The 142,382-nt window shown below is 41.9% G+C and overlaps 4 protein-coding genes and 2 long non-coding RNA genes across 21 annotated transcripts in view; 4 read left to right on the plus strand and 2 right to left on the minus strand.

Moving 5' to 3' along the window:
- The first annotated feature begins 525 nt into the window (after positions 1–525).
- Positions 526–12,467, plus strand: LOC135097918 (uncharacterized). Of its 10 annotated transcripts, XM_064000043.1 has the most exons (7): positions 526–1,400; positions 3,419–3,958; positions 5,153–5,232; positions 7,714–7,805; positions 9,810–10,049; positions 10,184–10,267; positions 10,507–12,467. In XM_064000043.1, exons 3-5 carry the CDS (start codon positions 5,158–5,160, stop codon positions 9,991–9,993), a joined length of 351 nt encoding a protein of 116 aa, XP_063856113.1. In that variant the 5' UTR covers positions 526–1,400; positions 3,419–3,958; positions 5,153–5,157; the 3' UTR covers positions 9,994–10,049; positions 10,184–10,267; positions 10,507–12,467. The 10 variants fall into 10 exon arrangements, 1 of the variants encoding a protein (XP_063856113.1); XR_010266354.1 differs by lacking the exon at positions 3,419–3,958 and having other exon boundaries at positions 555–1,400; positions 9,814–10,049; XR_010266351.1 differs by lacking the exon at positions 3,419–3,958 and having other exon boundaries at positions 568–1,400; positions 7,691–7,805; positions 9,814–10,049.
- A 10,904-nt stretch (positions 12,468–23,371) lies between these two features.
- LOC135097900 (uncharacterized) lies at positions 23,372–33,921 on the plus strand. The gene is made up of 4 exons (XR_010266336.1): positions 23,372–23,869; positions 28,438–28,977; positions 30,218–30,342; positions 33,563–33,921. It is a non-coding gene; the product is annotated as an uncharacterized LOC135097900 (long non-coding RNA).
- Positions 29,673–38,766, minus strand: LOC135097901 (uncharacterized). The gene is made up of 2 exons (XR_010266337.1): positions 38,067–38,766; positions 29,673–30,318 (listed from the first exon to the last, which is right to left on the minus strand). It is a non-coding gene; the product is annotated as an uncharacterized LOC135097901 (long non-coding RNA).
- Positions 38,767–41,130: 2,364 nt separating this feature from the next.
- Positions 41,131–62,069, minus strand: LOC135097899 (uncharacterized). Of its 5 annotated transcripts, none has more exons than XM_064000011.1 (7): positions 61,352–62,069; positions 57,678–59,129; positions 55,730–55,882; positions 51,047–51,264; positions 44,367–44,486; positions 43,551–43,673; positions 41,131–42,108 (listed from the first exon to the last, which is right to left on the minus strand). In XM_064000011.1, exons 2-4 carry the CDS (start codon positions 57,922–57,924, stop codon positions 51,122–51,124), a joined length of 543 nt encoding a protein of 180 aa, XP_063856081.1. In that variant the 5' UTR covers positions 57,925–59,129; positions 61,352–62,069; the 3' UTR covers positions 41,131–42,108; positions 43,551–43,673; positions 44,367–44,486; positions 51,047–51,121. The 5 variants fall into 5 exon arrangements, with proteins under 5 accessions (XP_063856081.1, XP_063856080.1, XP_063856084.1 ...); XM_064000010.1 differs by having other exon boundaries at positions 44,307–44,486; XM_064000014.1 differs by having other exon boundaries at positions 44,307–44,486; positions 51,047–51,150; positions 61,352–62,065.
- Positions 62,070–87,821: 25,752 nt separating this feature from the next.
- LOC135097898 (uncharacterized) lies at positions 87,822–101,568 on the plus strand. Of its 3 annotated transcripts, XM_064000008.1 has the most exons (5): positions 87,822–89,708; positions 89,809–89,904; positions 89,983–90,066; positions 90,158–90,321; positions 100,917–101,568. In XM_064000008.1, the coding sequence occupies exons 1-5, from the start codon at positions 89,525–89,527 to the stop codon at positions 101,031–101,033; spliced, it is 645 nt and encodes a 214-aa protein (XP_063856078.1). In that variant the 5' UTR covers positions 87,822–89,524; the 3' UTR covers positions 101,034–101,568. The 3 variants fall into 3 exon arrangements, with proteins under 3 accessions (XP_063856078.1, XP_063856077.1, XP_063856079.1); XM_064000007.1 differs by lacking the exon at positions 100,917–101,568 and having other exon boundaries at positions 90,158–94,420; XM_064000009.1 differs by lacking the exons at positions 87,822–89,708; positions 89,809–89,904; positions 89,983–90,066; positions 90,158–90,321 and adding an exon at positions 100,614–100,761 and having other exon boundaries at positions 100,917–101,566.
- A 2,706-nt stretch (positions 101,569–104,274) lies between these two features.
- LOC135097904 (uncharacterized) overlaps positions 104,275–142,382 on the plus strand; it is a 76,233-nt gene continuing 38,125 nt past the window's right edge. Inside the window, exon 1 of the transcript XR_010266344.1 lies at positions 104,275–104,758. The gene's annotated coding sequence lies outside the window, so the exon portion shown is untranslated. The remainder of the gene's footprint in view (positions 104,759–142,382) is intronic.

Below are 142,382 nucleotides of genomic sequence, written 5' to 3' on the forward strand. Positions count from 1 at the left end.
ACACACACACACATTGATGGTCGGATCTTGTCGTAGTAATGGAATTTCGTAACTAACGCGACAAAAATACAGCCAAGGGAACGAATCACCCTAGGGGACAAATAACCCTAGGGTTCCAATCCTCCAGGGATGAATACCCCGGGGATGAATCAACCGGGACATTTCACCCGGGGACGAATCACCCTAGAACCAGTAGTAGTAGTAGTAGTAGTAGTAGTAGTAGTGATGGTGGTGGTGATGGTAATATTGATAATAGTAGTAGCAGTAATAGTAGTAGTAGTAGTGATGGTGGTGGTGGTGGTGGTAGTAATATTGATAATAATAGTAGTGTAGTAGTAGTAATAGTAGTAGTAGTAGTAGTAGTAGTAGTAATGGTGGTGATGATGGTGTTAGTAATATCGGTAGTAGTAGTAGTAGTAGTAGTAGTAGTAGCAGTAATAGTAGTAGTAGTGGCAGCAGCAGCAGCATATGTTTGTTAATGGAATCGGCAGCGATAAGCTCATCTCCCCCATCCTAACAAAATAATACAACGGTAATCGGTAATAAATCATCAATGAAGTTTCACATTACAATAGCCTGTAACATGGAATCATAAATATTCCTCATATCACATCATTAAGTCGTTAATAATAACAAAAACTTACTATTGTAATATATAATTATATATAACAAAAATAAAACGAACATCCCCCGTAACATTTCATAAACCACAATACAAAAATAACAAGCCTGAGTGCCCAGTTCTCTTGCAGTGCTTTTATTTATTTATTTTTTTTTTCTGTAGTGTTATTAATCCCCAACCTATGTTCGTGCGCCCCTATGCACTGTTTTGTAACCAACCAACCTTTAATAAACTGTTAAACTGCGACTGATGTACAGGCACAGTACAAGGTTTTCGGTACAGGTCAGAGTACGTTTCAGAAAAGATGGGATTGCTATTTTTGCTATTCGAACTTTCTTAGGTTTCGAGACGTGAGCTCGAGGCGATGAAGGGTCGAGCCTGAGGGACTTCCCATTTTTCAGTGTGTGTGTCGTGGTGGCGAGGAGCGGTGGTGTAGCTTCCTTTGGCTGCTGCTCCTCCTGCTCCTCCTTTCTTTTCCCCCTTTAGTCTTTTTTAACGCTTGTCCTCGTGTCCCTCTTCCTCCTCGTTGCCTTTCCATCGTTATCGTTATCATCATCCTCGCCCTCTCCGCTGGCTTTGTGTTCCTCACCTTACATCTGCAGATGGGGCTCACCCTCCTCTTCCTTTTTCTGCTGATTCAACGCTTCTCGATTTTAGTTTTCTTTCTCCTCGTTCTCATCTTTTATCTTGTCCTCCACCACTCCTCTCCACACGAACAAGGACACACACACGCCACACTGTCACTGTCGATCCGGTGTCATTGCAACGTCTTGTTCAGGTGAGTTTCAAGCCTTGTATTAAACAGTGGAAGTTTGCTTATCTCGTTGCAAGCGTGTGTGTGTGTGTGTGTGTGTGTGTGTGTGTGTGTTAGTTTTCATGATGTTTATAGATAAGTTTGATAAGTTTTTGTTTCATATTTCCAAGTTGGATGTAGTTCTTAAACAGTTTTTATGTAGTTTTCATGATTTTTATGGGTAAGTTTTATTTTCATATTTCAAAGATACACGTATATCTATTTTATTTTTTTAAATGTTGGTAATGGTACTCAGACTCTTTACGTCCCTCCATCATCACCAGTTTACTTGTTTTCTCCCTCGCTTCTCCACTCGTTGGCATTTTCTCCTCCTCCCTCACTGTTTACTTGTTCTCTTCCTCCATCCTTCGCTCGTTCCTCGTTTTGCACCCTCCCACTCCTTTATGTACTTCTCTATCTTCCCTCTTGCCTCTTCTCAAGTTAATTTGTTCCTGCATCAGTAGTGAGATTTTAAAATATTTGGTAGTATTCCCAGTATCACGTGAACATTGATAATTTTTCCAATAGGTTTACAATTATTACCCTTCATCTTCTTTCCATCCTGCCCCCTGCCACCTTCCCTGCCTCCACCCGTGCCTCCTTCCTCAGACTCTACCCCCTGCTGGCCTCTGTTACTTCTTGCTGCTTTCCTCTCTCCTTCCTCCTCCTCCACTGTTCTTTCTTTGGCTGTCAGTTGGTTTCTTGCAGCATTCCACCGTTTTCCTTCTCCCTCCCTCCGCTCTAAACGTCAAGATGATAAATTTCATTCTCTTGTTCGTTTGCTGTCTCCTGTCTCTCTCTCTCTCCTTTCCTCCCTCCCTCTTCAGAGATTTATTTCCTTCACTGGTGGATGGAGAGTTGTGCATCGTGGAAGGAGGAGAGGCTGGGGAGGGGAGTAAGGGAATGTTAGATGGCTAAGTTAGATGTACTGGGCTTCATTATCGTTTCTTTTCATGGTAATTTGGTGGTATTAGCTGGTATTACTACTACTACTACTACTACTACTAATTATTATTATTATTATTATTATTATTATTATTATTATTATTATTATTATTACAGGATACAAGCTCTTCAAGGGTCATTCGGTCCCTCGTTTCCCCCTGATTCATGTGTTTCCTCCTTTACTCGTTAACTAGTTACTTCCTTTTCTCCACGCCTCCATCCCCATCCTCCTCTTCTACTTCCTTACTTTCTCTCCTCGTCCCTCCACCTCCTCGTCCCCCTCCTCGTTTCCCTCCCTCCCTCCCTTCCTCCTAGAATTGCCTCCCAACTATTTCGGAATTAATCGTAAATCGTCCTTCTGGTGATTCATGGTTTAAAATATTATAATTAACGTGATGCTTGTTAATGTTAAAAGTTCCTTGAATACTGGCAATGTACGCGACGTGCGTCTCGCTGATATGTTTTTCATCATCCTCTTCGCGCTTCCAACTTCTGCCCTGAATGTTTATCTTTCCCTTTCCCTCTTTTCTTTCTTTAACTAACCCTCTGTTATGATCCCCACCTTTGCGCCTTCCTTTTTTTTTTTTTCATCCGCCGCCACCTTCTCTGTCTGTCCGTCTGTCTGTCTGTGCCTCGCCCCTTTCTGTTTATCTTTATCTCTTGTCTGTCTTTCTTTCTCTGTCAGCGTCTGCCTCTCGTCGATTCCCTTTCAATTTTCTGTTATCGCTTACTCGTGCGTGTGATAAATTATACAGATCTTTGTAATTTCTTTTCGCTTCCAAAAGCTGCTAGTATATTTACTCCATTGCTGCCTCAGTGCAAGTTTTCAAGTCCTTGAAATAATTAGACAGTCAGTTATTTGTTATTGACGAGGATTACGGAACAACAACAATAACGAATGAACGCTTTTAGATGGTTGTGATACGTATACCACCTGTTTACCAAATATAATAATAGGAGCTTCAACTCTTGCGATCCTTATTCAAACATTTGGTATAGTTCTTGTTAACACAGAAAATTAAGCAATAGATTACACAAATTTCTTTGGTTTGTAACAGGAAACCGGAACAAGGAGACATGAAAGTTGGCAGTGCGTGTGGCTGTGGTGAGCGGCGGCGGCGGCGGCGACGACGACGACGACGACGACGTGTGGCGTGGCGAGCGGGTTTCTGCAGTATCCCTCTCCTTCCCGTTTTCTGTTCTTCCCCTTCCTCTTCCTCCGCCTAGTGTACTGCTACTCGCTCTTGTACGGTGACTTTTTTTTTTCTTCGTTGCAATATTTTGTCGTCTGTTTTCTCTTTTCTTTTCTTCTCGTGCTTTTTATTCACATTATTATTTCTTATTCTATTTTGTTTATTTTGTGTGTTTGTACGTGTGTATTTTCCTCTTCCACATTTTATTTGGATTTTCTTAATTTTTCTCGTATTTTTCTATTCTCCCTTGTATCACACACACACACACACACACACACACGCCGCGTAGTGTAGTGGTAGTTAGCACGCTCGGCTCACAACCAAGAAGGCCTGGGTTCGAATCCCGGGAGCGACGAGGCAAATGGCGAGCCTCTTAATGTGTAGTCCCTGTTCACCTAGCAGCAAGTAGGTACGGGATGTAACCCGAGGGGTTGTGACCTCGCTGTTTTATTATTAAATAGTTTGCATATTTATTTATCTACATATATTATTTGCATATTTATTTATCTACATATATTATTTTTATTTTATTATTATTATTATTATTTATTTTATTTTATTTATTTATTTATTTTGTGTGTGTGTGTGTCGGGGATGAGTTTTACAGCTCTCATCGCAAGTTGTATTAAAATTCAATAGCCACATTTGCTCGCTCGTGTATATATTGTTTAGTGTTATCAGCGGTTCTTAAGAAACAGGATTTTAAGAGATTATAAACTTTACGTGATATTAAGTTTTGTTTGGTTAACACTTGATGCGCTTCATCCTTCTCTCGCTCCTTGTTCGTGTTTCATTCTCTTTCCTCATGTAAACTGCTGTCCTCATTCGTTTGTTCCCTTCTTTTATGCACTTCAACCATCCAGCCACAATTTCTCGGTTGCCTCTGCACTTGTGTTGTTGTCTTGTTCATCTTGTATTCTAAGGCAATGGAACAGTCCGTTGATTTCTGTTGATATTTTTAAATTCTTGCACTATATACATTTTTCATAGATTTTCCTGGAAACCATGATTTTAAGACCAATTGGAAAGTGGGTGAGTGTTCGAAAGCACACACAAAAGTTCCTAATTTCACCGTAAGTCACTGGAGGCAAACTTTAGAGATTCAGTAAATCTTTGTTAATGTTGCTTTCTCCCCCTTTACAGATTGCCTGTTCATCTTTCCCTTCCTCAACGCTTTGTTATTCTCGTCTTCCGCTTTTATTCCTGCTTCACTTCTAGTTTCAAGAGACTCGGTTTGTGAGTCGTATGCTTGCGTGCGTTGCAGTGGTGAGAGGAAATGTGTGTGTGTGTGTGTGTGTGTGTGTGTGTGTGTTCTGGCTAGTGGACAGAAGACTTGTGTGTGGTGGGGTGGGGACAGTATTTAGTGAAGGAATGTGGTTGTATGTGTGTGTGTGTGTGTGTGTGTGTGTGTGTTAGGAGGGTGGGAAGGGTGGTGGGTGACGGGGAGCGCGTCGTTGCAGTCTTAACATTTTCTCTTGTTATCCACGTCCTCTTTGTCAGCCTCCACCTTTTCTTGTCCCTGAGTTTTCTGCTTCCTTTTCTGCATGAACTTACACATATCGTCGTCTCCTTTTACTTCTTCATCCTTTTGCTTTTCAGTCGTGATGGTCCTCGTCCAGCTCCTCGCCACCTCACCACACGCCACCACCTTCCCTGTTGATGCTGCGTCAACTTTATTGGTGAGCCTTGCGTCCCAAAGGGTTTTTTTTCCCCCTCTTTTTCTCCTGTATTCCTCACCGCTCGTTTAGGCTGTCGTCTTTCGCTTCCCCTTTCTCTTTCTTTTCACCACACTTTCACCACTCTCTCTCTCTCTCTCTCTCTCTCTCTCTCTCTCTCTCTCTCTCTCTCTCTCTCTCTCTCGTTTTGGAATAAATTATCTAAAAATATCGTGTTTATTTACGTGATTTTATTTTTTTCTCATGCTTTTCTTGTCCCCATTTCCTTTCTCTCAGCTTCCATTTATTTTTCTTGAATAAATTCTAAAGCGTTAAAGCAAGAGAGCAAGATACCGAGAGAACAATATCTGCGTGTAATGTTCACCACCACGGTCTTGGAGATCACGTGTTAGACCAAAGCGAGCTATATATGTATGCACCTCAGGAAAAGCGTAGAGTTCATGGCATCCTGATCAGTGAGTAAGCTTGGGATTTTTCTTAAACCACTCATCTCATCCTGTTTTCCATGTAGGAGGAGGTCAGGGAGAATATATCTGCTCCCTCTTCATGATCGCCTCTCTATATGTATGACTGAGATTTTTCACACACCTCACCTCGTTCTCTTGTTCAGGGAGATCAGTAACTGCTCGCTTATTAATTAATTTTCACTGCAACATACAACAATTCACAGCACTAGAAACAATGTATGAAATATCTGTGAGCGTGTACAAGAAACGAGGGGATTAAAGAGTATGTTCTGTAATTTCTACCCAGTATAATGTTTGGAGGCGGCTGTCAAACAAGAAGAGATGTCTCAGTGTGCCAAATAGCAGTGAAAAAGTTAAGAATCCTTGGCATCGGAGTGCAAAGCGAAAATTGGCTTGTCAGGCGATAGCTAGGGACGATACCTCACATACTACTTACTCATTCTTTTTCTTTTACTACTTCATCATTCCTTTCTCTTTTGTCTTGGTGGTCCTTGTCCTGCTCCTCGTCACTCGCCGCCACCTCTCCCCGTCAGCTTTATTTATTGGTGAGTTTCAAGACATGCATCCCAAATTTTCTCTCTCTCTCTCTCTCTCTCTCTCTCTCTCTCTCTCTCTCTCTCTCTCTCTCTCTCTCTCTCTCTCTCTCTCTCTCTCTCTCTCTCTCTCTCTCTCATTCATCGTTGCATGGACGTCTTCAGTTCCTTTTCCGCTCCAGCCATGTTCGTCCCGTTGTCTGTACTAACAAGTCAATGGTAAATAATGGCAAATCTAGTCGAGCTCCGTTCGCGTAGCCATGCGCGTGGAGGCATCCCCAACACTTCACTCTGCTTCTTTCCACTTTGACCAAGAACGGTCTGAAGTAATCCACTCCAGTTGACGAGAATGGTGCCAGCAGGGGGGTTACTCGGTCCTTAGGCAGGTGTGTTTGTCGGTGTAGTTGAGGAGTCCTGTTGTTGTGACAGTTTGGAGGAATCCAATAATTGTGACGTAACATGCTCCCATCCTGTTGTGTCAACTGTCAAGTTCTCATGCACTCTTGTAGAATGTTTTGTAATATGATCTCTCCGTATGTTTTTTGTTTTGTTTTTTTCGGAATCAGATTCTGATGAAACTTTTCTCTCACATTCTTTCTCTCCATTTTTTTTTCTCCATTTTCTTTCTCGATTTTCGTTTTTGCTGATTAACCTTTTAAAGGTTTGAAGCGAGAGAGCAGGAAACCGAGAGAACAATATTTAATTAAGAAAGGATAGTTAGTGTACATGCGTGCCTATGGGTGGTATAGTCCTGTAGCAGTCTGAAGGTCATCCTGTCATCCACATCCTCCTTTTTACTGTCCTCCTTTAGGGATTCTTGCTTCTTGCACGTAAACGTATTGTCTTCACTTACTTCCTCATTCTTTCTTCGTCTTGACGGTACCTGTCTTGCTCTCCGTCACACGCCGCCGCCTCGCCACCACGGCTGCTGTTGGTGCTGCCGGCAACTTCATTGGTGAGTTTCAAGGCAAAGCTTTCTCTTTTTCCCGTATTCTTCACCGCTCGTTTAGGCTGCCATCTTCCCCCCCCCCCCCCCCTCTCTCTCTCTCTCTCTCTCTCTCTCTCTCTCTCTCTCTCTCTCTCTCTCTCTCTCTCTCTCTCTCTCTCTCTCTCTCTCTCTCTCTCACTTTTCTTTTGAGTTACTGTAACTTTACAAAGATTTAAAAGCCTTCATATTTATGCATTTTATGATTGTGTAAATTTCTTGTACATTTTGTGTTCGGTTTCAGATTCCAACCAGACTCATGTTTTTTTCAACCTTTTTCTCCATTTTGCCTTCTCTTTTCACTCCAGGTTGTTTTAATTTTTAAGGCTTTGAAGAGAGAACAAGATGCTGATAGAATAATGTGTGTGTGTGTGTGTGTGTGTGTGTGTGTGTGTGTGTTTGACGAGTATTGTGTATTTGCTTATTGTTTTCTACTATTTTTGGTTTTCTCTTTTGACGTTCCATTTTTTTTTCAGTTACCTGTCGAACTTCATTGCAGTCCTCGCCGTTGCATTCCCACATGCGTCGCTGTCATGGCACCCTGGCACCCTACAGCCACAACTGCTGCTGCTGTCTTTTATCCTGTAACAGGTGATGTGTAGCAGTTCATTCGTTATTCCGCAAGCGATGTTTTTTTTTTGAAAAAATAATCGCAATTTTCCGAAAGAATGATAATTTTCAGCAAAACCGTGGACATTATATATAATCTTTCCCTATTCCTGTGCCGAGATTTATTATTCTCTCCCCTTGCAAGTCTACCACCCCCCATCTCCATCCTTGCCGTGGTATCTTTCAGTTAACTTTCACCTGTGTACTGTGTTTTACTTTTTTTTTTTTTTACCTTTTTCATTGACTTTTATTGCTGTCTTCTTTTTCTCTCCGTTTTTATTTTTTATTTTTTCGCTCCGATAATCATGTTAATTTCCTCACACACTACGGCTCTTTTCTAGCAGCTGTCATTTAGGATTAGGAATATCTACTGGATGGTGTTCTGTCCCTTGGTAGTAAGGAGTGGTGAGTATTATTAACCTACAGTTTTAGCCACAAATATTGCTGATCATTAGTTATATTATGGTGTGGTGTGGTAGTGATGTCAGGCTGCAGTGGTGAAATGTTTTCTTGATGTGGTGGTGGTTACACAAAGGTAGTGAGAGATAATGAATGGTACAGTGATACACACAAGGTACAGTCGGCTTCAAAATGAAACGCACTTTCTTTACCTCTATTTCCACCAATATTTGTAGCCTCTTACCATGTCAACTCCAAGTTTATTAGGAGGCGTAAATATGACTGGTTGGAAGTCTGAAGCTTCCTGTACATGCGGTAAAGGTAATAATGTGAATGACTTGTGATGATGAGGGGAGAAAGGTGGCGATAGATGAGGATGGTGGTGATATTATTCAGTGAGTGAAAAAAGGTTGACGCATGGTGCTGGAGGTGTGAGAGTGAGAGTGATGGAGGATCAGAGGTGATGTGATTGTCAATGATGGGTGCTGGAGTGATGGAGGTCACGGGAGGTTGGATAACGGCGTGATGATTAGTGATGGGAGTAATGGATATGACGTGTTGTGAGGGAATGATGATTAATGATGGGAAGTGATGTGTGCTGACAGCCTATTTTTCTTTAGGGCAATATGGGCTTCGGTTCCCTCCCATTGCTTCCTTGCAACCCTGTCTCCTTTCTCATTTACTGAGTTTCACATATTACCGTTACTGGTAATTTAAATTTTCTTTACTCTGAGTTGTGACCTTCGTTCTTTCACTCAATTCAGAGTATCGAATGATAATTTTTACGTAATGAAAAAAACAAATTTTCAAGATTCTTATCACTGCAATCTCTCTCTCTCTCTCTCTCTCTCTCTCTCTCTCTCTCTCTCTCTCTCTCTCTCTCTCTCTCTCTCTCGGTATTGTCGATTAAATAAGTCATTGGTAAGCGGCTGTGGTTCGTAAACACTGTTTGAGAGGACAGACTAGGTCCCAGGGGAGGAGAAGAGGGAGAGAGAAAAGAATGACGGTGTAAGTGCTCTGTACAGAGGATGGAAGGTGAAGCAGAGAATCGACAATACTGAGAGAGAGAGAGAGAGAGAGAGAGAGAGAGAGAGAGAGAGAGAGAGAGAGAGAGAGAGAGAGAGAGAACACGTTTCCTGCTTTTCGTTCTTCCTTTGTGTTCCCCGCCAGTCATTACTAGCATCACAGCAACACAACCGGCGGCGTGGTCGTGCTGCTTTTAAATTCCACCGAAAATGCACCGAGGAGACGCGGGAATGTAGGGAAATTGTTTATTTTTGTTAATATTCTCTCTCTCTCTCTCTCTCTCTCTCTCTCTCTCTCTCTCTCTCTCTCTCTCTCTCTCTCTCTCTCTCTCTCAGTATTGTCGATTCTCTGCTTCACCTTCCATCCTCTGTACAGAGCACTTACACCGTCATTCTTTTCTCTCTCCCTCTTCTCCTCCCCTGGGACCTAGTCTGTCCTCTCAAACGGTGTTTACGAACCACAGCCACTTGCTTACCAAAGACTTATTTAAAATCGATTTCTTTCCCCACCTCTTTCCCTATCATTGCTAGTTTTCTTAGCCTAACATGACTTGTTACCCAGCCAGGCGTGTGAGCGGTGTTGTGATCGTCGCCTAGAGGTGTCCATGTTCCGGGAGTCGCTGCCCTTCCAGTCCCCCTCCGCTGTCTGTCTGAGCAACCTGGGTGAAGAGCGGCGGACGCCGCGTTCCATGTTAATGTTTGCTGACCAGCCGTCCTCTCTTATTTTCTCGGTCCTAGCGAGGTGAAGGAGGGACGCTTGCTTCTGCGGCAAACAGAAGCAATCCACGAGGACGACAGGAAGGTGCGAACGTTTGAGGTGGATGAAAATAATTAATTAATTGCTCAATATGTTGCTGACCAGCAGTCTTCAACTTTCGCACCGTGTCGTCCTCGTGGGTTGCCATCTTAAACGTTTAACCTTCACCACTTTATCAGAAGCCGCCTCCTTTACTAACTAGTAGGGACTGGAGAGGCAAAGAGGACGGGGCTGATCAGCAAACGGATGGAGAAACCAAGAGTGTATATATGGATAAGTAGTATGGGTTTGTTAGTTCAGCTTGAAAACTTTGTAGTATGCAACGTAATATAGCAGGGTAATAGGCAGGGGGAACAGGTTAAGTTCAAGTTGCCTTTAATGTGAAAACCATAATATGAAGTGAGGTGGAGTTTTATTTGGTGCGTAATTTACAGTAGTAATTAATTATTCACAAAATTCTCCTCGCGAATTCTCAGTTATTCGCTGCTCTCTCGCTTCCCAGATGCCATCTCGTGTCTCCAACCCAACGGGGTGGTTGTAAGCACCGAGCAGAATCAGGGAGCCAAGACGCAAGTATGGGGATAGCCCGCGAATGCCCGGCGATGTCTTTAGTACGAAAACTCTGGGAGGGTGAAGAGGCACGTGGCATTCAGCGGGTGAGAACTCGCATGTTGCTGGAAGACAAGTAAGTGTTGCAACTATGGACATCTACCACCAGAGCGGTAGCCGGCCATTACGAATTACCCACACCATTTTGAGATGAAGAACCGGATCTGCCAAACAACAACAACGAGATGGCGCAGAAACGCTTGAAGGGACAGACGACGCCTCGCTAGGGATTCGGATTTCAGACGACGATATGCAGGAGAGAGAGAACACTTGCTGTTAAAGAGCGATGCCAGCGTCTGAACGTGAAGGACCACGAGGAGTAACCTGGTGCCTGCCTCACCATCCACTCATGAACCCAAACAAACCTGAGAAAGTGAAGGCTTTGTTTGCGCAGCGAAGTACAACAACGTTTCCCTCAAAGACTGAGTGATGCAGGTTCCTGACCTAAATAGCAAACTGGTGGGTGCCCTTCTGCGTTTCCGAAGTGAACGGATTGCCGCGATGGCTGATGTGAAGGCAATGTTTCTCATCAAGCTGGCGTGACCCCTCTTCACCGAGACTCCTTAAGAGATTCCTTTGGTGGAAAGATGGGAACCTAAGGAGGGTACGGCGCGCCTACCGAATGACGGGTATGTCTTTTCGGGTGTGTATGGAGTCCCTCCTGTGCTGCTTACGCATTGCAACGAACTTTGACCGACTGTGAGGAAGAATATGGCATAGCTAGTAGTTACTGAACATGGAGGGGCTTGTACGTAGACAACTTACTTCTTTCAGTACCCTCCACCGAAAAGGCATCCAGATTTACTCGCGATCTTTGGCTCACAAAGAGAGGATTTCTGCTAAGTGGGTTAGTAGTAACCATAAGGAGACATAGTACAGTACTGTGTCCTACAGAGAGAGACAGGAATAAGAATAGATCTGAGTAAGGACGCACTGGCTACAAAACGGGATCTGGAAAGGGATCAGTCAATCAACTAGCTGTGAGGGGAGTACTGAGGGTGAGCAGCTCCGTTCATGACCCTCTTGGACTGGTCAGTCCTGTAATGATTAAGGCGAAGGCGATGATCAATTAAGGCGAAGGCGAAGATCTTTCAGGACGAGTGCAGCCGATAAGGAAGGATGGATGACCCCCTCCTAAATCACCACAGGTCCTAGTTGGTTGGCTTGGCTGGAGGAGTTACCAGGACTGACGGTCTTTCAAGTTCCCCGATGCTACAGGCGGGAGGACATGGGAGATGTTTTATCACTTACCAACCGCATCATTTCAGATCAAACAGGCTGAGATGGTGATATTAAGAGTTGTTCAAACCACAACGTGCAAAGAGGAGATGAACATCCTAAAGTCAAAAGTCAAAGAAAAAAAACTACAGAGGAAACATTCGATCTGTCGAGTGGAACCCCTTCATGGGTGAGGGTGGATCCAGCCGTCCTCCATGTGGACGGCTGGACCACGCACCGTTGCCTGCTACAAGTCGGTATCCCATTTCCATGCTCATACGGAGAGAGATCATCATATCACAAAATTGATTCTACAAGAGTGCATGAGGACTTTACTTGACAGTTCACGCAGGATGGGAGCATGTTACGTCACACTTACTGGATTCCACACACACCACCTGCCTGAGGACCGAGAGTAACCCCCATGCTGGCACCATTCTCGTCAGCTGGAGTGGATTGCTTCAGACCGTTCTTGGTCAAAGTGGAAAGAAGCAGAGTGAGTGAGTGGGGATGCCTCCACGTGCATGACTACACACATAAGAACATAAGAAATAAGGGAAGCTGCAAGAAGTGACCAGGCTTACACGTGGCAGTCCCTGTATGAAATATACCTACCTATTTTCTATTTATTATCCCTATCCATCCATAAACCTGTCTAATCTTCTCTTAAAGCTCTCTAGTGTCCTAGCACTAACGTTGTTAAACTTGATTTACCGAGTCCGTTCCACTCATCTACCACTCTGAGAACCAAACCTAAACCTAAATTTTTCAAGCTTGAACCCATTATTTCTTGTTCTCTACCCTGGTTGCTGATCCTAACAATTTTGCTTATACCACTTAAAAAGACTTACTTTTTAATAAAAGTATCAGGTCCCCTCTTAAAATAACATCTTTCTAAAGAATGTAAATTTAACAGCTTCAATCTCGCCTCGTAAGGAATACTCCTCATCCCCTGTATCCTTTTAGTCATTCTCCTCTGTACTGATCTATATAAAATACATCTTTCTAGAGAATAAATTTAACACAGCTTCAATCTCGCCTCGTAAGGAATACTACTCATCCCCTGTATCCTTTTAGTCATTCTCCTCTGTACTGATCTATATATATCTAATAGAGACCTATATCACAGCGTAGTCTACATGAGGTCTGACCAGTGAGCGCCAAGTATAAAACTTTAATATCACTTCCGGCCTTCTACTTTTAACACTCCTAAAAATGAATCCTAGTACCCTATTTCACCTGTTTCTCAAGACGGAGTTCAGAGCTATATAACTCCTAAATCTTATCTAAATCTGCCTGCAAGGCGATGGCATCCGATTCTGACCTAATCTTACCTATCTGTGTCATCCGCAAATTTACTAACATCACTACTAATTCCACTATCCAAGTCATTGATGTATACTATATTAAAAACAACAATGGCCCTAATACTGATGATCCCTGTGGCACCCCACTCGGATTTAGAGCCGTTTATTACAAACAACTCTTTGTCGCCTGTCGCTTAGCCATGACCTTATCCAGCCTATCACCCTCCCATCTATCCCGTGTGCCCTAACCTCTCTCAGGAGCCTCTGATGGGGTACCTTGTCAAATGCTTTACTAAAGTCCAGATATAAGATGTCATAACCATCACCATTATCTGCTGCCTCCTACACTTTACTGTAAAAACTTGACAAGTTTGTCAGGTAACACTTCCCCCTTCGTGAAGCCATGCTGTGACTGATTTATCAAGTCATGTTTGTCTAAATGTTCCCTAATGTTCCTGGCTATTATTGACTCTAACATTTTACCTACAACTGAAGTTAAGGTTTTATCTCCTTCCTTAGAGATGGGTACTACATTAGCCTGCCTTCACATTACTGGTACCTCACCCGACTCAAGTGATTTCCTAAAGACAAACTAACGGCTCACTAATAAAGTAATCTCTTTTGCATTCCTTAAGTACTCTGGGATATATTTCATCAGGTCCTGGTGACTTGAACTTTTTTAGCCTATCTCCTGTTCCACTATCTCCTCAGTTATGGAAATATGTCAGCTTCTCATTCTCATCTGCTCTAAACACCTGTTCACTATCTGGCATATCCTGCATGTTTTCCTGCGTGAAGACAGTTAAAAAATAATCATTCAGAATCTTACTAATCTCCTCCCCAGAACTAACCAGCTCCCCATCTGCTGCCTTTAATGGACCTATAGTATCCTTATTCTTCGTCCTGGTCCGTCTTCGCCTGGCTACCTTTAATTCATAATTGCCCTTTGCTTTCCTCGTTAACTTCCTGACTGTTCTAACTAATCCATTATATTGTGACCTTAAAACTTCATCACCTGACCTTAATTTCTTATATATATATATACTTCTCTTCCGCCCTATATAATGTTTTACCCAGCAGTCATCCATTTAGGGTAATTTTTCTGTGATCTTACTGCTCAATACGAGATATTTGCTAACTGACCTGTATGAACTTTACGAAATGTTTATACAATTCATCTACATTTAATTCACCTAATCCCCTCATCTCGGCCCCTACCATCCTCTACACTCCCTCCTCTACTCGCCTTGACCTCGCCTCTCTCATTTCAGCATGACCTGACATTCCAACACACTCACACTCCCCCTTCCTCTTTCCTCCGCCTCTTCCGGACACATCTTCCCTCCTCTTGTCCTACACCCTCACGCCTCACCTCACCTCTCTCATCTTGCCTTATCTCTCTGAACTCCGTCCGTGACCTGACCTCACCCTGCATCCTTTGCCAGTCCACTCCTTGGAGGTACCTTTTTAATTCTTCAAAATCTGCTCTCCTAAAGTCAGGTATTTTACTAGTGTTTTTGCTTCTAAAAGTTTCTTCCCATTCTAAATTGTACCTAATTTCCCTGTGGTCACTGTTACCTAGCTGTCCTCCAACCTCTACCTGCGTGACTGCTTCCTCCCTGTTAGTAAGAATTAAATCTTGAATATTATTCCCCCTTGTGTGTTCTACGACTACCTTTTTTAAAAAATTATACTGAATTACCTTAACTTAGTAGTATTATTAATTATTATTAATATTATTATTATTATTATCATTATTATTGTTATTATTATTATTACTATTATCGTTATTATTGTTGTCATTTCGTTAGTAATTGATATGTAATTATATCATTGTGTTTTGGTCTTTAGGTTTTCCTCTATTCTCTCTCTCTCTTTTCTCTCTCTCTCTCTCTCTCTCTCTCTCTCTCTCTCTCTCTCTCTCTCTCTCTCTCTCTCTCTCTCTCTCTCTCTGTTTTTTCGTAATTAATGATATTTTTTCAGCTAACATATTTTAACGAACACCCAGAATATAAGAAGATTACCGAACTCAGTAATAATAATGAAAACTTCAGAAAACTTCCACGAAATTTTACAAACGGGGCCAAAAAAATCATTATATCGAAATGTAAAACACAGCCAGACTAGATTATATTACATATTCTGAATACAAAAAAATTTTACTTTACAGATAAGTAAAGAAAACGCACATTCCTCACCCTATAAAAGAAATAATGTTTTAAATCCGCCAGCTGATCCACATCAAATTTGAAAATACGAGCTGTTAGACAAGGTTTTATTGGATATCATTACTGGTGATATATTTCTTATATTTTTCAAGTCTTAAATTAAATACTAAATCAATCCTAGGCGTGCTAATAAGAAAAATGAAAAATAATACAATACCGAAAGTGTTATGTTTATCAACAACGGCTACTGCAGATTTTGTTGCAAATTGTAACTTGTTATAGTTTTATAATACTAAATCAAATATCAAAACAATGCCAACTCTATTAATAAAAAAAAAGAAAACGATGTCTATTTTGGGCCGAAATGTTTTTTTTTTTTTTTTTAGCCTCTCCTCCGTACCTCTCCACCTCTTTCCTCCCTCTCGCACTCTTCCTCTTCCCCCTCCATCTCCTCCTCCTCTCTTACTCCTGTACACCCGAGTCTAAATATCACCTGGAAACATCTGTAAAACCCTGCAGATTATGCTTAATGTTGATGGGGAGAGACGGGAAATTCTTACCTTGTCAGCGGCGAGGTGGGGCAGGGCTTCGCGTGGCACGGCAGGGCGAAACACTGAGCCAAGGATATCATGGTGTGGTATTATGATAGTGTAGTGTGGTGGTGATAACAATGCACTCCCACTCACTTCACTGCCCTGTGTGTGTGTGTGTGTGTGTCTGTGGCGCCGATGAGAGACGAGTAATGTAAATTGTATAACTGGTGTTTAGGCCTTTGACTGCCACTTGGTACAATTTTCCCGAATTATCAATCAAACTGAGACATCTTTACTTGATCTCCAGCAACATCTAAACTTTAAACTGGGTAGAAATGGGATGATGAGTGGATGAGTGTGGGTAAGTGTCAAGTGGGTTAGTGGTACCAGACGGATGGGTAGATGGGTGGGTGAGCCTGTAGGTAGTGCGTGGTGGGTAATAAAAAGATTATAATGATAAACGGCTTATTGGTATGGCAGTTGTTACACTGAAAACATGCAGTGGGTTTGGGGAGGCTTAAACCTAAACGTAAGAGAGAGGAACTAACTGTTAGTGACTCACAGCGTGGTGGGCATCGCGCTGAGGCGGTATCGCTCTTTGTGCGGCGCCTTCAGGTGCGTCTTCTGGTTGTGGTTTCGTGTGGAACGGACCGAGCGAGGCGCGTCGGGCGGCAGCATCTGGCGTAGGCGTAGGTGGAGCAGCAGGCCCTTCCCAAACTTCTCCGGGTCTGTCGGTGTCTGGCCGACAAGCTGGGCAGACTCAGGGTGGTCAGGGCGTCCTGGATATGGTTGAGTGGGTGGCTGGATGGTGAGGTAATGGAAGTGGATGTGTGTGTGTGTGAGCGTCAGTCGGTGGATAGATGGAGTTACGCCTGTGGGTATGTGGATGTGAGTTGGTGGATATGGGTGAATGACTGAGTGGATGGGTGGATGTGATTGAGTAAGTAGTGGATGGGTTAGTGGGTAGGAGACGGGTGGGCCTGTAGGTGGTGTGCAGTGGGTGATAAACAAAATAGTAAAGCACAGTTTAATGATATGGTAGTTGTTACTCTGAAAATATACAGTGGGATTGGGGGAGGCTTAAACCTAAGCGTAAGGTTAATCTTAAGAGAGGAGCTAACTGTTAGTCCCTCGCACCACACTGGGAATCCTGCTGAGGTTGTATCGCTCTGTGTGTGCCGCGCTTTCAGGTGCGTCATCTGCTTGTGGTGTCCTTGTTATAGTTTTATAATACTAAATCAAATATCAAAACAATGCCAACTCTATTAATAAAAAAGAAAAGGATGTCGATTTTGGGCCGAAATGTTTTTTTCTTTCGTCTCTCCTCCGTACCTCTCCACCTCTTCCCTCCCTCTCACACTGTTCCTCTCTGCCCTCCACCTCCTCCTCCTCCTCCATTACTCCTGTACACCCTAGTCCAAATATCACCTGGAAACATCTGTAAAACCATGGAAATTATGGTTAATGTTGACGGTGATAGACGGGAAATTCTTACCTTAGCAGTGGCGGGGCGGGGCAGGGCTTGGCGGGGCTCGGCAGGGCGACACGGGGAGCCAAGGATATAATGGTGTGGTATTATGGTGGGGTGGTGTGGTGGTGATAACAATGCACTCCCACTCACTTCACTGCCCTGTGTGTGTGTGTGTGTGTGTGTGGCGCCGATCAGAGACGAGTCACAAAGCTGTATAATTGGTGTTTAGGCCTTTGATTGCCACTTGGTACACCTTTCCCTAATTACTGACCACTTTGACATCTTTACTTGATCTTCAGCCACATCCAGTCTTTTAACTGGGTAGAAGTGGGATGAGGGGTGGGTGAGTGTGGGTGGGTGCCGGGTCAGTTAGTGGGTAGGGGACTGGTGGATGGCTGGGCGGGTGTGCCTGTAGGTGGTGTGCGGTGGGTAATAAAAATGTTACAGTAACAAACGGTTCATTGATATTGCAGTTGTTACACTGAAAATATACAGTGGGATTTGGGAGGCTTAAACCTAAACGTAAGGTTAATGTAGAGAGAGGAACTCACTGTTAGTGGCTCGCACCACTGTGGAAATCGCGCTGAGGCGGTATCGCTCCGTGCGCAGCGCCTTCAGGGGTGTCATCTGCTTGTGATGTCCTATGGCACGGATCTGGCGAAGCGCGTCCTGCGGCAGCGTGTGGCGTAGGCGTGGGTGACGCAGCAGGCCCTTCCCAACCTTCTACAGGCTCTTTTGGTATCTGGCCGACAGACTGGGCAGACTCGGGGTGGTCAGGGCGTCCTGGATGAGTGGACATGGTTAAGTGGGTGGCTGGATAGGTGAGGTAATAGAAGTGGATGGGTGGGTGAGTGTCAGTCGGTGGATAGGTGGTTGGAGTTAGGGCTGTGGGTAGGTGGATGTGAGTTGGTGAATATTGCTGAATGACTGAGTGGATGGGTGGATGTGTTTGAGTAAGTAGTGGATGGATGGATTAGTGGGTAGGAGACGGGTGGATGGATGGGCGGGCGGGCCTGTAGGTGGTGTGCGGTGGGTAACAAACAAGTGGAGAGCCAAGGGTATCGTGGTGTGGTATTATGGTGGTGGTGTGTGGTGGTGACAACAGTGCACTGCCACTCACTTCATTGCCCTGTGTGTGTGTGTGTGTGTGTGTGTGTGTGTGTGTGTGCCGATCAGAGACTAGTCACAAAATTCTATAACGTGTGTGTGTGTGTGTGTGTGTGTGTGCGTGCCGATCAGAGACAAGTCACAAAATTCTATAACTGGTGTGTGTGTGTGTGTGTGTGTGCCGATCAGAGACAAGTCACAAAATTCTATAACTGGTGTGTGTGTGTGTGTGTGTGTGTGTGTGTGTGTGTGTGTGCCGATCAGAGACAAGTCACAAAATTCTATAACTGGTGTGTGTGTGTGTGTGTGTGTGTGTGTGTGTGTGTGTGTGTGTGTGTGTACATTACTTACTCGTGACTCATTAAGCTTCAGTATAGATGCTGTAATCTAAAACGCTTTGCTCTCATCACGATTATTTTCTAAGGCCATAAAGATGATTAGCTGGGTTCTCAAGAGTGTTTCTCCGGTAAAAATGTAGAAATCTTGCTAATCTATCATTAGAATCGTAAAAAAGAACCCTTAAAGACCAGTAGTTTCAACTGAAGCCTTTGAAAGCAGTCGGAGTGCAGCGCAAAGGCATTTCAGGATTAGAGAAACATTAGTGTCCTTATAATTCACGTTGGACTGTAGTACGTTCACTAATATATACACAAGGAAAGTAATGTTTGCGCAGCTGTTTCCCCGTAGACAGACAGTTGATAGGAGGTCAGGTGAGGTGAGGTTGAGGTCGCTTGACAGTAGTAGTAGTAGTAGTAGTAGTGATGGTAACGTATAATTCAGTAGTAATATTAATACACAGTAGTGATAATACGCATGTACAAGCAGTGAGTTTGGAAGTGCCGCCGCCATTACCATTGCCATGTAAGGAGATACAAGCTCAAGGATCAATTTATAAGACTGAAAATACTCGTTGTTTACCTCCACTCAGGTTTCTCAGCGGGAGAGGCAGCGGTTTCTTTCATAATCATATCAAGCACCTCATAACTTCCGTTTTTGTGACGCCTTAACCCAATAAATTCTGTAACAGCTCAAAATTTGATACTAGCTCATCTCAGCGGGAGAAGTAGCACTCATCCCCGTAACCTTAGCCTGTGACATGTGACCTCAATGTTGCGACGCCTTGACTCACTAAAAATAAAAGTAAAAATTAATTGAACCAAACTCTCTCTCTCTCTCTCTCTCTCTCTCTCTCTCTCGTGACTAAGATTAATGTAGCAGCAATCCACCAGCCTCCAGTCAGCTTCCAGAAAGGCTTGGGTGTAGAGACAGGCAGGCAGGCGGGTAGGCAGGGTGAGTGGAGTGGACAATGATGTGGAATGATAAGACTGTGGAGAGAAATGAGACGAGGCGGGGCGGGGCGGGGCGGCAGTTGGACCGCCAGATTCTCTCCAGGTATCGGGCGTTCTGTTAGTGTGTGTGTGTGTGTGTGTGTGTGTGGGGCGTTGTGTTGACTGATGGCTTCTGTTAGCCACCAATCATTACTGCTGCTACTACTATTACAACAATAATAAAGCTGATACTGTTATTATTGCTATTGTTATTACTTTTTTATTACTTATTATGATTACTTCTATTCCCCCTACTGTTACAATCATAACCACGACCACAACAACATAACTGCTACAAGTATTATTACTACTACTATTACAACAAAGATACTACTACTACTATTACTACTACTACTACTACTACTACCACAACAACTGCCACCACCACCACAACCACAATTACTACCCACCACCACCGCCGCCGCCGCCACCACCACTAACTGAATGGCCGTCACGATGTAAGAAAGACGTAGCATAACAAGACGACTCCTCTGCTTGTTCTCTCCACTGATACTAAGACGAACACACACATGAATTGAAAACCACACAGGCGTTCCCACTACCTTCAATATATACGTGGCAGGTGTTTTATTTTTTCTTAGATAGATAGATAGATAGTAATGAAGGGAAAAAGAAGGTGTTGACTTAAAACATGTTGTAGAAGGAGACATTTGTTCTTCTCGATAAGCTTCAGTTGAGATCTAGGAGAAAAGAGGAGAAAGAAAAATAGAGAAAGAAAAAAAATATTGCAATGATTCGAAGCTTGAAGCGAAGCATTTGAAGATGTATTCAATCTAACTCTCTCTCTCTCTCTCTCTCTCTCTCTCTCTCTCTCTGAACAATTTAATCTAAGCGGGTTTCGAACTGATAACTTTAAAGCAATGAGATAAGCACTTTACCACGGAGCATTTAATTGTTCTGACTTTCGCAGACGTGTGAATATTTTGTTTATTTATTTATTCATTTATTTTTGTCATCGTTGTTGAAGTGTTCCCAGTCGCCTTTGAAAAGTTCCCTGCACCCTCCAGCAGCCGCCACTCCTGCACGTTGCGTAGTCACACCATTGCCGCACAGAGACGCCCACCACCTCCTTCTGATTTATTTCCACCTAAATATTTTCACGCGCCTCTGCACCTCAGACTGGTGTGTGTGTGTGTGTGTGTGTGTGTGTGTGTGTGACTAGTACTATAAAAGGACTAGTGACAGCGGTGTTTGGAAGCAGCAACGTGGAGGCGGTGGCGGAGATAATTATAATTGTTGGCGCGGGACAGGAGGCCAGTGTGGAGGGCGTGTACAGAGGCAGACGGCACTAGTGGTTAAGCTGTGCGCGTTCAGATTGTTGGCGAGTCGATGAGGATAGTATGGAGGCCTTCAGTGTCGTTAGAGAGAAGGTGCTTCGCCTCGTGTCTCGTGTTCATGGAGTGGGTCGGTGGTGGCGAGGGTGGCGGGTGGTGGGCATGCGCGATCACGGCTGTGAGCTGAGAGCCTCTCAGAGTATAGGCGACTGGAGTCCCTAAGCCAGTGAGGGAGAGAAGGTTCATGTTATAGGATTTATTAATATTGATGTTGTTTTGTTTGGTTCTGTCAGGATTTGCCTGCTACTTATTTTCCTTGTGGTGCAGTGAAGTGAATGGCGTGTGGCGGTGTGGTGAAGCGTGGCGTGTCCCTCGTTCTGGTGCTGAGCGCGGTACTTGGTTTTGACTTACTGCCTAAACACGGGCTTACTGATGGCTGTGACACGCACCAAGGGCGATAATGGCGATGCGAGGAAGGAAAACCTGTGCTAAGTTCTGAGGTGCGGTGTTGTGAGTGAATAAAATTCGTTCCGTAAGCTGCGGCCGCCTGTCACTGATGTTCTGCTGTTACGTTGTTGTTGCCGTGATCCAGTTACACAGTGAAAGAGATCGTCGTGATCCCAGTGCAGTACTGTAATGCCGTGCTGCCGGGAGTGTTGCCGTGCTGCCTTGCTGCCAGGAAGTGCTGTCGTGTGCTGGGAAGTGTTGCCGCGCTGCCGGTAAGTGTTGCCGTGTGCCGGGAAGGCTCATTAGGCCGCTAATGACACGCCGGTATTGAGAGGGAGGGGTGGGAGATGGTGCAGGAGATCGGGAGGGAGGGGGAAGGAGGGAGGCAGGAAGGGAGAGTGATGAGAGGAGTGAGGGCGGGGGAGTGACGCGGGAGGGTCACTCATTACGCTCTCCACACGGCCATTAAGAGTTTTATTTGCAACAGTTAGGATAAAGAAAATAACCTTGTACTGGTTATAACAAATCATGAAGGCCGAGGTGGGGCTGTGCGGCTGCAGGTGGGCGGCGGAGTGAGTCGGGGCGGGATTGTGGGTGGAGGTGTGTGGCGGGGTGAAGCGGGGGTGTGTGGGTGCAGGCGGGCAGCGAGAGAGAGAGAGAGAGAGAGAGAGAGAGAGAAAGGCTATAACTGAGGTGCAGAAATGCTTTTAAATGAAAAACAAGTTCTGGCCCCTTTACTAATAAGAATGTGCCCGTCTCTCTCTCTCTCTCTCTCTCTCTCTCTCTCTCTCTCTCTCTCTCTCTCTCTCTCTCTCTCTCTCTCTCTCTCTCTCTCCCCGTGACGGTAAGAGAGGATTGGCTGTTAGTACAATAGGATCTGGTTGAAATGTTCCAGTTATGCTCTCTAACTACACTTAACTAATTTTTCCAATATGGCAACACGTGATTGTCCAGAACACTCCCTCCACCTCCCCCTCTTGCCTCCTCGAGTGACGGCACGCGGGGGCGCGGGCGGTGGGATGTGATGAGAGGGGATGAGAGGGGCAGTGGCAGTGATGGGCAGCCTGGTGATGTACGGAAAAGTGTTTAGAAAGAATGGGATGAGTGAGTGAGTGAGGGTGGTGAATACGCTTCTAACTCAAGGACAAAACAAACACACCACCAGACAAACAAGAAATACAACCAAGCCTCGGGTCTCCTTTATCAGCGAACAATTGCTGTATTCCACGAGGCAACACAATAAGGAAGCATTTCACAAGCACTCAGGAGTAACGAGTCACATGCAGCCTCTTGCTTGATAACCTGCCTATTTACTTTTTCGTACTATTCTTCCTTCACTTTTATATTCCCTCTCACGCCGCCTCCTGCTGCCTGATCAGCCTCGTGTGAATGTCGCTCACACGCTTTCCTGTCCTCGCCGCCTATACTCTGCTCTCCTCCACTATAATATTGTTTTCCTCTTCCTCTTTCACAGCTTCCTCTCTGGCCATGTTCTTTTACCTTCCTTTTTTTACTTCATCCCAGTCATCTCAAATTCTTTCTTTTCCTGTCTTCTTTCTTCCTTCGCAGCTCAGTTTTACGCTACACACATTTCTTTCCTCCCTGCTCGCTACAAACCTACTGACACTTTTACTCTTGTCACAGCACGGCGGTCTTTCCTTCTTGCTTTCCTGCGTGACTCCTTTTACGTTCTCTTTTATTCCTACTTTTCCCACTCCCGTCTCTCCTTCCCTCCTTTCCTTCCCTCGCCGCGGCCGCCACCAACGTCCTCAGTCAACCCGCTTCTCTCACTTGTGCGTGTCACCTTCGCTCATCACCGCCATTCCCTCACTCACTGTCGGGCTCATAAGACGCATCCAGTTTTGCCAGACATTGAAATAAAAAAAAGTAAATAAATAAATAATTAAATATTAATAAATAAATAAATAAAAATAAATAAATAAATGAGCGGACTTAAGCTCTGAATATGAAGTGCAGTATTTCACCTGACATTTGAAGACTCTCACATGCATTTAGATCATTATTAGATCCCAATATTTTGCATCTAAAAACTTTAATATTTGCTAGTAGCCTACTTAATAATCCTCTTGTGAGGTGTAAACATGTACCTGGCATATGGCGTCGGCAGCGACTGTGAGAGACTACGGGGTTAATAAAGTTTGTTCATAAGAATGTCAAAAGATAGGTGTAATTTTAATTGTATGAAAGTGCGTCTTACCTCAAGGAGTAACGGCATCACAGTATTAAGAACGCAGTGAAGCTTGCCCGTGTCACCGGGTTAGGCGCGTAACCGACCACGTGTTTGTTTTGGTACATGCAATGCGTGTGCATGGTCACTTGGGCAAATCCTTCCTGACTGGCGTCATTCTGTGTAAATTACCGGTAAGTATGACCTAATATATATTGTTACCTTGAAAGAAAGACTTGTTTTGTGGTGTAGTATAAATCATCACTTTGTTTACAGTGCGAAGATTTCTGGGGTTTGATTTCAGAGCCTCTGTTGCCATAGTCTTACCACCAACCACTGCCTCAGTGCTGAACCTTGGCCTCATAGGACGCAGGCTCATTTCATGACACTTTTTTTTTTAGGGGAGGGGAGAAAAGGTGCGTCTTATGAGCCATCAAATACGGTATAAAATGTTGCAAATAACACCTTATATTTTGTCATGTAGTATTTTAAAATAAGTAGGCGCTACATCTGGCAAGACACTTATGACAGACTTCTGATAAATGTATTATGAAAAGTGTTCAAAGTTGTGATACACATCCGTCTTAACTGTGACACATTGCATATCTCAATGAAGAATATGGGCCCACTCCCTTCTACCTCCGCCAGCAGTACGACAAGATCTGGTGTGGCGTTACATTGTGGAATATGCAATTTTTTTTAATGTTACCAAAAAATTATGATGAGTTTTGAGCAAAACGAGTTGCAAAGAACCTTCCAGAACGCACATCCCTTGCAACTCCAACATTTGCTGTACTCATCTCCATGTCCAGTTCTTATACTTGAACATACAAATCTTCATGTGGATAAACTACTTGTTAATCACAACACTAGTAATGCCTCAGGAACCAAGGCAATGGAAAAGAGCTAATGTAGTGCCAATACACAAAGGGAGAAATAAAATGGAAACATTAAATTATGGATCAGTGTCACTAACAAGTATTGTAAGCAAGCTTTGTGAAATAGTAATTAAAGACAGATGGGTGCAGTATTGAGAAGATGAAAAGATTATTACAGAAAAGCAATTTGGATTCAGGAAAGGAAGATCCAGTGTCACAAATCTACTGAGCTTCTACATGAGAGTAATAGATGGAGTGCAAGAGAGGGACGGATGGGTTGATGTGGTATACCTGAATCTCAAAAAAGCATCCGATAAAGCTCCCCACAAAAGTCGTATGTGGAAGCCAGAGAATGGAGGGGGGCTAAAGGGAGCAACATTGAAATGGATGGAGGACTATTTACAAGGGAGGGAAGTGAGAGATCGGTTGATCCGGTACACCAGGATCTCTAAAAAGCATCTGATAAAGTTCCCCTTAAAAGTCTCATGTGGAAGCTAGAGAATGGAGAAGGACTAAAGGGAGCAACATTGAGATGGATGGAGGATTATTTACAAGGGAGGGAAGTGAGAACAGTAATTAGAGATGCTAATTCAAGTTAGCAGAAAGTGACAAGTGGGGTACCGCAAGGGTCTTTGTTGGCACCTATTATGTTTCAGATATATGTAGATGATATGACAGGGCATCTATATAGTTATATAAATCTTTTTGCTGATGATGCAAAAATAATGAAAATAAAGAATGAAACTGACAGCAAGGAATTACAAAAGGATATTGGCAAGATACATGCATGGAGCCAAAGATGGAAACTAGAATTTAATGCCAGAAAATGCCACATGATGGAAATAGAAAAAGTAAAAAGAGACCATGGAATTACAAAATGGGAGGAGAAATAATAACAAAAAGTAATGAGGAAAAAGATTTTTGAGTAATGATTCAGGACACACTATCACCTGAAAGGCACATAATCAGAATATTTAGCTCTATATACAGCTTGTTGATAGACATTAGGGTGGGTGGTGTTTAACTATTTAGATAAAGAAATTATGAAGCAAGTTATAATAAGCATGATACATCCTAAATTGAACATGCAGCAGTAGTTTGAGCTCCACATAGAAAAAAAGACATACGGAGACTGGAAAGAATACAGAGGATAGCGACAAAGATGGTACCAGAATTAAAAGACTTAAGCTATGAAGAAAGACTTGAAGAGATGGGATTACCAACACTACAAGGGAGAAGAGAAAGAGGAGACCTGATAACAATGTACAAATTAGTAATAGTAAACAATACAGAAAGAACAGACAGAAATGACTTGGCACCACAGATGGAGCAGGGAGAGAGACAGACAAGGAGGCATGGGAAGAAAATAAAGGAGTGTATGTTCAAGCAACGTCAAGAAATACAGCTTCCCATATAGAACTATTGAAATCTGGAATGATTTGAAGGAAAAAGTAGTTGTGGTTAACAGTGTTTAAAGACAAACCAGATAAATATGGTTATGGAGACAGGACAAAATGAGCTTTGGCTCGTGCCCTGTACAATACGGCTAGGTTAATACACACACACTGATGTACACTGTGGACTACATGCAAGAATTAAATGTAAGATACAAAGTACACTTCCTGTTGTAAACAGGGTACAATAGTGCCACTCTATAAAAACAAGGGAGACATCCAGGATGTTAGTAATTACAGGGGCATCACCTTACTTAGCTGCATGGGGAAGCTCTTCACCTCCATACTTAATGAAAGACTTATGATTATTCAAACACCTTATCTATCATTAATGAAACACGAGCGGGCTTTAGACATCGATATTCCACTCTGGATCATATATTTTTGTTGAAATGTGTAATTGATTATTTAACTGGAAAAAGAGAAAGCTATTTTGTTTATTTGTTGATCACAAGAAATCCTTTGATATGGTATGGCGTGAAGGTTTATGGTGTAAGCTTGTGAAGGAAAAGGTGCAAGGGAAAATTCTAAATGTAATAAAAAATATGTATGATAATATCAAATTATGTGTCATGCTTAACCAGGAGATTTCAGACACCTTTGTTTGCAATGTAGGGTTAAGACAGGGGGAAAATTTATCACCAGTGCTTTTAGCTTTTTATTTGAATGATATTGAAAGTAAATTAATTGAATATAATTGCAGTTATGTAAATTTTGGTGATGATTTCTTAAACATGTACCTTAAACTATTTGTTATTATGTATGCAGATGATACAGTTATTTTGTGTGACAGTGAGGATGGAATGAAGCAGGCACTGGTTGCTCTGAATTTATATTGTAATGAATGGAAATTGAAGCTAAATTGTAACAAAACAAAAGTAGGGAAGAGAAAATTTATCTATGAATTGGAATTTGGTGGTAAAAACAATGAAGTAGTGACAGAGTATAAGTATATTGGAGTGTTATTAAATTATAATTGGAGGTTTCACAAAGGTGAGCTGGAGCTAAAAGAGACAGCCACAGGAGCAATGTACTCATTAATAAATAAGTAAGTGTAGGAAGTTTGACTTGCCAGTGGATATACAACTCGAATTATTTACCGCCACGGTGTTACCTATATTGACTTATGCATCTGAAATTTGGGGTTACCATATTGCTAGGGAGTTAGAGTATATGTACATGAAATTTCTAAAACAGGTTTTGGGTGTTCATAAGAATACTTGTAATGACATGGTGTATGGTGAACTGGGTGTATTTCCACTTGATATTTATATAAAGAAAAAATGATAGGTTATTGGTCTAGGCTAATTTCAGGTAAAAATACTAAATTGTGTTATGTAATGTACCAATGTCTATTGCAGCTGGATAGGTTAGGGCTTTATACTTCTCCATGGTTAGCTTGTATAAAGAATATTTGTAATGACTGTGGAATGTTTGGTATGTGGTTGTTGCAAGATGTTCCTAATTCAAGATGGTTGAAGAAAGCTGTGGAACAGAGATTGAAAGATCAGTGGCTTGTAACTTGGCATCATAATTTTGAAACAAAATCATTAAGTAGTAATTATAGGGTGTTTAAGACAGATTTTGGCAGAGAACAATATTTAGAAAAGTTAACAAAGGGTGACAGATTATTAGTGACTAAATTTAAAACTTGTAATAATGGACTTCCTGTAAATGTTGGTAGGTATCAAGGTATCAGTAGAGAAGATAGGGTATATAACAAGTGTAATGCTGAGGTAGTAGGAGAATTTCATGTTCTTTTAGAATGTATGGATGTGGAAATTGTTAGGTTACATAATATGTATAAAGCAAATTATTACATAAATAGATCAACACAATTCAAATATGTTTTGTTCATGCAAAGTACAAGTTCAGGTGTGATGAAGAAATTATCTTTGTTTTTGAGGATGGTGCTACACATGTTTAGGTAAATAGTGTGCAAAACAGCCCAATAGTTTTTCTAATTTCTTAAGGAGCAATCTGCACTTGTAACATGGTGTACAGTATGTTATTAGCATCATTGCAATCGTAGTATAAGTATTGATGTATCCTTTAAGTGCTGTAATGTTAGGTATTGGGATTTAGGTATTGGGGTTTTCAATAACTTTTTTAATGAGAATAGTTATTATTATTATTATTATTATTATTATTACTTCATAAGTTAACATAACATACTCAGATAAATTCATTTGGAAGATCTTGTTCTTTCATATGAAGTTTTTTTTTACTTCCTAAAGATTTTACATACCCATTTTTCTATATTCCCATCACATGTCTTTCAGTAATTTAAGGTTTTGACAAAGGAACATTTGTTAAGGAGAGTTATAAGGTCAAATATAAAGATGATCATGTCTTCACTTGAGTTTTATTGCATTTCATTCCCTCAAAGGGTTTTAAATTTTGTCAATCATCAATGTCAATCCTTTACAGGGATGTCTGGTGTTGCATTGTTAGAATCTGGAAGTGTGGATCCTCACTCCTTGATCAAGCAGCAGCAGTGGCAGCAGTCATTGCTGCCCAGAGGAGGAAGCATCAGGATGCATCTAAGAGTGCTCATTGGCTGCCGGAGGCGATATGTCACTGATTCAACGTAACACGCAAGGCAGCCAATCACAGGAAGGCTTTGTGTTATCACCAAGAATGCCATGAGACATTGTTTACAAACTGTTATGTGCCCACAGCCACCAATCATAGTATTCCAGTCATGGCCAGCAAACCTCCTAAGAAAATAAGACCTTGGTTCACTGACACCGAGACCTTAGCCTTGGTGGAGGAGGTGTAAAATCAGGCTGCAGTGATTCTGGAAAGGCTGGACAATAGAATCACCACAGAAAAGAACAAGACTTGGGAGGAGGTGGCTGCACGTGTGAACGCAGTCAGCCGAGTGGGTAGCTCTGAGGAAGTTTAAGGACCTACGGAGCCACGTGAAGAGCAAGGCTGTTGCAGAACATCATCATGCTACAGGCACTAGTGAGTTCATCAGCTTTGCCTATCACACTCTTGTTAGCATAGTTGCGAACCTAGCATGGTGTGGTTGACACATCAGGGGCCTAGAGAGCTATAGGGATGGAATTGCTGTGATATAACCAAACAGGTGTGAGTGCTCCTGCCAGTGAGTGAAGTTACGGCTTATGGTTCCAGGCCACACAGTAGGGAATTCTTTCACTCTTTCACCAGTCTCAACATGGCTTTTCTTACTTTTCTCATCAGATAGAGATTGTCATTGAGTAATTTAAACCCATATTTACCCACTGCAAATTATTTATAATGCTGATGGCAATTTTTAAACATCTATTTTTGGGAGGCAAGTTAGTTTAGGTTTGTTTGGTTAGGTTATGTTATTTCGTTCTGTTAGATTACATAGGTTAGTTTGGTTAACTTGGTTGGATTAGGTGGTGGTGTGTGACAGCTGGCTGGTGGCCACAGTGAGTGGCTGCTTATTTGTGAGGGCCAATCTACCTTTTTCTTGTACATATCGGTCTGTTTTGTATTAACTGCTTTTGTTTACTGCAAATAATTAGTTTCTGAGGGGATGGTGGGTCAGGGAGTAAAAAGTAATGGCTCATGATTTCCATAAAAACAAGAACCATATTGATTCAAAACAGGCAAAAAAATACGAGAAATAAATAGTTTCATCCACATTAGAAAACTGGTGAGAGTAAAAATTTGCCCACTAGCAGCATATTTGCTTATTATTTTATCTTGACCAAACTGTAAACTGCATATGGAATTTAGTTAACTAATGTTTTGGACACTGCTTTAAGTAATATGACCAAATTCCCTAAATGACTTTGTTGCATAATGGGAGATAAAAATTGTTTCTTTCTGCTCACCCTTTGGGACCCAAACTTCTAGAAAAAAAAATTATTTTAAACATGTTCTACACTGTTGAGGTTAAATATATGTTCTACATTGTTGAGGAAGAGTTAGGTTAGGGTAGGTTGTTAGGTTGGTTAGCTAGGTTGGACTGATGGTAGCAATGCTTAAAACAACTCCAAAGTTTGCTATTGTGTACATGTTGTAATTTAATGTTGGTGCTGTGTAAAATTTATCCAGATAGTTGATAACCATAACCAAGAACCTGCTAAGCACTGGATTATAGATAGCAGTGTGTACAGTAAGTACCTGTGGCAGTCAGGTCTGAGATGGTGACCACTGCAGTGATTAAAATCTTCAAGATGAGCACTTACGCATTCAAGTATTACAACAGGTGGACTTAGCTCCATGCAGGTGAAGGACCTCCAGAGGACACCACCTACACTGTTGTCCTACGGATGCTGTCACTAACAGCATTTGCAGAACTGCCAGTCCCTGACAGGGAGGGAGACACATTATGTAAGTAAAGAACAAAAAAAAAAAAAATTACATTTTGGAAATTATTACCATTTTTAACTTAAAGTACAGTAGTGTAAAAATCACAACAACCAAATATGGTAAAGCATCAGCTTTCATGGGGCCAGCAGGGTAACAGAACAACCACTCAGATTCCTGAGTTTAGATATGTAACAGACATAAACATGAAGAAATTGACTGCTTATATATATATATATATATATATATATATATATATATATATATATATATATATATATATATATATATATATATATATATATATATATATAATATTATTTTTATTTATTTATTTATTTTTTCTTCATTAACTTCTGTAACATTTGTGGTCCTAGATCTAATTTTCAATCAGTAGAATACCACCTCTCCTCTACTAAACCTCATCATCTTTTCCTCACTGAGGCAACTGACAGTAACCCAATTTCTGTTCCCTCCTACTTTCCGTCTCCATATTCAGTCCAAAGCTGAATGTTGTGTCTATGTGCGCAACGACTTATCCTGCTCTCATGCCCATGCTCTTGAATCTTCTGAGTTTTCCACCATCTGGCTACAGAGTCACTCTCTAAATTCATCTGTACTGTATACCTCTCACCTAATTCCTCTGACTATAAGAAATTTTTTGACTACTTAGCTTCCAAAGTGGAGCACATTCTGTCTCTCTTCCCTTTTGCAGAGATCTCCATTCTTGGAGACTTCAATGTTCACCACCAGCTTTGACTTTCCTCTCCCTTCACTGACCATCCTGGTGAACTAGCCTTCAACTTTGCTATCCTCCACAACCTAGAGCAATTGGTACAACACCCTACTTGTGTTCCTTACCATCTTGGAGATATGCCTAACATTCTTGACCTTTTCCTAACCTCTAATCCTTCTGCTTATGCTGTCACCCTCTCTTCTCCGTTGGAGTCCTCCAATCACAATCTCATATCTGTATCTTGTTCTATTGCTCCAGTCTCTCCTCAGGATACCCATAAGTGTAGGTGCCTCTGGCATTTTGTCTCGGCTAGTTGGGGGGACCTAAGGAGGTATTTTGTTGATTTTCCTTGGAATGACCACTGCTTCCTTGTCAGAGACCTGTGTCTGTGTGTTGATTGCATGACAGAGGTGATAGTGTCTGGTATGGAGGCGTACGTTCCTCACTGTTTTTCTTGACCTAAACCTTCCAAACCTTGGTTTAACACAGCTTGTTCTTGTGCAATACATGATAGAGAGGTGGCCCACAAAAATTACTCGAGCCTTCCATCACCAAAATTTTGTGTGCTTTATATTTCTGCTAAAAACCATGCCAAGTGTATTCTCTGACTAGCCAAAAACTTCTTCATTTATAGAAAGTGTCAGTCTTTCAAGATCTAACTCCCCTCGTGACTTCTCACATCTAGTCAAAGATATCTCCAATAACTTTTCTTCTTTTTTACCTCCTTTATTTCAGTCAGATGGCACTACTATCACATCCATCTCTAAAGCTGAACTCTTCACCTTTGTTAAAAGCACTACTGTAGGCCTTGTTCCTTCCTCTCTTCCACCCTCTGACTACTTCATGCCTTCACTGGCATAACCCTCAGAAGGCTTATGGACCTTATACGAGTCCCTCCTATTGTTCTCTGAAACTGCACCTCTGTGCTTGCTCTTGTTTAGTCAAACTCTTTCAACTCTGTCAACATCTACCTTCCTTCTTGTTGGAAGTTTGCCTACATTCCTAAAAAGTTCCTAAAAAGGGTGACCATTTTAATCCCTCAAACTACCGTCCTATTGCTTTAATTTCCTGCCTATCTAAAGTTTTTGAATCTATCCTCAACAGGAAGATTCTTAAACATTTATCACTTCACAACCTTCTATCTGATCACCAGTATGGGTTCTGTCAAGGCTGCTATACTGGTGATACTTTGGCTTTCCTTACTGAGTCTTGGTCATCTCTTTTAGAGATTTTGGTGAAACTTTTGTTGTTGCCTTGGACATATCGAAAGCTTTTGATAGAGTCTGGCACAAAGCTTTGATTTCCAAACTACCCTCCTATGGCTTCTATTCTTCTCTCTGTAACTTCATCTCAAGTTTCCTTTCTGACCGTTCTATTGCTGCTGTGGTAGACGGTCACTGTTCTTCTAAATCTATTAGTAATGGTGTTCCTCATGGTTCTGTCCTGTCACCCACTCTCTTCCTATTATTCATCTATAATCTTCTAAACCAAACTTCTTGTCCTATCCACTCCTAAGCTGATGATACCACCCTGCACTTTTCCATGTCTCTAGACATCCAACCCTTCAGTTCACACAGGGAAGCCACAGAGCGCCTGACTTCTAATATCTCCAAAATTTCTGATTGGGGCAGAACAAACTTGGTATTGTTCAGTACCTCAAAAACTTAATTCCTCCATCTATCAATTTAAAACAACCTTCCAGACAACTATCCCCTCTTCTTCAGTGACACTCAACTGTCCCTCTCTTCTACACTGAACATCCTGTCTTTTAGTTACAATCTAAACTGAAAACTTCACATCTCATCTCTAGCTAAAACAGCTATGAAGTTGGGTGTTCTGAGACATCACTAGTTTTCTCACCCTTCCAGCTGCTAACTCTGTACTGGGGCCTTATCCATCCATGTATGGAGTATGCTTCACATGACTAGGGTGGTTCCACTCATACTGCTCTTCTAGACAGGGTGGAATCAAAAGCTTTTCATCTCATCAACTCCTCTCCTCTAACTGACTGTCTTCAGCCTCTTTTCTCGTTGCCACAGTGTTACATCTCTAGCTGTCTTCTACCACTGTTTTCATGCTAACTGCTTTTCTGATCTTGCCAACTGCATGCCTTCCCCTCCTCCCACGGCCTCACTGCACAAAACTTTCTTCTTTCTCTCTCTCCTATTCTGTCCATCTCTCTAATGCAGGAGTTAATCAGTATTCTCAATCATTCATCACTTTCTTTGGTAAAATCTGGAACTCCCTGCCTGCTTCTGTATTTCCACCTTCCTGTGACTTGAATTCCTTCAAGAGGGAGGTTTTAACATGCTTGTGCTTCAATTTTTTGACTACTACTTCGGACCTTGTTCAGGGATTGGCATCTCAGTTTGTTTGTTTTTGTTTTTTTTTTGGCATCTCAGTTTGTTTGTTTTTGTTTTTTTTATCATTATTTTTTTTCCGTGGTGTCCCTCCTACATAAAAAAAAAAAAAGCCCTCCCTGTATTTCTTTTTTTTCCCTCTTTCCAGGAGAGTCTGGCCCTCTGTGAGGACCATAGCCATCCACCCACCAGCAGTGGTGTTACAGTCATCCAGCCCTCATCTGCTGGTGTTGCTGGGGCCTCTGGATTCATTGGTGCTGTGGGTGCATTATGTGAAGTTTTAGCAGTGGGCATTAGTTTCTGAACTCATGCATCTTACAGATGACATCACCCATTGGTGAATAACTGTTGCCACTCATTCATGTTAACATGTATTCAGTTTTGTTCTCCTGTACATACCTATGAACATTGTATGTACATTTAGCATATGAGCCATACTTTTCAATGGTTTGTATTACAGTTGATTAATATGATAATTAAATGCCTTATTTGTGCAGTACATTATTAGTGGACAATTTGTTTAACCCTCATTTGTATGCTGTTACTTCAGCTGCCCAGCAAAACTGCAGCAGAAGGCTACTTTGGCTTATTTTTTGAGGAATACATCTCTCAGGTATTTAAAATACTGATTCCAAAAGTGTATCTTGACACCACCTTGGGTATAGTGGAAAGGTCCAAGGAGCAAATGAGGAAAAAGGACACAGCAGGATAGCAAGACATGTAACTTGACACACTGTCAATCATCACCGTCTGCTATGTGTAGTGCTACTTCATTTCAAATACTAAAAGATGAAGCAAAACCTGCCATTTAGTACTGCTAATTAACAGCTTCTATAAATATTTCCTGTGTTTTTCTGTATTGGAGGAAGAGACACTGAATAGTGGGTAAAATAGTAATTCAGTCTTTGAGACGTGTGAAATGTGGTAAACATGATCCCGTAGGAGTGCCTCAATGTAATTCAGTCTTTGAGATGTGTGAAATGTGGCAAACATGATCCCGTAGGAGTGCCTCAATGTAATTCAGTCTTTGAGATGTGTGAAATGTGGCAAACATGATCCCGTAGGAGTGCCTCAATGTAAACACAGTTTTCAAGTGGTTTGGTGGCAAGGCTGGCTCTGTCAACAATCCCCAAGGCCATCACTGCTGCACACCTGTATCTTCCTAGCAGAAAGATATCTAAGTGTTATGTTCACCTTCATTTCAGAGGTAAGTGGGTTGCTCCTTTCTGTGTCACTCTATAAGGCTTCTCTTACTAGATCGGTGACATTTCTGTGTCACTCTATAAGGCTTCTCTTACTAGATCGGTGACAGAGAGAATACCTGCATGATCTACATGGTATCTTTTGATGAGTTCTGTGTCATAAATTCATACAATATATCCTATCTGGGTAAATAATTCCTAAGCTGGGGTGGTTGTGGGTGGCCATCTTGGTAGCAGGAGCATCTGTCATAAGCTGCTAAGACAGGGTGGACTCAGTCTTACCATCCCATGTGGATTTAAGACAAGAATGCTCCATTCTGTCCTAGCTATGACATATTTCATAACTAAGACTTGCTAGGACTGCTTCATAACTCCTAGAATAGAATACAAGAAGAGGTGTAAGGCAAGGACTGTACACATGACTTTTTTTTTTTTAAGGCTCACTGGCCAAGGGAAACAAGAGGAAAAAAGATCCCACTGAGGGGTCAGTCCTGAAAGAGATGTCAAGAGAATCATTGAAATTTGAAGGATAGGTGTCTTAAAACCTCCTGCTTGAAAGAGTTGAAGTCACAGAAAGGAGGAAATACAGAAGCAAGCAGGAAGTTCTAGAGTTTACCAGAAAAGCGAATGAATGATTGAGAATACTGGTTAACTCTTGCATTAGAGAGATGGACAGAATAGGGATGAAAGAAAGAAGAAAGTCTTGTGCTGCAAGGTTGCAGGAGGAGGGGCAAGAGGAGGGGAGGCATGCAGTTCGCAAGATTAGAAGAGCAGTTAGCATGAAAACAGCAGTAAAAGATAGCAAGAGATGCAACATTGTGGTGATGAAAAAGAGGCTGAAGACAGTCAGTAAGAGAAAAATTGATAACACAAAAAACTTTTGATTCCACCGTCTAAAATAGTGGTATGAGTGGAACCCCCCCCCCCCAGTAATGTGAAGCATACTACATACATTGACGGATAAAGGCCCAGTACAGAGTTAGCAGCTGGGGGGTGAGAGAAACTGGCAGAGATGTCTCAGAATGGCTAGATTCATAGAAGCTGTCCTAGCTAGAGATGAGATGTGAAGTTTCCAGTTTAGATTATAAGTAAAGGACAGACTGAGGATGTTCAGTGTAGAAGGGGGGGACAGTTGAGTGTCACTGAAGAAGAGGAGATAGTTGTCTGGAAGGCTGTGTTGAGTTGACAGTTGGAGGAATTAAGTTTTTGAGGCATTGAACAATACCAAGTTTGCTCTGCCCCAATCAGAAAAATTTTTGAAAAATCAGAAGTCAGATAGTCTCTAGCTTCCCAGTGTGAAGTGTTTACTTCCTGAAGGGTTGGATGTCTATGAAAAGATGTCCAAAAGTGCAGGGTGGTATCATCAGCTCAGGAGTGGAGAGGACAAGAAGTTTGATTTAGATCATTGATGGATAATAGGAAAAGAGTGGGTGACAGGACAGAACCCTGAGGAACACCTCTGTTAATAGATTTAGAACAACAGTGACCCTCTACCAAAGGAGCAATAGAAAAGTCAGAAAAGAAACTTGGGATGAAGTTACAGAGGATAGAAGCTGTAGGAAGGTAGTTTGGAAATCAAAGCTTTGTGCCAGACTTGATCAAAAGCTTTTGATATGTCTAAGGCAACAGCAAAAGTTTCACCAAAATTCTTTAAAGAGGATGACCAAGATTCAGTAAGGAAAGGGAGAAGATCACCAGCAGAGCAGCCTTGATGGAACCCATACTGGTGATCAGATAGAAGGTTGTGAAGTGATAGACGTTTAAGAATCTTCCTGTTGAGGATAGATTAAAAAACTTTAGATAGGCAGGAAATTAAAGCAATAGAATGGTAGTTTGCAGGATTAGAATGGTCACTCTTTTTAGGGAACAGGCTGAATGTAGGTAAACTTCCAGCAAGAAGAAAAGGTAGATGTTGACAGACAGAGCTGAAAGACTTTGACTAGGTAAGGTGCAAACATGGAGGTACAGTTTTGAAGAACAAAAGTAAGGACCCCATCAGGTCCATAAGCCTACCGAGGGTTTAGGCCAGTGAGGGCATGGAAAATATCACTGCGAAGGATTTTAATAAGTAGCATGAAGTAATCAGAAGGTTGAAGAGAGGGAGGAACAAGGCCTGAATCATCCAAGGTAGAGTTTTTAGCAAAGATTTGAGCAAATGGTCAGCTTTAGAAATAGATGAGATGGTAGTGATGCCATCAGGTTGAAATGAAGGAGGGAAAGATGAAGAAGCAAAGTTATTAGAGAAGTTTTTTGGCTAGATGCAAGAAGTCATGAAGGGAGTTAGATCTTTAAAGATTTTGATTTTTGAAGAACAGAGTTGGTATGGTTCAGGGCAGAAATATAAAGTGCATGAGATTCTGGTGATGGAAGGCTCAAGTACCTTTTGTGAGCCACCTCTCTATCATGTATAGCACAAGAACAAGCTGTGTTAAACCAAGGTTTGGAAGGTTTAGGTCAAGAAAAAGAGTGAGGAATGTTCGCCTCCATGCCAGACACTATCACCTCTGTTATGTGCTCAGCACACAGGGATGGTAATAGCTCCTCAGCTCCCTCTGATTAGCAGAGGCAAAATGCCAGAGCCACTTTCACTTAGGGGGATCCTAAGGAGGGAGTGGAGTGACAGGACAAGATACAGATATGAGATTGTGATCAGAGGAGCCCAATAGAGAAAATAAGGTGACAGCATAAGGATTAGAGGTCAAGAATGTTGGGCGTATCTCCAAGATGGTCAGGAATACAAGAAGGGTGTTGCACCGACTGCTCTTGGTCATGGAGGATATCAAAGTTAATTAAAGGCCAGTTTGCCAGGATGGTCAGTGAAGGGAGAGGAAAGCCAAAGCTGGTGGTGAACACTGAAGACTCCGAGAATGCAGGTCTCTGCAAAAGGGAAGAGAGTCAGAAAGTGCTCTACTTTGGAAGTTAACCAACCAACAACACAATGGGACAAAACTCCAGCCTCAGCAGCATCTTGCACCACCACAACACAACACTCACTGAGAATCACTTATTACTTGTATGAGGCAAGTGTGGACACAACAACAGCAACTTGTGTAAGCAAGCTTGACAAGAACACCATAGTGCACCTCCCTGCATGAAGCTGAGGGGTGTATGCACGGCTGGAAGCCTCAACCTTCATCACCCAGCAGCTGCCACCTCTCTGTGAACCACCAACAGCCTGATGCAGAACTCAGGACACCAGTTCACACACTCAGCCACAGATCAAAGCATTAAGCCAACTGTGGCTCTGTATTCTCAAACACTTTGGTGTTGTATCTTAATAACACTTAACTGGATGAAGTAGAAGTTATTGGATTTTCATGATTCTAATGATACTTTAAAAAAGGATTTTCCACTAGTGAGAAAAATATCCAGGGGGAACCTGACTAATCATTTCTGTAAACCTTGGAGATTGTTGCAGTGAAAGCCCACAGTGTTTAAGAGTAGTGTTACCAAGCAGGGAAGCCTCAAGTCCAAGCAACAATCAGGTCCTGAAGAATACAGCCTCAGTGTTGTGGTCAGCAGTGGCAGAGGAGTGAGGGTGGTGATGGGAGGATTCTACCACTACTGGAAGTGTCAAAGAGCTGTCTTGCTGGCATCCTGAACCATCTTCTCCAGCTCCAGGTCAGCCATCAGCTGCTCCAGAGGCTCCACTCCTGCTGTAGGGGGGAAGCAATAATGTAGGTTACCTGGCAGGGGACTATCATGTGACACTGCTTCACTAAGTCTGTAATAATAGTTTTGCCAGCTGAGGAAACAAGAACATGGTAACACGGCCACTGACCGACGCTGTCACTGGTCAGTTCATTGCCTGTCTTGTTTTGAAAAGTGTAGCTAAACTTACATATTTCTACTGAAGCCCTTACTTGACTATAATGTTTCTGAATATACAACTTACAATAATCATGTATTCTACATTATCTAATAGTTTTTGGTAGAAATAAAGCAACTTTTGCTGGGGATTCTAACCTGAACAGCACTGAATGCTTAAATCTAATGCACCTCCTGCCAAGTCAATGGAGTGTAAAATATTTATGTATTTTAATCCTTTTTTTGCATATGGTGGTGGGAGAGCTCCACTGCTCCTGTGGGGGAATGCATGCCATCACACTGCAGCAGCATTTCAGCCAGCCTGTCCTGGCCACACAATGACTACACAGGTCAGTAAACAGGCCAGACAGTGGTGGCTTCAATAAGTGTTTGGGAATAATACAGTTATCATTTTGTCAAGTTTTAACCTTGCCACAGTCAGTGTGCTTGGGTGGTGCAGAGCAACAGTTTCTTAGTGGCTGCAGCATAAGTGACACGTTCCATAGCGATATTGTATGGGAGTGTCATATTGCACATTTAGTAAACATAGGAGATAAGCTGTAATCACCAAGTGTTTCCACATCCCTGCCACTACTTAGTGAACTACCCACAGCAAACCCATGACCACAGAGAGAGGGGTGACACAGTAGCAGCACTGAGTGGTGACAAGACCCATACTTGCCAGTCTGATATCACACACTGTGCCAAGGGCAGTACATAACAGGCTGAGTGACACACTACGTGGCACTGCCTGTACTGCCAGGTGACAGCTGGTCTGGGTGACGGTGCAACACAGGGACCAGCGCCAGTCCACTTCCCACTGCATTATGAGTATTATTGTTATTTTTCATGTTTTAGAATTCATATATGATCTTTATGCAAATGGAGAGAAGAAGAGAGAAAAAACTACTTAACACAGGCAAAATCACAAGGGTAGGAGTTGCAATCAAAACAATACAGGAATACAAATGGCAAGTGCCAAAATAATGTTTGGTGCTTCATGACAGAATTGTAAAAGTTTGCTCAGTGGCAGCCTGGTGACTGTTGAGAGCAGTGTCATGCATCCAGCAACTCACTCAAAGTTGAGGCCATCCACCAGAACCACTGACCAACACTCATCTCTCAATTAAAGATAAAGCATTTTGAAAAGCATCATCTCATTTCTTTCCAATAATTTAAACAGATGTGCACTGGTATGGATTACATTATCTTTGCAATGGATGGCAGAAAAGAATTAACTGAAGGGCACACTGGAGTACTGTGACTTTACACAAGACAGACTGCAGTGGAGGGAACAGCAAGGATTACAGGTGTTAGGAGATGTGTGCAGAAGTGGCTGACAAAGTGTTGGGGAGGGGACACTAACACAAGAAGAGTCCAGAGTGAGGGCACAAGGCATCAGGATGCATACTAAATGTTATGAAACATTGAGAGGATGCCCATCCTCAAATAACAGCAGGAGGACTGTGAGAACAAAACACCCACACACACGTGTCTACCAGAGTGGCCCACCGCTGCCTACACAACATCCCTCCCTCACTTTCACAGATGCCATTCTCCCAAAAAATCCCTCACTACCTGTACACATCAAAAGCTTTGGTACACCTGCCAGGAAATAACTACAATGGGTATGACAAGCTGGCAACAAGTGTCTTGGACCACTGTGTCTGTGTCCTGTAGTCATGGCAAACATGTGTGCCATGGACAAGGAATGATTCCTTTAGTTAATTATGGTGTAGGAAATTCAGTGTTTTCAACTAGAAATTAAAAAAAAAAAATCAAAACAATCATTTAGAGTTTTTGCATGACTTGTTCCTTGGGCCATTTGAAATGTGCATTGTCACACACACCAAAAAATCACAACTGCCTGCTGGACTCATAAGAGCACTGGCCACCCCATTCCCCTGATCTTTAACCGATCACTGAGAGGCACAGGCAGAGGAGGGCAGCCTGGACACTACAAAACTTCAGACAGGTATCAGGGAGGAATGAAATGATTCAAAGCCACAGACACTCATGGAACTTGCTGATCTGTCTCCTTCATGTCTTGGGAAAGGTGCAAGAAGGAAGAAGCCAGTCTGTTCCTAGTTTCTCTGTAAGTAATATAATGGTTTTGTTCTCTTCATCTGAATTGTTTTCATTCACCTGTGGTCTTGCAGTTAACAATATCTTGCAATTACTGTCCACCAATCAGGGAGTGAGAGCATCAGTCACCACTAGTGTTACCATGCTTGTGGCTATCATGCTGTGAATTTTGAAGCATGCATGAACATACAGTAAGAAGAGAAGACCAGGATCTGATTGAAAGAGCTTGAAAAAAAGACAGTCAAGGGAAGAAGATGGAGGGAAAGACAGTGAAATGGAGGCATGGAAACGTGGCAGAGCTACAAAGGACGGGAGGCACTGAGGAAGATGCAAGGGACAGAAACTTGTACGTGGTGCCAACCCCTAACTGTAAGGAAATGGCCACAAAAGAAGGTCTTGCAGCTGACAATATTTTGTACATACTGTAGACCAACCAGTGTGTGAGAGCATCTATCAATTTCTTAATACTATTTGTGAATTTGAACCACACATGAACATACAGTATATCCCACCTGTACATGCATTCCAATATCCATCCATCCATCCACACTGTACAGGCTGTCCCATACACTAACCTTGCTTGATGAAGGGGTGGTCGCACTCCTCCTCAGAAAACTCCAGTGTATGGTGTTGCCTGGCTGCTCTCTCCATATTCAGCACTGGGGAAGGCATCACACGGCTCACTACAAACACCTCACCTTCACACCAGCATCAGTAGGGCACATTACATAATTTCTGCTAAGCTTAATTAATTCGGTGATGTTTCATGTAGAGATTTGAAAGAATACAAAGAACAGCCACTAAGATAGTGCCAGAACTGGATGACTTGACACATGATGATAAAGATGAAAAGAAACTTGGACAGAAGAGAGCTTCCTAAATAACACACATCTTTCCACAAAGGAGTAGAGACATATGGAATGGAGAAATGTGTGAAAACCCCTGCAGCTTTAGGGTTAGTCAACCAACCTGAGGAACCAGACAGAAATGCCCTTTTGTTATGGACAAGAGATGAACCTCAATATTAGAGAGAGAGAGAGAGAGAGAGAGAGAGAGAGAGAGAGAGAGAGAGAGAGAGAGAGAGAGAGAGAGAGAGAGAGAGAGAGAGAGAGAGAGAGAGAGAGAGAGAATGTCCAAATAATGCAAACATATCTTTCCATGTAAATATATAAAGATATAGAATGGATTACAGGAGGAAGCAGTGAAAGGCAAAAGTGTACATCAATGAATAAAAAGGCTGGAAAGATACAAACACAGAAGCAGATTACAAACTTAGTGGCCATGGAACTTTTACTAATGAACAATTTGGCGAGTCTGTCTGTCAGTGACCTCACTATCACTAACTCATACACCTGTTGCTGTCAGTGGAGGACAGTGGAGGGGTGGGGGAAGGTACTGCTTCTTCACAGGGTGAGCATAGCTATAATCCGGGTCGCCGTGGGAGGGACAGTGACCCTGCCTGGCCTGCAGTTCCTGTCCCCGTGACCTGCGGTGGGATGACGCACTTCTGGCCTCGTCCAAACTTTCTCGTGACTGGTAGTTGACTCTGTAATGGAGTGACTGCCACCCACCATGTCAGCCACAGTCTGGTAGTCCCCGTCTGGTGGGCAGGGTGGTGGTTAGTCAGCTTGGGGTGCAAACATATGGGTAAATAAGGGAACATATGGATGGATTTCTTTTAACCCTTTCACTGTGATAACCTTACCTAACCTAACCTATAATTGAATAATGCTAATTCATATGGTTCATCTTTGTTTATTAACCCCAACCTTAAATGTAAAAGCTGAAACAACAAAAATGCAGAAAAAAAGAGGAAACAAATTTCCTTAATATTTATGTAAGCACAGCGACGGGTCGTGCCGAGGTGAAAAGATCACGTAAATTCAATGAACCCTTTCCCTGCTGTCTGTCAAATCTTTCCTCAGTCACTCAGCACTCTGGCATGTCTGTTGCTGATCTACCCCAAACACTACACTACACCACCAAAAATTGCAAAATCTATTCTTTTTCATGCTCTTCTTTTTTGCACATGCTTATAAAGATTTCATACATACTTCTTAGTGCTGCAAATTGTTGCTTAATGCAGTGAAAGGTCTTAATTTATTATATTTTAAGTCACATTAAACTAATTAATGTAAAACAACTTATGCAAACCAAGAGCCACCAGTGCCAATGCCAGTTTATTGGTCCTGATGACTAACCTTGTCTTTTTCTTCCATCATTACTCATTAAGACTTTATTCCCTTATAAGAACATAAGAGCACAAAAACAACAAAAGCTGCAAGAAGCCATCAGCCCTACATAGGGCAGTCAGTCCCTGAACATGCCTACCTATTTTGATCAATCACCCTGGTTCATAAATTTGTGTAATCTTTTGAAACTCACTATTTACTTGGCATTAACAACCTCATTATCATTCAATTACCACTCAATTTGAAAACAATCTTAATCCTCACGGTTTTTAAATCTAGCCATATTCCTGCTGCTTTGTCTCTCCTGTCCATCCATATACATGCCAGCCTAACACCTGCCTCAAACAATGGTACACTCAGACCAGGCTAAGAAGTGAACTGTCTCTTCCCCTTGTACTTTTCTCAATCTCCAAGTGTTAACTCCACACTAACTGGCACAAAACAGTAAGTGCTTTAGTCTATCTACTTTTCAATCTTAGGCACCTAATATAACAGTGTTTTATCTCCTTAGTTTAGGAGGAGTTCACAAGTGCACTATTGGTTTTGTAAGCTTGTCAGGAGCAAGTATTTTCACTTTATTTTCCAAGTATATGACCTGATGTGCTATGCCTAAGTTCCTGGGGTGTAGCAGAGTGGTCTACGAGATGACTGCTAACCACCAGGAGGTGACAGAACTAAGAGTATGAATGATGCGTGTATGAGAGTGTAGTGCTTTGCCTGGGCCACCCTATGAGGGATTGCCTGTCTGGTATATAGAGGGAGACAGGTACATTTTGCAGGTCTCCATTTGTGTTGGAGATAATCCCTGCACTGTTCTGAAATATTTGAGCTTTCCCTGACCATGACTGACCTGGCTTGAAGAGGGTAGGGACTCGCAGGGCTCGGTTGTTGCCCAGGGTAGCACAGAAAGACACCAGGTCAGGCTCAGCAGGTGTGTCAGATTCAGTGGTGACCTCACTACTTGTCACCACACCTGCAGGGGAAAGGAGCAGATGTGTGGTGGTGATGGCTGTCTGTCCTCTATATAGTGAAAAGTGGCACAGTATAAAAAGATGGGTTGCAATTTATGAATGAATGAATTGACTAATTGCTTTCAAGGCACCACAGCTAGGGTCACATGTCATCACATTAAAATATTAAGAAAATATGTGAAGAGAATTGTTGAATGTTCAGAAATATTTGTACATCAAAACTTCTGCACTGCAATGAACTGTAATCTTTATTTTTTTCCTTTTCAATGCATTTCTCAAGATTCATGATTTTCCTTTTTTTTATAATTCTTAGCTGTAAATTTTGCAGTCATAAATCACAAGAAATCACAGGAAATGACAAATTATTTTACATCTCTCTCTCTCTCTCTCTCTCTCTCTCTCTTACTGTTCCCTAAGGGATCCTCCTCCCACACTCCCAGCATCACCTTTAGTCAATAAATAAACATGAGTGCACTTTTGCTTAACACTCCATCACAGCACTCCATTACCATGCCATCACTCCCTGCCACACCATCACCCCTCCCCCCCTACCCTGGCAACACCACCCAGCCACACCACCTACCACCTCAACACTGTTTTGCACTAGCCACATCTTAGCTAATCTCTTACATCACCTATAAGCCTTAAGCCTCCACACTCATCACACCACCACTCTCAGCTGCACTCCCACCCACACCGGCCAGACTTGGGTGTCGTTGGCCCTCCATTGGTGTGGCTGTGGGCGTGGTAGGTGCACACCAGCTCCTCATGGTTAGAACTGACAGATGAGCCACTTGCCTCCTTGCTGGCTGCACCTGAGGACAGTACAGGTGTGGTAAGGCTTTGACTTAGACCAGGTGTGTTAATTTGGTACCCTCTATTGGATCAGGTGTGTTAATTAGGTATCCTCTATTGGAGCCGGTGTGTGTATCCTTTATTTAATTAGGTATCTTGTACTGGTAGTGTTGTTGTTTTGTATGAGCTGAAGGTAGATATGCACTACGTGTCACTTATTTTTGTTGCCCTTGGCCAGTGTCCTTCCTACATAAAAAAAAAAGAAAAAAAGAATTTGATTATGTAGTGTTTATGTATTGTCTTTTGTATTATGTATTTTTATATGTATTTAGTGTTATGTATCATCTCATTATGTAGCATGTATTATCTATTGTGCACTGTGTATTATTGTACATGACTTATTTTGCTGATATTTCACTTTGGTGGTACTGCATCAAACACTGACTGACTGAATGACTCACTCACTCACTCACTCACTGTGAGCATTTGTGTGCATGCTGGTGTACATTCTTTGTGTCCTAGTTTCAATGCAATTATGAATAACAAACAAAAAATAATGCACACTTTATTTTTTTTATTAATGGCAAGAAATATTTATAACAGAGAGCTTGTTATGGTCATTAATTGGGACTCTCTATCATAACTATTTTTATTATCACCATTATTGTTACAAATAATACTCCTATAACTGCAAATCTAAATGGAACCATGAAATAATAAGGAAAAGCAGAGGTCAGGAGAAGAAAATCAATCAAATAACCATAAAAGGAACTACTAGCAACAGACACACTAACAAACCCAATAAATTAAATAAATAAAATAAAACAAAACAAGAGGTCAAAAATCAAATATAGTGGGTCTTTGTAAATGAGGCAGCAGTCCCACAGGCAGCCAGTGTGAGCAGAGGCTGTGTGATGACAAGAGAGTCCTGCACACTGGTCATCTTTGTACAGTTGAGGTCATTAGCCGAGTGTACTCTTGCACTCACTTTCCTGATTATGTGTTTTCCTCTAGTCTCAAGTCTAAGGACCAATCTATTCCCAGACTTTGTGAGGAGACTGTGAGCAGATCAGACAACTCCAGACTGAAGGAAATGTCAAGGCACAGGAAGCTTGACTTCTGACCATCACCGCACTAACAACTATTGCTTTTCATTCATTTATCTTTTTTACTCTGGTCTTTCTTCCAGAGACCAACAGGGTTAAGAGTGTGAATGATGTGTGCATGAGTGTGTGGAGCTTTGTTTAGGCCATCCTGTGTCACATTTTTGGCCTGGTATACAGATGGGCAAATCTTTTTATCTTTACTCTATCCCTTCACACCACAAAGCTGTTCCAAAAAGGAAAGACAAAAGAGATGGAACAGCCAGCTGCGACCTCACTGAACATTTCACAACCTGCCTTTTAAAAATTCTGTTCTTTCACACAACTCTACATGCACCTAATACATGCACACCCTTCACTCAAAATTCAAAATTATCATGGCGACTCCTACACCAGCCTCGGAGTCCCCAGGACAAATGTCCCCAGATCAGACTGCTCTTCTGGTGAGTGTCTTGACACCACCCTCAACTTTTTCTTCAATAACTTCTGCAACATTTGTGGCCTTACATCTTCTTTTCAATCTGTAGAACACAACCTCTCTACTAAACTTCATCTTTTCCTCCCAAAAACACAGGTGTCTGAGGCAACTGACAGTACCCCCTTCTTTGTTCCCCCCTACTTTCTCTATCATTTTCTGTCCAAAGCTAGATGTTGCAACTATGTGTACAACAACTTAACTTGCTCTTATACCCACACTCTTGAATCTTCTGGATTTTTCACCGTCTGGCTATGACTACAGTCACTCTAAAACAAAAGTTATCTGTGCTGTATACCTCTCACCTACAAGTAACTCCTCTTCCTATAAAAATTCTTTGACTACTTAACTTCTAAAGTGAGCACGTTCTGAATCTCTTCCCTTTTGTAGAGATCTCCATTCTTGGAGACTTCAATGTTCATTACTAATTTTGCCTTTCCTCTCCCTTCACTGACCATCCTGGTGAACTAGCCTTTAACTCTGCTATCCTCCATGACCTAGAGCAACTGGTACAACACTCTACTTGTATTCTTGATTGTCTTAGAGATATGCCCAACATTCTTGACCTTTTTCTCACCTCTAACCCTTCTGCTTATGCTATCATCCTATCATCTCCATTGGGCTCCTCCAATCACAACCTCGTATCTGCATCTTGTCCTATCCTTCCAATCCATCCCCAGGATTCCCCAAAGTGGAGGTGCCTTTGTCATTTTGTGCCTACTGGAGCCAAGTAGGTATTATGCTGATTTGCCTTGGAATGACTACTGTTTCTGTGTCATAGGGTACCCATCTCTGTGTGCTGAGCGCATAACAAAGGTGATAGTATGTGCTATGGAGACATACAATCCTCACTCTTTCTTTTGTCCTAAACCATTGGTTCCCAACCTTCATTACATTACTTGTTTACTGACTTTTCAAGTTTGCATTACCTGCATCATCAAGTGAAGGCACAGTACTATATATCTGCTATAAAGAAATAGTGGTAAACCCTATAAAGCAATCACTCAATTGCATAGCTGGCAATGATAATAAAAAATTTATCACAATAAATAATAAAACAATGATGATAATGTTATCGGTGATAACTGATAATTCAGTAACTGGTGATAAATTTATCGCCAATAACTGATAACCAATAAATCTATAAATCCAAAATTCTGATAGTAGTGATAACAATATTGATATTTTAAGTAAAAAAAAGAAAAATCCAAGCCTTTACTTTTATCTTGATCTTAGAAAACTTAGAAACATCTTCAAAAAATTGAAATTCAATGTTTATCCTGTCTCTTCACTAATGAAAAGTACTGTTTTAATTAAAATAACTACATTTGATTTTGAAAGTTAACAACTTCAACATGCTCATGTTCCTAAAACTACGTTACGAAGGGGGGATGCCGTTAGCAGCACTGTGTCATGGGTAGTGAAGATGGGCATTGGCAGCACTGAAATCAGGAAGGAGTGAGCTGGTACTCGAGATGAGACCAGAGGTGGGAAACACTTTGATTGGCCAAAAGAGCAACAGCAGCAATTACTTCATGCTACCCATTAAGATCCAGGGCTTGTTCCTCTCTCTCCTCTACCCTCCAACTACTTCATGCTACTCATTAAGATCCTTCCCAGTGATGCTTTCCATAACCTTGCTGCCCTCAGAAGGCTTATGGACCTGATGGGTCCCTCGTATTGTTCTCTGAAGCTGTGCCTTCGTGCTTGCATCTTGCCTATTCATCTCTACTTGTTCTGTTGTAATATAGTGTGGTGAGAGCCTTCCCTGTCACCTCTCCCCCAGTACTCACCCACTGAGAGCAAGTATCCACCTCACTGGCTGGCTCCCTCTAGCATTCCTTCATTTCATTCATACAAACTTGCCCAGAGTAGTAAAAAAGATCAGACAACTTCCTCCAAAGATCACATTCCAAATCTTGGTCTTTGTAGAACTCCTCATATAAAGCAGTTTATTAGTCCACATACCAATAATTTATTTCACATGAAATTCACTGGAATTTGTGGCACCAATATTTGGAGAAACCATAAACATTTACAAATTCATTCACTTTCATTGTTACCATTTGTCCACACCACCTTACTGTATTTCAGATTATTGCAGCAGAACAGATGATGTACGGAACTATTCTCTCAAAACCACCATCCTACTCCACACATCACTACTCTGTGCAGGAAAAGAGGTGAGTGTGGAGGAACATGTACAATGTATGGCACTGCAATACTAACTGCTAGATTTAGAATACAAGACGACTGATATCAAAATGTTACAAGACTTATCCATGTATTAAGTTTGGACATCACTCCTTCAAAACAGTCACCTTGACCACCAATAAAGTGGTCCCAGCCCCGCTGTCACTGCTCACATGTGTTCAGTAAGTCTTGTTCTTAAAGCATGTTAAGCACCTTCTGTGACTCAGGCTCAACCTCTTCCATGGAACACAGGATAACAACATATGGAAATCAGAAAGGCTGCCAGAAGTCATAAGGCTTACCCGTGGCAGTTCCTGCACAAAATATACCTACCTATTTCCATCTACCATCCCCATCCATAAATCTTTTAAAACTCCTAAAGAACCAACACCAACAACCTGATTACTGAGTCCATTCCATTCACCTACCACTCCATCTGAAAACCAATTCCTTCCTATCTCCCTTTTAAGTCTGACTTTTCAAACTTAGATCCATCCTTTCTCATTTCATGGTGTCAAGATGGCATCCTTTTCACCCACAGCTTCCTTTATCTTTAGGAAGAAGTTACAAATGAAGTGTGGATCCAGGTCTTGTCCCCAGTGGAGACCCTCAATGTGAAGGTTGGGTCATCTGGCACACCTTCTGTTTGGAGATCAGAAGCCTGGGCACAAATTTTTCAGCTATGTGGTCATATTCAAATCAAACTTGGGGATTGCCTCAGCTGTTCTGTATGATGCACCAACCCTGACACCAACTCCCTTCGCTGATCTCCAACAATTCCCTTGCACATCACTCAACCGTTTCCATGTTTTCAGTGGCTGAGCTCACGGAATATCATCCTGACCTCTTGTCATCTTCCAGAGATATTCTGTTGCTCCTGAAGAATACATGGCACTTGACGCACCTCACATAACTCACTGCTTCCTTGCCACACATGTGCTAAATCATGTCAAAGGTCTCTGCTGAATTTGACACACAATTTGGTGTTAACTCTGCTCTTGTTTGCAGTTCATGATGAAATATGAAGTTCAGCATGAGGCCACAAAACTCATGTGATATGGCTCACCAAGTTCACAAAAAGACACCAATTGGCAGACTGCTTGATAACTGTCACTGTCCAGTCCCATCAGACATGCATCCTTGTACAGCCACCTGTTGGTGTACTATGGAACTAGTCTTGGGGCTTTGATACCACCTCACACTTCATTTTACCCTTCAATCCCAACATGTCAGTGGTAGCTGAGGTAATCTCATTCTTGTGTATAGATTCCTTTAGTTACAAGGAATATGTATTATGTTGCTGGGACACTCACTTTGTGCCTCTCTCAAATGGATGATGTATAATAAGAGCTAAGATAAGCAACATTGTTTCAGCTTTTTTCTGGCACACACAGTCATCTATCAAGAATCTGGCAAAGCCTGGGATGAATAAAGCAGCGTGTTATGACCACAGGTCTCTGTGCTCTTACACTGTAAATATGCACTGTGATGCCCCATGAGTACCTCTGGGGTGATAACACTCATGAGGTCCACAGCTGGCTGCTGCATTACCAGACAACACAGTGCACCACTTGTGGAAGACATGAGGTCATTATGTACACTTCCTTCTCAGTGATAAAATGAATCCAAGAAATGTATACAGTGGAACCTCAGTTACTGAATGTCTCCCTCTCCGAACAACTCTGTTTTTGAACAAAAATTTTAACTCCTAATTGCTTTGATTACTGTACCATAATTTGGTTTTCAAACAAAGTTACTTGATTTCAAATACTACAACACGTAACAAAAGCTGCCATTTATTACTAATTTATAGCTTCTATAAATATTTCCTTTGGAGGAGAGACACAGAGGGTAAGACAGTAATTCAATCTTTGAAATAAGTTAAATGTGATCCTACTGAAGAACCTCAATGTAAACAAACAAGGTTCAGGGCTCAGGAGTAATCCCAAGCCTCCTGTGGCTCTCCCGATGACCCACAATGCCATCACTACTGCACAACTGCATTTTTCCAGTAGCTTTTCCCAGCAGCAAGATGTCTAAGTGTTATGATCACCTTCATTTTGGCAATGAGTGGGTTGTTCCTCTTTGTCTCTGTAAGGCTTCCCTCACTTGATTGGTGACAAAGAGAATGCCAGCATGGTCTAAACAATATCTTTTGATGAGTTCTGTATCACTAAGTTCCTTCAATACAGCTTTTCTGAATAAAAAAAATTCTAAGCTGGAGATGCTGTGGAGCAGCCATCTTAGCAGCGGGAGTGTTGGTCATTACCCACTAAGACATGGTGGATGCGAGTCTGAGAATGGATTAATCTATTTTAGAATGACTCCTGTGGGGAAAATAGTATCGGTTTTCAAACATTTTGGATTTGGAATGACATTTACGAACAAATTAAGTTAAAAAACTGAAGCTCCCCTGCACAAGGATTCACTGTTGAATGAAAGATAAAGCAAGAGATAAAGATGAAGTTGAAACTGTCCTCCTCATACTCAAAGTAATGAGGAGTTATGGATACTTCCCTTGCAGAGTCAAAATGAGTTCAAACTGGCAGGAACTGTATCAGATGAAGAGGCTTGCTGACAAATAAAAGTAAAACAGTGCAGATGTAACACAACTGCTCACTGTCAACTACAACAATGTAAACTAGAGATATAAGATAGGAACACACTGATAAATAAAGCAAAAACAATTGACATGTAGGATATCTGAACCAACTGTATATATAAAAAAAAAAAAAACTGTTCATAAAGTAACACAAACCACATGCAAAATGAAGCTGAAACTTTCCTTCTTGGCAGTGAAATGACATACCTCTCTCAGCATTGCAAGGGGCCTAGGCTGCTCCCTTCCCCTTGGCCCCATTAGAGGCTTTGTCTGGGGGTGTGTTCACTCAGGGCGGGAGGGGTTGGGGACGCCTGCAAAATGTGGCCACTTGAGAGATGGGACAGCTGCCCTTGAGGAGTCACCCAGCCAACCAGCCAGCCAGCCATCCCACAGTGGACTAGTCAGCCAGATAGCCAGCCAGTCAGCTAATCAGCAAGAAAACCAACCAGCCAGCCAGTCAGTTAGTTAACCAAGCATCCAACCAGTTAGTTAGCCAGCCAGCCAACCAGAAAGCCAGCCAGCCAGCCAGCCAGCCCAAGGAAAACACTACACACAGAGGAGGAGAGGCACTACAAAGACTCAATTTGGTATTATTAAGAGAAGTGGACATTGTTGAACACATGAACTACAATCATCCTGTAGTAAAAAGTGATTGTGTGATGGTAAGGTTTCATATCAAAGAAAAGGAAGAGGAAAGTAGATGGGAAAATTATAAGGATGAAATATTTAAGTATGGTAAAACTAACTTCAAATAAATGAGGAGATACTTTGGTAAGATGGACTGGAGTGCCTTTATTACAGCAAAAGATGTGCAGAAGTAGGAAGCATTAGTCACTAGGTATATATAAGAAAGGAGTGAAAAGATGTGTACCAAAAGGAAACACAAAGATAAGATATAACAAAGACTGGTATAACAGAAGATGTGAAGTTAAAGTTAAAGGATGCGTTTGACAAAGTACCACACTGAAGATTGATATGAAAGATATAAACACAATAAGAAGAAAATAAAAACACAAAGACTGCTATAAAAGAATATATGAAGTAGTGAGGGAGGAGAGGGAGAAGGCATGGAATAGATGGAGGTGAAAAATGCAAAGATGTGGCAAAACTACACCACTACAAGAAATGACTGTGTAAGGGTTACTACAGAAGAAAGGACAAGTTATGAGAACAATGTTATGGACAAATGTAAAGAGGAACCAAAACTATTCTTCAGGTGTGTGAGGAGCACAATGAAAAACAAAGAAGGTGAATGGTCAAATGTGTGAGGATCTGGCTGACATGGCAGAGATGATGAATAAGAGTTTTCATTTAGCATTCACAATGAGAGGATATTTGTGGGGCAAAGTGAGATGAGTGAAAAAATGGGTCCAGGGAAAATCCAGGTGACTGAGGAAGACATGTGGAAACAGTGTGAGGGACTAGATGTTAGAAAGGCCCCTGGACCCAAAAAAGTGTAGGGATGGATACTGAAAGAATGCAATCAGCAGGTGACATGGGTGGTGCACAGTATTACTGAGAGTTCCTTAAATGAAAGTAGAGTCCTGCTTAAATGAAAGAGAGTAAAAAATAATTCCAATTTATAAAGGTGGTAACAAGAAGAGGCGATGAACTACAGACCAGTGTCTCTAACAAGTGTGGTATGTAAAATGTCTGAAAGATTAAAGAAGGATAAATTAATGCATTACCTAGAAAATGAAGTGATGATAAAACAATTTGGATTTAGAAGACAGAGGTCATGTATTATAAACCTGATGAGTTTTTATTCAAGAGTGGTGGATACAATACAAGAGAGGAATGGGTGGGCAGACTGTGTATATTTAGCCCTGAAGAAAGCCTTTGATAAAGTGCCACACAGGAGACTGCCATGGAAGATGGAGCATGATGATGGTCTGAGAGGTGGCCTGCTGGGATGGATGGAGAATTTCTTGACTGAGAGAGAGATGAGAACCGTGGTAAAAGATTGGGAGTCATCACAGAGGAAAACTGAAAGTGGAGTACCCAAAAGCTCAGTGCTGGCACCAGTCATATATGAATGATATGATACAGAGTGTGAATAGCTACATGAGCTTTCTGTGCAGATGATGCCAAGTTCCTGAAAGAGTTGAGAGTGAGGAAGACTGTGGAGTGTTGCAAGAGGATCTGAACAAGATATTGGAGTGGAGTCATAGATGGGAAATGGAGTTTAATCCAGAGAAATGTAAAGTAATGGAATTTGGAAAGAGTGAGAGAAGAGTAAAAGGAAATTATGTGTTGAATGGTGAGAGGTTGAGTAAAGCAGAGGAGGAAAACGATCTGGGTGTTACGGTCAGTGGAAATTTGATCCCAGAGAAACACATTAGCAGAACTACAGGAGAAACCTATAATTTGTTAAGCCTATAATTTGTTGAGAGGAATAAGGCCATCTTTTGAGTATAACAATGAAAAGATGATCAGGAAGATGATTATATCACTGATTTGACCTAGACTGAAATATGCAGCTGTAGTGTGCTCATTCTACATGAAAAAGGATGTAATGAAGTTGGAGAAAGCTGAGAGATGGTACGAAGAGTCGTTTGTCATACGAAGAGAGACTGGCAGAGTTGCACCCACCAATACTGGAAAAAAGGAGAGAAAGGGGAGACTTGACTGCTATATACAAAGCACAGGAGGAAGTGGAGGAGGTGGACCAGAGTGACTTGATGGTTTAGGATACGTGAGATATTAGAGGACATGGAAAGAGGCTGAAGAAGAGTACTTGTAAAAGAGACATCAAAAAAATATAGTTTCCCACAAAGAAGTACAGATGTATAGAACAGTCTGGATAAGGAAATAGTAAATGCAAGAAGTATACATGGATTCAAGGCTAAACTGTATATTAAAAGATATGGAGATGGGATAGCACCAGCATACCTCTTGTCCCATAAAACTAGATATTGAAGGAATGTAGAGAACAACTGGCTTATAAAATTCACAGTCTAGTGGTGACACCACTATCACAGGGAAGAGTACCAAAAGATTGGAAGAGAGCAAATATTACACCAATATTCAAAGGAGGAAATAAAGAAGACCCAATAAATTATAGACCAGTGTCCTTGACTAGTGTTGTAGGAAAACTGTGAAAGAAAAATAAAGGAGAGATAGATGGAACACTTGGAAAGAGATAAAGTTTTGGTAAATTGTCAATTTGGATTTAGGAGGGGAAGATCATGCTCCATGAACTTACTGTCCTTTTATTCAAGAGTAGTCGACATTGTGCAGGAGAGAGACAGATGGGTGGATGGTGTCTACTCAGACTTGAAGAAAGCGTTTGACAAAAGTACCACACCAAAGATTGCTATGGAAGATAAAAAAATATGGAAAAATTGGAGGAAGACTGCTGGAGTGGATGGAGGACTATCTGGATGATAGAGAGATGAGAACTGTAATACAAGACCAGAATTCATCTTGGCTGAAAGTAACTAGTGGTGTCCCACAGGGGTCAGTGTTGGGACTGATAATGTTTGTAATGTATGTGAATGACATAAATGAAGAAATAGACAGTTATATGGACTTATTTGCAGATGATGCTAAGCTGATGAGAAGGATAGAAAATGTAAATGACTAATAATAATAATAATAATAATAATAATAATAATAATAATAATAATAATAATAATAATAATAATAATAATAAACGGTTTATTATTTAGGCAGTTAACAAACTGAAAATGTACATAGGGGGTGGGGAAATACTTAACATTAATCCTAAAGGTAAGTCTAATCTAGAATGGACTACTGATTGATGGCTCGCACAATGGTGGGAATCGCACTGTTCCTGTACCAGTACCGGTACTGGTACTGCAAGATGATTTAAATAAGATAAACAGATGGAGTAAATCTTGGCAAATGGAATTCAATTTAAGTAAATGTAAAGTAATGGAGTTTGGTAAGAGTAAGAAAAGAATACAATATCATTATGAGATGGATGGTGTGAAGTTACATAAATCAAAAGAGGAAGTGGATTTGGGAGTAACAGTTACTGAAAATTTGACTCCATACAGACACATTGATAAAATTACTGGAAAGATGATGAATTTGTTAAAAAGAATGAGAATGGCATTCTCACATTTGGATAAAGAAATGATAAAAAAGTTGTTGATTTCCATGATAAGACCAAGCCTGGAAGTGTGGTCTCCTCATACAAGGAGGAATATTATAAAATTAGAAAGAGTACAAAGAGCAGTCACTAAGATGGTTCCAGAGTTGAGCAAGTCAACCTAGGAAGAGAAATTAAGAATGTTGGAAATTCCTACCCTTGAAAATAAGAGAGAGAGAGAGAGAGAGAGAGAGAGAGAGAGAGAGAGAGAGAGAGAGAGAGAGAGAGAGAGAGAGAGAGAGAGAGAGAGAGAGAGAGAGAGAGAGAGAGAGAGAGAGAGAGAGAGAGAGAGAGAGAGAGATTTAATAAACACCTATAGAATGGTAAATGGTATGGAAAATGTGTTTTATAACTTTAGACACACAGAGTACAAGGGGACACAATAAGAAGTTGAAGAAAGTTAACTGTAGAAGAGACATTAAGAAGTATAGTTTTCCTCACAGAAGTGTGAACAAATGGAATGAACTCAGTGAAGACGTTGTCAATGCCGTAACTGTCCACGCTTTTAAGACCAAACTAGATAGGTGTAGAGACGAGATACTATGAGATTACTCCCCTCCTTACCACATCAGTCATGAACAAAATAATACTCAGCAAAATAATCAAACAAATAAAAGAAAGGTTTATAATATTTTAAGTTTTCTTGATCCACATCACACTAACACTTCTGGAAAATCTTTATCTCCTTAATAAGGATCCAGTTATCTACAAGTGCCACCTCAGGGCTCCTCCCTAGATGGCCTGTAGACTGTACACAGGGACTTTTACAATACCTGAAATGCATTCCTTCCCAACAGTGGTGAGAGGCAGGGGAGTGATATGCTGTGACCCTTCACAAAGGAGCACCTCAGGCTGCTGCCTCACACCAGCATGGTCTGTGGCTGGGGAAGTGTCCTCTCCAGGCTTCTCCCCATATGCTGAGGATTCTGGAAAGACAAAGACAACTAACTTATATAGAGAAGACTACATTAAGGTGCCAATCTCAATAGAATATGATTATGAAGAAAAAATTTATCAAAATTTGATAAGTGTCATGAGACCCTCTTCATGAAAGAACTGAAGTTACAGGCAGGGGGAAATACAGGATCAGGCAGGGAGTTCTTAAGTTTAACAGTTAAAGGAATGTAAGACTGAGAATACTGGGAGGTGGACAGAATAGTAGCAAGCCTTGTGCCACGAGACCACAACAGGAGGAGAGGCAGACAGTTAAGATGATCAGAAGACCAGCTGCCATGCAAGAAACTACAGAAGATACCAAGAGATGCAACACTGCAGGAGAGAGAGAGAGAGAGAGAGAGAGAGAGAGAGAGAGAGAGAGAGAGAGAGAGAGAGAGAGAGAGAGAGAGAGAGAGAGAGAGAGAGAGAGAGAGAGAGAGAGAGAGAGAGAGAGAGAGAGAGAGAGAGAGAGAGAGAGAGAGAGAGAGAGAGAGAGAGAGAGAGAGAGAGAGAGAGAGAGAGAGAGGGGGGGGGGGGGCAGGCAGTCTGAAGACAGTCAGTCAGAGGAGTTGATGAGATGAAATGCTTTTGATTCCACCCTAACCAGCTGAGCAACACGAGTGGAGTACCCCCATACATGTGAGGCATACACCATACATTTATTTATTTATTTTTTGTTGCCAAGGGCAACAAAAATCCAATAAAAAAAAATGCCCACTGAAATGCCAGTCCCATAAAAGGGTCAAAGCAGTAGTCAAAAATTGATGGATAAGTGTCTTGAAACCTCCCTCTTGAAGGAATTCAAGTCATAGGTAGGTGGAAATACAGAAGCAGGCAAGGAGTTCCAGAGTTTACCAGAGAAAGGAATGAATGATTGAGAATACTGGTTAACTCTTGCATTAGAGAGGTGGACAGAATAGAAGTGAGAGAAAGAAGGTCTTGTGCAGCGAGGCCGACATGGATGGATAAGGCCCCTGTACAGAGTTAGCAGCTGTGGGGGTGAGGAAAACTGGTGGAGACAACTCGAAGTGCTTAACTGTTTTAGCTAGAGATGAGATGTGAAATTTCCATTTTAGGTTACTAGTAAAGGACAGACCCGAGGATGTTCAGTGTAATAGAGGGGACAGTTGAAGGTCACTGAAGAGGAAGGGATAGTTGTCTGGAAGGTTGTGTTTATTTGTTAGATGTAAAACTTGGATTCTTGAGGCACTAAACAACACTTAATTTTGCTCTCTCCCAATCACAGGTTTTAGAAAGGTCAGAAATCAGGCATTCTGTGGCTTCTCTGAGTGAATTGTTACATTCCTGAATGCTTGGACATCTACAAAAAGATGTGGAAAGATGCAGAGTGATATCACCAGCATAGGAGTGAACGTGACAATGATTTTTGGTTAGAAAATTATTGATGAATACCAGAAAGAGTGGGTGACAGGACAGATCCCTGGGAGGAGGAGAATGGTGACCAGTTAGAAGATTATTGATGAATACCAGAAACAGTGGGTGACAGGACAGATCCCTGAGAGAAGAAGAATGGTGACCAGTTATATCATTGATGAACAGCAGAGAGAGTGGGTGACAGGACAGGTCCCCGAGGAACATGACTTAGGAGAAGAATGGTGACTGTCTGTCACTGGAGCAATAGAACAGTTAGAAAAGAAACTTGAGGTTAAGTTACAGAGAAGGATAGGAGAGTGCAAAGAAGAGTTGGATGAAGGTGTTTACAGGGCACAGCACAGACCTAGGTAATTGCAATACACATTACATACCTGGGGACTTTTACAATACCTGAAATGCATTCCTTACTGACAGTGGTGAGAGGCAGGGGAGTGATATGGTGCGACCCTTCACAAAGGAGCACCTCAAGGGGAGTGATATGGTGCAATCCTTTACAAAGGAGCACCTCAGGCTGCTGCCTCACACCAGCATGGTCTGTGGCTGGGGGAATGTCCTCTCCAGGCTCCTCCCCAGATGCCATGGATTCTGGAAAGACAGAGACAGCAGAAGCACTCCCTGCAGCTGATGGCAGCAGCATTTGGCCACAAAGTTGTGCATGCTCCTGTGCAGTACCTACTGAGGGATTTATAAAGTTTAATGTGAATTAATGCAGTTTTATTTTGAAGGAGTTTTCCATTTGTGGTGATTTGTACAGAGTTATCTAAGATGCTGGGTGTGTCATAAGGCCCAAGCCAGTCCTCCTCAAGCCAGGAACCTTTCCTTCCTTGCTTTTTATTATTCTTTACAACAACTTTCATTCCAATCTTAAAGTCAAATGACTTATGTCCTTTAGCTTTCCTCATTTCATATTATTTATTTTGTTCAGCTTGTGCTTTAGCAACATGACTGGCAACTTTTTCTTTTATGGCTGTCAAGCGACTCTTTCTTGATTCCACTGACTCATCTGAGGGGCTCAAATTTGGGAATTCTAAAATATCAACTTTTTCATGAAGATCATTTTGGTGCAGTTCAACAGTGTTGGCTGTCTACCAAACTTCAAGAAAGAGGGAGAACACTTTATTGAAGCTTGCATTGATGTTCATATACCAAACAGAGCAGCCTCCGAGTGTTTGTCCCAGTCATTCTGATTCTCATTTACCAATTTAATTAAAGAGCCCTTCAGCGTCTGGTTGGTCCTCTCATCCTGGCCATTAGTTTGGGGGTGGCAAGCAAGTGTTACAAGGTGCTTCACTTGGACAATGGAAAAGAGTGTCATTTAATGTATTACAGAATTCCTTTCCCTGATCAGTTAAGGTTTTCTCTGGGGGACCAGAACAGTGGAAAATACTCTGCAATACATCACATACCAGATCAGCAGATTTTGAAGGCAGTGGAAATGCCTCTATAAATCTGGAGTGTAAGTCTGTTAAAGTAAGGATGTCCTTGTTGCCAGACTGAGTTTCTTTTAGGGCCCCATCAAATCTACATCAACCATCTGCCAAGGGCCTTCACTCTTAATAGGATTCAGGACTGGTGCTACAGTTTTCATCTTTTCAGATCTCTGACGTCAGTCACACTCACCTGTCCAATTCACTACATCTTTCTTAATGCCTATGCAATAAAATCTCTCTGTAGTTTTGGCAATAGTCTTAGTGATGCCCATGTGAACTCCTCCTCTACTGGAGTCATGAACATCCTGAAATACTTTCCTTTTCTGCTCCCTGGTGAATATGACCACTTTCACCTGAACTGGTCCTCCTTCCTTTGCTCTGCAGGTGTACTGGATTCTGTCTGGGCCACCATCTGCAATTTTTAGTAATCCTAATACCATACAATCACAAAGTGTGCCATGGGAAGGAGGGAGACTAATATAGAATTTTTTTCTTTGATGTAAGAGCCAAGGGCAATAAAGAAAAAAAAAAAAGGCACACTAAGGTGCCAGTTCCTGAAGAAAAGAGCCAAAATGATTTCCAAAATTGAAGAAGTGGCATAAGGCCTCCCTCTTGAAAGGACTGAAGTCATAGGAATGGGAAAACAGAAGTTGGCAGAGAGTTCCAGAGTTTACCAGTGAAAGGGAAGATTAAGAAAATACTGGTTAACTCATGCACTTGGCAGGTGGACTGAATACTAGAAAACCTTGTACAATGAGACCACAAGAGGTGGCGAGGCATGCAGTTAGCATGAAAGATACCAAGAGATGCAACACTGCAGCAAAGAGAGAGAGAGAGAGAGAGAGAGAGAGAGAGAGAGAGAGAGAGAGAGAGAGAGAAAATTGTTTCAGCTACCTTACACATTTTCACTGTTGTTCCTGTAGTAAATCTTTCCAAGCTCTCCTTCCACACACACACACACACACACACACACACACACACACACACACACACACACACACACACACACACATTCCTTCTAACACCTGTGCTCCTACATCACAAACTTTAAGAACATCCCAAAATGCTTTTCTACCCACTCTGTCATAAGCCTTCTCTAGATGAATGGTACATGTAATATTTATGTTTACCTTAGCATGCCTCTATTATAATTGTGATTGCAAACATATGCTCCACAACACATTTCTTTCTTGAAACTTTCCTGTTCCCCAACGACCATCACCTCTATCAATAACTTCTATCAATCTCTGAGTCAAGACTCTCCCACAGACTTTTCCTGACACACTAAGCAAACTTATCTACCCTCTGTAACCTTTTTGTACATTCCTGCAGCCTTTCCCTTTATATAAACATACAATAACTGCCTCCATCCACTCATCAGGTCCTGCCTCCTTGTTTCCAAGCCAATTCACGTAATTCAAATCATCCAGTCTGCTATCACTTCTCCATAGTTATTCCATCAGTGTCTATAGCTTTGCCACACTTCATCACAACTATTGTTTTCTTCATCTCCCTAACAATTTCTCTCATTCTCTACCTGCTTCTATACACATGCTAATTATTATTGCTTCTCCTGTCATCTTATTCATTTGACAAAGTCTTCTCCAAGTAACTTGCACTTCTTTCTTGCTGCTTACAAGAACTTTATACCCTCTCTCTACTCACACAATCCCACACTCTTCTTCCCCTCTCTTTTGTCCCCTCCTTCCAGAACAAGTTATTGTCATTAATTTTCTTGCACCCAGCTTTCTACCAAACTTCTCACACAATTCCATGCTCTTCTTCCCCCCCTCTTTCTTCACTTCCTTCCAGAACAACTTATTGTCAGTGATCTCCTTACACTCAGCTTTCTACCAAACTTCTCATCCACTCTCATCTTATTTTTTTCTTATGAGTTCCTTCAGTTTCATATTCCAAGACCTACACTCTAATTTCTCCTCATTTTAATTTCCTCTGAGTCATTTCTCTGCACCATTTTCTCATAGGCCCTCTTCTCTTCCACAGCCACCTCCATCTCAGCCATGCACTTTTTTTTTTTAACTTGTATCCCCAAGACTCCCTTGTAGTTACCATATCAATGAATACTTTTTAACATCTTTATCCTCTGAGGCCTCCCCAACTATCTCTCACTTCTCTGTCTTTCACATACCTTCTCGCATTCCTCTCTACTACACACCTTACTGTCCAACTATTTAAATAACTTTCCCCCAATGTGTTGTAACAACGATATATATATTTTTTTTCATCACGGCATTGTGGTCTGACCAGAGTTCCATTTAATTCTGTGGGACACGCCCATCAAACATTCCTTGGCATGCCAACCATTTCCTTAATTCATCTCTCATCCACTGCTAAACACTCAGCCAGACTTTTCTGTTCACCATTTTAATCTCGATATCTCCTCCACGTGAACCTGTGGATCACTATAGTGGAAGGTTTTTTAGCACACAACCCTCAAATCCATGCATACGTAACTATCCCACCACAAGTTTGTTCATTGTAACATGACTCGCTCTCTCTGCTGCACATAAAGGAATTAAATATATGCAGCACTCAATCCCCCTATTCATTTACTCACAAACAATATATCAGTATGGCACAATAACGTCAATTTGGGCTTGTTCCCTGACTTACCCAGAGTACGTTGTGTTGAGGACCGGATACATGTCCATTATAGCATAACTCGCTATGTTTACTGCACTTTCAGTAGCAAGGTATATGAAACATTAAATTTTCCATCTATTTACACACTAACAATATCTCAATACGCCATAACGCCAAAATGAGCTTCTTTCCCGGTCAGTCATGGCCATCACTATTTAAGGACCAAATATACGTGTAATACTTCATATTTGCTTACTTTTCTCTGCACACAATATTTTTTACTGCATATACAACATTGCGATACATACATTGCTAGTAACTGTACACACTAAGCATGCACACCTCCATATTCCCGTTGTAAGCCGCCACGCCACACTAAAGTTTTCAGCAAGTCCTGGAGTCGTCTGCTGCCGGGCCGGGGATGCACAGAAGACGCACCTCAACAGAACAGAACAGATAGAAAGTTGGTGAAGGGTAAAGAGCTTGGATAGAAGAAGATAAAAAGAAGGGAAAATGAAAGACAGTAAGAGAATGAATGTTTGTGGGCAGAGCACATTGTTATTTTTCTTTTGTTGACTAATATTGGGAAGGCGCCAGCTCGTATTCTGTGTTAATTTAAGCATTTTTACCCTGCCTAAGAGGTTGCCTTTGATTATTTATTTATTGTTCCGTATAACAAGTAGAACCCAACTAAACAGTGTCCACGCCACACTTTGTACTGGCCGCCTGACACCCACGGAACAAGCCCTCCGCCTAATGATAAGGCATAATTTTGCAATGTCCTTGATAGTTTACACCCATTCTATATTCACAAATTATTCTTGAACATTTCTGCTAATGGTCCCACGTACTCCTGGATTATAACACTGTCTAATGATAATTTTTGGATCTAAATATTAACAAAGAATTTCTTTCAAAATAAAGAATATTATCAGTACTGGCATATTTTCTCTTAATCTACAATGTTTAGTGATTGTGATTTTCCTGTGGCTGGCCCAGGAGAACCCGGGAATATGGTTATTTTCCAGTGCCTTGTAAACTAAGGGATATTACTCTGTACCATTTCAAAATATCAACAATTAATTTAACAATTTCTAGCTTATAATTTCATTTAATTTTCTTGTTCTAAAATTTTATTGATTCCAAAAGTGTATACAAAATTTTGTTTACACAACCAAGAAGTAAATTTTTATATTTATGACCGTTCCTTTAGGCTATAAAAAAATATTTCATGGCATTGTTATTATTTGGATGGTATTGTCTTCTCTTTTTTTTTTTTTTTTTTTTACTATTGGTATTTTGTGCCATGACACCCACACAAGCAAATCTCTGCCTATAACGTGTGCTGCTCATCGCTTGCATCTTGAAACACGATTCCTTCGTATATATTGGCTAATTACTCGTTTTATTCCTTATTTTTGTAGATAATTCTAGATCAAAGAACTGCATCCCTGAGGGAAGGCTGTACACAAGGCTATCCCGCATGCTGCTTCAGCCAGCCGCACACCAGGTAGAGAGAGAGAGAGAGAGAGAGAGAGAGAGAGAGAGAGAGAGAGAGAGAGAGAGAGAGAGAGAGAGAGAGAATTATTATGGTTTTCAATTATTATCATATTATTATTATTATTATTATTATTATTATTATTATTATTATTATTATTATTAGAGAGAGAGAGAGAGAGAGAGAGAGAGAGAGAGAGAGAGAGAGAGAGAGAGAGAGAGAGAGAGAGAGAGAGAGAGAGAGAGAGAGAGAAATATTATCTACAGTTCTTCTTCTTCTTCTTCTTCTTACTACTATTACTACTACTACTACTACTAGTAGTACTACTACTAGTACTACTACTACTACTACTACTATCACAATCACAATTATTATTATTATTATCCTTGCAGGTGCCTCCTTACTACCTATATACTGACTGACCACCGTCTTGACTACCACCACAGTAACCACTATTACTACTACAACTACCACCACCACCAACATTGTTCGCCACCACAGTTCGTCTGCCACAACCACAAGTGCATCCTACCACAATTTAAATGTGATGATTATGACCACTGTGGTGATGGCAGTGATGAGATGGATTGTGGTAGTAGTGGTGGTGGTGGTGGTGGTGGCTGGGAAGTAATGTTGGTAGGTGGAAAACATGACTACAGTGGAAATGTTATGGTATGTACAATTGTAGTAGTTATAATTGTGGTAGTTACAATTGTGGTAGTTACAATTGTAGTAGTTACAATTTTGGTGGTTACAATTGTGGTAGTTACAATTGTGGTAGTTACAATTGTGGTAGTTACAATTTTGGTGGTTACAATTGTGGTAGTTACAATTGTGGTAGTTACAATTGTGGTAGTTACAATTTTGGTGGTTACAATTGGTGGTAGTTACAATTGTGGTAGTTACAATTTTGGTGGTTACAATTATTGTGGTAGTTACAATTGTGGTAGCTACAATTGTGGTAGTTACAATTGCTGAAGTTTAAAATATTTTAATTAAGAATTGTGGTTACTACTACTACTACTACTACTACTGTTACTAACCTAACCCTTTACTCTTATTCAGATTCGCATCATCAACAACAACAACAACAACAACAAAAATGATGGCAGTAGTAGCAGTAGTAGTGAATGGTCATACATATGTGATGACTATTTTGACTATCAGGCGGCCGATGTTGTGTGTCGGACTATCGTCTTAAAGGAGCCGTAAAATTTACTAGGAATAACTATTTCGGTGATAGTAATAGTGGTAAGCAATAGTAGTAGTAGTAGTAGTAGTAGTAATAGTAGTAGTAGTAGTAGTAGTTAAATTTTCTACTGGTTAACTCTTGCATCAGGGAGGTGGACAGAATAGTGGTGAATGACTGAGAATACTGGTTAACTCTTGCATCAGGGAGGTGGACAGTATAGTAGTGAAAGACTGAGAATACCATTAGCTAATTACCTAATTAGCATTAGGGAGGTGGACAGAATAGTGGTGAAAGACTGAGAATACTGGTTAACTCTTGCATCAGGGAAGTGGACAGAATAGTGGTGAAACACTGAGAATACTGGTTAACTCTTGCATTAGGGAGGTGGATAGAATAGTGGTGAAAGACTGAGAAAACTGGTTAACTCTTGCATCTGGGAGGTGGACAGAATAATGGTGAAAGACTGAGAATACTGGTTAACTCTTGCATCTGGGAGGTGGACAGAATAATGGTGAAAGACTGGTTTTAAGGGAAACTAAAATGAATTATTTAATTCTAGCATTACGTAGGTCAGGATCCCGTTTTCTGTTCAATGATGTATTGTGTGCGGGGCAAGAAACGCACAAAAGATTTTGTACACACGGAGGACTTGGTGTACATGACTGTGTATCTATCGAGATGAGAGAGAGAGAGAGAGAGAGAGAGAGAGAGAGAGAGAGAGAGAGAGAGAGAGAGAGAGAGAGAGAGAGAGAGAGAGAATGTGTTATAAAATCTCCTATAAAGGACACTGGCCGAGGACAACAAAAATCCAATAAAAAAAAATGCCCACTGAAATGCCAGTCCCATAAAAGGGTCAAAGCAGTGGTCAAAAATTGATGAATAAATGTCTTGAAACCTCCCTCTTGAAGGAATTCAAGTCATAGGAAGGTGGAAATACACTGGCGGAGACGTCTCAGAACACTTAACTTCATAGAAGTTGTTTTAGCTAGAGATGAGATGTAAAGTTTCCAGTTCAGATTATAAGTAAAGGACAGACCGAGGATGTTCAGTGTAGAAGAGGGGGGACAGTTGAGTGTCATTGAAGAAGAGGGGATAGTTGTCTGGAAGGTTGTGTCGAGTTGATAGATGGAGGAATTGAGTTTTTGAGGCATTGAACAATACCAAGTTTGCTCTCCCCCAATCAGAAATTTTAGAAAGATCAGAAGTCAAGCGTTCTGTGGCTTCCCTGCGTGAAATGTTTACCTCCTGAAGGGCTGGACGTCTATGAAAAGACGTGGAAAAGTGCAGGGTGGTATCATCAGCGTAGGAGTGGATAGGACAAGAAGTTTGGTTTAGAAGATCATTAATGAATAATAAGAAGAGAGTGGGTGACAGGACGGAACCCTGAGGAACACCACTGTTAATAGATTTAGGAGGAGAACAGTGACCGTCTACCACAGCAGCAATAGAAGGGTCAGAAAGGAAACTTGAGATGAAGTTACAGAGAGAATAGAAACCGTAGGAGGTTAGTTTGGAAATCAAAGGTTTGTGCCAGACTCTATCTGTTGTCCAAGGCAACAGCAAAAGTCACCAAAATCTCTAAAAGAGGATGACCAAGACTCAGTAAGGAAAGCCAGAAGATTACCAGTAGAGCGGCCTTGACGGAACCCATACTGGCGATCAGATAGAAGGTTGTGAAGTGATAGATGTTTAAGAATCTTCCTGTTGAGGATAGATTCAAAAACTTTAGATAGGCAGGAAATTAAAGCAATAAAACGGTAGTTTGAGGGATTAGAACGGTCACCCTTTTTAGGAATAGGCTGAATGTAGGCAAACTTCCAGCAAGAAGGATAGTTAGATGTTGACAGATAGAGCAGAAAGAGTTTGACTAAGCAAGGTGCAAGCACCTTGGTTAGTCGTTTCGGAGAAACAATAGTGTTTCGGAGAACAATAGGAGGACCATTATGGACCATCAGGTCCATAAGCCTTCCGAGGATCTAGGCCAGCGAGGTCATGGAAAACATCATTGCGAAGAATTTTAATAGGTAGCATGAAGTAGTCAGAGGGTGGAGGAGAGGGAGGAACAAGCCCAGAATCGTTCGAGGTAGAGTTTTTAGCAAAGGTTCGAGCGAAGAGTTCAGCTTTAGAAATAGATGTGATAGCAGTGGTGCCATCTGGTTGAAATAAAGGAGGGAAAGAAGAAGAAGCAAAGTTATTGGAGATATTTTTGACTAAATGCCAGAAGTCACGAGGAGAGTTAGATCTTGAAAGGTTTTGACACTTTCTGTTAATGAAGGAGTTTTTTGGCTAGTTGGAGAACAGACTTGGCATGGTTCCGGGCAGAAATATAAAGTGCATGAGATTCTGGTGATGGCAGGCTTAAGTACCTTTTGTGGGCCACCTCTCTATCATGTATACCACGAGAACAAGGTTTGGAAGGTTTAGGTCGAGAAAAAGAGTGAGGAATGTACGCCTCCATGCCAGACACCATCATCTCTGTTATGCGCTCAGCACACAAAGACGGGTCTCTGACACGGAAGCAGTAGTCATTCCAAGGAAAACCAGCAAAATACCTCCTCAGGTCCCCCCAACTAGCAGAGGCAAAACGCCAGAGGCACCTTCACTTAGGGGATCCTGAGATGATAGAGATATGAGATTGTGATCGGAGGAGCCCAATGGAGAAGAAAGGGTGACAGCATAAGCAAGATTAGAAGTCAGAAAAAGGTCAAGAATGTTGGGCGTATCTCCACGACGATCAGGAATACGAGTAGGGTGTTGCACCAATTACTCTAGGATCGTGGAGGATAGTAAAGTTGTAGGCTAGTTCACCAGGATGGTCAGTGAAGGGAGAGGAAAGCCAAAGCTGGTGGTGAACATTGAAGTCTCCAAGAATGGAGATCTCTGCAAAGGGAAAAATAGTGTGTGGGGAACTATCTGTGACGATAGTTTCGGTCACGCGGAGGCTCAGGTAAGATGATATTATTATTATTATTATTATTATTATTATTAATATTATTATTATTATTATTATTATTATTATTATTATTAGTAGTAGTAGTAGTAGTAGTAGTAGTAGTAGTAGCAGTAGTAGTAGTAGTAGTTGTTGTTGGAATTTTTGTGAGTGTTTTTACTACTACTACTACTACTACTACTACTACTATTTTATTTATATAGATATATTTTTTCTTTCTTTCTTTCTTTCTTCTTTTCTTCTTCTTCTTCTTCTTTTTCTCCTCCTTCTTCGTCTTCTCATTCTTCTTCTTCTTCTTCTTCTTCTTCTTCTTCTTCTTCTTCTTCTTCTTCTTCTTCTTCTTCTTCTCCTTCGTCTTCTTCTTCTTCTTCTTCTTCTTCTTCCTTCCTCTCTTCTTCTTCTTCTTCTTCTTCTTCTTCTTCTTCTTCTTCTTCTTCTTCTTCTTCTTCTTTTTTTCTTCTTCTCCTTCGTCTTCTCATTCTTCTTCTTCTTCTTCTTCTTCTTCTTCTTCTTCTTCTTCCTTTTCCTTCTCTTCCTTCTATTATTATTATTATTATTATTATTATTATTATTATTATTATTATTATTATTATTATTATTATTATTATTATTATCATTATTATTATCATTATTGTTATTATTATTATTATTTCTATTAATCACTTTTATTAAATCTCTCTCTCTCTCTCTCTCTCTCTCTCTCTCTCTCTCTCTCTCTCTCTCTCTCTCTCTCTCTCTCTGTCTGTCTGAGGTGGCGTGTAGAAGCATGGGTTATGAAGGGGGCGTGGGGAAGGCTTACCCCGGCGGCCATTTTGGTGTTGGGGACGGTGTTATCCAATTGGACCTGCCCAACTGCAAGGTTAGTAGTAGTAGTAGTAGTAGTAGTTGTTGTAGTAGTAGTAGTAGTAGTAGTAGTAGTAGTAGTAGTAGTAGTAGTAGAGAGAGAGAGAGAGAGAGAGAGAGAGAGAGAGAGAGAGAGAGAGAGAGAGAAGGGTATAAAGGGGGAGGAGGAGGAGAAGAGGTTATTGTTGTTTGTTTGTTCGTCCTCCTCCTTCTCTTTCTTCTCTTTTCTTCTTCTTTTTCTTCTTGCTCTTCTTTTCTTCTTTCTCCTCCTCTTTCTCCTCTTCTTTTCGTTAGCATTCTCTCTCTCTCTCTCTCTCTCTCTCTCTCTCTCTCTCTCTCTCTCTCTCTCTCTCTCTCTCTAGCAATACGTGTAATGTCAATAAGATTTATGTAAACACGTAAATTTGCAAAAATTTGACCTTACTCTTTGTAAATTAGGGAGATAAAAGAGAACGGCAGATGTCTTGCATTAGAGAAAACGAAAAATTTTAACATAAACTAAAAAATTGAATTAATCTCTACTACTATTTCTAAACAGTTTATAGGATAGTGTAAGCGTCTCTTCCATTGTATCTATTATTTTGTAATGTTTTGTTTTATTAATTGTCAGTTTGTAGTGCAAGAAGTTAGAGAAAAGAGGAAAAAGAGAAAACTAATTTATATAGGTAAGATCAATATGAATGCCATTAACACGTATATTTGCAAGGCTTTCAACCCCATGATTTCCAGGGAGTGAACGGCGGCCATCTTGGAAATTTTAGTATTAGAAAAAACCTGTTTTTTTTTTTTTTTTTTTAGCCAACTAAAAAAAAAAAAAATTGATATAATCTAACTATTAATAAATTATAGTAGTTTTACGATAGTGTTAACATTTACTGTTATATGAATTGACTCTAATTATTTATTGGCGTTGATATTACATAAATTACACAAGCTCAATCTATTACAATATATATATATATATATATATATATATATATATATATATATATATATATATATATATATATATATATATATATATATATATATATATAACAACAAACACACACACGCACACACACACACACATACATACAAAAACACCATTATGTATGTATAATATGGGAAATATTGTATTTTTAGTGCTTCTTCTGCAAATACTGTAGACATGTTGTTAATCTGCCACTGGAACCTTAAACACACACTTGAAAGCACTTGTAATTTTAACCAGTGACCTGCAGTGTAGCTCGTATCATTCCGATTCTCTACTTTCTGTGCATTTTTTTTCTTTTGTCATTTTGTGTGTTGCAATATTTATAGGGGAATAAGAATGTGTATGTGTATAATTGAGTCAAAGAAATAAGTGAACAGTTGCAGCATCCAGGACAAGTGAAGCATTGGTCAAGGTGGTTCAGGGAGGAAGGGAATTGTGCTGCCTGAAAACTAAAAAATGGTGTGGGTGGCCCTGGAAGACAAATACTCGTAAGGGGGCTGTTACTGCCTTAAAGCAGCCAGTGGAGTCTCATGTCAAGACCACTGGACGCTTTAAGACAGTAGCAGCCCTGTGGGGCTCCCACACTGTGTTTTAGATTGAGGCATATCACAGTTCCCTTCCTGAACCACCTTGAGCAGTGCTTGACTTGTCCTGGATGCTGCCAACTGTTCAGTTATTTCTTGGACTGAATTACCTGCTTCCTTGAGGCCCATGGTCTGCACAATAGTCTCAAATGAGTACTCTTTCATTTGAGCCATATTAACAAACAGCGAGTTATCAAAAGATGTTGTTGCGCAATAATGCGCCACAATGCGGAAAAAGTCGCCTGGTGTTAGTGGTCTCCAACACGCCTCAGGGCACGCTGAGTACAGCTTATGGATCAGTGGCGTGAAGCTGAGGGATGCACTCATGTCATCACAGGGGCTGAGACTCTTGGCTAAAATGGTTCACTCTCAAGAGGGCCATGCTTGTTACACCATTAGTACCAGACCCTCCAGCCAGGGGGAGGAGTCAATACTTAGGATGAACACTGTACACATATACACATATACTGGGTGTCCTAGGAGGAAGGTCATACTTTGTCAGCAATGAAAGATCAAGTTATTCTAAGTCAGAAATATTCTATGTTGAAGTGCTTTTAATGTTGTGGTTTAGAAGTTACTTCCAGCATGAAGGAAAGGAAGATGTTGAGAGAGCTGGAAGAGTTTGCCCAGGCAAAGACAGTGACAAAAGCACAGTTTTGGAGAACAATAGGAGGGACCCCACCAAGTCCATAAGCCTTCCAAGGGTTAATGTCAGTGAGGGCATGGCAAACATCATTGTGAAGGATCTTAACTCTCTCATGCACCAGTAAGTTTCACAAGTTTTCTGTCCAATACTTCTGTTGGCAGCCATTTGTAGCCTCTGTGCACCTTGCAAAACTTTGATTTAGAAGTTTTCTTTCTTTTGAGACTTATAAGAAGGCACATATTATATATCACTAAATTCACAAGGAAATTGTCTTTTTGGTGATTGCCAAAAATAAAATTTCACTTACTTTTTCCCTCAAAAACAAATACAAAACAAGAAAGAATGTTCACAATTTTGTAGCTCAAAACTTTTCCTGCAAGCATTTTGTGGGCTGTACATTACCTAAACTGTCTTTTTATGGGCTTTACAATGGTACTGTTGACATTGTGATATGTCAATTAGATCTCAAGAAAATAAAGGAAAGCTGAAATCATTATTTGTCACAGATTGCAAGCAGACAGCCTGAATCACAGGATGAAACTGACAAATGATCTAGCAGTCTGCCTATTCTGAGAAGCATCATTGTTACCAGTTGATTGCTTCTGTGAAAGGCATGCTCATCTTGAACTCACCAAAAACATTGATGCACTTACAATAGAAACTTTATTTTTAATTAATTTAAATAAGGTTTTAATGCACTTGTGCACTGGTGCAGTTTGACATGAAGATGTTTTGACGTCCGGTGTGCGTCCGGTGTATGAGGGACTAATGGGTTGCATGAAATAATCCAAGGGAAAAGGAGAGGGAGGATCATGCCCTGAATCACTCAAGGTAGAGCTTTTAGCAAAGATTTGAGCAAAGAGTTCACCTTTAGAGATAGATGAGATGGCAGTATTGCCATCAAGTTGAAATAAAAGTGGGAAAGATGAAGAAGCAGTGTTATTAGAGATATTTATGGCTAGGTGGCAGAAGTCACAAAGAGAGAGAGAGAGGAGAGAGAGAGAGAGAGAGAGAGAGAGAGAGAGAGAGAGAGAGAGAGAGAGAGAGAGAGAGAGAGAGAGAGAGAGATCTAGAAAGATTGTGACATTTTCTGTTGATGAAGGAGGTTTTGGCTAGTTGGAGGACAGACTTGGCATAATTCTGGACAGAAATATAAAGTGCATTAGATTCAGGTGATGGAAGGCTGAAGTACATTTTATGGACTACCTCTTTATCATGTATAACACAAGAACCAAGGTTTGGAAGGTTTAGGGTGAGAGAAAGACAGACATGAAGACAGACATCCTCACCCCTGCTGTGTGTTCAGCACACAGAGGGAAGTCTTGTACATGGAAGCAGTAGTCATTCTAACTAAGGAAAACTAGTTAACACCCCTGAGCCATGAAAACCTTGTTTAAGTAAAGAAAAGCTGCATGTACATGCTTACAAACATTTTATTTATCAATTAACTAAATAGATAGAGAAAGACAATTAACACTGGTAAGTTGCCTCTCATCTCCTCCTCTGTTATTTGAATTTGTGCTTTGCAGGAATCCATGTAGAGTGAAACCACGGAGGCTGAAATCATGGATAACAGGGATGACTATGCTGTATATATATATATATATATATATATATATATATATATATATATATATATATATATATATATATATATATATATATATATATATATATATATATATATATATATATATATATATATATATATATATATATATATATATATATATATATATATATATATATGGTAATGAACTCCAGTGATCTGTTGGTCTATTTGGAAAATTGTTTCTGCATGTCCTTATCTCATTTTTCTCTTGTTAAGTTTATTGCTGTGACCTTTTTGTGTTGAGAGAGAGAGAGAGAGAGAGAGAGAGAGAGAGAGAGAGAGAGAGAGAGAGAGAGAGAGAGAGACCTCTAAACAGACTGGTACTTACCTCCTTCCCAACCCTCCTCCCACCTTCCCTCCCTCCCTTCTCCCCCTCATGAAGTGCTCCCCTTCTTCAGTAATTAATCTCCGCCTCTCCACAGGTAAGCGAAGGACAGGTGTGGCTTGGTCATTAGTGTGGCTGCAGGTATGTACTAGATATGCTTTCTTTCTCATAGATGGTGACTTGAAGTAGTCTCTCTTCCAGTTTTATTGATATTTCACATCTTTTTTTTCATTCTGAGTGTCTTATTTTTAAGTTTTGAAGTAGCTCTGTTTTATTTGCCCATTGGCTCGTTGGTTAATGATCTTATTATGTGTAGTACCTGTTTGGTTCCTCAGCTAGGTAGTCAGCCAGTCAATTAGTGAATCAGACGGTGTATCGGTTGGTCATGCCATCTGTTAGCTGGAGTGATATATAGCCTTGCAAATTATCTTAGTGAGTATTCTGCCGTCTGGTGGGAGATTTATGAACTTACTGTTACATACTGCCATCTTGCAGGTGAATAACACACGGTGAATTTTCATTTCTATCTGACCACCGTGACGAGTTGGTGTCATGTCTGAACGGCTGACGTACAGTCCAAGTTGTCCTACTGGTTGTAAGAGGAGGTGAATTTTGACGCTTACTTCGCTTGCACGACACACGAAGGATTTAGAGGAAAATGCTGATGTTGTCATTAATCCATTACTCTATGACTCAACATCACTCAAGGCCGTGACAACAAAACCATAGGAGTGTGTGTGGATCTCAGTCTGAAAAGAAATAATGTGTCCGATATAGAAACGTAACTCTCATGTCCTTGTCTTTGGTCTTCTGGATCTTGCCAGGTACCGTGGGAAGGCAGGCAGGCAGGCAGGCAGTCTCTCTCTCTCTCTCTCTCTCTCTCTCTCTCTCTCTCTCTCAACTTTATTTCCTTTTTAGTATGGTTTATGTTAAACATACCACATACAGAGAGAGAGAGAGAGAGAGAGAGAGAGAGAGAGAGAGAGAGAGAGAGAGAGAGAGAGAGAAGAGTTGTCAGGTCACACACACACACACACACACACACACACAGTGGTTGTGGTGTTGGTGGTGGTGGAGGAGGAGGAGAAGGAGGAGGAGAAGGAGGAGGAAAAGGAGGAAGAGGAGGAGGAGGAGGAGGAGGAGGAGGAGGAGGTGGTGGTAGAGGTGGTGGAGGAGGAGGAGGAGAAGGAAGAGGAAGTGGTGGAGGAGGAGCTGGAGGTGAGAAAGTCCATCCTCCCTCACCTTGACTCGTCTGTCTAAACAAACACTGCAAGTCATGCAGCACCACCACTACCACCACCACCACCACCATCACTACCACAGCAAAAACATAGTACTTTAACAACCACTATTACTACCGCAACACCACCACTAACAACTATTATCGTCATCACCTATAACACTAGCATGTTCACTACTACTACTACTACTACTACTACTGCTACAACCATCACTCACGAGATCTATCACTATCATCACCACCGCCATCACTACCACCATCATCATAGTTTCAACCTGCCATTCTCTTATGTCAAACCACCACCACCACCACCACCACCACTACCACCACCACAGAATGAATGAATGTTGGGAGAGAAAGGGAAGTTCGATGAACGGTAGAAGGGAGTGAAAGAAAGGATGTAATGAAGGAACTGAAGGAGAGAGAGGGAAAGAAGGAAGAAAGGATGAAAGAGTTAGATAAGGAGAGATGGAGGAATGGGAGGGAGGAGGGGAAGATAGATTAAGAAGGAAGTAGTGACAGAAGGAAGACGGGAAGGAGAAAGAGGAAAAGAAGGAATTGAAGGAGGAAGAGAGAGAAGGAGAGAGAGAGAGAGAGAGAGAGAGAGAGAGAGAGAGAGAGGCAATCTGAACTTTCCGAACTGAGCCATGGAATAACCACCACCACCACCACCACCACCACCACCACTACCTCCCTTCCTCCTGCTCCTCCTCCGCCACTCGTTCCCCAATGATAAAGTTTAATGGGGAACTGACAAATTTTCGTTAAGAGGCCAACCCGCTGCTTCCGCCCCCCACCTCCTCCTCCTCCTCTTCCTCCGTAAATCGTGGCAGCAGGTGAGTGGGGGCAGACTGTGCTTGACAAAGAACGTCATTTATAGGAAATAGGATTATATAATGGTTATCCTACGGTAAATGTGGTATAATGTTGCGTTTTTATATTACCATCTTCATTATTATTACTCTCCTCATTCATGTGACTCCACTCCGGCCTTCTCCATTCAGTCTGTCTTCTTCCTCTGTCTGTCTGTCTGTCTGTCTGTCTGTTCCAGGCCATCTCCACGCATCAAACACTGACGCCGGTACTCTTAAACACATTTCTCTCACAGGATCTGTTTTTTAAAGAGGTTACCGAGCTGACATGTTGTGTTTTAACGGTCGTCTCTCTCTCTCTCTCTCTCTCTCTCTCTCTCTCTCTCTCTCTCTCTCTCTCTCTCTCTCTCTCTCTCTCTCTCTCTCTCTCTCTCTCTCTCTCCGGACAGCAATGATGAACCTTTTTGTTGTTCCTGTTCTGACGATGTTTATTTGTATCGATCTTGTATATCTCTCTGTGTGTGTGTGTGTGTGTGTGTTTAAGAGTAACAGCAGCAAAATGAGCGACACAAAATCAGCTTTGATTGAATATGTGGAAATATAAAGCCAGCCACTGTTTACAGTTAGGAATGTAATAGTGAATTAATCCATTTTATTACCAGTGAAAGTAGAGAAACGTGGGGCCGGTTCTACTTTACCTCTGTTCTTTAGCACTGAAAATAGAGGGGGGAACATGAAGCTGGTTCCACTCTGAGACCGTAGATTGCAGCTTCATAATCTCCTCTATTCTTTAGTTTTGAAAATAGAGAAGTATAAAACCGGTTCCACTTTCCACTTTGGGCTGCAATCTCTATTCCTTGGCACTGAAAACCGAGAAACACGAGCTGGTTTTACTTTGCGCCTAAGAATACACCACCAAAACTACCTCTCTACTTGGCAGCTTGTTGGAGACGCGGGGTAGCCTTCCTTCGTTCACCCAACCTTGCTGTGCTTAACGAAACGTGTCCAGTGTAACTCAGATTTCTTAAACCAGGTGTCCTCCTCCTCCTGGGCCATTAACTACTCATTAATAAGGTTTCTACATTTTTAAAGGTGAAATATTCTTGAGAACCAGGCTAAGCTAATCATCTCTGGCCTTTGAAAATAGTCGTGGTGAGAGAGAAATAGAGAGCAAAGGGCGATAGACAGGCGTTATACCAGTGACAGACTGCTGATACTGTCCCTGTTAGTGGCACACACTTACGGTAATGACTTTGTCCCGTCCATCATCAAGGCTGCAAATGAACCTCGGATGAACGGGAAATACTGGGGTGCAGGAGTGAGGGGGTGAGTGAAGGTTGGACCTCACAGGCTGGGTTGTGTTGTGGTGTTGTGGTGTTGTGGTGAAGGAAAAATACCTAAGAAAAAAAAAAAAAAACTTGCATAACATTTATTTGGAACACATTTATACTTACACATTTTGGAGAAAGAACATTTAAACTCCCTGACAAAATTAGCATCTTTTTAATACACTTCTCAGCCGCTGCTTGGAATTCTTCAGGTAAACAAGAAACAACAACGGTAATAATTCAAGGGGTTTCGGCTAAACAGAAGCCAAGGAACGTATAGATGATAGGATAAATGATTGTCTAGAGAGGATTTACACAAAGGCGCCCTCTACTCGGCACCAGCATCCCATGGACGGCACATTGTCTCCTCCGTCACGTCCCGCCAGTGGAGAAGTCAAATAAATAATACGTTTTCTTCTCCTACAAGGCACAAGTTGGTAAACATTTTTTTTTCTTTTCTTTTCTTTATTTCTTTTTTTTGGGGGGCGGTGTTAGTCCAGCATATGATTGCACCTGATACCTGTTTGTTTGTTTATTTGTTTGTTTGTTTGTTTGTCTGTCTATCTATCTATCTATCTATCTATCTATCTGTGCCTGTCTATTTATCTATATCTGTTTATCCTGCCTTTCTGTCTGTCCTCCAGTCTGTCTGTTTGTCTATCTATCTGCCTGTCTGTGTCTGTTTATCTACCTATGTATGTATGTATGTATGTATGTATGTATGTCAGGTCAAACTAGCCAGACATGCACAGTTAGCGAGTTGAATATCAGAAGGTATCATTTCCATTCAGCGGTGCAGCCTACACCTCACAGCGCGCGCGGGAAGGGTGGGGTGGGAGGGGGGGGGAGGAACACTGGCATCTTTAAGATCAGCCTTTCATCTCACCTTGCAGTGTGGTTTCCTCAGCCCGTGATTCTATTGGCGGGAGGGACGGGGGAGCAGTGTGGAGTGCGGAGTAGTGGAGTCTTTGGAGCACCACGACCCAAGCCGATTTGTAGGAGTGGATTACTTGGCGGGGGAGACTCAAGCATTGTGAAAGGATTAAGCTGCCAAAATTACACGATTTTCAAGCCGTCCTAAGCCTCAGTATCTCCCCCGCACGAGTGAGCACACCGCACTGGTCCAACTAACGCCGGTAAACCCTTGCAATTTGGACTTAGCGTAATATGTAATGAATACCACTGACTTGATTCGTTTGCTTCTCTCACGTGTGGAGGGAGTCACCACTGGGGGTTTCAGTTCTGTATGCTTATGAGTTTAGTATGTTTAGTCAGTTACTTTTGCCAGGCTTTAAAGGACCTTACTGGAGTTTTCAAGGGTGTTTTTATGATTCTAGTGATAGTTTAGTAAGATTGAAAGGATATATATCATTGGTTTTCATGTTTTTTTTTTTTTTTTTATGATTCAAAGAAATTTTATACAAGTTTTCATGGGCTTTTCATGATTCTAGTGACAATTTAACAAGAATCCAGAGGGAGTTATTAGTTTTCAAGGACGTTTTCATTATTATGATAACAGTTCAACTAGGAATTTTCAAAGGTGTTCTCCAGCATTCAATACCAGTAACGAGAAAAACACGCTTTTAAGAATCCGATTAACCGTCCCCTGGCCTTAAAAAAAATAAAATAAATAAATAAAATAAATAAATAAATAAATAAATAAAAAATAATGAGACAGCAAAGTACGAATACAGGGTTTTCTGGTACTGAAGTCAAGGTCAGTGGCAGTAATATCCTCTACATCCACACACACACACACACACACACAACCACCCACCCACACACCCACCCACACACACACAACCACCCACCCACACACCCACACACACACACAACCACCCACCCACCCACCCACCCACACACACACAACCACCCACACACACACACACAACCACCCACCCACACACCCACACACACACCTCGCAGCGACTGTCACCCACCAGCGTCAAATATTCAGCAGTGTAAGTTAAAAAATGAGGACGCAAGGACACGCTGACGCCCTTTCTCCTTATGCCCGTGTTTAGAAGCGCTCTGCTCCCTCACTAGTGTTTTCCAACACGACAGAGACACTTAGCCGTGTTTTCAAGGGTGTTTTACCTGTTAATAATGTAGAAATCATGTTAACGTGTCGCTAGAATAATAAAAAGGTACCTTTGAAAACCCGTGTCATTTGAACTAAAGAATTTTGAAAGTAGTGGAGGTGCGGCGCAGAGATGTTGCAGGTTAGGTCAGATAAGGTTAGACTAGGTAAGGTTATGTCAGATAAGGTTAGGTTAGGTGAGATAAGGTTAAGCTTACATTAAATTGGATTAGTATGACGTAGGATAAGACAGGTTAGGTTAGGTAAGGTTAGGTCAGATAAGGTTAGGTTAGGTTAGGTGAGATAAAGGTTAAGCTTACATTAAGTTGGGTTAGGATGACGTAGGATAAGGCAGGTTAGAACAGGACAAAGATGGATCAGTCTAGACAATCATGACTCACCACAAGACTAATTACCTTGGCTAATCTTTATCTGGTTTATCTTTTTTTCATTTCCTCCTCACTCGCCTACTGTCTGTCCCTGTGTGTGTCTCTCTATTGTCTCTCTTTCCCGTCTTTATTAACCTCAGTTACCAGGTCGAGTGCTAAGACACCCTAAAAACACCTTTAAACACCTTAAAATACCCCAAAAACGTCCTTAAACACCCTTAAATCATGCTAAAATCTTAAAACATCCTTAAAACACTCAAACACCCTAAGGCACCCTAAAACATCCTTAACTCATGCCAAACGACCCTAAAACAACCTTAAAACACACTTAAACACCTTAAAAACATGCCAAACTATCTTAAAACACTAAAAACACCCTTAAAACACCTAAAAACACCTTAAAACACCTAAAAACATGCTTAAACACCCTAAGACACCCAAAAACACCCTTGAACACCTTAAATCGTGCCAAATGACCCTAAAACATCCTAAAAACATCTTAAAACACCCTTAAAACCCTTTATTAACCCGAGGCATGCCCACTGAGAATATCGTAAGCTCACCATTTCCCCCCAATTTTTTTTTTTTTCTATCATCAGTCACTTTTTTTTTTCATTCACGTTTTCCCTTTTCCTGCGCCACAGTTTTCCTGACACGGCCGTTATCGCGTCCACTGGAAAGAGGGAGGGAGGAGTGGGAGAGGAACAGGTGAGGGAAGAACGGGAGGGAAGGGAGGGAAGGACGGAGTCGAGGGAGGTAGGAGGAACGAGGGAACGAGGAAGGGAAGGAGAGAGGGAGGGAGGAGGGGACAAAGAGAGAACGAGGGAGGTAGGAGGGAAAAAAGGAAGAAGGGAGGAAGGGACAAGGAGAGGACGAGGGAGGTAGGAGGGAAGAAGGAGGGAGGGAGGGAGAAGGGGACGAAGAGGGGGTAGAGGGGACAAGGAATGGACGAGGGAGATAGGAGGGAAGAAGGAGGGAGGGAGGGAGAAGGGGACGAAGAGGGGGTAGAGGGAGAAGCGGATGAGAGAGGTAGGAAAATACCCCTTGATGGCTTCGCTGATTCGTAAGCGCGACGTGTCCTCATAAAAGGCTTCACGCTTCACGCTTCACGCTTCAGGTAGTAAAGCGAGGCTGCACCGAACACCTGAGCGAAACACCGGCCGGCCCCACCTGTGTGTTGCACTGGCGAGGCAATCAAGGCGCCGCAGCATCTCTTGCAACATACACACACACGCAAACATTCTTGCTGCATTATCCCATCAGCATTACCACCCCTTAAGCCTACACCAGAACAAAAAAGAAAAAAAAAAGCCTCTCAACTTTTCTCCTGTTTGTCACTTACCCGTCTATTCCATGCCAGGGACAGGACCTTCCCCGTATTCAGAAACGCTTTGTTCTCTCACCACGACTATTTTCAAAGGCCACAGAGATGACTAGGCAGGTTCTCAAGATTGTTCCTCCCGTTAATAATGGGAAAACTTTGTTCACCTGTCACTAGCACCGTAAAAACACCCTCAAGACCTGTGAAGCTTTAAATATAGCAGACCCATTTAAAAGTGGTGTAGGTGCGGCGCAGAAGTATTGTGGAATATGGTTCTAAGCGCTACACGTACATGAGGTTGCAGCGAATACGTGAATCAGTACCGAAGGGCAATGAAGACACGAGTGAAACAGTAAACACCCTCGCGAGGCTTACGAGTGGGGTGGGCGTGGGGGGGAGGTCAAAGTGTAATTAATACTGAAGCGGGAACCATCATGATTGTTTTTACCCACTCAGTAATCACCGAGACTTCATTAATAAAATAACACCAGGGGGCTGCTTCACCAACATTAATCCTGTTACCCGCCACCTGTCTTACGCGCACTGATTAACTGGGAGGGGGGGCGTCGGAACAAGGGAGGGGGCGTGGGAACATGGAATCGGGGCATGGGAGATAGTGGAGACACGGGAGAGGGCGTAGGAACATGAAAGAGAGGGAAGAAACAATGGGAGAGGGGTGTGAGAACATGGGAGGAGGCGTGGGAACGAGAGAGGAGGAGTGGGATCATGGGAGGCACCGCAGGATGACACTGGAAGATGAGCCATGTGGGAGATCGCAAGGAAAGAGAGAGAAACAGGAAGGACACATGAAGGAAGGATACACAAAGAAACAGAGAGAAACGGGAGGAAGAAATCATGAAGGAGGTGAACAGGAAAACAGATAAGCAAGCAGGAAAGAAGAGAGAGAGAGAGAGAGAGAGAGAGAGAGAGAGAGAGAGAGAGAGAGAGAGAGAGAGAGAGAGAGAGAGAGAGAGAGAGAGAGAGAGAGAGAGAGAGAGAGAGAGGCAGAGTGGATGAGGGAGGGAAGTTTATAGGGTGGATGTGTGGATACGTGGTCTGTGGATTCTGGGAGAGTGATGCGTGAGAGTCTGAGGTGAGATCGATCAGTGGCTGGACTAGACATAAGTCTGCACCTGTGCATGCATCTCAACAGCCACGGCTGTGCAGCTTTAGCAGCATTCCCTTGAGCTTGAGTTTGTAACTCTGCGTGCTTCGGTATCAGCGTCGCCTCACAGAAATCTCGTTAACAGTCATCTCACACGAAGCTGTAAGAGAAAAGTTTCATTTAACGGTGAAGTTCCAGACAGCAGTACAAGGAACACAGGCTAATGACATAACAACCGTGCACTTTGAGGGGGCGAGAGACGCAGGAAACACAAGCTGGAGACTTCAGTTTGTTGGTGTGCGTCACGGTGACCGTCACGGTGTGACAATACTATTACTGGGATTATTTTACTTTAATATTACGTTTGCAAGACAATACAGCGGTACAGTTTGTGTTCATACGGCTTATTACTGCGTCTGCTCAGCGTGTGCAGTGTGGCAGCCTTGTAAGTACTGCATGTTATGTGTATGATAAGGTCACGGAGGCTGTGGAAGTGTCCTTAGGGAATACGGTGCTTGGGTCAGGTTACGGTAGTTTTACACACACACACACACACACACACACACACACACAGAGGCAGGCAAGGCACAAGTAAAAGAGAGCCTGATTGGAGTGACACGAGACTCCGGCGTCATGGCGGCTGTGGGCGGAGCCTCAGATGACAACAAGGATGTCTGCCTCTCTTCCTTACGTGTTATTTGGGCTTATTTTGGAGCTAAGTTACCTATTTCTCGATTCATTTTACTTGTGTGTGTGTGTGTGTGTGTGTGTGTGTGTGTGTGTGTGTGTCAGTGCCCTGTTACTACAAGATATATAACCTTATCCGCCTCTCCTGCTCCTTCCAGCTCCTCCCTGCCTCCTCTCTGCCCGAGTCACTCCACTCACCCTCTCTTTTCCTCTGCCCTATCTGTGTGTGTGTGTGTGTGTGTGTGTGTGTGTGTGTGTGTGTGTGTGTGTGTGTTGTTGTTGTTGTTGTTGTTGTTGTTGTTGTTCTTTATATATATTTCTATGAGTAAAAAAAATATATATATATATATATATATATATATATATATATATATATATATATATATATATATATATATATATATATATATATATATATATATATATATATATATATATATATATATATATATATATATATATATATATATATATATTATTTATTTACTTTTTATTTTTTCGTGGCAGGCCTAATGAGTACTGTACTGTGTTATGTATATGATAAGATAGGTTGTGGAAGTGTCCTTAGGGAATATAGTGCTTGGGTCCGCTTACGGTACTTACACACACACACACACACACACACACACACACACACACACACACACACACACACACACACACACTGGAATGCAAAAAAACACTTTAAAAAATTACAATCAGAAGTTAGGTAACAGTTGAAATAAAGAAATAAAAAATCACAAAATATCAACTTTTCGAGTTTTTAACAGGCCCAGAAAATGCTGTAAAAGTCCACATATTTAGTGTAAGTGTCTGGGTTAGTGGGTGGATGAGTGGAAGGAGGGTTGGGTGGGTGGATGGGTCTGTAAGGAGTGTGTGGTGGGTGTGTGGGTGGGTGGATCTGGTGTAGTGGGTGGATGGATGGGTGGGCTGGTATAGGTGGGTGGACTGGTGGATGTGTTTGGGTGTGTGTGGGTGGACTGGTGGGCTATTGGGGGTGGGTGTGTGGGTGGGTGTGCGTAAGTTTGTGGATAGATGGATGAAAATAAGATCATTGTTAAGGTCCTTTGAAATAATTTATGAATCGTTCTCTGTGGCTATCAAGAGTATGTCATGACCTGCTGTCTTGCGCGTTTCCAGTGATGTGTTTTGTTATCAGTCGTGTCAGCAGATGTACCTGACCTGACCTAACCTATCACTGCCGGTAGAACCAAGTGGAAATGTTTGCCACACTTTTTAATTCATTCTTCATTCCATCTGTTATAATGAACACACACACATACATTAATTAAAACACCATGTTTTGCTTCTTTCTCTCCTTTCTTCCTTTTTTTCATTTTTATTTATTTTTCATTTATTTCTGTCTATTTATTTATCTACTACTACTATTACGACAACAACTTCTACTACTATAGCTACTACTACTACTACTACTACTACTACTACTATTACTACTACTACTACTACTACTACTACCACTACTACTACTACTTCTACTACTTCTATTGCTGCTATTACTTCTATTCTACTGCTACTACTACTACTACTACTACTACTACTACTCAAAGGAGACCATGTAGCCAGCTGTCATTCATTATATACTGACACAACATGCTCTCCTTAACAGGTGATCTTGCAACCTCAGGGAAAACAACATGCAGCAAGTGAGTTGGAATGGCTAGAACCAGAGGATGGGGGTGTGCGTCCAGGGAGTTGAGGAGTGCCACTGCTTCAACTGATGTGTGGGGCCTTGAGGCAGAGGGTCCACCAGGTGTGTGTGTGTGTGTGTGTGTGTGTGTGAGAATGTTTCCCTACTTGTGGTGAATGGTAAGGAAAAAGAGTGTGTGGTGGTGTGTGGTGTGGCCTTGCTTGTGGCAGATGCATTGGGGAGTGTGTGGTGGTGTGTGGTGTGGCCTTGCTTGTGGCAGATGCATTGGGGAGTGTGTGGTGGTGTGTGGTGTGGCCTTGCTTGTGGCAGATGCATTGGGGAGTGTGTGGTGGTGTGTGGTGCATGACCCTCACTTCTGGTTGATGCCCTGCAGAGGAAATATAATCAGCATAGCATTTATTGCTGTGTGTGTGTGTGTGTGTGTGTGTGTGTGTGTGTGTGTGTGTGTGTGTGTGTGTGTGTGTGTGTGCGCGCGCGAGCGCGTGCATGTGCGTGTGCTTGCGTGAGTGCGTGTGCGTGCTTGGGCGTGAAAGTACGTGTGCGTGGGCGTGAGAGTGCGTGGGTGTGAGACTGCGTGTGTGTGAGAGTGCATGAGTGCGTGTGCGTGCGTGGGCGTGAGCGTGTGTGGGCGTGAGAGTGCGTGGGCGTGCGTGTGAGTGAGGGTGCGTGTGCGTGAGAGTGCGTGGGCGTGAGAGTGCGTGTACGTGCGTGGGCGTAAGAGAGTGTGTGTGTGCGTGGGCATGAGTGCGTGTGCGTGTGCGTGGGCGTTAGTGCGTGTGCGTAGGTGTGCGTCAGAGTTTGCGTGCGTGGGCGTAAGTGCGAGGGCGTGCGTGTGCGTGAGAGTGCGTGTGCGTGCGTGGGCGTGAGAGTGCGTGTGTGTGAGAGTGCGTGGGCGTATTGTTGAATTAGTAGCGGGTACATCATAACATTTGAAGCCTCAGTAATAATAAGAATATTTTCAAACAACTCACTGATGGAAGATTGGGTGGGTGTGTCTGTAGGGAGTGTGTGGTGGGTGGGTGGGTGGATCTGGTGTAGTGGGTGGTGGATGGGTGGGCTGGTGGAGGTGGATGGGTGGGTGGATGTGTTTGGGTGGGTGTGGCTGGATTGGTGGACTATTGGGGGTGGCTGTGTGGGTGGGTGTCAGTTTGTGGACAGGTGGAGGAAAAGAACATTATTGTTTGTATCATTTTAATTTGTACCAACAAATTCAATACATACATACATACATAAATAAACAAATAAATAAATAAATAGTTAGATAAATTAATAAATAAATAATCAAATGTAATCCAATAACTACTTTTCATTAACTTGTAGAAATAATAATAATAATAATAATAATAATAATAATAATAATAATAATAATAATAATAATAATAATAAACTCGTAATCGTAATAGTAATTTCCTCTATAATTCGTACAATTACAAAGACAATTACACCACAAAGCTGGCAAGGCGAGTTATTTAATTACACTTACGACAGATTACACAACAAGTAATATCCAAGTCAGTCTTTTTGTCAGTCTTCAACAGCTTTCGTCACTGCAACCTTCCAAGCTGCTTAAAAATAATGTATATAATTCACAACACTTGTAATCTCTTCAACACCCACACCTGCTCTGTTTTAAAGGGCTCTACTTGAGGTTTAAGGCTCCACTGGCAGACACACAACATTTATACTGTATTTGCAGAGGAACCAATAAAAATACAATATTTCCTACAGTATACGTTAATAAAGGTGTGTGTGTGTGTGTGTGTGTGTTGAGGGAGACGTAATTTTTTTTTTTTTCGTTATATATATGTTGTCATAGATTAAGTTTGTGTAATTTACGTAATATCAACGCCAATAAATAATTAAAGTCGATTCATATAACAGTAAATGTTAACACTATCGTAAAATTATTATAAGTTATTAATAGTTAGATCAATTCAGTTTTTCTTTAGTTAGCGTTAAAATATCACGTTTTCTCTAATACTTCAGTTTCCTAGATGGCCGCCGCTCACTCCTTGGAAATCATGGGGTCGAAAGTCTTCTAAATATACATGTTAATAGCGACCATATTGTCCTTATCTATATAGTGTTTTTGTTTTTTTCCGCTTTTCTTGAACTTCTTGCACTAAAAACTGATAATTAATAGTACAAAACACCACGAAATAATAGATAAAATAGAAGAGATGCTTGCATTATCCTAAAAACTGTTTAAAATAGTATTGGAAGATTAATTTAATTATTTTTTTAAAGTCTGAGTAAAAATTTTTTGTTTTCTCTAATGCAAGACAGCCGCCGTTCTCTTTTATTTCCCTTAATTAAAAACAGTAGGGTCGAAAATTCTGCAAATTCCATAAGTCATTATGCTATTATTATTATTTTGTTGAAATTATTTTTGTTTCCCACAGATGTTCCACTTACATTACTTATGTATCTGTGTGTATGTATGTATGTATGTGTGTATGTGTGCGTATGTATGTATGTATGTATGCGTGCGTATGTACGTGTATGTACATGTATGTGTATATGTATGTATGTATGCTTAAATGTATATGTAAATATATGTATGTGTGTATGTGTGTGTACGAGTATATGTATACTTGTGTGTGTGTGTGTGTGAGTGTGTGTGTGCGTGTGTGTGTGTGTGTGATTATGTATGTTTTTGAAAAGGACGATTGACATGAAAGCGTGAGTGCTCTCTGTGTGACAATGGCTCAACTCAAGCAAGTGTGCACGAGCTGCGGCTCAACACAATTTGATACAAAATGAAAATGTTACAGTAATTTTTGTATTAATATTATAAACCAATAAACATTACTTACACACAAACACACACACACACACACACACACACACACACACACACACACACACACACACACACACACACACACACACACACACACACACACACACACACACATAAAAAAAAGCAAGAAAAAAAAAAAAAATAAATAAATAAATATATATATATATATATATATATATATATATATATATATATATATATATATATATATATATATATATATATATATATATATATATATATATATATATATATATATATATATATATATATATATATATATATATATATAATTGAAATTGTTCATTTAAAACCCTAAGGAGTAAAAAAAAATCGAGTGACTATTTTGTGGAAAGGAAAAAAAAAATAATGTCAGAAAAGGAAGATTAAAGTATATTGGAAAGAAATAGACTAGAATACGTTATTCCTAAGAAAAATAATGTACTTAACGATTTTTCTATTTATTTTCATTGGTGTAATAGAAAATTCCTTAATATTTCCCACCTACTCCAATTATTCTTACCAAAACTGTGTAAGGCAAAATCGTGACTATTTATTAGGTAGACCATGTAATGAGTGAAGAAATACGCCATGCCGTCAGTAAAAGCACAGGCCACCGTGACGACCTCGCACCAGTCAAGATAAGAAGACTGGGAAGTGGGAAGGCCATGACGCAACACCCTGCTGCCCTTCCACTGCGGTATGCAACAATTCACAACACTAAAACAACGTACGTTCCCCCCATCACCATTTACAGGAAACACAAGGCATAGAAAGGAATACATTTTGCAATTTAGAAGAAAATATGTCTCGGAGTGGTTAGTGATTAAAAGATGTGTCAAATAGCAGTGAAAGGGTTACAGACAGAGACAGAGGTGGAAGGCGAGAAAGTCTGACCACTCCTTCTCCTCCTTAAAAGAACATGAGAACTTAAGAAAATAAGGAAAGTTGTAAGAAGCCATCAGGTCTGCACGTGGCGGTCCCTGTACGAAACACACCTACCTATTTCCACCTATCGTCCCCATCCAATCCAACCCTTCAGACTGCCGCTTTATTGCTGACAGGCCAGTTCCAGAGTCACCCTTTTTCCTCTTGCTGGCTAACCAACAAAAGTGCTTTAGCCGTCATCAGGTTCCACAATCAACTTTGCACACTGCTTGTCGTTTGGGGGAGTACCGAAAATTTGAACTGGTAAGGCAAAAGGGTCAATTCCACAGTCTTTTCGTAAGCTATCAACCAAAAACGCTTCCTAAGTTGGTAAGCTCCCAAACAAATAAGAGGAGTGTTTCGTTTGAATAGCTTACGAAGAGACTAAAACTGACCCGGTATATTCACTCGTAGTCTCGTCTGTCCTCGTCATATATATAGAGAGTCACGGCATGTCCATTTAAGCAAATCCTGACCCCGCTTCTTGATGGTGATAGTGCACTGAAGAAGTAAGTTGACATACGCAGGGCACAGTAAGAGTAGTTGGGAAATTGCCATGGGGGTCGCCCCCCTAAAAAGGCTTGCCACTGAGGTCCCCATTGCATGGGGACCTCAGTGGCAAGCCTTTTTAGGGGGGCTCGACCCCCATGGCAATTACCCGGAGTGGCAATCCATTTCAGGATGGAGACCCTGACTGTAAATAGAGTGTTGGGGGATGGGAGAGGGAGGGAGGGGGGGGGGGAGGGAGGGGGGGGAGGGGGGGGGAGGGGGATCCCACCCCCACCCCAGGAGCGACTCTGATGGCATGCCATATTGTGAGTGTGGGGCTGATCAAGTTGCAATGGGGAAACCTGACAGCAATTTTCCGTAGACTTCAGTGGCAGTCCATGTCAGGATGGAGACCCAGGCTTGGGAAAGGGAGGATGGCGATTCACGACGGCAACACCAAGGGGTGGGGGGGGAGGGAGGGGGGAGGGACGGTGACGGCGACACTGACGGAGAGGTGGGGGGCGTGCGTCCTTATCCTTCGGCGACGATGGAATGACTAAATGAATCAATGATGGTGGGTGGAAAATAATTGAGTGAAAGGAGGGGGGAGGGTGTGGACTGGCGGCCAGACGTGGAAGTCGCCACACACACGCGTGGCTAGGGGACTGTGACGGCAATGCCGTGTAGGTCGCCCTTTCACGTCCCCCCCCCCACCCCCAACCCACCCACCCAGGGGCGACTCTGACGGCAAGCCATATTGCGATGGTGATCCTGATAGCAATTTTCCATAGATCCATGCTTGGGAAGGGGGGGGTGATTCACGACGGCAAACACCAAGGGGGGGGGAGGGAGGGGGGGAGGGACGGTGACGGCGACACTGACGGAGAGGTGAGGGGGCGTGCGTCCTTATGCTTCGGCGACGATGGAATGACTAATGAATCAATGATGGTGGGCGGAAAATAATTGAGTGAAAAGGGGGTGGAGGGGGGGGAAGAGAGGTGATGGGGGGGGGGGGGGGCTGGCGGCCAGACGTGGCAGCCGCCCGCCACACACGCGTGATTAGGGGGACTCTGACGGCGCTTGCCATAGAAGTCGCCCTTTCCCTTTCATTCACGGAATCCTGGAGGGTGGGATGACCGAGTGTTGCCATCACGCGTTCCCTCCGACATCTCAATACATCCCCTATGGTCAAGGTCGTCGCGACTGCCGCACGAGATCCCGTTACCTGTCCATCCTTTTTACCTGGAGAAAGCGTCTGTGACGGCCAGGGCGGAGCGGCGGCCTCTTCCACTTTCACCGACCACCAGCGGCATGGCTGACGTAATACTTATGTCGGATGGCGGTCTTATTACTATCATTATTATTATTATTATTATTAATATTATTATTATTATTATTATTATTATTACTATTATTATTATTATTATAGCCGACACGTGCTCCCTCCGATATCTCAGTACATTCCCCTATGGTCAAGGTCGTCGCGACTATCCACGCCGTACCGCCATAATCTCCAGTCTGCCGACGTATATATGTCATGAAAAGGTAAAGTTTAAAGTCAGTCTGTTAGTTGACAGGGTTTAAAAAACATGTCATTGAGAGATAGTGACGATATATACGTATACCTATCTTCTCTTGCAGGTGGTAGGTCATTTCCCAACAACACAACAACAGAATTTGAAAACAGAATCTTACCCATTCATTTAGACACCGGCAGGGATTATGAAGTCGGCCTGTGTAATATTTTATTCCCTAAATATTTCTACTGCATTGCGGAAGGGGATCCAAATTCCAGTATATCGTTCTATGGTCGGGTTAAGCAGTCAGACTTTGATATGTATGAATATAATATGTATACCTATCTACCGGAAAGGAATATCATCTCCAATTTTACCGATAAGAACATACCGGCCATAACTAAGGCAATTAATGGACAGATAGTGAGAGAACTTCAAGCAATCTTGAATGACTCCTTTAAGATCTATTTCCCTTACTCGGATATCATTTATTATGACCGCGACTTGGAGCGGGTCGTTGTGAATAACGCGATTGTCCCTCCTAATGACGATCGTATTTACAGTGATATAAGTATAAAATTTGCATCGCATATAGCTCACATTCTGGGTTTCAATCCAAATTTTCGCTACACCGTCTACTTTCAAAGATCTGGCGACGGCATTTCATCTTCCGACGCCAGCGAAGCTTCCTCCTCATCACCCATAAAATTATTCGCTCAATACGTACCGCGAGCTGATGCAGGGACGGATTATATGTACGTTTATACCGACATCATTTCCCCCTCGCGATTTGGCAACCAACTAGTTAATATATTAGACGTCATACCACTCCCCGGCGACAGCACCAGTAAAGGTGCGAATTCAATTACGTATAAACCACTTTCTGCATCAACTATAGAGAGTGTGGCCATCAAAATTGCTAATCAAAGAGGCAAACCTATTCAGTTTGAAGATGGGGAAAACAGTGTTACTTGCGTGTTACATATAAGACCACGTTAACTTTGCGTCTCGGACGTAAAATTTTGAAGAGAATCGATCAAGGTGGGGTAATGGGTGGAGTGGAGGATAATGAAACAGGCAGGTGTTGCCTACTTCCGAGTCAAGGCACGCGCCTCGCGACCATCTGCGCGGGAAGCTTCAGTGTTTCCCCGCGCGGCATGGCGGCCGGGACAAAGTGTTGACAATGTTATAGAAAAAAAAAGAAAAGAAAATGGGTGTTCACTGTGGAACAGCAGAGGCGCGGATTTTATGTGAAGTGTGTGGGAGATGGCGCACTAATCCATCCTGCCCCTCATGTGTGGAAGACCAGTGTGATTTATGCGAGCGGTGTGGACTTCTGTTTCCACATCCACCGCCAGAACACACCTGCGAAGTTGGCAATCCTGCTTCTTCTGGTAAGCATTATTACTTATTTTGGCGGGAATGTATAATAATAAAGATGAAATGACTGTCAATCTTTACAAGTTTGAGCTCTGAGCACATCTTCCTGTACAGGCTCACACTCGATTGAGGTTGAGCAGAACGCCGGCGTAGAAGGCCCACGTCGGCGGACGTCACAAGGCGACATCCCACGCGGAGGCGGGGGAAGAGGTGAGAAAAAAAAAAATACTACAAATAATAAAGCAATAAATACGGTGCCACCGCCACTACTAATATTCTTTTTTTAAGACTCGCCACGGCCGGGACCGAGTGGATTATCGGGGAACGTATTCAATTCTTCCGAGACTTCAAGTCCTTCACTACCTACACAAGGTAAATATCAATTCAATAATAATAATAATAATAATAATAATAATAATAATAATAATAAACTGTCGCTGCTACTTCTATTTTTTCTTCCCAGACACGCCACAAGCGGAGGCGGACCACGATGAGCGCAGCATGGCAGGAGAGTCGGCGGATGCAGACCTTGACGAGCGCGGGATGCCGGAAGAGCCGCGGTTAATTGACTCGAGGGAAAATTTTATGAGGAGCTTCACCAGACATCAATATGACATACCTGATCATGTAAGCAGAGATCCACTCGGTCTACTTACCGAATACAGGGAGTTCTTTATACGGGAAATTAGATCATATTTCACGTCACACGGCTCGCCATTCCCCCCCACCCTGAAAATATTTTCACACATTTCTCTGTTACTAGTGAAATTCTCTACCTTAGGCGAGGATGAACATCGAGTCATTCATATTGCTTTTAGAGCACGACTGATCACCTATCAAGATGTGCCTGACCTTGTTGATTTATGGATCCATCAGCTGAACAGTCGGCTGGAAAGCCTTACCAGCGAGACTGAAGGATCTGGTTTTATCATTTCAAGAGTACAGAATTTTTTCATCAACTATTGCTTGCATGTCGCATGTAGTGGCATAGGAGATTATGTTGCTTATCCTAGAGGCGTGCGAGGAGGGAATGAAATTTTCAATCCTGATGGCCGACATTCATCCTGTGTTATTCAGTGTTTGGCGGCTTTCAGACTTCATGCTCGAGGTGTACCTTGGAAAAGAATTCCAAAAATATTACGGAGACGGCATGGCGGAGAGAAATACGTCACGCGCGGAAAAGTAGGCAGTCCAGTGACTTGGGAGAACTTGAGTCAGTTAGAAAGGTTAAATTGTCTGTCTCTGGACGTTTATACACTGACAAAAAGCGGTGAGATATACTATTTAACATTATCAAGAAAAGGCTCGCGGAAGTATAAAACTGTAGTCTCACTCCTTTTACTAGGTGGAAAACATATGACGCTCATTAAAGACGTGGAGAAGCTGCACCGGAAATTGACGAGAAGCAGTCCCACCCCAGAGGGTCATCAGTTTTGCAAAGTATGTTTCAGCTCAGTTCCCAAGTCTGTCAGTTTGAGCGATCACGAGTGTCACTGCGACTTCACTCAAACTCTTCTCTTTCCAGGTGACGGTGAAAAAGTAAAATTTAAAAATTTTGCCTACACCTATCAGCCTGCATACTTAGCATTTTTTGATTTTGAAACTATGATAAAACCTAAGGAGAATAGGAGTGTGATAGCTGAACATGACCCAATTGGATACTCGTATCTCATCATCAATAGGCATGGAGATGTCGTGGAAAAGAGAAGTTATTTCGGTGAAGATCCCGTGAATAATTTCATTGATAGCCTATCCAATGCTTGGGGAATCATCAAGGAAAGTGTAGTTAGCTATCCAATTAGCATGTCTGCGGAGGATGAAGCCCACTTCAAACGTCAGCGTCACTGCGAACTCTGCCATCAACCCTTTAATGTGAAAACCCCACCTCATAAACATCACGACCACTCATTACCACAAAATAATTACAAGGGGGCTTTGTGCGCGCGATGCAACCTCCAGTGTCGTGACATGAGGAAATATCTCATCACTCTGGCACATAATATGAGCTTTGACGTCTCCTTAATCATAAAAGACCTTCACTTGCCAGAGTCGCACGTGGACATCCTTGCCAAGTCAGAATCGCATTTATTGAAAGTAAGGATTAAGGAATTGCAGTTTCAGGACACGCTTTCCATTATGAATGCTGGCCTCGGTCATCTCGCTCAGAGTCACGTGCAGGCGGGCTATAGCACGCGTTACGCCCAGGAAATGGTGAATTACCTCCCCGAGGATGTAAGGCGTGTAATTTGCACTCAAAAACAGTTTCTTTGTTATGAGTACATCACCGACCTTGGCCGCTTAGAAGATCGACAATTGCCACCTCGTGAGGCATTTTATGACACGCTCAAGGGGAAGGCTCTGCCACCTGGAGAATATGAACACGCTCAAAGCGTGTGGAGTATGACATCCTGCCGCACTTTAGGCGATTACATAAGACTGTATTGTGAGATTGATGTGGGATTATTAGCCGACACATATCTCAAATATAGATCATACCTGCATGAATTTTATGGGCTGGACGTGTCACATTACGTGTCACTGTCTTCTTATGCTTATGACGCTTTTTTAAAGTCGACAGGCGTTCAACTTGATCCACCTTACGACCCTAACATGTATCACCTGATCAAAAGAAATGTACGAGGAGGCTTTGTAACTTGCGTCAGGCCACACCTGCAGTCAAACCACGAACCCGACGGTGGACCCGGCACCTATGTGTTCTATCTGGACTATAATTCATTATATGCAAGCGTTATGTGTTCCCCCCTGCCTATGGGTGACATCAAAAAGCTTTCTCAGTCAGAGATGGATGATTTTTTTGAAGTTGGCATCCAGAATCATGCGACAGATGGCGACGTCGGTTACTGGCTGCATTTAGACAGCTGTGACGTTTCCCCCGACGTAGCTCGGATCACGGACGAGTTCCCTCTGTGCCTCGCACACATGACTATTACAGAAGATGACATCTCACCGTACAGTAAAAGACTGTTAGAAGCTGAGGGTCGTAAGCTGGGGAGGAAAAATCGTAAACTCGTGGCCAGTCATAAGGGACTGAAAGATCATCTCATCAGTCTGGAATTGCTGCAACTTTTACTCTCACTTGGACTGGAAATACAATGTGTTCATGCTATATATAGGTTCAGACAGGCTCCATACCTGAAACCTTTCATAGAAAGGAACGTCGCTCAGCGTAAAAATGAGACGTGCGCCATTAAAAATCGCATTTGCAAACTGATGTCAAACGCAGTTTATGGTAGATCCATGTTATCTGAAGTGAAGTATGGCCTCCAGCAGAAATTAGTGACAAAAAGAAAGTCTTTCCTGAAGTATGCAAGAAATCCATCCTTTAAAAGGGTCCACCAATTAGGCGAGGACCGAGTCATATGTGTCAACAGTAAGAACACGATTAAAATCAGGCAGCCAAATTACTTGGGATACCATATTTTAGAAGTGGCAAAGAAGTACATGTACAACTTTTGGTATCGTGTCATCAAAGCTAATTATGGGGAGAGAGCTAAATTAGCTTATGAAGATACTGACAGTTTCATTTTCAGTCTGCACATACCTACAAACTTAAATGATGAACTGAAACATGGACCCATGGCAAATTTTCTCGACACCAGTAACTTTGCTTCAGATCACCCGTGTTTTAATGGGGAGCGGAAGGGTCAACTAGGCTTGTTGAAATCTGAAACCGGATCCACGCTCATCAAAGAGGCGATTATATTAAAGCCAAAGATGTATTCGCTGCTGTTGGAAGATGACAAGCAAGTATCTCGAGGTAAAGGCATTCCAACTCACCTTCAGCAAAATATATTGCATCAGCAGTATAGGGAAACACTTAATAATGTCGCATGTGGGATGGTGGATTGCTATAATATCAGGAATGTGAAAGGACAAATTTGTACCACTCGTATGCGAAAGCGAACGTTGTCACATTTTGACGACAAGCGCTTTCACGTCGATGGCTATACCTCAAGGGCGTATTATCACCCCGACAATGATCCGCGGGAAAGAGATGTGGAGAATGAGATGGAAGAGGAGGTGGCGGTGGATGTGGGGGAGGTGGATGTGGATGAGGAAGAGGAGGAGGAGGAGGAGGAGGAGGAGGAGGAGGAGGAGGAAGAGGGGGAAGAAGAGGGGGAGGATGGGGTAATGAGTGGTCTGTGGCGTGATCGGGAGAGACTTTCCGCGGCATTATTCACATCATGATTAAGGGGTAGAGAAAGAGAGGACGCAGCTGCTAGCAGACGCCCTTCATGTAATGTAAAAAAACATTTGCTCTGACCATGTAGGCTAAGGAAGAGGGGGAGGTGGAGGATGGGTTGTGTCGTGATCGGGAGTGGCCTTCCATGACATTATTCACGTCATAATTAAGGGGTGGAGAGAGACCGCGGCCGCCAGCAGCTGCCATTCATGTAATGTAAGAACATTTGTTTTGAGTATGGAGTTAAGGAGAGGAATGAGGAGATTGTTCATGTACTGTAAGGACATTTGTACTGCCCACGTGGGGATAAGGAGGATGAGGAGGAGGAGGTAATGTAAGAACATTTGTACTTAGGTTAAGGAGAGGGGGGAGAAGGGGGGGAGGTTGAGGAAGAGGTGTGGGTCGGGGGAGATCCACGTCATAATTAGAAGGCAGGGATGAGGATGCAGCTGGGAGGTTAGTTATGCTGTTACCTACATGACCATGTAAATAAAGGTTAAGTAATAAATACTGTAAACATATCGTAGCGTCTTTTAGTAACCCTCTGAACTTAACATGGACAAGACATTTAGCGAAGAGATGCTGAATCTCTTCAGATATCCTGCACGCATAATTATTGCAGGTTATACAAATTCCGGCAAAACACACCTCTGCAATAAAATTATAGAGAAATATCAGCATGGATTTAACAGAATTATCATTTGTGGCGTCTCATCGCATTCGCTGCAGCAGAATTCCCCTTTTAAAGATAAGGTCGAAGTGCATGAGAAAATTATTGATCCCGTGATGGATGATAACAGTCCATACGCCGACCCGCAAACGCACACACTCCTGATATTAGATGACAATTTCCTCACGGCTGGCAATTCTCAAACGATAGCAGAGGCTTTCACCAAAGGGAGACATAAAAATTTGTCAGTTATAATGATAGCACAGAATGTCTTTTTCCCCGGAAAGTATGCTAGAACGATAACTTTAAATGCCTCACATTACATTCTTATGAAAAACAGAGATATATATCAAATTGAATGTCTGGGCAGGCAACTTTATGGAAGGGAGCGCGCCAAACACTTTGTGGAAATTTATAAAAATGTCGTGCTTAGACGAGATCACGGTTATTTGTTGTGTGATTTATCCCCGAACGCACCCGAAGAAATTCAACTGCGCACGAATATTGTGGATGAGTCACCCTGTGAGAAAGTCTATCTGCTATGAACGCCGTTTTGGACGAACTTTACCGGGATATGACGAATCCTGCGGCTTTAGGAGGTGTGCAAGCACTCTACAGAGAGGGGAAGAAAAGGGATAAGAATCTAACACTCCGCGATGTGAGGGCATTTCTGCAGGGCAACCGCACTTATACGCTTCACAAGCCGACACTGAAACGTTTTCCGCGACGAAAAATTCTCGCTCCTAAACCGTCCGTCATTTTAACTTGCGATTTGGCCGATTTTGCGAGGCTGCACAGACACAATGGCGGCGTCCGATACATCATGTTTTGCCTGGACGTTTTCAGCAGATACTTGAAAGTGGCAACGCTGACAAGTAAATCCGGACACAGTAGCCTGCAAGCGCTGAAAAAAGTTCTAGAGTCGGGGAGTTTTACAGGCGTGTCGCGTCTTTTTACCGATCAGGGATCCGAATTTTATAATCAAGCAGTGAAAAAATATCTAACTTTGAAAGGTATTACCTTGTATTCCAATTACTCGCGTGAAACAAAGGCGAGTTTGGCAGAAAGGGTCATCCGAACCATAAAGACAAAAATATATAAATATCTCACGCAGAACAACACACTGACGTATATTAACGTCTTGCCCACCCTAATAAATACGTACAATCACACCCCACACCGCGGTTTGGGCGGCAACCAAACGCCGGCTCAGGTTCACCACCTCCGCGAGCTGTCACAAGTCAGGAAGCAATTTAAACGAATGTATTTAAATCGGCCAAGGGGAAAGAAAGTTGTCAGTCATAAATTAGACGTGGGAGACATTGTACGCTTGCAACGTGCTTCCCGAACGCAATTTAAATTCAATAAGGGTTATACCGTCAACAATACCGAGGAGCTTTTTAAGATAAGTCGTGTGGATTACTCACATAAAATCCCTATTTATTTCATAAGGGATTTGGCGGGGGAGGACGTGACCGGCGCTTTCTACAGGGAAGAATTAATCAAGTCCTCTCTTCCCTCACATTACCAGGTCGATATATTACGATCGAAGGTCGAGCGAGGTAAGAGAAAGTACTTCGTCCACTGGCGTGGGTACCCAGATAAATTTGACAGCTGGATAGATGCGGACGACTTAGTATAAGATATGGATGAGGAAAAACCATTGATATTGAAGTACAAGGATTTGGTTTTTCTCCTCTCGCACGTCACCCCTAAATTGCGGAAGCAGGTCTTGCAAAGTTTGAATAAGCGCGAAGTCAATTGCATCTCGGAAATATTCGCCAACTTTTTGAAGAGACGCCTGACGGACGACGATACCATCATTAACCGCCTGAAAAAATTCAAGAGTGATATTCGCACTGTAGCCTTGAAGAAGACGCCCGTGTACAAGAAGAAAGCGATTCTAATCTCCAAACGAGGTGGTAACATATTGGCCGCGTTACTCCCGATAGCCGTGTCGGCAATAACAAGTTTACTACAGAGATGAAAGAATATTGTTTAGTTCCCGTCTCAGTTGCCGAGAGGTGTAAGTTTAAACCGACCGACAGCGCAACTCAGCACCGATTCACGTCAAAACAAGTCAAGAAAAAAAAAAAAACTTCACTTCCGCTACCGGCCGCCGCCCTCCCCGACGCCGCCAGCGTGACGCCACCACCACGCGCACCTGTCAATCCACCCTTGGATGATTTGATTCGAGTTGCCGTTCCTCCTTCCTTTAGAGAATATGGTTTATCTCTCTTGAAATTATTGGAGGGCAAACCTGGGATTTCATGGGATGAGCGCGGTAACTTACTTCCACCATTTTCTGGCATAAGCGTGTTTGATCTCATACGAGTACTCGGTCACGAAAAGGGGGCCGCGAAAAGACTTTCACCCGATAAGCGTCCATTATTATCACTGCTACTTCGCATGGCGCAACTCCCCGCGGATGCCATCAGAAATACGACTCAACGAAGTAAACTGATAGGTGGCGGGGTCGGTGACATCTGGGAAGCATATTAAATGAGAAAGCTCCCCATCTTACTCTGTAAACGAGTAAGTACATCAATAATACATGAGAGCACGTGTTAGGCGCGTCAGGGGTGCAGGCCCACGGATGGATAATTGATGAGGGTTATGGTCAAAAAAAAGGTTCACCCCCCCCCTAACCCACATCCCCTAATAAATAATACGTTCCCCACCCTCCATCCCTTCCCACCAACAAAGGAAAAAAAAAATAACACCTGCGTCAATTTGAATGAATAAATTCTACTACGCAGAAGGTGTAATATCGACCAATACGTGCGAATAAAGGTCTGCGATGTCACATTTCCCCCTCACTCCCCTCACAGAGGGTTCAACGTGCGGATCAGCCCTCCAATTACTCGTCAAGATGAAGGTGGTCGAGGGCAAGCTGACCGATGGCATCTTCCGCGACCGCCGCTGTTATATCATTTATTCAGTAAATGCCGTCTCCACCGAACCGAGTGGGATTGCGCGGGATCTCAAAACGATTTACCCATACGAGAATACACATGCAGCTAGAAAGAGACTCTACTCGCTTCATCGGGCCACGGCAGACACGAGAGATGACCCAGGACGTATCATTATCCACGCGCCTCCCACAGGAAGCGTAAATCTCCCTCACCTGGTGGCCTGCGTGACTCAGTATGGTTGGGGCGAGGCCGTCGAGGGAAACGAGAAGGCGCGACAGGCAATCGCGACGTCGAAGGATTTGCCTTACGTGGAAGGACTCAAGATGGATACAAGCGTGAATCGACGTCAACACTTCCAGAATTGCCTGAAAAAGATTGCCCTGCTAGCCATGGCGAACGCTGAAGTAGAGCAAATTATTATCCCGGAAGGACTGGGATGTAGAGGTCGCTGCCAGGATGAGTGGAAGAATAATTACCTGCCTATGGTGGAAGGGCTGGCGCAGCGACTTCAACCTTTTGGAGTTGAAACTATTCTGGTGAGGAAGTCTGAATAACTATATCATGTAAATTTTAAAATAAAGTTGATGTGTGTTTGACAAATCGAGTATAAATGTATTCCTTAATTGGGGTGACCGTTATTATTTATTTTGATCATGGCGGGAGCAGCATATCAGACAGAAATAAATAGCCGGTGATTATGCTCGACGTCTTATTCATGACGTGACAACCATCATGACGAGAGCGTTCACACCTCCCACTCGAGCGGAATACGACTTGCTTTTTACGCAAAGCAAAGGTGGAGGCTTAGACGACATCCGGGTTTTTATTCCACCCCATTCAAGAAGAGGTGGCGGTCTATTTTCCGTTTTGAGTGGCTTTGCTAAAAGAGCAATTCCCTTTCTCATGTGCACTGTAGCACCCGAAGCGCTCCAAATGGGAAAAGGTTTATTAACAAATGTTTTAGAAGGGAAGCGACTTCGCGAATCATTAAGAAATAGAGGTGTTGCAGCCGTGAAGGGTGTGGGGGAAAGGATAGTTCGAGGTGGACGAGTAATGAAAAAGAGGAAAGTTGGAGTCGGAAAAAAAAAAAAAAAGAGAAAACCACCAACCAGGCAACTGAAAAGAAAGACTTGCTATAAAGCAGATATCTTCAATATTTAGCTTAGTCGCAAAGATGACTCATTACGGTCCGGATGTGCAGGGTGGAGCGACCTCCACCCCCCTGAGCAATTATCTGACGGCCGTGAGTGAGAACTTTCCGCGGGTGAATCGCTTGCATACCATCGAATCGTCAGTCGCTGCGAGGGGAAAGTTGGACGTATTACCCGTTAATTTAGATGCAAATGCTAATAATCATGCGGGGATCAACGATCCTTACATTGAATTTAGACTGCCTGGTATTCCAGGGCAATTTTTGGATCTATCAACGCTGTCTCTAGAATTGCGAGTTAGCGCGACGAAGGCAGACGGCGCGCCACTAGACGATGGCGATCACGTCGTTTTTAGTAATGGTTTGAATAATACGATGTTTAAGTCATGCGCTTGTTATTTTAACGAACAGCTTGTGGAGTCATCCTCTTTGTTCAACTATCACGCCTTCATTAAAATGATTACAACAATCCCTCAGGATAAAATTGACTCTATCGGTCGCGTCGCCTTCTACCATCGCGATTATGATGGATCAAAAGGCATAATCAATAAATTTGATGAAGACTATTTCACGGGAGGGAATAAAGACGAGAAACAAATGATGAAAGATTGTAAAACGCACGGCATTTCGATGACTGCGCCTTTGTTTTCGGATATATCAAGTCTGGACGCTTATCTGCTTGACTCTGTTGATGTGAGAATTCGATTAGAATTGGCTAACAAAACATGGATTCTTAATTCACACCAAGATGCCAGCAGTTTCAAATTTAAGCTCGAGATGGCTAAGTTATGGGTTGACCGCGTCACGCCACATCCGCCCGCCTTAGAATCGTTAAATAACTCCTTGACTCGAAATCCAATGCAATACACTTTTAATAGAACGCTCAATAAAACGTATGTGTTAGCCGCCAATCAAACGTCTTTGATTGCCGAATTACCTTTCGCGCAAATCATACCTCAAAATTTGACCATGGCAATAGTTGATATGGACAGCTTACAAGGCGTAATTGATAAGAATGGTTTATATTTTCAACACGCCGATCTGTCACATGTACATATCACCGTGAACGGGGCGACCATTTATAACGTTCGCAGCTCTTTCCCGCATCACGCGTCAAAATTGTTTTACACGACCCTTGAGTCACTAGGATTGGACACGCGTAATTCCCTAACATTTGATGCATTCAATAAAGGTCGGACAGTATGTTTCTTTAACTTTGTGACGGAGGACGTGCACAATGCCATCCCTCTGGATAAATCAGGAAATCTAAGAATTAATCTGTCGTTTGCCAAGGGACGTAATCACAACCGCGTCATAATGTTTTTCGCCGACACTACTGGCGTCATAGAAATTGATCATTATCGTCACGTTCGCTGCATTGTCCGCGCATAAGCCGTCATGAATGCACGTGAAATACAGGCCGGTCTAGCAGGCATCTTGGGCGATCGAGTTTATTTTTTAGGCTGTCACGATCATCGCCATGTGACAGATCTGATAAATCTTGCCAGAAAACAGGTGAAGCCATGCGTTTTCATTCTAAATACATTGAGTGACTCAAAGACCATGGGCCACTGGATTACTGTTTATCTTAATTTTCAAAGTCAGACCATAGGCTATTACGATAGCTATAACTTGCATCCCAAATACAATTCCGCTGTCTTACATCATTTTATGCAAACTTGTCCACATATGAAAATTAGCACATTAAATTATCGACTTCAGGGGTTGAATTCCCTCGTGTGTGGCATTTATTGCATGTTCTTTTGCCTTCTACTGAGTTGGCATACATTAAAACGTGCAATGTGCATTATTCACGCCACCTTCAAAAAGCATCAATATCTATATAATGACAAAAAAATTACTCGTATGGCATACGTAATATTTCGTAATATGCCGCATTGCATGCCTACGTTTTGCCCAGCCGGCAGCCAGGCGAGATGTCGTAACATCTGTAAAGCGGTAATAAGGTAGATTGGGGGGTGGGGTGGGGGTGGGAAAGGGGGTCAATATGGGGTAATTGCTGACGGATAAGCGTCACTTCGCCATCACCTCTCAACCCAGTCGGACGTCGAAGCCTCATCTCCAAGAATGGAGCAAGCTAACAAACATTTCATCTTGAGAACTGCGGGTGAGTACGCCATTACCTTGCACGGCATCTGACATCTTCACCATTGTAAATTACATTAACGTTCTTTGCCAATGAATAAGAAGAGGGAGAGTGGGAGGGGAAATAAAAACTTTTCCATTGTTCTCATCGTTTTTTTTTTTTTTTGTCTGTTACAGAACGCATCTCTTTCCGCTTTGATATCTATCTGGGCGATGCTGGGGGTAAGCGAAGCCGTGCTGACCATGAGGATGTCAATGTGGAGAAAATGTCAGAACCTGCAAAGAAGAAATTGATCTTTAGTGATGACGACATGTCGCCACTGCCGGCCAGCCCACCTCCTGACGCTCCATCAGGACAGGAGTCGCAACAGCAGCAGCCGACATCGCAGTCGATTCCGCCACCTCAGGAGTCGCTGATGCCACCTCCGACCGAAGCACAGCCGCAACGGTCAGATGAGTCGACAGTAGGCGGCAAAGAGGGTCAGGAGGTGAAGAAGAAGTCGCAGGAAAACAGAAAAAAAAAAAATATTCCCCCTAACACGCCAGAGGACGACAGCACACCAAAACTCCCCGTTGCTCCAGCCGCCCCTCGTAAGAAGCTGGTTCCTAGAGTTATTAAAACTACGCCCGTCATTGACAGCGATGACGATGATCTCTTCGCCTTCAATTCGCAAATGTTTTGAATGAAAGAGATGTATTTGCCCTAATAAGCAATGAGCTGTATTTGTCCTAATAAAAATAAAATGTTCCATCGACTCTGCATAACCTTTCTAATAATAATAATAATAATAATAATAATATTAATAATAATAATAATAATAATAATGATAGTAATAAGACCGCCATCCGACATAAGTATTACGTCAGCCATGCCGCTGGTGGTCGGTGAAAGTGGAAGAGGCCGCCGCTCCGCCCTGGCCGTCACAGACGCTTTCTCCAGGTAAAAAGGATGGACAGGTAACGGGATCTCGTGCGGCAGTCGCGACGACCTTGACCATAGGGGATGTATTGAGATGTCGGAGGGAACGCGTGATGGCAACACTCGGTCATCCCACCCTCCAGGATTCCGTGAATGAAAGGGAAAGGGCGACTTCTATGGCAAGCGCCGTCAGAGTCCCCCTAATCACGCGTGTGTGGCGGGCGGCTGCCACGTCTGGCCGCCAGCCCCCCCCCCCCCCCATCACCTCTCCTCCCCCCCCTCCACCCCCTTTTCACTCAATTATTTTCCGCCCACCATCATTGATTCATTAGTCATTCCATCGTCGCCGAAGCATAAGGACGCACGCCCCCTCACCTCTCCGTCAGTGTCGCCGTCACCGTCCCTCCCCCCCTCCCTCCCCCCCCCTTGGTGTTTGCCGTCGTGAATCACCCCCCCCTTCCCAAGCATGGATCTATGGAAAATTGCTATCAGGATCACCATCGCAATATGGCTTGCCGTCAGAGTCGCCCCTGGGTGGGTGGGTTGGGGGTGGGGGGGGGGACGTGAAAGGGCGACCTACACGGCATTGCCGTCACAGTCCCCTAGCCACGCGTGTGTGTGGCGACTTCCACGTCTGGCCGCCAGTCCACACCCTCCCCCCTCCTTTCACTCAATTATTTTCCACCCACCATCATTGATTCATTTAGTCATTCCATCGTCGCCGAAGGATAAGGACGCACGCCCCCCACCTCTCCGTCAGTGTCGCCGTCACCGTCCCTCCCCCCTCCCTCCCCCCCCCACCCCTTGGTGTTGCCGTCGTGAATCGCCATCCTCCCTTTCCCAAGCCTGGGTCTCCATCCTGACATGGACTGCCACTGAAGTCTACGGAAAATTGCTGTCAGGTTTCCCCATTGCAACTTGATCAGCCCCACACTCACAATATGGCATGCCATCAGAGTCGCTCCTGGGGTGGGGGTGGGATCCCCCTCCCCCCCCCTCCCCCCCCTCCCTCCCCCCCCCTCCCTCCCTCTCCCATCCCCCAACACTCTATTTACAGTCAGGGTCTCCATCCTGAAATGGATTGCCACTCCGGGTAATTGCCATGGGGGTCGAGCCCCCCTAAAAAGGCTTGCCACTGAGGTCCCCATGCAATGGGGACCTCAGTGGCAAGCCTTTTTAGGGGGGCGACCCCCATGGCAATTTCCCAACTACTAGTAAGCGCGGGGCCAGTGATACAGACAGTTAGGAAAGCAGAATGTCAACGAAAGGATGGTAAAACAAGGCAGTGCTCACTGATTCATTTCACTTGGAGAGAAGAGAGAAGTGTTGCTCGGGTGACCTGGAATAGACAAAAATGATGATGCGTATAGGATGTTTGGAAGACATTTGTACTGCAGTATTACCGGAAATAGATTATGATGGTGGTGGTGGTGGTGGTGGTGGTGAAGAGGAGGAGGAGGTTGTAGTGACTGATGAGAAAGATGGAGATTATGATGATGGTGAGGAGGAGGAGATGAGAGAGAGAGGAGGAGGAGGAGGAGGAGGACGAGAAAGAGGAGGAAGAGGAGGAGAGGAACAAATTTCTAATGATGAGGAGGCGGAAGAGGAAGAGAATATGTTGATGATGAAGAGGAGGAAAAGAAGAACGAGGAGGAAGAAGAAGAGGAGGAAGAAGAAAAGAAAGATGAGGACAATGATGATGATTATGATGACAATGACCGCAACACACCGCCACAAATCGCAGTGGTGGTGGTGGCACTGAGTGTATACCCACCCAAACAATTAACAAATACATAAATATAAATAGATAGAAAATAAATAAAAGATAAAGAAAAATCATACGAATAGAAATTATGCTCTCTCTCTCTCTCTCTCTCTCTCTCTCTCTCTCACACACACACACACACACACACACACACATCTAGGATTAATGTTCTTGTTGCTGTCAGGTTTGAGTTTAGAAAGTTGTATTGTGTTGTATCACTAACATCATCACTTGGAGGAGAGTAGTTGAAATTGTTTTCATGTTGAATGAAATTATGAAGTACACAAATACTTTTCACCAGTGATTCAGATACTTCAACACTAGTCATCATCAATGTATGAAGTACACCAAATTTCTGAGCTAGCATTCCAAAGGCACACTCTACTGTTCTTCTATCCCTACTGATCCGATAGTTATGTACTCTTTTGGAGTAGTCCAAGTCCTTTCTAGGATATGGTCTCATCAGATTAGGCTTGAGAGGAAAAGCTGCATCTCCCACAAGAAAGAAAGAAAGTTCATGGATCCATATTCGTTGTTTCTTCTTACGTCTGCGACGACGAAGCCACAACAAAGCAGCTACTTCAGCCAGGGAACATGCATCCATTCTCCATGAAATTACCCAGGTCACTGAGTGCTGACTTGACGCGGGCTGACGCAGTCGGTGTGAACGGAGATGAGTCAAAATGAATCGCATCAAATGACGCTCTTGACTTGACGCGACGCGACTCGTTTGGTGTGAATGCGGCCTTAGTCTCACGTGACAATAAAGGCCATTGAATATAAGTACGTCCCCTGGAGATTTTATATTACACCTCATCTTTAATTCACGTCTCCTCCTACACACTAAAGAATGGTATAAATATTTCCCGCACTGTCAGACCGTGGACATTTGGCTTAGCTGCGTGAACAATACTCCAAACAACGAACCTTCGAACTGAGACACTGAACCTGTAACTCTCAGCCGCCTTAGTCCTGCTCGCCTCGCCACTGCCGCGTGGTTACGTCAAGACAGCGGGCGGCCGCGTACTAGTTTCCTTAGTACTTGTGCGTACGTGTCAATACCGTGTGCTGTAAACTGCTGAACGAACTGAGATACTCATTCAGTTTTGGTCGCCTCTCCATTATCTCGTGGTGACGTAAAGGTGACGGCCCGTGTGTTAGTTTTCCCGGTAATTGTGCCTCCGTAACATTACTGTGTGCAGTGGTCGTGAGAACTGCGAGGCGGCGGTGCAGACTGTGCCGTGGAGAGCCGCGGGGTGTTGGAATCGCCTCTCAGTCACCTTGAAGGCGTCATATTCCCTCCCTGCTCTTCCCCGTGTCTTCCTGTCGATGTTGGTAATGTACTAGTCACTATTTTGTGTGCATGTGTTTTGTTTATTTATTATTTGTGCATAGAGGAACTGAAAGGTTAGCAGCCTGCAGTGTTTTTGGTCAACCCATATTTTGCGTATTTGTTCAGTCATTTGCTTGTTACTTGCGCATAGAGGAAGTAAGGAAGGTAATAAGCTGCAATGTTTCTGATCACCCCGTGTTCTGCGTATCTGTTCAGTCGTTGTTTATTATTTGTGCATTGAGAAACTAGTAGCAAACAGGATGCAGCGTCTCCAATCACCACTTGTCAACTCTTCTCTTGGCCTCAACATTTCAATTGGTCTCCTTGTTCATGTTCATTTTAATAGTGTCACTGTTTGGTGCAAGTGTTTAGTTGATGTTGTTGTTGTTGTTGTTGTTGTTGTCGTTGTTGTTGTTGTTGTTGTTGTTGTTGTTGTTGTTTTATCTGCGCACAGAGGAGCCACTAGGCTACAGCGTCTCAGATTACTCATAATCTTTCCCTTTCTTTCCCTGCCCATCACAATCTTTGCTTATTTCTTAGCAATTGAGGTTTTCCATGTTGGTATTATCGTTAGTTCAGTGATGCTACGGATGTTTTCAAGCCACAGCTTTGACGATTTGTTCAGATGAAGTTTGTTTTATTAATCACTTATTTATTAATCATTTATTAATGCAAACTCTTGGAGTTTGCATTATTTTCTTGTGTTCTGGTGTGTGTGTGTGTGTGTGTGTGTGTGTGTGTTATTACGTAGGTAAGTAACAAGATGACAAATACCGCTAGATTCCTAACAGGCTCTTAAGACTTTACTTAAAACAAGCGAAACTACAAAAATTGATCAGACTTAACGTGGCACTCAATGTACAAACGAATGAACCAAACCTACATATTATTATTTCCACCTATCCCCACTCATGAATATTCCCAATACTGTAAAGTTCCCTGCTGACTGTGCACTGCCAACTGGTGAGTGTGTACCATTGAGTGGCGGGGTAAGCAAGGCGAGGGAGGGGCAGAGCTTGGGTAGCGTGGCTCAGGCAATGCAGTGAGCCCCGCAGATCCTACTTGAGCGAGGCAAAGGACGCCTCTCTTGCCTCGCTTGCTGATGGAAGATCCGCTCTCATTCCTGTCCTGACCTGAGGGATTATAAAACATAAATGCCCTGCATCAATTCAGCGCCCTCCCAGAGCAGAGCAGAGAGAGAGAGAGAGAGAGAGAGAGAGAGAGAGAGAGAGAGAGAGAGAGAGAGAGAGAGAGAGAGAGAGAGAGAGAAAGATTGTTGAACGAAAGGCTGAACTAAAAATTGAGATGGAAAAAAAGGTGATGAAACGTTGAGAGAGAGAGAGAGAGAGAGGAGAGAGGAGAGAGAGAGAGAGAGAGAGAGAGAGAGAGAGAGAGAGAGAGAGAGAGAGAGAGAGAGAGTTTTCTGAATAGACGAGAGATTTGAAGAATTTGATAAGGTAGACAGAGATGCCGAGAGACAGGGAGAGAAATGGACAAATCGACAAAGAATAATCAGATGTAATTATGCATTAAAAAATAAAAAAATGTCCCATCACTAAACATCAACCCTAACCTAATTACTCACTCACTCACTCACTCATTTGATCGCTTAACATGGAACAATCTAACCTAACCACACTTTCGATCGCCTAGCACACACACACACACACACACACACACACACACACACACACACACAGAGCACCAAGCAAAGCGAAGCCAGACGAAGGCAAGCGGAGCCACTTCAATCATTCAGGCTGGAAGAAAACGAGCTCTCGAGTAAATAAATCTAGCGACCCAGCTGAAGCCTGCCTTGACCTAATCTATTCTAATCTAACTTTACATTACTTTACTTTTTCCTTGCCTTGCCTTGCCTTGCCTTGCCTTTATTAAACCTACCTTACGTAACCTAACCTAACATAACCTAACCTTGCCTAACCTTACCTTTATTAACCTACCTAACCTAACCTAACCTATCATATCATATCCTATTCTATTATATCTAACCCTTACCTGACTTAACATTTCCTAACCTAACCTGACTTGACCTAAACTAACCTGACCTGACCTTACCTGACCTTACCCAACGTAACCTTACCTGCCACCTCTCTCTCTCTCTCTCTCTCTCTCTCTCTCTCTCTCTCTCTCTCTCTCTCTCTCTCTCTACACGTGTCTTCCTTTCATCTCTAATGCAATCTCTTGTTTCTAGATACGAAAGGAAGCAACTTTTTTCAACTTTTATTTCTTCAATGAGTGGAATTCATTACAAAAACTCGATTACTTTTTGTCCCTTTCAACTTGTTAATTTACCTGTTGACTGGTTGAGTGGCTGGCTGGCTGGCTGACTGACTGACTGAATGAATGATTGGCTGACTGATTAACTAATATAAGAGAGAGAGAGAGAGAGAGAGAGAGAGAGAGAGAGAGAGAGAGAGAGAGACGAAGGAAGCTGTTTAAAGTCTGAAGAGAACACTTGTAGAAGGAAGAGGGTCGAGGGGAAGACAGAATTATTAGCGAGACAGCAAACAGTGGCAGCAGGAGAGGAGAATGTGATGGAGAGAAACACGTCACGCGCACGTTCACTCCGCCAACCCCTAACTTGTCAATCAACAGAAGCAAGTTTGGATGTGCACTGTGCATGGCAACGTGGTCCTGACGAAGAGGGATTGAGGCGCACTTTATTTTTTAGGTTAACGGCAGTTGTACAAGTAAAGTCACCCCTTTCTCTCATTAGAGTTTCTTCCTCCTTTTCTGTTCCGCTGCTCTCGTCTCTTCCCACTTACTCTCTCCTCCCTCACTTCAGGCCTGCCCAGTCAAGATACAGCTCCTAATGAAAGGAGAGGAGAGGAAAGAACTTCTCCTCTCTCCTCTCCTCTCCTCGTCTCTTTTCTTCTCTTTTCTTTTCTTCTCTTTACTCTTTTCTCTTTACTTTCTTCTTCTATTACACTTTCTTCTCTTTACTCTCCTCTCCTCTCCTCTCTCTCTCTCTCTCTCTCTCTCTCTCTCTCTCTCTCTCTCTCTCTCTCTCTCTCTCTCTCTCTCTCTCTCTCTCTCACGCGCGCGCGCGCCTGCCCTCTCTTTTCTCCGTCAGTATTTAATCTTTTTTTTATCTTATATATTTTTGTTCTTTACTTAGGTTCTTTTCCCTACTTCTCTTCCACTCTGTTTAGCCTTTTTTTTTTTTTTTACTGTGATATTTTAGTTTGCATGACAATCTCAAGTCCCAGTGTGTGAGTCAGTGCACATAATATCTCTTGCCTTACCAACATGCCGCCTTCTCCTACACAACCAACATCCAGTACGTGTGTTAGATAACTTACTCTTTCAACAACTTTTCATAGGTACAGTCAGTCATTGTTGATGTTGAGAACACTAGTGAGGAAGGATACTGTGACAAACAGGATGCAGGAGGTGAAGGGAACAAGGCATGAGAAGAAAGACTTTTATTTATGCTCTTCTTCTGTAATCCTCTGAGGAAGCCATTAAGAAATCACTAGTCAGGAATAAAGCTGTCATTTCCTGACCTGTGTTGCCTTTACCACTCACATCTTCATCCAGAACACTGTTAAAAATTACTTCCATGGACACAGGAAAGAGAGAAGAGGTTGTTAGTATTGTCATTCCTACGAAATTACTAGTCAGGAATAAAGCTGTCATTTCCTGAGCTGTGTTGTGTTGCCTTCACCACCAACGTCTCCATTCAGAACACTGTGAAGCATTGCTTCCATGGACACAGGAAGTAGAGAATAGGAAGTTAATATTGTCCTTTCTTTGTTATAGAACTTTATTTGTACAATTGCATTAAACCTTTTTATCGCTACAGTCACCTTTCGCTGGCATTCCAAACACTGCTGTTCACGGGGGAAGTTTTCTCATATTAGTGTTCTGTCCGGAAGGTCTACAATTTGACACCGCTTCCTGGGATAATTTCTTACGTAAATATATGTCTAGTTATTTGTACAGGAGATTCCAATAATGGGGAGAGAGAGAGAGAGAGAGAGAGAGAGAGAGAGAGAGAGAGAGAGAGAGAGAGAGAGAGAGAGAGAGAGAGAGAGAGGTAACGGGGTGAGTGAAAGAGGATGTAGAGAGAAGGGAATATGTTTCTAAGGAAAGCATCTTTTCAAACTGTGACGAGCGTCTATTGGTTGTGATGGAAGCAATTTGTGCCTTTTAGTATGTGTGATTCTTTGTTTTTTTTTTTCTTTTTCTTTAATTGGTTCGCCTGAGGTACGTTTTTGTATTAGCTGCAGGTGTTTATGTCTTGTTTGTGTTTACAGACTGATTGGCTGACTGTGATTCTTATGTTTTCTTCCTCATATTCCTGTGTGTGTGTGTGTGTGTGTGTTTTTGTGTTAGAGAGAGAGAGAGAGAGAGAGAGAGAGAGAGAGAGAGAGAGAGAGAGAGAGAGAGAGACTGCCTCATACTCCACACACACACACACACACACACACACACACACACACAATAAAAATAATTTATTCATTCTACAGTGAAAAAAAATACATGAAACATACATCAGTGTTATTACTACTACTACTTCTACTACTACTACTACTACTACTACTACTACTACTACTACTACTACTACTACTACCACCACCACTACTCACCACTACCACCAATACCCCAGTAACACTTGTAATACAAACCCCAACAAACAACAACTCTCTTCACTACACTACATCAAAAACCCACAACACACAGTGGAGATAATCAAGTCTCCCAGGTCACAGCTTAGCCAATACTCACCCCTTGAATTTAATCCCTGATGGTCGGAAGCTTCGCCCATCGCCACGCGCCTCGCCCTTCATAAAACTGGGAATGGTGACAAAAAGACCGATAACTAGAGAGGGCAGGGATTACCGTCATTAATGCTACTGGGCTGGAAACAATAGGGAGGGCGGTATCTTGATTGTTGGCAAGGTGGTTAATTTGATGGAGGAAAGATTGGATTAGGTGGGAGAGAGCAGACAGTGGCCTGTTTGTTTACGAGTAGTCGGGTGAAAGAGACTGGCTAACTATTGAGTGTGGTTAAGTAGAGTGAACAGAGGAGACTAGCTGGGTGGAGGAGAGTACACCTAGTAAATTAGTTGGGATAGGAAAGACATTATCCATTGAAGTGGAAGAGAGGAGAAATACTAGGTACCTAATTAAAAAAAAAAATGCCTGTTAAAAAGGTGAGACAAAGGAGACATTACCTCGTTACATGGAACATAAGGGAAAGTAGTTAGTTAGGATAGAAGAGACAGTGAGTGGGTAGTTAGATGGGATACAGGAAGGTGGTCAGTTGATTAGATGGGATAAAGGAGAACATGGCTCTTTAATATTTTGGACAGTTACTTGTGAATTAAGTGGAACGAAAGAAACAATGGCTAGATAATTAATTGGGATAGAGGAGAACGTATTTGAATAGTTATGTGGAATAGGTTAGACCGTGGTGTGTTGTTAGCAGAAGTGTTACATGAGGAAGAAAGAAACGAGTAGGAAGAGAAGTTAAAAGTATAAAGGGATAATGTGGGAAGAAGAAAAGAATAAGTAGGAGAAAGAGAAGGAAAAATATATAAAAAGTAAAGAAACCTCTAACAATTAGCAGAAATATTATATGAGAAGAGATAAAAACATATGAAGAGAAGCTCACAGAATGGCAGAGTAGCGCATGATGGAGAAAAAATATATATAATTAGGAAGAGAAGGAAGAGAAGAAGAACAAAAATACATAAAAAAAGAATAAATAAATAAATAAAACCTGTGGCAAGGCACACTGGATGCAGCTGGACAAATTCACGGAACTGCAACAGAATCCACAGCAACATTGCAACCATTATTTACCTTCCCTTTATGCCCACGTGGGAATGTATTGAAGCTGAGACGATGCAAAGGAAAAAGGAAAGTAGTATTCCATATGTAGATTGATTCCACAAGTTGTGGTGCGCGAGTGTTCATTCCTGGGTGACCATGAGGCGACCAGCGCTGAGAGAGGAGTCTTTATTGAACCTCCTAGGCGAGAAGCGACCGAGGTACAAAAGAGAGGGCGGTGAAGGACGCGTGTTTGTGTACGTTTCCAGCAACAACGTGGAGGTTCAATTATAATGTGATGCCATAAGAGGGTTTAGAGTTTGTAGGATGTTGGATTTAACGATGTTTATGTTTGTTTTTATTTTATCATCTGTGTGAAGGTAGTGACACGTGTGCTTGTATGTTGACAGTAATGATGCTTCTGCTTCATTATAAACTGAATGACACACCAGGATTTAAAGTTCATAAGATAGAGGATTTTACTATTTTATTTATTTATTTATTTATTTTTTTTTTTATTGTCTGTGTGAAGTAGTGTGACAGTAATACGTGTTGTATGTTAGCAGTGATAAGGCATGTGTTTCATTATAAGCTGGATAACACAAGAGGATTTAAAGTTTATAAGATGTAAAATTTTTGCGTTTTCATTGCCAAGGAATCAAAAAATCATCTGAGTGTATCCAAGGACACGTTGTCTGATACGCTTTCACGAATAACACATCCGTTTCCTTACAGTCTGGAGAACATAAATGTTAGTGTTCATAAGAAGTGTTTTTTATAATCAAGTAGTTCAAGATTTTTTTATATTTATTTATTTTATTTTATTTTATTTTATTTATTATTTTTTTTTTTTTGTAAGATGGGCACTGGTGAAGAGCAACAAAGGCAGAAACAAAGGCCCATTCATATGCCAGTCCCTTAAGAAAATTATTGAAAATATAATCCAGAATTGGAGGATGTGTCTTGAAACATATCTCCTCAAAGACATTCATTCATGGGGAGTGTGGCGTAACAGAAGCAGGCAGGCAGCTCCAGAGTGGTTATGTCTCCTCAAAGACATTCATTCATGGGGAGTGTGGCGTGACAGAAGCAGGCAGGCAGCTCCAGAGTGGTTATGTCTCCTCAAAGACATTCATTCATGGGGAGTGTGGCGTGACAGAAGCAGGCAGGCAGCTCCAGAGTGGTTATGTCTCCTCAAAGACATTCATTCATGGGGAGTGTGGCGTGACAGAAGCAGGCAGGCAGCTCCAGAGTGGTTTCAGCCTGGGACACTTGTTCTGGTACGTTTTCAGTAACATTGTGATCTGGATGCCACTAAGGGATTTAAGATTTGCGATATATTTTCTTCCATCATGGAGTTATAAATTATATGGAGTTAAACATCCGCTATGATTTACTACATCTTTGTTATATTCTGACTAATTATAAAGGATTTGTTCTACGGATTCCGGCTAAAGGATGTGAGGAAGTTCAGAAATTTATTGTGCAGAAAGGATTAAACGCTTTCTTTCTTCAATAATGCGAGTGTCCTCACGCGGCACAAAGTTGATGAAGCAAGTGAAGCACAGTGCTTGTTAAACTACCACTGCAATCATGAAATCCTTCACAAGAGGAATAAGACAGTAATTAGGCTGTTAGTGCTGAGGCATTAGGGGGCTTCAGCTAAAGGTGGTGTATAGCTAAAGGTGGTGGTCAAGAAAATTAGAATCATGAAAAGAGTTCCAGAGTTTGCCACTGAAAGAGGTGAAATAGTGGACATTTTTTTTTAAATTCTTGCGTTAGTGAGTTGAACAGTCAATTAATAAGAATAAAATGAAAGTTATTAGGTATGTGAAAACACGATATCTCTTGCATTAATAAAGCGGACATTATAGGATCAAGATAAAAAGATGAAAATCGTTGAGAGATGGAAATTCAACATCAGACAGAGAATTCTTAAGTTTGCCATTGAAAGGTGAAAGAGTAAATATACCGGTGAACTCTTGCGCTAGTAAGGTGCACAGAATATAGGTAGAAATAAGCAGAAAATCATAGGGCTGTGGGAATACAGTATCAAGCAGAATTCCTGAGTGTGCTAGTGAAAGATGTGAGAGTCAAGATACTGCTTAACTCTTGCATTAGTAAGATGGACAGAATAAGAATAAATACAAAGCCGGAGGGACGTGGAAATAAGATGCCAAAGAGAACTCCTGAGTGTGCCAGTGACGGAGTGAATACATTGTTCAACTCCTGCATTAGTAAGGTGGACAAAATAACAACAGACATAAACTCTTAGTAATATGCAAGTAAGAGATCAGACAGGGAATTCCCAAAGTTTATCAGTGAAAGAAGCCGCTCATGTTAACACACCAATCATTGCTTTCTGAAGAGGAATAACTACCACAAGGAAATCAGTGCAACCCTCACTGACGAGCTTAAGCCGTTTTTTTCAAATATAAAGGTCAGTTTGTGAGTGGAAAGCACACCTCAGGCGGCTCTCTCTTAACTGATGGGGCGAAGAAGATTACTGACTCACAGATGTACAACAATGTGCTCTCAACTTGACAGTAAAGGAAGAGTTTACCGCTTCTAAAAAAATTGTGCTGGAATCGGATACACGTGCATCATACATTATTATAATACGTAGAATATAGAGGCTGATTCCTAGATACATAGGCAGATCGACAGACAGATAGATACATACATACATACATACATATAAAAATAGATAGAGAGATATATAGATAGTTTAAAAGATTTCCTACACTACACAGTCACACAAGAGACACACTGCACACTACACTGCACACAAGAAAGAGAGAGAGAGAGAGAGAGAGAGAGAGAGAGAGAGAGAGAGAGAGAGAGAGAGAGAGAGAGAGAGAGAGAGAGAGAGAGAGGAGTTAGGAAGAAGGCTATTTCTCAATCTGTAAGATAAATAAATGTTGAAGAATTACATTTACTTTAGTGAACTTTCTCTCTCTCTCTCTCTCTCTCTCTCTCTCTCTCTCTCTCTCTCTCTCTCTCTCTCTCTCTCTCTCTCTTCTCCCACTTTATGATATCTTCCCCTTATTCGTTGTTCATGTTATCTCCTCTTTTTTTCCTTTCTTCAACTTTTGTCGTATCCTTTTCCTTTTTATCAATTATCCCTCATTGTTTCCCTTCATCACTTTTTCTCCCAATCCTTCCTTTATTATTTTCCCCCCTCCCTCCCTCCCTCCCTCCCTCCTTTCTTTTTTTCTTCCTTTCTTTTCTTACTTGCTTATTTTCATTCCCTCTCCATTATTTTAATATTATCATTTTTCCTCCTCCTCCTCTTCCTGCTCCTCTTCCTCCTCCTCCTCCTCCTCCTCCTCCTCCTCTTCCGCCTCCTCCTCTCCCCCTTCAAACATGACATTAATACTGTATTTTCTTTCCAACGAGATCAGCTTTTTTTTTTTCCGCTAAGAGTAATTTCTCCATTTTCTATGAAGACCGACTAGGGGTAACGTTTTCTTTCTTCACGAGAGAGAGAGAGAGAGAGAGAGAGAGAGAGAGAGAGAGAGAGAGAGAGAGAGAGAGAGAGAGAGAGGCATAGGATTAGAATTATCTTTCGCTAATCTCTCTCTCTCTCTCTCTCTCTCTCTCTCTCTCTCTCTCTCTCTCTCTCTCTCTCTCTCTCTCTCTCTCTCTCTGTGTGTGTGTGTGTGTGTGTGTGTGTGTGAGAGAGAGAGAGAGAGAGAGAGAGAGAGAGAGAGAGAGAGAGAGAGAGAGAGAGAGAGAGAGAGAGAGTCTGATCTCTATGTAATGAAGGCTAAGTGATGAAAAAGGTCAGTGAGGTGAGAGTGCTGCTCAGGTAAACAGTCATTAACTTAATTAACTTTGCTGCAGCGTAAATGAAGTGAAAATGTTACTTACCTGATCAATTATTGCGTATTTTTGTAGCTTGCTTTGATATTTTGCCTTGTAGATAATAAGGTGGAGGGGCACGTGAAATTAGAAAAGAAAATATGACAATTGCTCCGCTTAAAACTTGTTAAGCTTTGTATTATTGTTCATTTGATTTTTTATTTTACGCCAGAGGTTTATTTTCATTTTGCTAATTTTACGTCTAGATAAGAAGGTTAAGCAGTACAAGGAGCAGGAAATAATGTGATAATTTTACGTCTAGATAAGAAGGTTAAGGAGTACAAGGAGCAGGAAATAATGTGATAATTTTACGTCTAGATAAGAAGGTTAAGGAGTACAAGGAGCAGGAAATAATGTGATAATTTTCTCGCCTAGAACTTGAAATGTATTCTGATTTTCATTATTTTGATATTAGTTTGTAGCTTTATTTATTTATTTTTTTTTTCCAGTGATTTACTTTAATTTTGTTATTTTAACGTATAGATGATGAGACTCAGAGATGTACGTGGGAGTGGAAAAGAATATGTAATAGAATTGTGATGTGTATTAGTCTGCTGGTGGTAGTTCACAGTGTTGTTGTGTGTCCAGTGGCAGCTGTTGTTGTTGTTGTTGTTGTTGTTGTTGTTGTTGTTGTTGTGGTGTTAAGAAGCAGTGTTGTGGTACTCAACGCTTTCATTGCTGCTAAAAACATTGTTATTAATTACATTTACCTTCATAACATGCAGTATTCTTATTACTTTACACAACTAATACATAACCACCACTACTACTACTACTACTACTACTACTACTACTACTACCACCACCACTACTACTGGCATCACCACTCCACTTCATGTAACAGTTCACGGATTCTCTCACATTTTTTTCATTTTTACGATAATTTCAAAACCTCCACCTACTCTTTTCTCAATCTTTAAACATAAATATAGTGTTACAGAGAGAGAGAGAGAGAGAGAGAGAGAGAGAGAGAGAGAGAGAGAGAGAGAGAGAGAGAGAGAGAGAGAGACGAAAGAATGAAGGAGTGCATGAACTTCAAAATGTTTAGTCTCTCCCTGTCTCTCTGTGAGTCTCAATTGTGATTTTCAAGGAGCCCAGGTGATTCTGTGTTGCCTTGTGTTGTTTTGGAAGTGTTTGGCTCATCTTTGTTTTCTTTGTTTATATTAATTCCTGTGTGTGTGTTTTGGAGGGAAGAGAGTGTGTGTGTGTGTGTGTGTGTGTGTGTGTGTGTGTGTGTGTGTCAGATGGTTGGTACTCTCTTCCTTGTTTGCTATTCATAAGTTTGTTTGATATTATCGTTTTGACATGAAATACGAGATTGTGTTATCTCGTATACTCACTCCTACACACACACACACACACACACACACACACACACACGACTGCGTTCATTATAATCTTAAGACTCTCGTGTTCTCCTGGTGACTGGATTGTCTTCGCTTCGCCTCCGAGTGGCGTGTTCTTCATGTTCACTCCACCTCCGAGTCCCGTGTTCTTTAAAGTGTTCACTCCGCCTGCGAGTCACGTGTTCTTCATTTTGTTCACTCCGTGCTGAGTGGCGTGTTCCTCAACGTGTTCACTCCGCCTGCGAGTCGCGTGTTCTTCGTGTTCACTCCGCCTGGAAGTCGCGCGTTCTTCATCTTCACTCCAAGTTCAAGTCCCGTGTTCTTCAACGTCTCAGCCTTTCCATCGTGTTATTTTTTTATCTCCGAGTCTCGTGTTCTCTCGTGTTCTCACTCCGCTTCCGAGTCCCGTGTTCTTCGTCACCGTTGCGGCTTCTCAGTCGTCTTCACCTCTTTTTTGTTTTTTTCTGATTTACATTTTATTTTTATTTTTTACTCTAACCTTACAAATACAGCGTACAACTATAAGGTTTTTCTTTTTTTCAATTTTCTTCAATGTATTTTTTTTCTTGTTCTTGTAAACTTATTTTTTTTAAACATTTTATTTTTCTTTTTATTTTTTTATATTTAAAATTTCTCATTTTTATTGTTTTTTTTTACTTTTTTTTTATTTTTGTCTTTTATATTTCCTTTTTTTCTGTTTTAGTTTCTATTCTAAATTCAAAAGCATTTTTTTATTTTCTTATTTGTATTTTTTTATTTTCTTTAAATAAATTCTTTTCCTTTACATTCTAATCTCAACATAAAATACTTTTTTTCTTTTTTTTTTTCAATTTTTGCAATATTTGTAATTTTTTTTATTTTCTCTTAAATTTCTTCAGTTTGACTTTCTACTTTAAACTAAGAACTAAAAGTTTATGCATATTTTTATTCACATTTTTTCTTTCCAATGTTATTCTTTTACATATTTTCACATATATATTTTTTTTTGTTTTACTTTCTTAATTGCACTTACAAATAAAGCGTTTATTTTGTTATTTTCTATTTATTTATTTATTTGTTTTAATTCCTCAACTCGTTTTATTTTCTACTCTCAAATTAAAATTTGAACTTTTTTGTATTTTTCAATTTATATATATATATATATATATATATATATATATATATATATATATATATATATATATATATATATATATATATATATATATATATATATATATATATATATATATATATATATATATATATATATATATATATATATATATATATATATATATATATATACACTAATAATTTCAAAACTTATAGCTTGAACTTTTCTATTTTTCTATTTAGACTTTTCATTATATATTTATTTTTGTTCTAATTCAAACTTACAAGTATATATTTTTTTGTATTACCTGATTTGTATTTTTCCTTTATCTTTTCATCTTTTCTTTTTTTGTACTGTTTTATTTAATATTTCATTACTCTTGTACTCTAAACTTACAACTAATTTTTATTTGTATTTTCATATCTTAATTTTCGTTCATTTTCATCAAATTTGTTTTCTTGTTTTGTTTTCTTGTGTTTCACTTTCACCATTTTCTTATTTATTTATTTATTTTTCTTGAAGAACCTTCTTTTATGTTTGCTTTGTAACTTTACTTTCTATTCTCAATATTAAAACTAGATGCTTTGTGTGCGTTTTCTTCTTTCCCTTTTTTCTGTTAAACTTTCTATTCTAAACAAAACACTACATTCTTTTTTTTTATTTATTTATTTTTTTATTGATTTATTTTTTCTTGTGTTTTACTTTCCACTCTAAACTTACAACTATATTTTATTTTTATATTTGTATTTTTTTTTTATTTTTATCTTTTCTGCTTTCCTTTCTACGTAACTTTTAAAATAAACTTTTTTTTTTTTTTTTTCTAGATTTTGCTCAGTTTCCTGCTTTTATATTTTCTTTTTCTTTTCTTTTACTTTTCATTTTTTTCCATTATTTTTTTCTTTTCCTTTTCTATATTATCTTGTCCAGATTTATTTATTTTTTTTTTTTATTTTGTATTTTTTCTGTTTTTTCTTCTATAAATTTATACCTTTTTTTTCTTTTTATTGTTATAAACTTTCTCTTTATTTATTTATTTATTTATTTATTTATTTATTTATTTTATTTTTTTACTTTCTACTCAAAATGTACAAGTAGACTTTTCCTAATTTATTTATTTGTTTTACATGTCTTTTTTTCATTAGCGTTTTTGTTGTATTTTCTTTTTTTTCATCTTTTATTTTAAACTTAAACTAAAACTTTTCTGTATTTTCTTAACCGTATTTTTATTTCTTTATATTTTCTGCTTTTATTTTTTTCAGTTTTTCTTTGTACTCTGCACTTACAACTGCACCTTTTCTTGTATTTTTATTTTTATTTCCTCTTTTTTTTCAATTTTGTTCTTTTTATCTTATATTTTGTGGTTGATCCTGTAAACTCCTCATAGACGTTACGACCGCAGATCAGGGTCCATTCTAATTCCGGTCAGCTGCGGCCTCAGCGTTGCCCGTAGACGTTCAGCTGTGCTTCAGTTTACCCGAGATGTGACAGCGTGTGGACGTGGCCTCTTGACTCAGCGATGAAAACATAGACTGCTCCTGGACCCTTCGCTGTGGCATATATCGCACCAGCAGAACAGAAACCCAAGCGACCAACTCAACAAGGGTCAAAGAAGAAAAGTGAATTGCCTCCTGGCTGCATCAAACTTCTCCCTGGCTTCATGGATTCTACAATTTTATGATGTTCTCTTCGGAAGGAACTTATTATTAATCACTTTATAGTGACAGCAATAAAAAAAAGAAAAGAAATAAAAAATAAGAAATAAGGGAAGCTGCAAGAAGCCACCAGGCTTACACGTGGCAGTTCTTGTATGAAATATACCTACCTATTTCCACCTATCATCCCCATCCATAAACCCGTCTAATCTTCTCTTAAAGCTCCCTAATATCTTAGCACTAACAACATGATTACCGAGTACGTTCCACTCATCTACCACTCTATTGGAGAACCAGTTTCTTCCTATCTCTTTCTTAAACCTAAATTTTTCAAGCTTGAACCAGTTATTTCTTGTTCTGTCCTGGTTGCTAATCCTAAGAATTTTGCTTACGTCCTACTTGTTATAACCCCTATAACACTTAAAGACTTCTTTCAGGTTCCCTCTTAACCTACATCTCTCTAAAGAATGTAAATTTAAAAGTTTCAATCTCGCCTCGCAAGGAATATTCCTCATGCCCTGTATTCTTTAAGTTATTCTCCTTTGTACTGATTTTAATAGACCTATATTTTTCCTGTAATGGGGGGACTTGAACTTGACAGTGTAATCTAGATGAGGGTCTAACCAGCGCCAAATATAACTTTAATATTATTTCGGGGCTTCTACTTTTAACACTCATAAAAATTAATCATAATACCATATTTGTCCTGTTTCTGGCCTCTATGCATTGCCTTCCTAGACGGAGTTCAGAGCTAACTATAACTCCTAAATTTTTTTCGGTACAGTAAACATACCAGAGTTCCGTTGTTTATTGTGTACTGACTGTGTGGGTTTCCTCTACTTACGCTAATCACTTGTTGATATTAAACTGCATTTAACATATGTCTGTCCATTAATTCATTCTATCTAAATCTGCCCGCAAGGAGACGGCATCTGATTCTGATCTAATTAATCTACCTATCTTTGTGTCAACCGCAATTTACTAACATCACTACTAATTCCACTATCCATGTCATTGATATATATTAAAAACAACAATGGCCCTAATACTGATCCCTGTGGCATCTCACAAATTTACATGACCCCACTCGGATTTAAAGCCATTTATTACAACTCTCTGTCGCCTGTCGCTTAGTCATGACCTTATCCATCCTAGCAGCTTCCCATCTATCTCGTGCGCCCTAACCTTTCTCAGAAGCCTCTGATGCGGTACCTTGTCAAACGCTTTCTTAAAGTTCAGATATAAAATATAACTATCACCATTATCTATTGCCTCGTACACTTTACTGTAAAAAAAAAATAACAAGTTCGTCAGGCAAGACTTTCCCTTCATGAATCCATGCTGTGACTGATTTATCAAGTCATGTTTGTCTAAATGTTCCCAAATGTTCTTCACTATTATTGACTCCATTATTTTCCCTACAACAGCAGTTAAGCTGACAGGTTTATAATTAGACGCTTAAGTTTTACCTCCTTTCTTAGAGATAGGTACTACATTAGCCTGCCTCCACATTACTGGTACCTCACCTGACTCATATGATTTCCTAAAGACAGAAACCAATGCCTTACTAATAACCTCTGTTCCTCCTACACAAGTCCCATAGGAGGAGAAACCGGTGAAAATAACTCGCGAGGTGCAACAACACATGGGGGCTATCAAACAGCTCGAGTCTCCTGGTGTACTGAGTTTAATAACAGCGATTAATGAGTTTAATAACCCAAACATCTGTTTCGCCTGCCGACGTGGCAAACCCGCAGGCAACAGTGACGTGTCAGACACAGCTTATTTGTGCACCGACCTACCACCTACCCTAGCAAGCTTTCTTAATCCGACAATTAAGTAACAAGATTTTAATGTTGAAATTAAAGTGGAAACACCAGCGTGTTTCAGAAATACATGTTGGTAACTAATTAACAGCTTAGCAATGTGACCTGCTGGAATAATCATAGGATACTTGCAATCATAACGTAATTCAGCCTGGTCCAGCCGACTCTTGCTTCTCAAAAGACCATTTTGATCGATGCAGACACAACGAGATTGTTGGCTCGATGCAGCCAGAACTAGCTTCCTCCTTTGATGTAGCTACAACAAGATTGTTGCCTCGATGCAGCCACAACGAAGGGGTTGGCTCGATGCAGACACAACGAGATTGTTGGCTCGATGCAGCCACAACGAGCTTACTCCTTCGATGTAGCTACAACGAGATTGTTGCCTCGATGCAGACACAACAAAGGGTTTGGCTCGATGCAGCCGCAACGAGATTGTTGCCTCGATGCAGCCACAACGAAGGGTTTGGCTCGATGCAGCCACAATGAGATTGTTGCCTCGATGCAGCCACATCGAGCTTGCTCCTTCGATGTAGCTACAACGAGATTGTTGCCTCGATGCAGCCACAACGAAGGGTTTGGCTCGATGCAGACACAACGAGATTGTTGCCTCGATGCAGCCACAACGAAGGGTTTGGCTCGATGCAGCCACAACGAGATTGTTGCCTCGATGCAGCCACAATGAAGGGTTTGGCTCGATGCAGCCACAACGAGATTGTTGCCTCGATGCAGCCACAACGAGCTTGCTCCTTCGATGTAGCTACAACGAGATTGTTGCCTCGATGCAGCCACAACGAGCTTGCTCCTTCGATGTAGCTACAACGAGATTGTTGCCTCGATGCAGCCATAACGAAGGGTTTGGCTCGATGCAGACACAACGAGATTGTTGCCTCGATGCAGTCACAATGAGCTTGCTCTTTCGATGTAGCAACAACGAGATTGTTGCCTCGATGCAGCCACAACGAGATTGTTGCCTCGATGCAGCCACAACGAAGGGTTTAGCTCGATGCAGACACAACGAGATTGTTGCCTCGATGCAGCCACAACGAGCTTGCTCCTTCGATGTAGCTACAACGAGATTGTTGCCTCGATTCAGCCACAACGAAGGGTTTGGCTCGATGCAGCCACAATGAGATTGTTGCCTCGATGCAGCCACATCGAGCTTGCTCCTTCGATGTAGCTACAACGAGATTGTTGCCTCGATGCACCTACAACAAAGGGATTGGCTCGATGCAGACACAACGAGCTTGTTAATTCGATGTGTTTACAACGAGATTGTTGCCTCGATACAGCCACAACGAGATTGTTGCCTCGATGCAGTTACAACGAAGGGTTTGGCTCGATGCAGTTACAACGAAGGGTTTGGCTCGATGCAGCCACAACGAGATTGTTGCCTCGATGCAGCCACAACGAGCTTGCGCCTTCGATGTAGCTACAACGAGATTGTTGCCTCAATGCAGTTACAACGAAGGGTTTGGTTCGATGCAGACACAACGAGATTGTTGCCGCGATGCAGCCACAACGAAGGGTTTGGTTCGATGCAGACACAACGAGATTGTTGCCTCGATGCAGCCACAACGAAGGGTTTGGCTCGATGCAGCCACAACGAGATTGTTGCCGCGATGCACCCACAACGAAGGGTTTGGATCGTTGCAGCCACAACGAGATTGTTGCCTCGATGCACCCACAACAAGCTTGCTCCTTTGATGTAGCTACAACGAGATTGTTGCCTCGATGCACCCACAACGAAGGGTTTGGCTCGATGCAGCCGCAACGAGATTGTTGCCTCGATGCAGCCACAACGAAGGTTTTGGCTCTATGAAGCCACAACGAGATTGTTGCCTCGATGCACCCATAAAGAATGGGTTGGCTCTATGAAGCCACAACGAGATTGTTGCTCGATGCAGCCACAACGAGCTTGCTCCTTCGATGTAGCTACAACGAGATTATTGCCTCGATGCAGCCATAACGAAGGGTTTGCCTCGATGCAGACACAACGAGATTGTTGCCTCGATGCAGTCACAATGAGCTTGCTCTTTCGATGTAGCAGCAACGAGATTGTTGCCTCGATGCAGCCACAACGAGATTGTTGCCTCGATGCAGCCACAACGAAGGGTTTTGCTCGATGCAGCCACAACGAGATTGTTGCCTCGATGCAGCCACAACGAGCTTGCTCCTTCGATGTAGCTACAACGAGATTGTTGCCTCGATGCACCTACAACAAAGGGGTTGGCTCGATGCAGACACAACGAGATTGTTGCCTCGATGCAGCCACAACGAGATTGTTGCCTCGATGCAGCCACAACGAAGGGTTTTGCTCGATGCAGCCACAACAAGATTGTTGCCTCGATGCAGCCACAACGAAGGGTTTTGCTCGATGCAGCCACAACGAGATTGTTGCCTCGATGCAGCCACAACGAGCTTGCTCCTTCGATGTAGCTACAACGAGATTGTTGCCTCGATGCACCTACAACAAAGGGGTTGGCTCGATGCAGACACAACGAGATTGTTGGCTCGATGCAGCCACAACGAGCTTACTCCTTCGATGTAGCTACAACGAGATTGTTGCCTCGATGCAGACACAACGAAGGGTTCGGCTCGATGCAGCCGCAACGAGATTGTTGCCTCGATGCAGCCACAACGAGCTTGCTCCTTCGATGTAGCTACAACGAGATTGTTGCCTCGATGCAGCCACAACGAAGGGTTTGGCTCGATGCAGCCACAACGAGATTGTTGCCGCGATGCAGTTACAACGAAGGGTTTGGCTCGATGCAGCCACAACGAGATTGTTGCCTCGATGCACCCACAACGAAGGTTTTGGCTCTATGAAGCCACAACGAGATTGTTGCCTCGATGCAGCCACAACGAGATTGTTGCCTCGATGCAGCCACAACGAGATTGTTGCCTCGATGCAGCCACAACGAAGGGTTTTGCTCGATGCAGCCACAACGAGATTGTTGCCTCGATGCAGCCACAACGAGCTTGCTCCTTCGATGTAGCTACAACGAGAATGTTGCCTCGATGCAGCCACAACGAGCTTGCTCCTTCGATGTAGGTACAATGAGATTGTTGCCTCGATGCAGACACAACGAAGGGTTTTCGATGTAGGTACAATGAGATTGTTGCCTCGATGTAGCCACAACGAAGGGTTTGGCTTGATGCAGACACAACGAGATTGTTGCCTCGATGCTGCCACAACGAGATTGTTACCTCGATGCAGTCACAATGAGCTTGTTCCTTCGATGTTGCTACAACGAGATTGTTGCCTCGATGCAGCCACAACGAAGGGTTTGGCTCGATGCAGACACAACGAGATTTTTGCCTCGATGTAGCCACAATGAGCTCGCTCCTTCGATGTAGCCACAACGAGCTTGTTTGCTCGATGGAGCCACAACGAAGGGTTTGGCTGTATGTAGTCACAACGTGTTGGTTGTATTTATGCAGTAACATGGAGCTTGTTAGCTTATTGTACTGCCTCTACGCCAATAAAGTGTGGCTTTATACTTTCCGTGCAGCTCTCGGGGCCGCCTTGCCTCCTGGACGGGTGCTCGAAGAGAGTGCCCGTGGTGGCTATCGAAGAGACCCCTCTTACCTCCCGTTGGTTAACGGTCTGCTTAAGTAGCTGAAAGAGCTTTGCAGCTCGGTTGTGATGGGTGTCTCTATCACAGCAAGGCCATTGATGGCACAAAGTCCAAATTTGTTTTACGAAAGAAAACAAATTTTTAAACATCTTTCCCACCACTTTGATCGTGTTGTACCAAATGTTAGAAGAAGTAGGTGCAGTCCTTTTTCATGGCAATAATTATTACAGCGATAATTTATAATCTGGATTTTTATAGTCCACGCCTCGGACATTTCTGGATAATGATGAATTGTCCCCATTTAGACAGTGATGCTGTGACCTGTGTAGGAACGAGCGGTGTCCTCGTGTTCTTGGTTTTGTAACAGTGTCTTTGTCTCTGCGGCTGTTGTCGGTGACTCTTTTCTCTGTCTGTTTATTGGATTGTTTATGCGTGTTTCTCTGGGGGTCTACCCTTCTTCCGTTTTGGTGTCCTTGTCTGACTGGCTGCCTGTGTCCTGCTCGATGACTGGATGACTCTTTCTGTCCATCTGGTCATCCATTTGTTTCCGCAATTGTCTTCTATTTCTTTCTCTCTCTCTGCTTGGCTGTTTCTTTTAACTTTTTTTTCTGGGTATTTGTCTGTCTGTTTGCATATCTAGCAGCATATATAAGCAACCCCTAAGATAGTCTTGACGATACATATGATATGAATTCCCAAGTCAGGCCATCATGTCGGCATCTCCTGTAATGGAAATTGAAGGAGAACAAACATTTATTGTTTGCCTTGTGTATGGACAAAAAATATAGCGGCAAAGTTTTTTTGTATTTATTTATTTTTTTCATGTGACTGAGAAAATATCAGTAGATCACACACACACACACACACACACACACACACACACACACACACAAGAGAGAGAGAATCGTCACATCAGTTCCATAACACACACGAGAGAGAGAGAGAGAGAGAGAGAGAGAGAGAGAGAGAGAGAGAGAGAGAATCGCCACATCAGTTCCAAAACACTGCTATGCTTCGTCAAAATTTATGGCAACTCCCTCCTTTTCCTCCTCCTCCTCCTCCTCCTCCTTCTCCTCCTCCTCCTCCTCCTCCTCCTCCTCTTTCTCCTCCTCTTTCTCCTCCTCCATTTGTTTATAGAGTTGGCTGTGAGTTTTTCATGTTCCCCGGTGCGTCCAAGTGGTAGGTGGGGAGGAGCCTTCTGCTGTATTACCCTTCATGCTTCCTTCTCCTTGTACTGAGAGAGATGGACCTTCAATGGAGTGTTACCGTTAATATACATAGGACCAGTTACGTTATTGTCATATTCTTCCTCTTCCTCCTCCTCTTCCTCTTTCTCTTTCTCTTTCTCTTCTTTCTCCTCTTGTTCCTTCTGCATGTGTGAAGGCGTGACCTGACCTCCTCTTCCACCCTTTTCTGCCCTCCTTAGGTGACCTATCTGCCGCAGTGCGTAGCTGTCAGGTCATTCTGTGTGTGTGTGTGTGTGTGTGTGTGTGTGTGTGTGTGTGTGTGTGTTTTGTTTTGTTTGTTTGTTTACTCCTCGTATTTCTTCCTCTTCTTCTTCTTCTTCTTCTTCTTCTTGTTCTTCTTGTTCTTCTTGTTCTTCTTCTTGTTCTTGTTCTTCTTGTTCTTCTTCTTTTTCTTCTTCTTCTTCTTCTTCTTCTTCTTCTTCTTCTCTACGTTTCTTATCTTTATTTTCCTTGTCATTTACTCTCTCTCTCTCTCTCTCTCTCTCTCTCTCTCTCTCTCTCTCTCTCTCTCTCTCTCTCTCTCTCTCTCTCTCTCTCTCTCTCTCTCTCTCTTCCTCCATTCCCTCTCCACCTTTCCACACATATTATCTTTTGTTCTTCTTCTGTTTCCTTATCAATCACCTCTCTTCCTTTCTCTGCTCGACTTATTTTTTTCCTTACTTTTCGCGCCTGCGCGCGTACGACTAAACGAATTAACGTAAAAAAAAAAAGATTGGTGAAAGTAATTGAGTTAGCATCTTTTTTATGGTTGTAAGTGTGTGTGCGTGTGTGTGTGTGTGTGTGTGTGTGTGTGTGTGTGTGTGTGTGTGTGTGTGTGTGCGTGCGTGCGTGTGTGTGTTTATGTACATCATCGAGTGCTGTGTTTGATAGGCATCGCTCCAGTCCTTGCTTGTGTGAGTAACTGCCTGCATTTGTATACCAGTCCGTGATGCTTCGTTTGTCAGAATAATCAGGACTTCGTGTGCGACCTTAAAAAAAATTGTACCTGTTTTGAAATGTGTACTGTACTGGAATGTTACTGGTAATTTTTTGCGCCACTGTAAAGGCACTTGCAATATTGCTACTGGAGTGTAATTTACGTCTTAATGGTGTCGGCACTTTATTTCAAGTACTTTTAAGTGGCTCTACTGAAAGTTATTGGGTGTTATTGGCTGTTTGCATGATTCTAGTGATATTAAACAAGGATTCTGCATCGCCAATAGTAAAAACACACAAGAACCCGACTATGCATCTGTGACCTTGGAAAAATGTTCCTGATGAGAGCCAATAGTTTCAAAGTAGCGGTCATGGTGTGAAGTACGTCATGCTGAAATTATAACGCTATTTGTGATCGAAATTAGACGTTATTTATCATTATTTCTTTTTGTTCTAGGATGTTTGAGAGTCGTTGTCGTTAAGTGGCGGAAATTAAGAGAACGTGATTTTCTTTGCATGCTTGATTGGGAGATCCTTTTGTTACGAAAGATACAAGCGTTGCACTGTGTATAGACGTCCCCCTGCTGTGTGTTTGTGTGGTGTGTACGTATGCTGATCAGAAGATATTGTGGAACCACTATAACACACACACACACACACACACACACACACACACACACACACACATATAGACACACACAGACACACACACACACACACACACACACACACACACACACACACACACACACACACACACACACACACACACACACACACACACACACACACACACACACAGATACACACACACACACACAGATACACACACACACACAGACACACACACACACACACACACACACACACACACACACACACACACACACACACACACACACACACACACACACACACACACACACGGATTCAGGGTCATAAGTGAAGTAATCTCCTGCACTTCCATTACGTTTCGTCCTTTCCCTCTATGCTAAGTCCTCTGATCTGCTGTCCTTACTGAACTTAATAACCGACAGACTCTAGATCATGAGACATTTAACTGATGAAAACACAGAACAATGGAAGTAAGAATTGCGGAAGCTACTCAACTTTTGATCCCGACAAAGCGTAGACAAATATCCATACACACATGTACAGTGCCCCCGCCAAGGCCAAAATAAAAAAACAGACGCGAATTTTATAACATTTGCACGAGGATTATGCGTCTGATTAGTGGAACCCAAGCTTATTAACCTTGATTTGCATAATGGGAATGATTACACCTGGATTACATGTCGCTCCATTAGCCGGCAAGGTAAACAGGTGACGCGTTTCATAGTCACCGCCGGCTAATGAATCATGACTTTTTCTATCCGTTGCTGGAAAAGAGAATAATTTGCTGCGAGTTTTGCGGAGGCTTGCAATGGCTGGGAATAATGTATTGATGTGCCCCGCTGCTGTGTGCGGCTATGTGCAGGCGTCTGAATGCGCACCTATTGTTGATGTGGGAAGTGTTGATACATTCACCGCTGCCCTTGTCACCAGCACCAGAACTGCTAGTACCATCACCATCACCGCCCTCTTTATCACCACTGCATCACCACCGTCACCATCTGCATCATCACCACTACCACCTGTTTTGTCATCATCAGCGTCTCCACCATTACCGTCGTCTCTCTCACCACTGCCACCACATCCCACCATCAGCACAGACATCACCACCGCCTCCACTCACATTAACAGCACGGCAAATTATTCTAATGCTGCCATCACTAATATTATTACCACAGCCACCATCACCACCACTGGCACTAACGGTAAAACAAACCAATAATTCTGTTACCACCTCTACTACTTCTACTACTACTACCACTACTACTGCTACTACTACTACTACTACTACTACTACTACTACTACTACTACTACTACTACTACTACTACTACTGACGCCGCCGCTGTTGCTGCTGTTGCTGCTGCTGCATTGTATTAAGCTACGACTACAGAGTCACTCTCATACTAAATTTATCTGTGCTGTATACCTCTCTCCTAACTCCTCTGACTATAAGAAATTCTTTGACTACTTAACTTCCAAAGTGGAGCACATTCTGACCCTCTTCCCTTTTGCAGAGATCTCCATTCTTGGAGACTTCAATGTTCACCACCAGCTTTGGCTTTCCTCTCCCTTCACTGGCCATCCTGGTGAACTAGCCTACAACTTTGCTATCCTCCATGACCTAGAGCAATTGGTGCAACACCCTACTCGTATTCCTTACCGTCTTGGAGATACGCCCAACATTCTTAACCTTTTCCTGACCTCTAATCCTTCTGCTTATGCTGTCACCCTTTCTTCTCCGTTGGGCTCCTCCAATCACAATCTCATATCTTTATCTTGTCCTATCACTCCAATCCCTCCTCAGGATCCCCCTAAGCGAAGGTGCCTCTGGCGTTTTGCCTCTGCCAGTTGGGGGGACCTGAGGAGGTATTTTGCTGATTTTCCTTGGAATGACTACTGCTTCCGTGTCAGAGACCCGTCTTTGTGTGCTGAGCTCATAACAGAGGTGATAGTGTCTGGTATGGAGGCGTACATTCCTCACTCTTTTTCTCGTCCTAAACCTTCTAAACCTTGGTTTAACGCAGCTTGTTCTCATGCTATACATGATAGAGAGGTGGCCCACAAAAGGTACTTAAGCCTTCCATCACCAGAATCTCATGCACTTTATATTTCTGCCCGGAACCATGCCAAGTCTGTTCTCCAACTAGCCAAAAACTCCTTCATTAACAGAAAATGTCAAAACCTTTCAAGATCTAACTCCCCTCGTGATTTCTGGCATCTAGCCAAAAATATCTCCAATAACTTTGCTTCTTCTTCTTTCCCTCCTCTACTTCAACCAGATGGCACCACTGCTATCACATCTATTTCTAAAGCTGAACTCTTTGCTCAAACCTTTGCTAAAAACTCTACCTTGGACGATTCTGGGCTTGTTCCTCCCTCTCCTCCACCCTCTGACTACTTCATGCCACGAATTAAAATTCTTCGCAATGATGTTTTCCATGCCCTCGCTGGCCTAAACCCTCGGAAGGCTTATGGACCTGATGGGGTCCCTCCTATTGTTCTCCGAAACTGTGCCTCTGTGCTTGCACCTTGCCTAGTCAAACTCTTTCAGCTCTGTCTGTCAACATCTACCTTTCCTTCTTGCTGGAAGTTTGCCTACATTCAACCTGTTCCTATAAAGGGTGACCGCTCTAATCCCTCAAACTACCTTCCTATTGCTTTAATTTCCTGCCTATCTAAAGAATCCCTACCTGCTTCTGTATTTCCACCTTCCTATGACTTGAATTCCTTCAAGAGGGAGGTTTCAAGACACTTATCCACCTATTTTTGACCACTGCCTTGACCCTTTTACGGGACTGGCATTTCAGTGGGCATTTTTTTTTTTTATTAGATTTTTGTTGCCCTTGGCCAGTGTCCTTCTTACATAAAAAAAAAAAAGCCAACACTGGCAATAATACCTTTGTAGTCACAACTAACACTCGTACGGGCAACACAGCCATTACTAACACCACCATCACCACCACCACGACTACCACTACCACCACCACCACCGTCATCAGCAGTACTAGAAGTATGTAAATTAACAGTAATAATAGCACTAAAGTCGCAATCATCACCATCACCACCAATACTTGCGTCACCACCACCACCACCACCATTACCATTACTGCTACTACAACCACCATCACCACCACCACTACTACTATTATATTCACATTGACTATGGGCGAATTTCAATCTATCACGACTGTGTGTGTGTGTGTGTGTGTGTGTGTGTGTGTGTGTGTGTGTGTGTGTGTGTGAGTGTGTGTGTGTGTGTGTGTGTGTGTGTGTGTGTGTGTGTGTGTGAGTGTGTGTGTGTGTGTGTGTGTGTGTGTGTGTGTGTGTGTGTGTGTGTGTGTGTGTGTGTGTGTGTGTGTGTTTTAGTAATGGAAACAGTTTCGTTATTTTAGAAATATATGTTCACAATTAACATAGCCTTTCGGGAATATAGAAATACATTTTCCATTACAAACACCTTATCCCTTCTCTCACACACACACACACACACACACACACACACACACACACACACAGTGAAGATTGAAATGCGGGCGCGACTGAATAGACTCGTGGTTCCCTGATTACATTTTCACAGAGCAGGATGTTGTGTGTATGAAAAGTTAAAATCCTCTACATTTTTTACTCATCGCCGTATATTTATTTTTTTTTTTACCTGGCTCCATTCTTGACATTTTCTAATAATCCACATCAGTTCGAAAAAGTTGAAAATAAAAATCCAGTTGATGTGTTGCTTTCTTTCCTCTCTGAGTTATTTGCTTAATGCCGCCTGAATGTTATTTCTCTTTTCATTTTTTTTTTTCCATTTTCTTCCTCACTCGGTTTCGTTTCGTGTGTTCAGGTTAATTCGAGTTGCCTGAAAGGTGGGAGGGATAGGCTGTGTGTGTGTGTGTGTGTGTGTGTGTGTGTGTGTGTGTGTGTGTGTGTTTCTCTATTTATCCTCCTTTTCCTCTTTATACTGTGTGCCTTTCCTCCTTTCTCTTCGTTTCTGTAGGGCTCTCAGCCTGGGCTCCTGCCCAGTACCTCCCTTCCTTGCCCGACTGAAGAAAACGGGAGTGAATGAAAAACGGGCATAAAACTCAACTAAAACCAAAACGGATTGTGGTGGAACCGAACGAGACTTTAGAAGACTAGAGAGAGAGAGAGAGAGAGAGAGAGAGAGAGAGAGAGAGAGAGAGAGAGAGAGAGAGAGAGAGAGAGAGAGAGAGAGAAAATTGTATTGTCATCCATTTCCTAGGGTAACTATTTCAAAGTAATTGCTCTTGTACAGCCATACAGAGATAAATAATTAATTACATAAATGATAATGAATTATTGTAACACTAATACAGTATGCATCAATATCTAATTATGTAATCTATTGTAGAATTTGAGACTAGGGTATGAGAGAGAGAGAGAGAGAGAGAGAGAGAGAGAGAGAGAGAGAGAGAGAGAGAGAGAGAGGGAGGGAGGGAGGGAGGGAGAGGGAAAATTTACTTAATCCGCCAAAAAATAATGACTGGCCACTGCCTCCGCCCTGACACGTAAGGCAATGTAGCGCTGATCCAATAAACACACACACACACACACACACACACACACACACACACTAGTAAAAGATAAATGACACTCGCCCCGCTGGAAATAAAGCTCGCTTATTGGTCGAGGCCTCCGTGTCATGGACCAATCCCTGCTCGCCAGAAAAGTCCATATTGACGAATGAGCATCGAGTTTCCCCATCTCGTCTGATTGGCTGGCTCCCATCACGGTAAGGGCCTGTGGTGGGGAGGGGGGTGTGAGGGGGATGGGTAAGGGGCAGGACTCGTTCGAAAGGAAGGATGTTGAAGGAGATAAATGTTACTTCATAAATTTTGGCCTCTGATAAAATGAGCAAGGAGGGCGACATTTTTTGGTGTGCAGTTTTTTTTTTTTTTTTATGTTTCTCCTCCTCCTCCTACTCCTCGTCTTTTTTTTTTTTAAGCTTAGTCTTGTTCTTCGTGTTTGTTGTTTTTGTTGTTGTTGTTGTTGTTGTTGTTGCTCATCATCGTCATTCTTCTTCTTCTTCTTCGTCTTCCTGTTCATCTTCCTCTTCGTCTTCGTCTTTCTTCTTCTTTTTTTTTCTTTTTCTTTTTTTCGCGTTCTTTTCTTTTTCCATTTTTTTCTTCGTCTTCGTCTTCTTTTTCTTCGTCTTCGCCTTTGTCTTGGTTTTCTTCTTCTTCTTCGGCTATTTATATTATTATTATTATTATTATTATTATTATTATTATTATTATTATTTATTTATTTTATTTTATTTTTTTTTTTTGTTCATCATTCTCAGGTGTATTCGTGGTCTTTAAATCAGTGACAGCTATATTGACATGCTGTGAATGTAATTACTGCAGGATGAAAGCAAGGTCGTGTGGGAGCTCAAAGGAAAGCAATCTGTGTTGCTTCCTTTTCCTCCCGTGGTACAAGAGTTCTGAGAATGCAGTCAGCAAGTGGACACGCCACTCATTCACTTAACATTGCTTCTTTTTTTCATTTGAGTGGTGTTGATTTTTATTGCAGTTATTGATTCATGTGCTACTATTACTACTACTACTACTACTACTACTATTATAGCTGCTGCTGCTGCTGCTGCTGGTAGGATGTGTTGGTTTACAGAGATTATCCATCATTATTTCTCGCAATCCTAGTATCAAGTGCGCTACATTAGGGTTACTCATGTAGCTTAGAAAGTTAAGCCTTGTATATTTTTAGACCCGACTCGATCCCTCAACGTGACCTTGAAGCAAAAGTAGCACGTGGGTGAAAACAAAGAGCAAAGCGTGCGTGTGGCGGGAACATTAAGTGGTGCAGGCCTCTCACACCTTGACGATGTAGCTCAAGTTGGTGGTATCCCCAAGATTGGTTTGGTCCAGAGTGTCGCCATTTTAATATTTCCCCTGAGCTTTTCTCACATTCACATCACCTCCATTCTTCGTTTTTATTCTTCCCTTCCGTTCCTTCTTCACTGTGGTCATCTCATTTTTCTTTTTCTCATCGTGTTAGATAATTCGGCAGTGTAGTTTTCTCTCAGAAGTGCTTTCCGCTTCCTTACTTTCTTATTCTCCGTCTTTTCTACTTTTTTCCTCTTTTAGATTTGTCGCGCTAGATGTTACAAAAAGTGGTGACTTGCTGCAATGAAAATGGTCACCAGTTTCTCCTCTCTTTTTGTGCCTCCTCTCCTTCCTTCCCCTCCACATAAATGAGGAAGAAAAAGAAATGCGAGTGCTCCAGCTTTGACTTATTTTCTTATTTCGTATTGTTGCCCTGTCTTTTTGTATTATTTTATTTTCCTTTAGTTTTTTTTTATATATATCAGTGGTGTTCATTGTTGTGTGTGGTACTGCTCTCTCTCTCTCTCTCCTCTCTCTCTCTCTCTCTCTCTCTCTCTCTCTCTCTCTCTCTCTCTCTCTGCAATAAACTTAGACATTCTCTCTAACTTTGCTTTCTTCCTTTCACAGTTTCCCTCCTCCTCCTCCTCCTCCTCCTCCTCGTCTCAATGTTTCGCCCTTCCTTCCCTTTTTCCTTCTTTTTTTTTTTTCATCGTCTTCTGCGCCTTCCGTTCATCCTTCCTCGTTTTCTGCCGCTGCTGCTGCTGCTGCTGCCGCCGCCACTGCTGCTGCCGCTGCTGCTGCCGCTGCTGCTGCTGCCGCTGCTGCTGCCGCTGCTGCTGCTGCCGCTGCTGCCGCTGCTGCTGCTGCTGCCGCCGCCGCCGCCGCCTGCGGCACTGCCACTTGTTGTTAGTCATTGGTACAAGTTGGTTGCGTGAATGGAATTCATGTTTGTGTGTTGTTTTTCCCTTCGTGCCTCGCCTCGCCGCGTATTGTATTTTATTTCACTTATTTTTTTTTTTTTTTTTTTTCTGGTTGAAAGGTGTTGCGTTGTGATGAAAGTGTGTAGGTGTGTTTGTGTCTCGACTGGAAAGGTTTTGTTTTTAGTCTTAAGATTGGTCTGCGCCCTCTTTGTTTTACTGCTTCCTGTTTCACTGCCTCAGTAGTTGTGAGAAATTGTTCTGTTTTCTGTCCTGTACAGCATCAGCATTGTTACTGGAGGTATTACATCGTGTCCTGTACAGCATCAGCATTGTTACTGGAGGTATTACATCGTGTCCTGTACAGCATCAGCATTGTTACTGGAGGTATTACATCGTGTCCTGTACAGCATCAGCATTGTTACTGGAGGTATTACATCGTGTCCTGTACAGCATCAGCATTGTTACTGGAGGTATTACATCGTGTCTCTTGCAAAAATAAGATAGGAATCGTATTGTATAGAAGATTTAATCATATTTTTAGTAATGATTTCTCATAAAGCTGTGTCCTCCGTCATTAGATATAAAACCCCGCAAAGTCTTATTAGATTTGTACTGGCGGGACTCGGCGTGGCGGCAACGTGTTCACTGCTCTCTACGGAAAGACAGCGGCGCTCCTCTGCTGGTCTTACACTGATGTCATTGTAATAGTGCCCATGTACCTATTTAAATATTTACACACACACACACACACACACACACACACACACACACACACACACTGGCAGGCAAGCCAAAACACACACACAGATAGATAGATTGATATTAGATAGATATTTTATTGACCACAGCAAACAGATAATACCAATGGATTGTACATAATGGTATTACATAATCTACAAGATAATGTTAAATTATTATCACTTCCTACTTGTAGTCCATCATCTGTTAGTTACTAGAAGTCTATTATTACAAAATAAAGGAGCTAAACATAAACACTGGAGAAATATCTATTCTTAGGACCCTTGTTTATAGAATATATATAAACAATCATATTCATGACATCTACGCACTACTATAATTATCAAATCCTCACTAATCCCACAATCGTGTGAAACATATTAAATACAAGTATAATTTATTACTTCTTTAATATATGGTCAGAATGTTATGAACAATCTTACACATAATCTCTGGCGTAAACTGATCCCCAAACAATTGCTCTAAAGTGGAGAACTGGTATTGATCTCTAAGTTGCTGTGTTAACTGACAATCCTGCACTACATGTCTCTCTGTTTGTAACCCTCCACACACACACACACAGCCTCTCATTCACCTCCAGTCGACCTCTGTTTTTTTTCTTATTCCACCTGCCAGTCTCACACGCTAAACTATGTCCACTTACTCGAAATTGTGTGAATGATACTCTATGAATATCATTTACTGCATGCTTCACTGTATATATACGGTGTACCAATAAATCTGGGTTAATATCCTTATATGTTGTGCGTCTTGAGGAGTTACTGTTTGCCATGTCATCTTTTAATTTCTTCATTACCAAGCTCAGGTCCGGTACATTGGTGTTGATCATCTCTCTGACGGTCCGGCTGGTTGGAGTGTTAGAGTTCACTGTTATCCTAATTGTGAAGGCTAATGGATCATCATCATATCCTGACCTCTCATGCCACATACTATATAAAAATTTGTGTTGTCTGTGCCTGATTAAGTCCTTGAAAGGTGGATACCCTGACTCCACGTAGCAAATGTCATTACATGTTAGTTTTCTCACTCCTAATGATCTTTTTAGACACCAATTGTACAACTTCACCATCGTTTTCAGATCAGCTCCTATCCAAGATTCACAACCATAAATTAGTGATGACATGAGAGCTGCATCAAATGCACGCTTCTTTATCACAAACGGAATATCATTATTTTTCGTGACATAAGACACAAACTTTAACACATGTGACATCTTATTATTAGCATGGACTTTTGACGGCAGAGGTGGTTGAACCATCGCTGGTAACGTCTTCGTCTTCGTAACACATAAAATAATTTATGTCTAGGTACTCTGTCATAGGCCTGGGAAAAGTCAATGAATGTTACAAATAGAGTTAATTTCCTCCTCCTAGCCATGTCACATAACAACCTGAGAGCCACTGTGTTCTCCACACACCCTCTCTTCTCCTGAGCACCAGCTTGCTCCCTGAAAGGTGTAAACCACTGTCTCAGTCTCGCACACAACACCATGTCGTACACCTTGGCAATACTGTTTATTATACTTATTCCCCTATAGTTTCTCGCATCTGTCCTGTCACCCTTCTTAAAAATTGAAACTAACTTTGCCCTTGTCCAAGCTAATGGGTAACTACCAGAGTACAATATATTATTAAACAAAACACACATATACATAATCCATTGTACTGGCAATAATTTAACAATACCGGGTGATACGCCATCAGGACCTGAAGCTTTGTCTGGTTTCAATTGCTTCACTTGTTGTTGTATTTGTAATGGGTCAATAGGATCATCTAACAGGGGTATAGACACATCGGTGGAAAAGTCACATTCAGTAAGTTTCACATTGTCGGGGAGGGTTAAAGTTAGTTTCAAAATAATCTTTAAAATCATCATCAGATGGGCACACATTTGAATTATTTTCACCACCAACTTCTCCCTTCCAATTTATAGCCCTCCAGAGTTGCAGATCATCTTTCTTCTCAACCAGTCTTTCCCACCTCTCTAAAGTAGTGTTTTCATCCTGTACGCGGGTTTAAAGATTTTTTTTCTTTGGGCCTGACACACGCGCACACACACACACACACACACACACACACACACACACACACACACACGCACTGTTTTATGTCAAATTCCACTTCTCTTGTTTAATGTTCTTTGCGAATTCTTCTGGGAATTAATTATTAGTTTGTATATGATTTGTAGAAATTTGTAGAGTGTGTGTGTGTGTGTGGTCTTTTCCTGTTTATTTGCATACATTTTTTTTTTTACAATTTCTTGTTTCATTAAGTGTTGTGCATTTTTCAGCTGTCTTTTGATGCATTTGGAGTTTTCTTCGTTCTCATTGTTCATTTAAAGGAAGTGATTGAAATGCAAGAATCTCTCTCTCTCTCTCTCTCTCTCTCTCTCTCTCTCTCTCTCTCTCTCTCTCTCTCTCTCTCCTCTCTCTCCTCTCTCTCTCTCTCTCTCTCTCTCTCTCTCTCTTCCTTTCTTCTTCTCTACCTATCTTTCTTCTTTCTTATCCTTTGTTTTTCCTCTCCTTCCTGTCCTGTGTTGGTTCCCGTCCTTCCTATCTGTCTATACTCGTATATATCTTTCTTCCCATTGCGCCATCCTTCTTTCTTTTTTTCCTTCCTACTGAAAATTATTACTTTCTGGCAGGTCCCTTGGGAGGAGAGTCTGCGGCCCAACTAATGCCTTGTTTAGGAGATTTCAACCCCATATTCTGCAGGCCCTCATTCCCCCCTCCTTCCCTCCCTCCCTCCCTCTCCTCAATGTTCCAATCTCCTTCTTCCTCCTCTTCCTTCTCTTCCTTTTCCATCTCCCTTCTCTTGTTCTGAATCTCGGCTCCGTTCCTTCATATAGTTTTTTTGTTTTTTTACCATATTTTTTTAGTCCTTTTGCCATGTTTTGCATCTCTATTCGTTGGTTTCTTTTGTATCTTCCCCATTTATCTACGTTATCATTACTTCAACCTCTTCCATCTTCTTCCCGTCTTCTCTTTCCTTTCTTCTCTTCAGGTTTTGTCCTATTTTTTCATCGTTCCTTCATCTTTTTTTTTTTTTTCATGTTCATTTGTTTTTTTACATTATTCCATATTTTTGTTTATCATTCGCCTTTGAACTTTTTTCTTGTTTTTTTTTCTTTTCTGCCCACTTTTTTTTCTCTCTCTCTTCTCTCGACGTTCCACCCAATTATTCTACCGTTTTCTTCTCTCTCTCTTGTCTTGCCTCCTCCAGCCTCCTCCTCTATGTGGTACTCTTCCCCATCCTTCTTGAGCCTCACAATTCCTCTCCCCACTAAATACCTTCCCCTAAGACCCATAATCTCCGTGATTTCCCTTGAACTTTCCCTAACTCCTCGTAAACTTTTCCCCAAAGCTCATTACACTTTGGTATATTTCCCCTACACTCTCCCCCAAATACCCCCTGACTGAGCCTACGCCCAAAATCCCCATAGATATTTTTATTCTACACTGGATCCCCGCACTAACTTTCCACAGACTTCCTAACACCTTCTGCTCGTTTCCTCTCTCCCTCTTAGTGAGTCCCTATAACTTTTTATTTGTTCCAGACTGGCTCCAAAATTTTCCACAAATTTCCATAAAGGTTTCCCGGGGTTCTTGTGTTCCTTTCCTGCGTGTGGGGGGCGTCCTTCACGTCCCCGGCACATCAAGGGCCTTTCATGACCCCAGCAGGACTCGCCATCCTTTTTCCTTGTTCCACACTTGACAAATAAACAGATTTGATGAGTTTCCTTCCTTTATTCGAAGTTAGATCATAGACTTTTTTCTTCTTACTGAAAGATTAGGCATTTTCATATTTTCATATTCGTACATAAGTCATGCAATATTTCAGCCCTTTTTTTTCTTTTTATCATATTTTCTTCACACCTTTTTCTCTCCTTTATGGGAAAATTTGTCTTGCAGTTTTCATTCTTCCTCAGCAATGGAATAAGTAGTTTTGTTTATCATTTTTATTCGTAAATGAGCGATGCATGCTTGTAGCTCTGTAGACCACATTCTACAGAACTACAACGAGGAAGATAAAAGCAAGGAAAGGAGGAATAGAGGCGTGAGTGGCTTGGTGGGTGAATGGAAACATGGAAGGAGAGAACGGAGAAGAGGGAAAAAGAGAAGAAGCAGGAGAGTAGATGTGATGGATTAACTCTGAGTGAATGAAGGTCTGCAACGTGATGGAGGGAGACAAGCGGGAGGGAGGTGGGAGGGGAAGGGAAGGAGGGAGGGAGGAAGAAAGAAGGGGCGGGAGATGAAGAATGAGAGATGGAAGGAAGGGAGAGGAAAGAGAGAAAGACATTCGTCTTATCTTGATGAATTTTAGCTTCATTGGGTGTTGTGAAAGTCTTCAAGAACGTTTTCATGATTCCAGTGGTAAAAAAAAAAATAAGGTTTTTGTATCATTAATTGAGGAAAAAAAAAAAAACTAATATTAATGATGACTAAACAATATTCCTTATGAGAGAGCGACGCGTTTCAGAATACTAGACTTCTTTTTATTTTCTTATTTATTTATTTTTTTTACTTTCATGTATTTCTTTATTTTCTTGTTTTTTTTTGGCTTTACTTATGCCTTTTGACACTTTAATTTTTTGTCTGGTTTCTGTGTCCGATGTTGATGATGATTCCCTGTACAGCGCAGTGTGTTCTTAACAGTAAGCAGTGACTTACAATATAAGGCACGCATATATTATTCACAATATCACAACGGAAAAAGATGCGACCTTTCTCTCCCTTTCGTTTTCACTGTTACTCTTGGCAATCGAGTTTATTGATGCTTCTTTTCATGCCATTGTACGCTGGATATTACCTTGTCTTGTGTTGCTTTATCTCTTGACCTATCATGGTTCCTGCTACTCTCACCCCTTCCCGCCACCACCACTACTTACACCTCCTCCCCCCTCCTCCTCCTCCTCCTCCTCCTCCTCCTTCTTCACTTCCTCCTCCACCGTGCTGTACTCCGTCCTTTTCTCCCTCTCACTGTTTTTTTTTTTTTTTTTTTTGTCAGTATCTCTTAGTTCAGTAGATATCTGTTATTTCTTCTTTGCATGTGTGTTTCTAGGTATCTATGTATTTTCCTTTTCTTCATCTTTCTTCCTCCTCTTGTCAAGGTATTTTTTTTCTGTGTATTGCTATATATTATTTTTTTTCTTATTATCCGCTCTCTTTTGTTACGTCATTGTGATTTATGTATATGTTTTATGTATTATTATGTATTCCCTCCCTTCTTCTGTCATGGTATCAGTTCTTCTCATGTATCTTTAATGCATACCTGTATAATCATCATTTCTTTTTCATCTCCTTTTTTTTTTTTTTTTTTACGTTCTTCCCTATCTTCATATATCATCGTTATTTCAATTTTTTTTTTTATCTCTTCCAACCTCTTCTTTTCTTCTCTTCTTTCAAGATTCCCCTTATTTTTCTTCTACAATTTTCTTTTCTCGTCGTATCATAATATCTTCTCCTTCTATGTATTACTACGTATTCATTCCTATGTATTTCACACTCTTTTCCCTCTAATCTTGGCACCTGCTCTGTCCATGTATTCCTACTTATTCCTACGTGCTTCCCATTTTTCTCCACCTTATTATCTGCCCCTCATATGTATTGCCACTTATTTATGTATTAATTTTTGTTTATCTTCTAATCTTAGTATCCGCTCTTCCTCTGTTATACTCTTCCTATGTATTCCTATTATTCATATGTATTTCCCATTCTTTTCTCCTCTTTCATAATCCTGGTGTCTGCTCTTCCTATTTATTCTTATTTATTCCTATATGTTCTTCTTTCGTTGACTTGCTCCTCATCCTCCTCCTTGTAATCCTAATTTCTCCTTTTCTTATGTGTTCCTACTGTTCATGTTTATTCCGTTTTTGTTCCCTTTGCTCCCGTTACATTCAGGGACTACAAAACTAATTACGTAGTCTGTCTTTCTCTCTCTCTCTCTCTCTCTCTCTCTCTCTCTCTCTCTCTCTCTCTCTCTCTCTCTCTCTCTCTCTCTCTCTCTCTGAAGTAAAGCTGTGTGTTTACGAGGCAATCAAGGTGAAGGAAGACTTTGAGAGCTCAACCACAAAGCTTAACTCCCAGTGTCCCTTTGCGAAAGAGAGAGAGAGAGAGAGAGAGAGAGAGAGAGAGAGAGAGAGAGAGAGAGAGAGAGAGAGAGAGAGAGAGAGAGAGAGAGAGAGAAGAAAGGGGAAGACAAGGGTAGATGCAAGAATGACACACGTGCGATTCCAAGGGCGAGATTATAACAGTGAAGAAGGCAGGATTAGTGTGAAGACTCTGGCAGCTGGAAGGGAGAGGTGGAGGGAGAGATGGGAGGAAGAGGTGGAGGGAGAAGTGGAAGGAAGAGGTGGAAGGAAGAGGAGGAAGGGGAGGTGAGAGGGAGAGGCTGAGTGAGAGTTTGAGTGAAAGCTGAAATGGGAAGTTGAGAGAGAGAGAGAGAGAGAGAGAGAGAGAGAGAGAGAGAGAGAGAGAGAGAGAGAGAGAGAGGAGAGGAGAGATGAGAGAGAGAGAGAGAGAGAGAGGCTGGTAGACAAATAAACAGATATTAGCAAACAGCCAAACATATCCCCCCACACACACACACACACACACACACACACACACACACACACACACACACACACACACATAAATGCACAAGACTTCATAGCAGACGAAAGACACAACAGAAAGGGACAGAGAGACACACACACAGACAGACAGACAGACAGGACTCATAAGAAGACAGATTGCATTAACCGTATCACACGTCCCGCCTAGCTTTCCCTTCCCTAATATATCATGTTCCTCATGTTTACCATCCTTGGTGATGATGCATGATGCATGGTGATGCTTCTCCTTCCTCACCTCCCTCCTCCCATCCATCTCTCTTACTTCCTCACTCTTACTCTCATCATGTCAATCTTCCTTTACTTTATTATTTGTGTACTTGTGTCATTTTTGCTCTTATATATCCAACAGTTTTTTTTTTTTTTTTTTTATTTCCTTTCCAGGTATTATTTTATTTATTTAGCTTTTATTTCATTTTCGTGTTCCTTTTTTTTCAGTGCGTAAAAGTTTAATACATATTTGTTTTTTTATTCGAATTAAATTTAGATTTCCCTGAAATTATTAACCTTTTGGCCTCAGTTTATAATATATATATATATATATATATATATATATATATATATATATATATATATATATATATATATATATATATATATATATATATATATATATATAGTTCATCATCCCATAAACATTTGTAGCGACACAACCTCAGCAACATCCCCCCTTCTATTTCCACCTTTCCTATCTTTAAGTACCATCTCAGCTGCAGGTCCTCCCATCCTAATACCTTTTTCTAACACTTTCTAACTAAACTTTGTAACACTGTAACATTCTCGCTAACGTTTCTGACACATTCAACATTCTACCTCCTTCTCATAATATATTCTAACCTTGTAACATTCTAATATTGTAACATTTTAACTCTTTCCTAACACATACCAACTCCTTTTCCTAACACATTTTAACTAAACTTTTTTTTTAACATTCTGACATTCTAACAAACTTTCCTTATTTATTCCCCTTTTCATAATGCACTCTAACTTCTTTTGCTTTTGTTCTGCAGGCGCCATGTTCGACCAGGATTCCAGGGTGATCCAGAGCGCCTTCCTGCACGCCATCCAGCACTACAGTCAAAACACCGCGGGGCAGGAGGCTTCAGCTTCACGCCTTTGTGGGAATCATCAGTATGGCGGATGCCTTCAAGATCTTCAGACTGAGTGAGTGTTCTGCTTACCCCCGTTTTCTTTGTCTTTCTGTCTCTTCTGCTGTTTCTGTTTCTCCAAATGTACGTTTTTTTTTTTTCGAGTTTCTTTTTTTTTCCAGTTTGCTTCCAGTGTATATATTTTATTTCATTTTTTTTTCATTGGTATGTTTGTTTCCTTTCTCACTCTCGTATTTCACTTTCTTGAAGGCAAAACACTTTGTTATCGTGTAAGTTTTTTTTTTTTTATGTCATAACATTTCTATCTATTCATAGTACTTCTTTTATTTTTTTCACTTTTTATGTATATTTTTTTCTATATTTTTTCTTCCTGGTTGTTTTCCTTACTACAGTAATATACTCGATGTCTTTGTCTTTTTGAAGTGTGTGTGTGTGTGTGTGTGTGTGTG

This window comes from Scylla paramamosain, unplaced genomic scaffold, assembly GCF_035594125.1.
Source record: "Scylla paramamosain isolate STU-SP2022 unplaced genomic scaffold, ASM3559412v1 Contig36, whole genome shotgun sequence".
In the NCBI taxonomy this organism is placed as follows: Eukaryota; Metazoa; Arthropoda; class Malacostraca; order Decapoda; family Portunidae; genus Scylla; species Scylla paramamosain.

Excerpts from the sequence above, each read along its gene's own strand:
- LOC135097918 (XM_064000043.1), top strand. The coding sequence starts at position 5,158 with ATGGTCCTCGTCCAGCTCCTCGCCACCTCACCACACGCCACCACCTTC. Across the intron at positions 5,233-7,713 it reads ATGCTGCGTCAACTTTATTG|TCCTCGCCGTTGCATTCCCA; the intron begins GTGAGCCTTGCG and ends ACTTCATTGCAG. Across the intron at positions 7,806-9,809 it reads TGTCTTTTATCCTGTAACAG|CCAGGCGTGTGAGCGGTGTT; the intron begins GTGATGTGTAGC and ends CTTGTTACCCAG.
- LOC135097899 (XM_064000013.1), bottom strand. The coding sequence starts at position 57,924 with ATGCTGCTGCCATCAGCTGCAGGGAGTGCTTCTGCTGTCTCTGTCTTT. Across the intron at positions 55,883-57,677 it reads CAGTAAGGAATGCATTTCAG|AATCCTCAGCATATGGGGAG; the intron begins GTATTGTAAAAG and ends TTGTCTTTCCAG. Across the intron at positions 51,265-55,729 it reads TGGGAAGGAATGCATTTCAG|CTGACTGGCTGGCTATCTGG; the intron begins GTATTGTAAAAG and ends CTTGCTGATTAG.
- LOC135097898 (XM_064000007.1), top strand. The coding sequence starts at position 89,525 with ATGGGTGTTCACTGTGGAACAGCAGAGGCGCGGATTTTATGTGAAGTG. Across the intron at positions 89,709-89,808 it reads TGGCAATCCTGCTTCTTCTG|GCTCACACTCGATTGAGGTT; the intron begins GTAAGCATTATT and ends CTTCCTGTACAG. Across the intron at positions 89,905-89,982 it reads ACGCGGAGGCGGGGGAAGAG|ACTCGCCACGGCCGGGACCG; the intron begins GTGAGAAAAAAA and ends TCTTTTTTTAAG.